The sequence below is a fragment of the Dendropsophus ebraccatus genome, chromosome 3, assembly GCF_027789765.1.
Source record: "Dendropsophus ebraccatus isolate aDenEbr1 chromosome 3, aDenEbr1.pat, whole genome shotgun sequence".
Taxonomy (NCBI): domain Eukaryota; kingdom Metazoa; phylum Chordata; class Amphibia; order Anura; family Hylidae; genus Dendropsophus; species Dendropsophus ebraccatus.
This window is the reverse complement of record NC_091456.1, coordinates 110,953,270-111,097,448: the sequence shown is the minus strand read 5'-3', so window position 1 is coordinate 111,097,448 and position 144,179 is coordinate 110,953,270. Positions and strand designations below refer to the sequence as shown.

General features: G+C 44.8%; 1 protein-coding gene across 3 annotated transcripts; it reads right to left on the bottom strand.

The window, feature by feature from the left end:
- Nucleotides 1–30,084: 30,084 nt before the first annotated feature.
- On the bottom strand, nucleotides 30,085–98,994 carry LOC138787286 (leucine-rich repeat-containing protein 25-like). Of its 3 annotated transcripts, none has more exons than XM_069964512.1 (3): nucleotides 98,910–98,994; nucleotides 42,269–43,139; nucleotides 30,085–30,875 (listed from the first exon to the last, which is right to left on the bottom strand). In XM_069964512.1, exons 2-3 carry the CDS (start codon nucleotides 43,129–43,131, stop codon nucleotides 30,707–30,709), a joined length of 1,032 nt encoding a protein of 343 aa, XP_069820613.1. In that variant the 5' UTR covers nucleotides 43,132–43,139; nucleotides 98,910–98,994; the 3' UTR covers nucleotides 30,085–30,706. The 3 variants fall into 3 exon arrangements, with proteins under 3 accessions (XP_069820613.1, XP_069820612.1, XP_069820614.1); XM_069964511.1 differs by lacking the exon at nucleotides 98,910–98,994 and adding an exon at nucleotides 56,856–56,926; XM_069964513.1 differs by lacking the exon at nucleotides 98,910–98,994 and adding an exon at nucleotides 53,862–53,943.
- Nucleotides 98,995–144,179: the final 45,185 nt, after the last annotated feature.

The following is a 144,179-nucleotide window of genomic DNA, read 5'->3' as shown; positions in this document are numbered from 1 at the left end:
CCCCAATAGTATATAGCCCCCTGTGCTCTCCCCAATAGTATATAGCCCCCCTGTGCTCTCCATAATATATAGCCCCCCTGTGCTCTCCCCCATAGTATATAGACCCCTGTGCTCCCCAATAGTATATAGCTCCCTGTGCTCCCCAATAGTATATAGCTCCCCTGTGCTCCCCAATAATATATAGCCCCCTGTTCTCCCCAATAGTATATAGCTCCCCTGTGCTCCCCCATAGTATATAGCCCCCTGTGCTCCCCCATAGTATATAGCCCCCTGTGCTCCCCCATAGTATATAGCCCCCTGTGCTGCCCAGTAGTATATAGCCCCCTGTGCTCCCCCATAGTATATAGCTCCCCTGTGCTCCCCAGTAGTATATAGCTCCCCTGTGCTCCCCCATAGTATATAGCCCCCTGTGCTCCCCATAATATATAGCTCCCCTGTGCTTCCCCATAGTATATAGCTCCCCCATAGTATATAGACCCCTGTGCGCCCCAGTAGTATATAGTCCCCTGTGCTTCCCCATAGTATATAGCTCCCCTGTGCTCCCCCATAGTATATAGCCCCCTGTGCTCCCCCATAGTATATAGCCCCCTGTGCTCCCCCATAGTATATAGCCCCCTGTGCTCCCCAGTAGTATATAGCCCCCTGTGCTCCCCCATAGTATATAGCTCCCCTGTGCTCCCCCATAGTATATAGCTCCCCTGTGCTCCCCCATAGTATATAGCTCCCCTGTGTTCCCCAGTAGTATATAGCCCCCTGTGTTCCCCTATAGTATATAGCTCCCCTGTGCTCCCCAGTAGTATATAGCCCCCTGTGCTCCCCCATAGTATATAGCTCCCCTGTACTCCCCCATAGTATATAGCCCCCTGTGCTGCCCAGTAGTATATAGCCCCCTGTGCTCCCCCGTAGTATATAGCTCCCCTGTGCTCCCCCATAGTATATAGCCCCCTGTGCTCCCCCATAGTATATAGCTCCCCTGTGCTCCCCCATAGTATATAGCCCCCTGTGCTCCCTCATTGTATATAGCTCCCTGTGCTCCCCAGTAGTATATAGCCCCCTGTGCTCCCCAGTAGTATATAGCCCCCTGTGCTCCCCCATAGTATATAGCTTCCCTGTGCTCCCCCATAGTATATAGCCCCCTGTGCTCCCCCATAGTATATAACTTCCCTGTGCTCCCCCATAGTATATAGCTCCCTGTGCTCCCCCATAGTATATAGCTCCTCTGTGCTCCCCCATAGTATATAGCCCCCTGTGCTCCCCAATAGTATATAGCCCCCTGTGCTCCCCCATAGTATATAGCCCCCTGTGCTCCCCATAATATATAGCTCCCCTGTGCTCCCCCATAGTATATAGCTCCCCATAGTATATAGCTCCCCTGTGCTCCCCGATAGTATATAGCTCCCCTGTGCTCCCCCATAGTATATCGCTCCCCTGTGCTCCCCCATAGTATATAGCTCCCCTGTGCTCCCCCATAGTATATAGCTCCCCTGTGCTCCCCCATAGTATATAGCTCCCCTGTGCTCCCCCATAGTATATAGCTCCCCTGTGCTCCCCCATAGTATATAGCTCCCCTGTGTTCCCCAGTAGTATATAGCCCCCTGTGTTCCCCTATAGTATATAGCTCCCCTGTGCTCCCCAGTAGTATATAGCCCCCTTTGCTCCCCCATAGTATATAGCTCCCCTGTGCTCCCCCATAGTATATAGCTCCCCTGTGCTCCCCCATAGTATATAGCTCCCCTGTGCTCCCCAGTAGTATATAGCTCCCCTGTGCTCCCCCATAGTATATAGCCCCCTGTGCTCCCCCATAGTATATAGCTCCCCTGTGCTCCCCCATAGTATATAGCTCCCCTGTGCTCCCCCATAGTATATAGCTCCCCTGTGTTCCCCAGTAGTATATAGCCCCCTGTGTTCCCCTATAGTATATAGCTCCCCTGTGCTCCCCAGTAGTATATAGCCCCCTGTGCTCCCCCATAGTATATAGCTCCCCTGTGCTCCCCCATAGTATATAGCCCCCTGTGCTGCCCAGTAGTATATAGCCCCCTGTGCTCCCCCGTAGTATATAGCTCCCCTGTGCTCCCCCATAGTATATAGCCCCCTGTGCTCCCCCATAGTATATAGCTCCCCTGTGCTCCCCCATAGTATATAGCCCCCTGTGCTCCCTCATTGTATATAGCTCCCTGTGCTCCCCAGTAGTATATAGCCCCCTGTGCTCCCCAGTAGTATATAGCCCCCTGTGCTCCCCCATAGTATATAGCTCCCCTGTGCTCCCCCATAGTATATAGCCCCCTGTGCTCCCCCATAGTATATAACTTCCCTGTGCTCCCCCATAGTATATAGCTCCCTGTGCTCCCCCATAGTATATAGCTCCTCTGTGCTCCCCAATAGTATATAGCCCCCTGTGCTCCCCCATAGTATATAGCCCCCCTGTGCTCCCCATAATATATAGCTCCCCTGTGCTCCCCCATAGTATATAGCTCCCCATAGTATATAGCTCCCCTGTGCTCCCCGATAGTATATAGCTCCCCTGTGCTCCCCCATAGTATATCGCTCCCCTGTGCTCCCCCATAGTATATAGCTCCCCTGTGCTCCCCCATAGTATATAGCTCCCCTGTGCTCCCCCATAGTATATAGCTCCCCTGTGCTCCCCCATAGTATATAGCTCCCCTGTGCTCCCCCATAGTATATAGCTCCCCTGTGTTCCCCAGTAGTATATAGCCCCCTGTGTTCCCCTATAGTATATAGCTCCCCTGTGCTCCCCAGTAGTATATAGCCCCTTTGCTCCCCCATAGTATATAGCTCCCCTGTGCTCCCCCATAGTATATAGCTCCCCTGTGCTCCCCCATAGTATATAGCTCCCCTGTGCTCCCCAGTAGTATATAGCTCCCCTGTGCTCCCCCATAGTATATAGCCCCCTGTGCTCCCCCATAGTATATAGCTCCCCTGTGCTCCCCCATAGTATATAGCCCCCTGTGCTCCCTCATTGTATATAGCTCCCTGTGCTCCCCAGTAGTATATAGCCCCCTGTGCTCCCCAGTAGTATATAGCCCCCTGTGCTCCCCCATAGTATATAGCCCCCTGTGCTCCCCCATAGTATATAGCCCCCTGTGCTCCCCCATAGTATATAGCCCCCTGTGCTCCCCAGTAGTATATAGCCCCCTGTGCTCCCCCATAGTATATAGCTCCCCTGTGCTCCCCAGTAGTATATAGCCCCCTGTGCTCCCCCATAGTATATAGCCCCTGTGCTCCCCCATAGTGTATATAGCCCCCTGTGCTCCCCCATAGTATATAGCCCCCTGTGCCCCCCATAGTATATAGCCCCCTGTGCCCCCCCATAGTATATAGCCCCCTGTGCTCCCCAATAGTATATAGCTCCCCCTCCCATACAACATTGAAAAAAACAAACACTGTTACTCGCCTCGGTCCACGCGTTCCTCTTCTCTTCCCTTTTGTGGCCGCACTTCCTCCGGTCACAAGAGGCTGCACTCCCCTTACCCTCGCGCCGACGCTCCAGTGACGTCGGGCGCTAGAGGGAGAGTGCGGCCTCTTGTGACCGCAGGAAGTGCGGCCACAAGAGAGACTGACAGGGAGGGAGCCAATAGCTCTCTCTCTGTCAGTGTCGCTGCTGCTGCAGCGCTGAAGTGCCGCAGCAGCAGCGGGCGGGGGCAGCGGCGGACGGGGGGGGCCCTGCAGGGGGCGCCATGGAGGGGTAAGTAGATTACCCATCCATGGCGCTCCCCCGACAGGCTGGTGGCCGGAGCCCTGTGCGACCGCATTGGTCGCACATAGCAACGGCAGGCCTGCTCGGGGGGGCCCCTTTAACCAGTGGGCCCGGTGCACGTGCACCATGTGCCCTCTGGTTAAAGCGGCCCTGGACTACGTCGATGACCAGCGGTTGTTTGGTGTTTTTTTTTTTTATAAAATGGTCAATGAGGGGTGTGGGGGTGTTTTTATTTGAATAAAAAAAAATTCACTTGTGTGTTGTCTTTATTTCTTTACTTTATAGACTTAGTAGTGGAAGCCGTCTAATAGACGGAATCCATTACTAAGTTGGGGCCTAGTGTTAGCCGGTATAAAATGGCTAACACTAACCACCCATTATTACCCCAGTACCCAATGCCACCAGGGGTACTGGGAAGAGCCGGGTGCCAGTGGTCCCAGAGCGTCAAAATTGGCGCTCCTGGACTGGGGCGGCAGCAGGCTGGTAAGATTTAGGCTGGGAAGGGCCTAAACCAATGGCTCTTCCCACCCTGCTGTTACCAGGCTGCTGTCGCTTGGTTTTTAACCCGGCTGGTTATAAAAATAGGGGGGACCCTATGCGTTTTTTTTAAAAAATAAATAAATAATAAAAAAAAAAACGCATAGGGTCCCCCCTATTTTTATAACCAGCCGGGTTAAAAACCAAGCGACAGCAGCCTGGTAACACCAGGGTGGGAAGAGCCATTGGTTTAGGCCTTCCCCAGCCTAAATCTTACCAGCCTGCTGCCGCCCAGTCCAGGAGCGCCAATTTTGATGCTCCGGGACCACTGGCACCCGGCTCTTCCCAGTACCCCTGGTGGCATTGGGTACTGGGGTAATAATGGGGGGTTAGTGTTAGCCATTTTTTACCGGCTAACACTAGGCCCCGACTTAGTAATGGATTGTTTATAATGGAAGTCTATAAAGAAAAGAAATAAAGACAACACACAAGTGAAAATTTTTTTTTATTCAAATAAAAACACCCCCACACCCCTCATTGACCAATTTATAAAAAAAAACACACCAAACAACCGCTGGTCATCGACGTAGTCCACCGAATCTGACGTAATCCACAGGATACCGATATCTGAAAAACAAAAAGGGAGAAACACACAAAAAACACACAAACAGGAGCACAACACCCATCATTGTGAGCGGTGTGGTGCACCTTACAGTATACAGCATCTTTACAGATCGCTGCTTACATTCTGGCCCCCAAGGGGTTAAGGGAGGATGTATTGCATCCCCCTTAACCCCTTGGGGGCCAGACTGATGTCAGACTGCACCTATCCCCGCAAGGAAGGGGTTAAGTGACCCCCCTTCCTTACTGCGATGGGTGCAGTGCTGGGGAGGGGGTGGGGAGAGCTGTATACTCACCCCGATGTTGCCTCTTCGCTGGTCCGCAGCACAATGAAGTCACTGTACTGCGGACCGGCTCTTTATATGTGCGCTCAGCCGATCAGCCAATCAGCTGAGCGCACATATAATTCAAAATGTTTCTTCTAATAATGCTATTGTGATAACATAATTAGAAGAAACATTTGATGTTTTCATTAAAGTAAAGTGATGATTAGTACAGAATGCTCTATTGCCGGCAATATGAATTAACAGCTTAATGGAGCTTCCTGTACTAATTAATATTTAATTAATAAAACACATTTTCGTTGTAATAAAATCAGTTTTATTGTTCAATAATTTAATTCTAACGAATCCATCATTGTGCAATTAAATATACTGTCAAAAAATAAATATATATATAAACTAGAAAATGTACCCGGCGCTGCCCGGGTATAAAGTGTCAGTGTGTTAATTAGATTTGTTCTAAGGTGCCCAGGAGGCCAAGCTAAAGGTATTGTTTCATCTGAGTTAATCAGTGGAATTAGTGTATACCTGTAGTGCATAGTTGGAGGGGTTCTGTATACCCACAATGTATAGTTTTTAGGGGTCTCGCATATCTGTAGTGCATAGTTGGGGGGGCTGTATACCTATAGTGTATAGTTGGGGGGGGGGTTCCTGTATACCTGTAGTGTGTATTTGGGGGGCTGTATACCTGTAGTGTATAGTTGAGAGAGGTCCTGTATACCTGCAGTGTACAGTTGGTGAAGGTCCTGTATACCTGTACTGTAAAGTTCGGGGGTCCTGTATATCTGTAGTATATAGTTGGTGCTGTATACCTGTAATGTATAGTTGGTGGAGGTCTTGTATACCTGTAGTTTATAGTTTGAGGGTCCTGGATACCTGTAGTGTATAATTGGTGGAGGTCTTGTATACCTGTAGTATATAGTTCGGGGGTCCTGTATACCTGTAGTAAATAGTTTGAGGGTCCTGTATAACTATAGTATAGAGTTGGTGGAGGTCCTGTATACCTGTAGTGTATAGTTTGGGGTCCTATATACCTGTAGTATATAGCTGGTGGAGTTCCTGTATACCTGTAGTATATTTGGGGTCCTGTATACTTGTAGTATAGAGTTGGTGAAGGTGCTGTATACCTGTATTATAGAGTTGGTGTAGGTCCTGTATACCTTTAGTGTATAGTTTTGAGGTCCTGTATACCTGTAGTGTATAGTTTGGGGTCCTATATACCTGTAGTATATAGTTGGTGGAGTTCCTGTATACCTGTAGTGTATAGTTTTGGGGTCCTGTATACCTGTAGTGTATAGTTTGGGGTCCTGTATACCTGTAGTGTATAGTTTGGGGTCCTGTATACCTGTAGTATATAGTTGGTGGAGGTCCTGTATACCTGAAGTATATAGTTGGTGGAGGTCCTGTATACCTGTAGTATATAGTTTTGGGGTCCTGTATACCTGTAGTGTAAAGTTTGGGGTCCTGTATACCTGTAGTGTCCTGTATACCTGCAGGGTTGTATTTACCCGTAGGGCAGTGTTATTCAGTCACAGTGTGTCGGTATTGGTCATGTCTGGTATGGCGGTGTTATCCAGTCACAGTATGGTGGTATTGGTCAGGTCTGGTGTGGCGGTGTTATCCAGTCACGGTATGGTGGTATTGGTCAGGTCTGGTATAGCGGTGTTATCCAGTCACAGTATGGCAGTATTGGTCAGGTCTGATATGATAGTGTTATCCAGTCACATTATGGCGGTATTGGTCAGGTCTGGTGTGGCGGTGTTACCCAGTCAGTTTGCCGGTATTGGTCAGGTCTGGTATGGCAGTATTATCCAGTCACAGTATGGCGGTATTGGTCAGGTCTGGTATGACAGTGTTATCCAGCACAGTATGGCGGTATTGGTCAGGTCTGGTATGGCAGTGTTATCCAGTCACAGTATGGCGGTATTGGTCAGGTCTGCTATGACAGTGTTATCCAGCACAGTATAGCGGTATTGGTCAGGTCTGGTGTGGCGGTGTTATCCATTCACAGTATGGCGGTATTGGTCAGGTCTTATATGACAGTGTTATCCAGTCACAGTATGGCGGTATTGGTCAGGTCTGGTGTGGCAGTGTTACCCAGTCACAGTTTGGTATACCTATTGTGCCCTGTGTATACATGTACTGTATGGATGGAGTAGGGGGCCCTGTATATACATGTACTGTATAGATGGAGTAGGGGGTCCTGTATATACATGTGCTGTATAGATGGAGTAGGGGGTCCTGTATATACATGTACTGTATAGATGGAGTAGGGGGCCCTGTATATACATGTACTGTATAGATGGAGTAGGGGGTCCTGTATATACATGTACTGTATGGATGGAGTAGGGGGCCCTGTATATACATGTACTGTATAGATGGAGTAGGGGGCCCTGTATATACATGTACTGTATAGATGGAGTAGGGGGTCCTGTATATACATGTACTGTATAGATGGAGTAGGGGGTTCTGTATATACATGTACTGTATAGATAGAGTAGGGGGTCCTGTATATACATGTACTGTATACATGGAGTAGGGGGCCCTGTATATACATGTACTGTATAGATGGAGTAGGGGGTCCTGTATATACATGTACTGTATAGATGGAGTAGGGGGTCCTGGGTACTGGGGTAATAATAGGGGGTTAGTGTTAGCCATTTTATACCGGCTAACACTAGGCCCCAACTTAGTAATGGATTCCGTCTATTAGACGGCTTCCACTACTAAGTCTATAAAGTAAAGAAATAAAGACAAGACACAAGTTTAAAATATTTTTTATTCAAATAAAAACACCCCCACACCCCTCATTGACCATTTTATTAAAAAAATTCAAAGAACAACCGCTGGTCATCGACGTAGTCCATGGAATCCGACGTAATCCCCAGGATACCGATATCTGAAAAACAAAAAGGGAGAAACACACAAAAAACACACAAACAGGAGCACAACACCCATCATTGTGAGCGGTGTTGTGCTCCTTACAGTATGCAGCATCTTTACAGATCGCTGCTTACAGTCTGACCCCCAAGGGGTTAAGGGAGGATGTATTGCATCCCCCTTAACCCCCTGGGGGCCAGACTGATGTCAGACTGCACCCATCCCAGCAAGGAAGGGGTTAAGTGACCCCCCTTCCTTGCTGGGAGGGGTGCAGTGTCGGGGAGGGGGTGGGGAGAGCTCTATACTCACCATCCAATGTCCCGATGTGTCCTCTTCGCTGGTCCGCAGCACAATGAAGTGACTGTACTGCGGACCGGCTTATTATATGTGCGCTCAGCCGAACAGCCAATCAGCTGAGCGCACATATAATTCTAAATGTTTCTTCTAATAATGCTATTGTCACAACATAATTAGAAGAAACATTTGATGTTTTCATTAAAGTAAAGTGATGCTTAGTACAGAAAGCTCTATTGCCGGGAATATGAATTAACGGCTTATAGAGCTTCCTGTACTAATTAATATTTAATTAATAAAACACATTTTCGTTGAAATAAATACAGTTTCTTTGTTCAATAATTTAATTCTAACGAATCCATCATTGTGCAATTAAATATACTGTCAAAAAATAAATATATATATATAAATATACATTTATTTATATATATATTTATTTTAACAGTATATTTAATTGCAAAATGATGGAATCGTTTACATTTAATTATTGAACAATAAAAGGGACTTTATTAGACAGAAAATGTGTTTTATTAATTCAATATATTAACCATGAGAGACATCGGCTATAGTGCAGAGGATCGCAAACCCCGGTAATAGCGATTAATGTAAACTGTGTTCCCTGCTTTCCCAGATGCATCCAGAGGTGTTTGCATCACTTTCTTAACATTTTATTTGTTATTTTTAGTTGAAGCAGATTTCCAAGTAAATGACCGTATGTTTTGAGCCGCATGTCTATTTTTTCCACGGCCGGAGTTTCACCCGCACATTTACAGCCGCATAAAAAATACAGCTGCACAGTTACAGCGTGTGAACCCAGCCATATAGTGTATATTATGTAATGTAGTTCTATAGATGGTTTATATGTGTAATCTGCATGCTTTTGTATCTGTGTATCCATGTTGGTGAGTCTGTGTGTGTTAGTATGATTAGATGTATATATGTAAGGTGTGTTGTGTCTGCATGTTTGTGTATGTCTGCAGTATGTCTATTTGTGTATATATGTATACAGTATGTATGTCTGCAGTATGTCTATTTGTGTATATATGTATACAGTGTGTATGTCTGCAGTATGTCTATTTGTGTATATATGTATACAGTATGTATGTCTGCAGTATGTCTATTTGTGTATATATGTACACAGTATGTATGTCTGCAGTATGTCTATTTGTGTATATATGTATACTGTATGTATGTCTGCAGTATGTCTATTTGTGTGTATATGTATACTGTATGTATGTCTGCAGTATGTCTATTTGTGTATATATGTACACTGTATGTATGTCTGCAGTATGTCTATTTGTGTATATATGTATACAGTGTGTATGTCTGCAGTATGTCTATTTGTGTATATATGTATACTGTATGTATGTGATGAGAAGTTCACACTTTGGAGGTCCAGTTATGCAGGAGATCCGTGAGGCTTGGGCTCTGATCAGCTGAGGATTCTCACATCAAAGATGATAGGTGTTGTAGTAGATATAACAGTAAGACTTTAATCAATGGATGACGTGTTTCATCAAATGAGATCATCAGATCTATTGAGGATTCCCTTAGAAACACATTATCCATTGATTTGTCTTACTCCTACGTCTACTACAACTCCTATCATCTGTGATGTGAGAATCCTGACTCAGCTGATCAGCGCCCAAGCCTCACGGATCTCCTGCACAACTGGGACCTCCAGAGTGCAAACTTCTTCTCAACTATTGTACCGATTGTATCAAAAATAAAGATATAAGCAGCAGACACAAGTGGGATAATGCCCCCCTCACCAGACTGCACCCCCTCTGGAGCAGCAGCAGTATTAGTGATAGGTAGGATAATGCCCCCCTCACCAGACTGCACCCCCTCTGGAGCAGCAGTATCAGTGATAGGTAGGATTATGCACCCCTCATCTGACTGCACCCCCTCTGGAGCAGCAGCAGTATCAGTGATAGGTAGGATTATGCACCCCTCATCTGACTGCACCCCCTCTGGAGCAGCAGCAGTATCAGTGATAGGTAGGATTATGCCCCCCCTCATCTGACTGCACCCCCACCGGAGCAGCAGTATCAGTGATAGGTAGGATAATACCCCCTCACCAGACTGCACCCCCTCCGGAGCAGCAGTATCAGTGATAGGGAGGATTATGACCCCCCCCCCCCCCTCATCTGCCTGCACCCCCTCCGGAGCAGCAGTATCAGTGATAGGTAGGATTATGCCCCCTCATCATCTGCCTGCACCCCCTCCGGAGCAGCAGCAGTATCAGTGATAGGTAGGATTATGCCCCCCCTAATCTGACTGCACCTCCTCCGGAGCAGCAGTATCAGTGATAGGTAGGATTATGCCCCCCCTCATCTGACTGCACCCCCTCCGGAGCAGCAGTATCAGTGACAGGTAGGATAATACCCCCTCACCAGACTGCACCTCCTCCAGAGCAGCAGTAGTATCAGTGATAGGTAGGCTTATGCCCCCCTCATCTGACTGCACCCCCTCCGGAGCAGCAGTATCAGTGATAGGTAGGATTATGCCCCCCCTCATCTGACTGCACCCCCTCCAGAGCAGCAGTATCAGTGACAGGTAGGATAATACCCCCTCACCAGACTGCACCTCCTCCGGAGCAGCAGTAGTATCAGTGATAGGTAGGCTTATGCCCCCCTCATCTGACTGCACCCCCTCCGGAGCAGCAGCAGTAGTATCAGTGATAGGTAGGATAATACCCCCTCACCAGACTGCACCCCCTCTGGAGCAGCAGTAATAGTGATAGGTAGGATAATACCCCCTCACCAGACTGCACCCCTCCGGAGCAGCAGCATAAGTGACAGGTAGGATAATACCCCCTCACCAGACTGCACCCCCTCCGGAGCAGTAGTATCAGTGATAGGTAGGATAATACCCCCTCACCAGACTGCACCTCCTCCGGAGCAGCAGTAGTATCAGTGATAGGTAGGCTTATGCCCCCCTCATCTGACTGCACCCCCTCCGGAGCAGCAGCAGTAGTATCAGTGATAGGTAGGATAATACCCCCTCACCAGACTGCACCCCCTCTGGAGCAGCAGTATTAGTGATAGGTAGGATAATACCCCCTCACCAGACTGCACCCCTCCGGAGCAGCAGTATCAGTGACAGGTAGGAGAATACCCCCTCACCAGACTGCACCCCCTCCGGAGCAGTAGTATCAGTGATAGGTAGGATAATACCCCCTCACCAGACTGCACCCCCTCCGGAGCAGCAGCAGAGGCAGCACTAAAGTAGTAAAAATTCTTGTGATTTTATTCACACCCTCTAGCGCGATGTTTCGTTTTAGCTCTGAGTAAGGCAAAACATTGCACAAGAGGGAGTTAATAAAGTCACAAGATTTTTGACTACTTTAGTGCTGTCTTCGCTGCTGAATTATTGTACCAAGTCTCCTGGTTCTGTTGAAAGGGCTGCAAGCGGTATCAATGTGTTTAAACCACCGCTAAAGTGACTGGCGGTCTTGGGCTTGTAACATGACCGCCCAAGGTGAGCAGCAAGTTTAGCCACTTACACACATTTGTTCTGCAGTAATACGCTATGTGCGCCGCATGGTGTTCTCTCTCTACTACTAGTAGATGTATAAAATGGCAGATTACATTTTAAAGCCAGGTTTACACGCTGACCACTGATATGCCTTTCACGATGGTCCTTTAAAGTCTTATTCTAGCCCAACACCTTATGGTGAGGCTAGAATAAACAGTCATAAGTCTCCTCTGCTAGAGATTGTAATAGAGGAGCAGACTAGATGGTCATTTTTTCCTTCATCTTCTGAGGCTGTGTTCACACATGACATTTTTTATGTGTTTTTACAGCAATATTGTTGGAATTTCATTAAAGTTTCTACATAAATGGTGCAGTTTTACCACAACTGCATAAATCAGTAACAACTGTATAAGTGACTGGCAGTGCACTAGCGTTGCTGGTCACATACACAGCTCTATGCAAAGTCGCTGTACTAACGTGAAAGGTTTGGCGCTGATTATGTCTTTATATATTGGGTGGGCCCCAAGAATCAATTTCCCTGGTGGGCCAAGGTACCCCAGTCCGACACTGCAGATACATGTCCCCTTGGATCCAGATACATGCCCCCCTGTAGTCAGTTTGTAGCTAGATACATGTCCCCTTGGATCCAGATACATGCCCCCGGCAGCAGCCAGATACATGCCCCCCTGTAGGCTGAAAAGCAGCCCATGCACACAAACCGACTGCATTGAATCGATTGCATTAACTGTGTTGAGCAGAAGATTTTTTAGCTCTTTTTATTCTCTAACATAGGTAAAGCCCAGAATTGTCACAGAAGATAAATAAGTGTACACTACCAATATATGCCCCATATAGTTTTTATATGCCCCCTCCAGGGGCGGAAATAGACTACAGAGGGCCCTTGTGAAAAAAATGTGCTTGGGCCCCCAAAACCCAATTGTACCACCGCCCTTCTGCTTTAAAGGTGTACACACAAAGATGAATCATGTGTTTTCCAGGGTATCTGGGACATGTGCCCTGGATTCCCGTGACAGCCCTACAGCACAGTCATCAGGGTACATTGGAAGAGTCCCTGATCGACCCCGATGTATGTGCTGTACTGCAGTCTGAACAGGTCCCAGTGTGGAACTGATGCTGGGGACACTCAAACAACTAGTGAGAAGCAAATTTTTTACACTTAAACATTGGCCTAGCCGTAAATTTTCCATTTTCACAAAGCAGTTTGTCCCGAGTACGGAAATATTCCACATGTGCCTCCAAAAGGAAGGAGCGCCATTTGGCTTTCGGAGGCTGGATTTGGCTGGGATGGATTTTGAGGGCCATGTCGCATTTACAAAGCCCCTGTGTTGCCAAGATAGGGAAAACCCCCCACAAGTGACCCCAATGTGGAAACTACACCCCTAAAGGAATCTAGCAAGGGGTGCAGTAAGTATATGGACCCCATTGATGACGGGCACAAATGTGGAACAATGTGTGAAAGTGAAAATTTTAATTTTTTCTCTTTCACGGCACAAATGTGCCCGTCATCAAGGGGTCTATATGCTCGCTGAACCCCTTGTTAGATTCCTTGAGGGGTGTGTCTTGGCAACCCAGGGGCTTTGCAAATGCTACATGGTATTCACCATCCATTCTATTCAAATCCAGCCTCCAAAATCCAAATGGCGCTCCTTCCCTTCAGAGGCTTGCCTTGCACCCACATGGCACTTTATGGCCACATGTGGGGTATTTACGGACTCAGTTCAAGGCTAGACCAACATTATAGTGTAAAAAATGTAATATTTCATTTTCACACCACATTGTTCCACATATGTGTCAGTCACCAGTGAGGTCCATATGCTCAATACACCCTTGTTACATTCCTTGAGAGATGTAGTTTCCATAATGGGGCCACTTGTGGGGGGTTTCCACTGTCTTGGCAAAACAGGGGCCTTTTAAATGCAACATGGCTGCTCGAAATCCATTCCAACCAAATTTGGCCTCCAAAAGCCAAATGGCACTCCTTCCCTTTGGAGGCCTGTCTTGCAGCCGCATGGTGCCTTAGGTCAACATGTGGGATATTTCCGTACAAACGTGCCCATCATCAAGGGGTCCATATCCTCGCTGAACCCCTTGTTATATTCCTTGAGGGGTGTTGTTCCCAAAATGGCTCTCCTTCCCTTTGGAGGCTTACCCTGCACCCGCATGGTGCTTTATGTCCACATGTGGGCTATTTCCGTACTTGGGGGAAATTGCTCTACACATTTTGTGTTTTTTGTGAAAATGAAAAAAAATCAAGACTAGATCAATGATTTAGTGTAAAAGTTTAATTTTTTTTTTACACTAAATGTTGGTGTAGCCTTGATTTTTTTTCATTTCCACAAGGGGTTAAAAGAGAAAAAAAAACACAAAACGTGTAGACTAGTACGAAAATACCCCATATTTGGACATAATGTGCCATATGGGCACAGGGCAAGCCAACAAAGAGACAGAGCGCCATTTAGAGGCTGGAATGGAGGATATCATGTTTGTCCTTATATTTGGCCAACAACATATTTTCACAGGCAAAGGCCCTGCTCTTACCCCTTGGCATCAGTTTACTTACTGGATGACTTGGGAGGCCTCTTTGATTTTTTCAGATTGTGCTGCAAGCAAATATTTATATTTATATTTATATTGTTATTTTAAAACAACGGCTGTTATATTGAAATAATGGCAGTTATTTACTGTTATATGGCGGCCATCCACTCAATTTCAACATTGTGTGAACAGATGCTTTCTGTGTTTTTAATCCACTCCTGGTTTTGGTTGCAATATGAGGACCACAATACTGACTGAAATATACGTAGTGTGAACCCAGCCTCAATCTGTAAGTGTACCCTGAGGTACTCTAACAGAGCTTGTAGAATTTCACGCCATACTGCGATCTCTTATTGGGAAGATACTGGCGGAAATGGAGCCTTCCTTTTAAGCCTAGGAGGGACTCATCTACTGAGATGTACGTATTTCTCTGGGATATACATCTTAGCAAATTTGGATGAGAAATGATCTATCACTGGCCGTACTTTGTACAGGCAGTCACATGAGGGATTTTAGGATGGCTTCGAATCAAAACTGTGCCATGGCCATACTGTAAAGTGGGGTATTATATATAATATTCCTACTCCAGTAATGCCGAATTGTGTTGTTTTTTTTAAGAGGCCCATGTGCAGCAGGAGCCCCCAAATTTTTTTCATTTCGGCTGCATCAACAGGGCTCCATGCCATGGGCCTAGCAAAAGAAGAGGAGGGGTTGTGGACTACAAATTGGTGCGCGTACAAGTTTGTTTGTGCCACCATCAAATTTATAAGGTCATCATAGATATAGAGCTTGAAAAAGTCTATTTCTGTGAAGCCTGAGGGGTCAATTTGGATTCCTGCTCGTGTTACAAAGCCAGGAGTCCAGATAGGGTCACCTGTCTGGGGGCCGGGGGGCGAGATGGGGGTCACCTGTCTGGAGGGCAGGGGCCGAGATGGGTTGACATGTCTGGGGGGGGGGCGGGGATCGAGATGGGATGACGTTTCTGGGGGGCAGCCTGAGGCGTCCTCCTGGGACACCTACGTGGGTTTTCACCATCACTGGATGATAATGATTATGATGATGAAGATGAATGGAGAAAAGGAGGATCTCCCCATTTATCCCCACTGGCTGTTTTGATGTCGGAGGCAATAAGAGAGTATGCCTCCTCCGCTGAGAACACCCTGTGGGCCATTTTTATATGGGGATTGGTATATGGGGGTATGTAAATGTGTATTGTAGTGTAGTGGGGTAGTGTAAAACTTTATTTCAAATAGTGTAGTGTAATGTAGGCTAGTGTAGTGTAATGTGGTGTTTTTTATGCCAAAAAAGGAGTTGCTGATAAATACCACACTTATGTCCGGTTCTTATCAGCAGACAGGAGCGGTAGGATATGGGGGGAAAAAAAAGGTTTTTTTTCCAACCAGGAGTGGAAAAAAACCCTATGCCAAAAGGAGGAGTAGCACTCAGCCGCGGTAGGGTGCAAAAAAACAAAAACAAAAACCTGCAAACCCTAAAGCTACTGATCAGTGTACAATATACACTGATCAGCCGCTAGGGGGCAGCAGCAGCACGAACCTGGGCGGAAACTGCCGAAGATAGACGACGGGGAGCCGAAGAGCCGAAGATAGACGACGAGATGAAGAGGACCACTTGGGACCGCTGCAGCTCCAGGATCTTCACTCGGGACGCCGGGATCAGGTGAGTATGGTGCATCTACACCACACACACCCGGTCTGTACACCTCATCTAGCAAACTGAGGGGGGCAGACCAAAGAAAAATATTTATCTTTGACATAGATCGCCGTCATTGGCCGGCCAGTCTGGGCCGGCCAATCACGGCGATCTGGCCGCTTTTTCTATACACACTAATGGCGATTGGTGCTGTCACCGATGACCCAGAAAGCTGTTTCTAGCTGTCATTGGCCAATCTGAATTGAACAGCAAATAGCAGCGATCTTCTGCACGGGGGATTTAAATCACCCCCCGTGCCGACGAGCAGAGATAGCCTGCTTTGTATTATAGCAACCATCCTTACTCGTTCGCTGTGTGTGTACACTCAGTGATTTGGTAAACCGCAGGCATAAATGTACCGTTTGCGTTAAGGCAGGGGCGTACATTTACACCTGTGGTCATTAAGGGGTTAAAGATGAAATATATGCTAATTACAAAATTACCTTACAAATTACTATTTAGGCAGGTAACTCCCAGTATTACAAAATGCTGTTAGTTTTCTGTCGGTGTGAACAAAAGATTTCTAACATCAGAGAAGACAAAGGTTACCCATTCCAAATCTGGACCTTATTTATAACGACATATCCTCCTAATAGCATGCACATTGTACTTCATCAGGCGAATTATAGATGTAGGTGAGATCATAAGATCTAGTTGACAATAATTTCCTTTAAGCCCCTTCTTAGACCAGTTGTCAGCCAGAAGTCAGAACTTTGACTCTTCTTACCATAAACTGTTGAAATTGAATGATTCACAATAAATCACATGCTTTGATAATGATATGATCCTATAACTATCCTTGCTAAGGAGATAATAATATCAAAGTTGTGTAAGTCCACAAAGATGTTCCTTTAAGGGAACTTGTTATGCCCCATCTTCCAATACTTCATTATATCTTTTTTTTTTTTATTTATAATAACATTCCACAGTGATATATGTGGTAACGACTGTATAAATGTAATGGGTGCTGTCTCTTTTCAAAGAGGTTGTCAGGCAATATTTATCTTAGTTTTAAAAGTTGACGGGCTGAATACATGGAAAAAGGTATCCTAATCTGCCTCAAATCCTGATGGTGCCTGGTTGTAGCTGCTGACCACTTCCTGCTCTTCTCTGAATATAAGAAAGCGCTGCTCAGCCAATCACTGGCAAAAGTTAGGTCCTGCTCAGCCAGGGAGTTGCTGAGGCAGTACTTCTTTGGTGATTTTGGGGCAAATTGTCACGATGGCCAGCAGTGGTCATAATCATCCCTGGACACACGAGCTTTAGTAGAACTAGCGTGAGGTGCAAGCTGTGCAGCAGTCGTGAAAAGGAGAGCAGCAGCAACACGGGGGAAGTGCCCATGGGTACGAGTGAGCGAGGAGTGGGACCAGCTGGCCACCCTGAGTCAGAGCCGTTTTAATACATTGGTGGGCCCAGTGCACAGCCCTCAAGAGTGGGCCCCCCCTTCCCTTTCGCACATTGTATAATGTACTGAATTTGCCCCCACACTGTATCAAGAGCCCCAATACATACAGTAGTTACCTTATAACACTATTTCCACAATACAGTGATTACATATTACATAAAAACTGCACTAAACAAAACAGAAAGATATCACCAATGATACCATTACATAATACCGCCACATCATGACCCCTAACACTACAATCCTATAACAGAGTGCAGTTACATCCAGTGACTCACCGGGGGCGTTTTCTCCAATCAGAGTCTGTCACCTTTTCTTTTTCTCTCCATCCAGCCTGGGCCACCTTGAAGTCTTCTCCTGGCTGTGAATCTTCTCTCCAGAATCTGCCAGACAAATATTTTAGGCTCCAACACATACAGTAGTTAGGTCCCTTGTACCCCTATACAGTAGTTACACCCCTCTGTACTCCTACATAGTTACACCCCTCTGTGCCTCCATAGTTTTAAGGTGTCCCTGTAGTATATAGACCCTCATGTGCTCCTCCAGTTATATACAGCCCTCCTGTGCGCTCCCCCATTAGTATATAGCCCCCCTGTGCACTCTCCCCAGTAGTATATAGCCCCCCTGTGCTCTCCCACAATAGTATATAGCCCCCCTGTGCTCTCCCACAATAGTATATAGCCCCCCTGTGCTCTCCCCCAATAGTATATAGTCCCCCTGTGCTCTCCAATAGTATATAGACCCCTATGCTCTCCCACAATAGTATATAGCCCCCCTGTGCTCTCCCCCAATAGTATATAGCCCCCCTGTGCTCCCCCCAATAGTATATAGCCCCTGTGCTCTCCCCAATAGTATATAGCCCCCCTGTGCTCTCCATAATATATAGCCCCCCTGTGCTCTCCCCCATAGTATATAGACCCCTGTGCTCCTCAATATGATATAGCTCCCTGTGCTCACCAATAGTATATACCTCCCCTGTGCTCCCCAATAGTATATAGTCCCCTGTGCTCCCCAATAGTATATAGCACCCCAGTGCTCCCCCATAGTATATATTCCCCTGTGCTCCCCCATAGTATATAGCCCCTCTGTGCTCCCCAGTAGTATATAGCCCCCTGTGCTCCCCAGTAGTATATAGCCCCCTGTGCTCCCCAGTAGTATATAGCTCCCCTGTGCTCCCCAGTAGTATATAGCTCCCCTGTGCTCCCCAGTAGTATATAGCTCCCCTGTGCTCCCCCATAGTATATAGCTCCCCTGTGCTCCCCCATAGTATATAGCCCCCTGTGCTCCCCCATAGTATATAGCCCCCCTGTGCTCCCCCATAGTATATAGCCCCCTGTGCTCCCCCATAGTATATAGATTCCCTGTGCTCCCCATAGTATATAGACCCCTGTGCTCCCCAGTAGTATATAGTCCCCTGTGCTCTCCCATAGTATATAGGTCCCCTGTGCTCCCCCATAGTATATAGCTCCCCTGTGCTCCCCCATAGTATATAGCCCCCTGTGCTCCCCCATAGTATATAGCTCCCCAGTGCTCCCCCATAGTATATAGCTCCCCTGTGCTCCCCCATAGTATATAGCCCCCTGTGCTCCCCCATAGTATATAGCTCCCCAGTGCTCCCCCAATAGTATATAGCCCCCTGTGCTCCCCCATAGTATATAGCTCCCCTGTGCTCCCCAATAGTATATAGCCCCCTGTGCTTCCCAATAGTATATAGCTCCCCTGTGCTCCCCAATAGTATATAGCTCCCCTGTGCTCCCCCATAGTATATAGCTCCCCTGTGCTCCCCCATAGTGTATAGCCCCCTGTGCTTCCCAATAGTATATAGCTCCCCTGTGCTCCCCCATAGTATATAGCCCCCTGTGCTCCCCCATAGTATATAGCTCCCCAGTGCTCCCCCATAGTATATAGCTCCCTGTGCTCCCCCACAGTATATAGCTCCCCTGTGCTCCCCCATAGTATATAGCCCCCTGTGCTCCCCCATAGTATATAGCCCCCTGTCCTCCCCTATAGTATATAGCTCCGTCCTCCCCCATAGTATATAGCCCCCTGTGCCCCCCCATAGTATATAGCCCCCTGTGCCCCCCCCCCATAGTATATAGCCCCCTGTGCCCCCCCCCATAGTATATAGCCCCCTGTGCCCCCCCCCCGTAGTATATAGCTCCCCCTCCCATATAACATTGAAAAAAACAAACACTGTTACTCACCTAGGTCCTCGCGTTCCTCTTCTCTTCCCTCTTGTGGCCGCACTTCCTGCGGTCACAAGAGGCTGCACTCCCCTTACCCTCGCACCAACGCTCCAGTGACGTCGGCCGCTAGAGGGAGAGTGCGGCCTCTTGTGACCGCAGGAAGTGCGGCCACAAGAGTGACTGACAGGGAGGGAGCCAATGGCTCTCTCTCTGTCAGTGTCGCTGCTGCTGCAGCGCTGAAGAGCCGCAGCAGCAGCGGGCGGGGGCAGCGGTGATCGCCGGGGGGGGCCCTGCAGGGGGCGCCATGGAGGGGTAAGTAGATTACCCATCCATGGCGCTCCCCCCTGACAGGCTGGTGGCCGGAGCCCTGTGCGACCGCATTGGTCGCACATAGCAACGGCCGGCCTGCTCGGGGGGGCCCCTTTAACCAGTGGGCCTGGTGCACGTGCACCATGTGCCCTCTGGTTAAAGCGGCCCTGCCCTGAGTGCTAGATTGGCAGCACTGTGCATACTGTAGTTTAGAGTTGTAGTTGCTGTACTGCAGTGTAGAGATGAATAGGTGCTGGCATGTGTGGGAGGAAAGGGACGACTGAGATTTAGAAGAAGTAAACCAAGAATAGCTTTTACCTCTAACACTTTGAAGGTCAGATATGGAATCTTGCAACTTAGAATACAACAACCTTTTGTTTAAGGCAATAAACAATACAGCTGCTAAGAATATACTTGAGATAATACTGCAGAAGAGTTAAATATACGTTGCAATACAATTGTAATTAGGTGAAATAGAAACTAATTGAAATGGACTTTTAGTTGTAATATACTTTAGTTGTAGAGCTTGGGTCAGTTAGGATACTGAGGCTACAGATTAGGGGCCTATTTAGGCGCAGTGGCTCAGCTGTTAAATGGCTGTTAAAGACAATTCCTGAATCCACGAGAAAGGACATCCACTAATACTATTATGCGACTCCTTCAGAGGTAACAGAAGTAGAGAAGACAGTTCCGCTGCGTAAATAGGTTAGTCCCATCCTTACCACAGGTGCTCTAGCCTGACATGGCTAGGATCTAGTAATCAGAAGAAAATACAGAAGTCCCGCTCAAGGCTTCTGGCAGCACATGGTCAGCAGGCTCTGCAAAGCAGCCTTTTCGCATACACTTGGCAATACTAGGCCACAACTGAAAACTAAACCCATAAGTCACACCACACTATATATAGGGTTAATAGGATGGGATCTGATTGGGCAATACACTTAGAATAACCCTCTGTGATAGGGTAGCGCCCCTGAGGTAGCTAGCTCAGGGATGTGTTATTTGAGAATCAGAAGACAGTGGCAGGAAATACACAATCAATAATAGAGACATCAGTTTACCCTTATAGCCTTTTAGCTGTCAGCTGTGTCTGTCTGTGCAGTAGAACAGTGACATCAAGTGGCGGGAGTTGCCCACTACAGTCTCAGAGGTTATACAGACACATATGGTATTGACCTATACTTGTTTAGAAAAGGTAGTGGACCCCTCTTTGGGACACTGTGGGTGTGGCAACAGTCTCTGTCTCTGGGTGGTGCTAACTTGTGAAAGTTTTCCTGTTTAGTCGAGCGTTGTCATTAGAGAGCGGTTAACTTGCAATCTGAGCTCTACAGCGGATCAGTCTATCTTCCTCTCTTCTTAGGGATGACTGTCTTAAAGTTAAGATCCTCGGCGTAGGCAAGAGTGCTCCCTAATTGTCCGGTTACCATGGGTCTAAGTAGAAGTGCATAACTGCTGTTAGTCTCTCTTTTAAGAACAGGTGCTGTCTCTTCCTTGGCTAACCACAACCACCTCTACACTACAAGAGCACAGCAGAATGTGGTTAGCAGTGGGGCACCTTCAGGACAGCAGCAGTGTGAATTGTGACAGGTAAGTACAGCCCTTTTTTGTTGCATACAGTGTCGCTCTGGGTTACCTGGGGCCCACCAGAAGAAAAGATCCTTGGGGCCCACCAAAGCAGAACCAGTGAGATATGGGATGCTGACCTGATTCCATGGATTCAATCATTATCTGTGTCTCTTGTGAACAACAGGTTTTCAGCCAAACTCTAACTCTCAGAATGCCCTACATTTATGAAGTGCTCAGGGAATGCTGGGAGTTTCTGAAAGGACAAACTTTTAAAGCGAATCTGTATTGCTGGGGCAAACTACATGGGACACAGAGGGGCCAAATAACTATAGAGGAGCATAGAAGAGTAGCCTAACACTATATGGGGACACAGCACTGAGGGGGGCTAATACTGTATGGGGGCACAGAGTGGCCTGACTACTATTTGGAGGCACATTTTGGGCCTAACTGCTTTTATATCAATCACAGAGGGAACACTGTTACTGTGTGAAGCAGATGGAGAGTTTGTATAGACAATAGGATGATGCTGGAGCGAATTCTTTATAGACGAGTCATGGCCGGAGAAGTCTTCAAGATGGCTGGGTAAGATGGCAAAATAAAACAAAAGTGAACAACAAGAGAATATGTCACCTGTGAGTCACTGTATGTAACTGGAATATTATCACAGCAAAACCTGTGTTTAAGGGGTTGTCCAGCGAAAATCTTTTTCTTTCAAATCAACTGTCAGAAAGTTATATAGATTTATAATTTACTTCTATTAAAAAATTTCAAGTCTTCCCATACTTACTACCTCTATATGATCTCTGCTTAGAAAGAATATTGGTCTTTACATAGTTTTTACGGTCTTTATGTGTGGCAGTAATGGCAGTGGTCATGTTGTGGAGGTATTATCTGTTACTTGTATACTGGTATTATTGGGTCTCTGTATACTGGGTTTGGTCGGTAATAGTTTGCCAGTGACATGTATGGTGATATTTCCTTCTTGTATACCGGTATTATTTAGTTACTATTACTGTTATTTAGTAATATACAATATTATGTAGAGAAAATTGATAGGACGAATGGATAGATAGATACCAGCTCATCACTTTTGTTGAAATGCACATATATGAAGGGCCCAACATGAGAACACAACCAGTTTCCACCTTTTAATGCTTAAAATCTTATTACCTATACCACCATCATATGGTAGGAAGTGATAGTCAGGTTATATTGGTTGTCCATGATGAAAAACAAACAAAAAACTGTTATTTTTTTCCTCATAAAAACAGTACCACACCTGTCCTGGTTGTGTGTGGTGTTACAACTTGGCTCCATTCACGTCAATGGAACTGAACCGTAAGGGTGGGTTCACACTGCGTTTTTGCAATCCGTTTTTTTTCATCCGTTTTTTTCTTCTTTTTTTTTTAAACGGATAAAAAACGGATTGCAAAAATGGATGCAGTTGTGTGCATCTGTTTTTCCATTGACTTCCATTATAAAAAAAAAACGGATCACAACGGATCCGTTTTTTTTTGACAGACACAAAAACGTTGCTGACAGGTTTGGAGATGTTTTTGAAAGAAAGTAGCAATATTTTTTTAAAATGAATCCTAGATAACCCTTTTAAATGTATTATGTCAACAACATACAGAGGTACAGAGCTGCTGATCCTGGCAGACAGGTGTTAGGGAGATATTAAGGACCGCTGGTCACTGCATGTAAACTTTTAAAATCGTTTTTTTCTTCACCAGCTTAAGTGTGACAATAATAGCAGCAGCACAGTCTTGTAAGTCAATCAGTCAGAACAGGAAATTACAGGGGAGGACTGTGCTGCTGTGGCTTGGCTCCGCCTCTCTGACACCAGCTAGTAGTAAAAAGGATGACTATAAAAGTCTGCAAGAGGTAATGATCAGCACTGAAGGTCCTGTCACTTATATCTCTCTAACATCTGTGTCAGGATATGGGATCAGGAAGACAAAAGACAGATGCAGCCCTGAAGCTTGCGCCCACCCCGCTGTCCCTGCCTAGTTGCCTCAACAACCCCAATGGCAGCGGACAACTGGTTGACAGTCCCTGATCTTTTCTAAGTGTTAACACGGAACAAAGACAAGATAAACGTAACACAATACAGCAGGGTCAGAGGTCCAAGTCAGCAACAAGAGGGTGACGCAGTACAAAATGGGATCCAGGAGAATAGTCAATGTCCAAAAGCCAGACATCATAATACAATACAGTACACAATGCAGGAAGGAATGCTAGGTCAAGATACACTAGTAAACTAGGCTCTATCGCAGGCAAAGAACAGGGGGAAGAGGAGGATACTTCTGACTCCTCCCTACCCTCTTCATCATTAGTAATGCCACTGGAACATTTTCAACATGCTAAACATTGCACTGGTGCTTAACGATGCAGGCCATGTGTCGGGCTGACACAGGTGGGGAATTGGAGGCAATCTGCCTGGAGCATTCCTAATGATGAGGAGGGTGGGGAGGAGGGACGGAGGGGTGGTGCAAAGTTAGGGAACAGATACTCATGTTTGGCATGGTTTTTTAGGACAATAACTGCATCACCTGCCGAACGGACCGCAGGACAGATCTTGGATTAAAAGCAGCTATCCGAAGGTACAAGTGGTTTGGGGGGTCAGATTGTGGGTACAGATTGTGGGTACAGCCGGACTTAAAAATGTCCCCGCAGCTCTGACAGTAAGGAGATTTATGTAACGGCGGACTGCCTCTACATAAATCACGTGCGTACTAATGTGTGCGTCAGGAAACCTACGCCAGGTCACAGCTGGCGTAGGTTTCCTGATCACTTTTCTGCGAGAAAAATTATGAATTAAGCAGACCCAGAGTCCACGCCCCTCTTTTCGCCCCCCTACCCGTCTCCCTGGCGTACCGGGCGGAAAATGGCCAGATGCGAATATTTATTTGCAAAACGGCCATTTGCGGATAAATTTATTCGCATCTGGCCATTTTCCGCTGAAAAATACGCCTTTTTAACTTAAATGTCCCCCAAAGTGTCTGGAGAAGATGGATGCAGCCCTAGTGCTATCTGGAAAACACAGATACAGGCTGCCTCAATGCTGTCCAAACAGCCCTAGGGCTGCATCCATCTGCTAGCCATCAGAAGTCAAATGCTGTGCGCTCAGGGATTCACAAACCCAAACTTACTGTAAATTCGCTCTAGAGGCTATCTAACAGTTAAAGCTTGGCCAAAACTAGGTGATGCAACAGGACAATTAGCATATCAGCAAATCTACAACAGAATGGCTGAACAGAAAGGAAACAATTGCAATTGAAATGCTTTGCAGATACCGTTAAAGACCTGTGCATATATACAAATGCCAAACCTCAATGAACGGCAGCAATTCTGTAAGGAAAAGTGGGCTAAAATTCTGAGGAAGACTGATAAAGTAAAGTTATTAAGTCATGTAGTGTACTTTTTTTTTATTTTACCTTTTTTGTTTAATAATGATAGCATGCATTTTGTCATCTGTTGTTAATCTACGATTACATTTATCTAATTTTAAGACCTTCTTAGGTAAGTAAAACCATAAAATTCACACTTTTTTTCTCATGACTGCTTATATCTGCTCAGATATCAACACATAGTAGATGCTAAATTTACTTTAGAAGTAAAGTAGTCATGTATTTTTTACATTTATCATGTATTTTTCTGTTATAGTTTCCAAGATGTAACTACATTTTATTGAATCAGGAGCCTTGCTGGAATTTACCATCATCCCTTATTGGAATTTACCATCTTCCTTTGTTGTCATGACTCAAGAGATTTATTTGTCTAAGGAATTTTATTAACATTTCATTTCTCTTTAATGGGCTAACATAGTCATAAATCTTTGGTACTACCCAAGTTCAGGCAAGTATGTGTAAATATTGCCTGCATTAACATGATGTCAGACTATATTATATCTATTCACTATTAAAAGAAGTATTTAACAAACAGTGACTGTGGAATGAGCATAAAACAGAACCTTCTCAAATGCTGGCACCAAACAAGGCCAGTATTTTTTATAGTTCATTTGTGTATGTTCTGTTTGCACTTTTACATCCAACAGGTAAAAAAAAAAAAAAAAAAAAAAAAGATTGGGGGGGGGGGATCTTTTTTGGGGTGGTTGAAAGCTTCATTTTATTTCTTTACTTTGTGCTTCTGCAGCCTCTGCAGTGTCCTGCTATCAGTGAAGTCATTAGAAAAGCTAGCCTCTCATGGCTTTGTTATCAGCCTTTCTCTCCACTCCTTAAAGGAGAAGTCCGCCAAATTATTATTTTTTAGGTATATATTGCCCCCCAAAGTTATACAAATCACCAGTATACACATATTTCCGTTATTAAAAATGTACATTAAGTTTTTTTCCCTGCACTTACTACTGCATCAAGGCTTCACTTCCTGGATAAAATGGTGATGTCACGACCTGACTCCCAGAGCTGTGCGGCTGAGGCTGCTGGAGAGGATGATGGCATAGGGATGTTCAGTGTCCCTTCAGTGCCCTGTGTCCCTAAGTGTCCCTCTGCCATCATCGCGCTAAACGTATGCTTCTACTTTACGTTCATCACTAGTGTTAGATGCATCCAGTCATGCTTCCCCAGGAAACAGCACCCACCGCCAACTGTCATTGTGAAGGCATCCTAACAGTGTACAGTGTATATACAAGGTATACAGTAAGGGGCTTACCTGCCGTGTGGGGGTGTTGGTGAATGTATACAGTAAAGGGGTGTTAGGGAATGTATATAGCATGGGGGCTACCTGGGGGGGTGTATACAGCATGGGGGCTACTTGAAGGGGGATTGTATACAGCATGGGGGGCTACCTGAAGGGGGGAGTGTATACAGCATGAGGCTACCTGCAGGGGGGAGTGTATACAGCATGGAGGATACATGCAGATGGGAGTTTGTACAGCATGGGGGCTACCTGCAGAGAGGAGTGTATACAGCATGGGGGGGGCTACCTGAAGGGGGGAGTGTATACAGCATGGGAGGCTACCTGAAGGGGGGAGTGTATACAGCATGGAGGGCTACCTGAAGGGGGGAGTGTATACAGCATGGGGGCTACCTGCAGGGGGGGGCAGTGTATACAGTATGGGGGATACCTGCAGGGGGAGTGTATACAATATGGGAACTACCTGCAGGGTGGAGTGTATACACTATAGTAATTACCAGCAAGGGGGGGAGTGTATAGAGTATGGGGGCTACCTGCAAGTGGGGGGGAGTGTATAGAGTATGGGGGCTACCCACAGGGTTGGGGGGTGTATTCAATATGGGGGCTACCTGCAGGGAGGGAGTGTATACAGTATAGGAGTACCTGCAGGGGGGGGGAGTGTATACAGTACGGGGCTACGTGCAAGGGGGGAGTGTTGTCCTCACCAAGGATGAAAGGTAGTGCCTAAGAGGGCCAGATTATGATGATGCAGGATTGTGTATGCACTTTTTTTTAAAAAGCTGCAGGTTTTCTGCACACACACCTTACTTATGGTCTGCGGGGGGGGGACCCCCAAACTACACCCAAACTACACACTACAGGTATACAGGACCTCCACTAACACTAAAACTACACCCAAACTACACACTACAGGTATACTGGACCTCCACTAACACTGTCAATGTTGTATATAACCAGGCTGTATGTAACACTGTCAATGTTGTATATAACCAGGCTGTATATAACTCTGCCAATGTTGTATATAACCAGGCTCAGTATAACACTGTTAATGTTGTATACCAGGCTGTATACTGTATAACACTGCCAATGTTGCATATAACCAGGCTGTATATAACACTGACAATGTTGTATATAACCAGGCTCTGTACATAAAACTGCCAATGTTGTATATAACCAGGCTCTGTATACAGTCTGATCACATGACATCTCAGTTTGGCTGTTAGGTATTTAGGATGTTAAAAGTTTTTAGTTTATTTCTTACCTACAATTTACATAAACAGTGCAGAACAGTCGGGGTATATATCGTATAAAGTGATATATAGGGCTCCTGGTGATTTCGCCTTAAACAAAAAAAAAACAAGGGTATAGATCGGCCTCCTGGGCAACCTTGGAACAAATCTAATTAACACACTGACACTTTATACCCGGGCAGCGCCGGGTACATTTTCTAGTTATTATATAAAGTGCCCTTGATTCTAGAGTGCTGTACAAGCGATAAGGGTTAACAAATGGGAAACTTACCCGATCAAAAATACATTACATAAATAAGATAAAAGGCAGACTGGTACATGGGGAGAGAGGACCCTGGTTGCGAGGACTTACAATCTATAAGGTAAGGAAAGAGAGACAGAAGGTAAAGTGCAGCCAGTCAAAATGTGGTGCATAATTTTTATATGTTACAGCCTACTTTAAAGAGGATGAACCACCAGGTATATCCTCTTTAACCTGAACCCAGAGATCGAACGGCACCGTTATGGGGAAGCCGGTGCCGCAGTCCGTTTTTCAGACCGTGGCCCGGTTCCCGTGCACAGCGCCGTTCTATGCACCGGAACCGGCTGGTGCTCAAGCACTGGAGGCAGGCCGGCCCGCCCCAGTGGGAGGGAATTCCCTCCCCAGTATGACGCGGCTCCCTTAGAATGAAAGGAGCCGCGTCATACAGGGGAGGGAATTCCCTCCCACTGGGGACGGGCCGGCCTACCTCCAGTGCTTGAGCACCGTCCGGTTCCGGTGCATAGAACAGCGCAGTGCATGGGAACCGGGCCACGGTCCGAAAAACGGACCGCGGCACTGGCTTCCCCGTGACGGCGCCGTTCGATCCCTGGGTTCAGGTTGAAGAGGATGTACCTGGTGGTACATCCTCTTTAAAGAGATGGATTTTCAGGTTACTTTTAAAGGTCTTGATGGTGGATAAGAGATGGATGTGTCAGAGTAGTGAGTTCCAGGGTATGGGGGAGGCTCGGGCAAAATCTTGAAGGTGGTTGTGTGAGATACAAACAAGGGGGGAGCATAAAAGGAGCTTGTTGGAGGATCGAAGGTCGCGTGAGGGATGGTAGCGGGATATCAGGTTAGGGATATATGGAGGGAGGAGAAGAAGGAAGATATAGCCAAGTGTCATCGGCATAGAGATGGTACTTGAAGCCATGGGATTCTATAATGTGTCCCAGGCCAAAAGTATAAATGGAGAGGAGAAGAGGCCTGAGGACAAAGCCTTGGGGGACACCAACAGTAAGGTGAAGAGGAGAGGAGGTGGTGTGGGAGACATAAAAAGTGGGTTTAGAGAAGTAGGAGGAGGTCCAGAAGAGGGCTGAGCTAGTGAGTCTGTGGAGTGGTGGGGGCGGAAGCCAGATTGCAGGGGGTCGAAGAGTGAGTTGGATGAAAAGTGGGTGGATAGTTCATGGTAGACATGTTGTTCTAAGAGTTTCAGGGCAAAGGGTAGAACTGTGATGTGGTAGCTGGCAGGGGCGGATTTACTTTACCATAGGCCCCCAGCTGTTGACCAAGCTTGGCCCCCACCCCACTGTAACTATGGCAGCACTAGCATGGTTTTCATAGAACAGGAAAGATAATGTCATGATGCCATGATTTGTGCAAAATTACGGTAAAAAAGCAGCGATTTTTTTTGCAAATCATGGCAGAACTGTAGCCAGGAGACAATACACCACTGAAACTATAAGTCTTTTTGGTTGACCATGGGCCCCCCAGGAGCTCAGGTAGCTGGACCTATATTTGTTATCATCTATTCAGAAACATTGGCTGCAGTTCACACTGGTGAGTGCTGCAAGTCATTTTACAAGGATCATTGCCCCACGAGAACTTTCACCAATTGGATACAGTAGCTTGATAGAAGGGAACCAATTTTTGGTAATGTGCCTTATATCAATGCTAGATGTCAGAAGTGCTCTTCAACAAAGAAGTAAATGAATACTTGAAAACTTTTTATTTGTGGTATTTAAACCATTAATGGTATATATGGATGGATGGTACTGTATATTACAAAGTTGCAACCAGAGAATCAAGACCTAAAAAATATGTCACACACAACCTAGAGAAGTAAAATACAATTAAATATTCTTTTTTCGGTTTTATATACCTCAAGCTTAACCACTATATAATAAAAACTTTTATTCCCATTTATTGCAGCTACACCCTATTATTCAGAGAGAACAGAAAGGCAATGTGTGTCTTCTAAATACACCCCTGCCCCCTCTGGGGAGCTTTTTTTAACAGATAGATTACAAAAACACACACCCCAAACACATTTCTTTCTTTCCATTGAAGTAATCTAAGTAATAAAAATAAAGTATTATACATAAGATTTTCTACATTTTAATTTCCACCGACCATTTTTAAGATTTTTATTTGCTTGCTGCTTTAGGCTCGGTTCACACTACGTATATTTCAGTCATTATTGTGGTCCTCATATTGAAACCAAAACGAGGAGTGGATTAAAAACACAGAAAGGCTCTGTCCACACAATGTTGAAATTGAGTGGATGGCCGCCATATAACAGTAAATAACTGCCATTATTTCAATATAACAGCCGTTGTTTTTAAATAACAGCAAATATTTGCCATTAAACGGCGACCATCCACTCAATTTCAACATTGTGTGAACAGATCCTTTCTGTGTTTTTAATCCACTCCTGGTTTTGGTTGCAATATGAGGACCACAATACTGACTGAAATATACGTAGTGTGAACATAGCCTTAAATCATATTTGTGCATGTGCTGTTAAAGCAATTTCATCATACATTTAGGTGTGCAGTTGTATATACAAATTACTTCTTATATACATATTTGGTTTAAAAGAAATTAACTGTTTACTGTGGTGTATAAAACCACAGTGACTGTGATGATACCAATTTAAGGCACTACAGGATGTTAAAATAATAGTAGTAACTCGCAATTAAACTAGACAGTATTTTACTGTATATGGCGAAATAATTTGTAGTTTATACCATTCTGTGCTCGCCTTGTAGTTTATTTGTACATTACCTATTCTGCACCTGTTTTATACATGAAACCTGGGCAATCTGTGCGGTAACTCACAGATATTTGCAGTTAACTAGTTCATCAGAAATTGCTGAGAATTCAAAGCAACTCTAGACATGGTACATATACAAAGTACAAAGAATCTACATGACTGGTACATGTTTCTACTAGATACGGTAAATGTCATACAGGATTAACCTAATTAGCTAAATAGGTCCCAGAGGTCAAATCAATAAGAAGCATTTATCAGTGACCCAACTCAAAATGTTATTAAATATACATCTATCTTGTCAACAAATGCTTAGTGATCTGGTAAAATGTACACATCATCATCTTCTTTGTTACAGTTTTTCATGTGATTAGGTTCTGAGTAGTTATAATAAACCCCTTGGGTGTTGGTGTAAATTGGTTGCTCCCCATCATTGATATCACTTTCCAGATAAATGTCCTCTTCTGCCACATGTTTACTTCTGGTAAAACAAAGCAGACAATATTAAAACCAATGACTCATACATAACATATATATTATACATTTTATAGATATAGATAATTTAGGTGACTATACAGTCTTAATGGGGGGGAGGGGCTATATAATTTCCGGTAACACAGTATACTGAAGTTCTCATAGGCTTCCATTATAACAGCTCATATCAGCCATTTAGATTATAGATGAAGGGCCAGAGCGTGAGCACATCAGCCCCTTTAACTTCGTATCAGCACTCAAACCGCCACCAATACAAACTTTAAGGCTATGTTTACACAATGTTCTTTTTATGAAAAGAAAGGCCATTCTTTTATAATGAACTGATTTGCATTGTAGTCAATGCAAACAATGGCCATTGTTAACACAATGTATGCCACGGCAGTTGAAATAATGATCATTTTAATTATTTCAGGCTGTTGTCCATAGACTTTAATGCAATTTGCATTTAAAACAACAGCCATTGTTTGTTACTCAAAACAACGGACATTATTTTCAGTGCCAAATAATGGCTGTTGTTTATACATTGTGTGAACATAGCCTAACGCCTTAAAAGAAATGTCTCATCAGAAAATAAGAATTTTTGGTGATTTTTTTCTAATTTTCCATTTTACCTATTATATAATAAAATAATCCTGAAATCTTGCAGTTTTCATTCTCACCTTTAGGTCTAAAATTAGGAGGAGATTTATCAGACTGGTGTAGTAGAATTGTCTTAGTTGCCCCTAGCAACCAATCAGATTCCACTTTTCATTCCTTACAGATTCTTTGAAAAATGAAAGGTGGAATCTGATTGGTGCTAGGGGCAACTAAGACAATTAGATAAATCTCCCCCTTTGTGTTCTCTCTGTGGTGATAAGTGTGAGCTGTATTTTGTTTAATACATTCAATGACTGTTTGTGAAAAACAACATTTTGTGAAAATATAAAAAAAAATGTATTTTTTTTAGAAATGTGAAATCCTCTGCTTAGACAAAGGCTAGTCATACCACATAAATAAGTAAAAAATTACAAAATATATCTTTATGTTAGCATTATTTGATAAGTGTCCTTTTATGACAACTGATTTTAGTGACAAATTTATTTCTGAGATTGATTTGAGAGGCCTGTATGCTAGTAACCTCCATAAATAAGCCCATATTAAAAACTGCACCTCCCTGTGGTACCAGTACAGAGGAAAGCCCTTTAAAGTGACTCAGTTTTTAAAACTACACTACTAAATATTCATCTAGGGGTGTAGTGAGCATTAAGACACAAGAGTTTGAGGAAAGCTTTCAACATTAGACCATGAAAATAAAATAAAAATAAAAATTATTAAAGTTAAATTAATTCTTGGTTTGAAATCTCTAATTTTTACAACGTATGATATAATGCTAAAACATTTCCTCAAACACCTGTGTGGTCCATATACTCACTACACCCCCTAAGATGAATTCTTTTAGGGGTGTAGTTTCCAGAATGGGATCGCTAGTTTATTGTACTAGTACCACAGGGGGTGTTACAAATGTATATGGTGTCTAAACATGGTTCTAGCAGAATCTGTACTAAATATGCAAAATGGCGCTCCTTCCCTTATGAGCCCTGCAGTGAGACCAAACAGAAGCTTATGGCCATATATGGGATTCTTTTTTATTCGTCTTTGTAGAAAACTTCTAAGCCCTCTAATGCTATTTTATGTTATGTGCCATTACTATCTTTCTTAAAAACAGAAAATTTTAATCAAACTTCGACTAATGCAAAGTTACAAAATTGTGGAAAATTTCACAAATGATCACTAAAACTATTGACTATTATTTATCATTAACATAAAAAACAATGTGTCATTAAAAAACAATCTCAGAATCACTTGGTTAAGTTAAAGGGAATGTATTACCTAGATCAGACTTAAATACACAGTGGCCAAAAATTGGACAAAGTTGCAGGCCAACCTTAAAGGGGTTGGCCACTTTATAGTAAAATAGGTCAGTACAAAGTATTAGTAAGTGTACTCACTGTATATACTGACAGCAGTTCCCTGTTTACATCATAGAGCTAAAATCAGACTCCCCTCCTCCAGGGTGTGGTGCCCTGCTCTGTTTTGTTTCAGTCCATAAAATGGCCGACATGGAGGAGCATGTGACCATGCCCTGTCCCCTGTGTCCTCCATAGGCATATACAGGCTCAGTGGTGGACACAGGGGAGCGGCGCATGGTCAAATGCTTCTCCATGTAAGCAATCTTATGGACCAAAACACCACAGAGCAGGGCAACCCAGCCTTGAGGAGAGGAGTCTGATTTTAGCTCTATGAGGTACACAGGGAGCTGCTGTCAGTATATACAGTGAGTACACTTACTAATATTGTACACTGAGCAATTTTACTATAAAGTGTCCAACCCCTTTAATATTTATTGAAGAGTGCATGCAGAATATTTGACAGGGAAATGTTGTTGTTGCATGTACAACCCATAATGCACAGACCTGGCTGTTTAGAGAACTTGCCCCCATGTCATATGTATAGTTCACTTTAGGAGCTGCACTTTTATAACACCTTCTACCCAATTACTGTATATAAAAGCTCACTATCAGTAGTGCCCAAAATCTTAAAAACGACCCCTTCTTTAGGCCACTAACTACCCTAATAGTACTCCATAATACTGCCCCATAAAATAGTTTCCCTCACACGATAGTAACCCCCATTAATTCCCCCACGCAGTAGATAATCCCATAATAGTACCCTATATAATCGTCAGCCCCCTTCAATAGTGCCCCATATAGTAATCATTACCCCCTAATAGTGCCCTATGTAGTACTTAGCCCCCCTTAATAGTGACAAATATGGTACTTAGCCCCCAATAGAGTAATCAGTCCTCCCAATAGTGCTCCATACAGTTGATTATTACCCTAGCAGCAGCATCCGATTTCCTCTGCGGGCCAATGATAATGACACTGTGGGCAATAGTTTGACATGCCTGACCTAGATGTTCTTTTGCTAATTAGAGCAAGATATTGCAACATGTTATTTTTGTCTAATCTGCTTTATGGCTGGAGACACAAACAACAATAGACAGGACCTATCCCCTAAGATGAATGTGAAATATTACTGAGCATACTCTGTGACCTTTAAAGAGTTCATTCCATGTGTATCTTCTATTGTGTTAAAATCTGGGCTATCTATTGGTGTCACCATTCTGTACAGATCACTTTGCAGTGTCCCAGAACCCATGTGCCATTGCTATTCTGTTTGTATGTAGGTCGGCACTAAAGGAAGCCATATGCTGGGTATTCTGTGGATGGTAAAGTGTTTATTGCATTTTCACCACTAGGTGTCTCATTATATTTTTGGCTATGGTAAAAGCTGAATGTATCAGTGTTATAGGTTAATGATGTACGTGCCTAAAATATTTTTCACTTGTCTGGCACCAGCTGAGAGTTGGCTCTCTTTATTGCATACCTATCAGTAGTCAGTCTCCCTATATCCACCATCCAGTTGCCTCCATAGAGGTCCATATATAGAGGTGAGGCAGCCCATGTGAGGAGTTCTTTTAACTGCCTCTAATGAAACTTTGGTCTAACTTCAGATTCTTCTACAACTCTGTATACCTGCTTACAGCAGTGATTTCAAGTATTATAAAGGGACATTGCCAGCCAATGTTCAAGTTATATTTCTGTACTTTGTTTACAAAAGAGCTGTATACCGTTTGCTGCACCTTTAAGAAAAAATTCAGTAAAACTTTCAACGTGTCTAAGTTATCCTTGATTCCTCTGCACTGCACCACCACACTACAGGGATCCATACCTTAAAGCGTAACTATAATTTAAGTAGCCAAAAAATGAAATTTCACGAAAAAAAAAAGCCCACGTGTTACCCTTTAAAAAGAGCCCTAAACTGTGTTGACAGCTTAAAGTGTCACTGTCATTAAAATTTTTATTGCTGAAATCAATAGTATAGGTGATTTTAAGAAACTTTGTAATTGGTTTTATTAGCCGAAAAATGAATTTTTATCATGAAAAAACAGTTTAAAGGTCTTCCCCCGTCTTCATGGTTTTCCTATGGAGAGAGAAAGTAAAAGCAGCAAAACAGGAGAACAAAGAGTTAACTTACATTCACATCCCGGGCTCTCTCCTGTGACAGTCAGCCCCCACCTCTCTGACCTCTAATTAGGGCTCTGAATAGCTCCCCCACTGAGCAATCCTTTGTTCTCAGCTCTCAGCTGCCTGCTAATCTCCTTCCCCCTTGCCCCTCCCCTCTTCAGAGACCAGACAGATCCACTGATGAAAAAACAGTCCAGATTTCCTGATTCTGAGGAGTGGATGACAGAAAGGAGAGGAGGAGGGGACCTGGGGAAAGGCTTTTTACATGCAGATAATGGAATATGGCTGTATCCCAGTTTTCCAGGCGGTCCTCCGGCTGTATCCACCCTCTCCACGGAGCGGGCAGACAGCGGCAGTCAGAAGCCAAGAGTTCAGGTTCATACGAACCCGAACCTCGGCAGGTTCGCTCATCTCTAATGGTATCACACACAGTGGGATCAGATAGAGTCCTAACAAACAGTATGACACAGTTAGATTAGATACAGAACCTTAGCAGATGGTATCACACACAGTAGGATCAAATAGTGCCCCAACATACAGTATCTCACAGTAAGATTAGATACAGAGCCCCAGCAGATGGTATCACACACAGCGGGATTAGATACAGCCCCAACATACAGTATCTCACAGTAAGATTATATACAGAGCCTCAGCAGATGATATCACACATAGCGGCTGTTTTCTGATGCTGCTGCCAGAGTCCTTACAATACTGCTACTCTGTACGGATTTCCAGGGAGGGGCGTGTCAAGCAGGATTGCAGAAATAATACAGGAGCAGACACAGAGCTGATAGGACATTCAGCTTCATGTATTTAAAAAACTGTTCATTTTAGCTTATTAATGAATATTGCGAAAATTCTTATCATGGACTAAGCTAACTAAAACTAAATGGTCAAAATATTTTATAGTTACGCTTTAAAGGACAACTCCAGCCAAAACATATTTTTCAATATGTTATTACTTATAGAAAGTTAGACAAATTCCTAATGTACATTAATTATTGTAAATGCACATATATTGCTATTTCCCTTAATTTAGTAGATCAGGCAGGGTTTGGATTCTGTAAAAAAAAACTGACATCACAAATTAGTTGTAATTCCTATGGAGTGTCCAGCAGGGGGCGCACTATATGTAGAAGCCTATGGCACTGTATTGTTTTTATGGATGTCTATATAAAGTAATGGAATGGAATGTACACTATGCTTTATTGATTCAATACATTTATGGAATACTTAAGGGAGCAAAGTGTTCTTGCTCCCCAAAGTATTCCATAAATGTATTCAATCAATGCATTTGGAGGGCACGAGCAGGGAGGGAGAGAGGTGCCTGTGCCTCTAACTAGCTCTCCCCTGCCTCCCTGCTTGGTGCTTGACACATATACACTGTACTACTACTCCCATCTTCTGCTCATAGGGGAGTAGTACCAGGGCCATGCCCATCACCAAACAGCCCCCCCACCCCCACATATACACTGTACTACTACTCCCATCATCGGCTCATAGTATGAGCAGATGATGGGGAGTAGTACCAGGGCTATCACCATCACCAGCACATCCCTGCCGCCGCCGATGCTGCTGGGCGCAGGGGGGAGCCACTCCTCACACAGGGGCTTCTGAGCAGTGCAGGCGCCATCATGCCCCCTCCGCTCCCCCCTCCTCCTTATTCCAGGATCCAGAGAAACTTAACCACTATCCCTGGGTTGACTCACCGCCCGGCTGCAGCTCTCTGCTCACACATACCGGCTCCAGGCGGGGAGGTGTCAGCACTGACTATCCTCACCCACACACAAAGGCTACGTGCTCCTGCGGGTTGGGGGAGGGCGGACGCGGCTCACAAACACCTGTGGAGTAACTTTCAGGCACTGGCGGCCCCCGCACCCGTGAACTGCAGTGCATCAGCGGCGGTGGCAGGGATGTGCTGGTGATAGGGATAGCCCTGGTACTGCTCTCCTATCATCTGCTCATACTATGAGCAGATGATGGGAGTAGTAGTACAGTGCACATGTGGCGGGGGGTTGCTGTTTGGTGATAGGGATGGCCCTGGTACTACTCCCCCATCATCTGCTCATACTATGAGCAGATGATGGGAGAAGTAGTACAGTGTATATGTGTCCCACAGCACCAAGCAGGGAGGGAGGGGAGAGGTAGTTAGATGCACAGGCCCCTCTCTTACTCCCTGTTCGGTGCCCTCCAAATGTATTGATTGAATACATTTATGGAATACTTTGGGGAGCAAGGACACTTGCTCCCCAAAGTATTCCATAAATGTATTCAATCAATAAAGCATACTGTACATTACATTACTTCACATAGATATCCATAGAAACAATACAGTGCCATAGGCTACTACATATAGCGCGAGCTGGACACTCCATAGAAATTACAACTGATTTGTGACGTCACGTTTTTTTACAGAATCCAAAACCTGCCTGATCTACTTAATTAGGGGAAATAGCAGTATATGTGCATTTTCCATAGTTAATGTACATTATTTGTACAATTTGTCTAACTTTCCATAAGTAATAAGATATAAAAAAATACTTTTGGTCAAACTTCTCCTTTAAACAGGAGTGTGTTGGGATCCAGGGAGGGTACATACCACTCTGAGCCTGTGACAAGTGCTGCAGCAGTACTACAACACCTGCCCTTGCAAGTTGAGTCTAGCACCTCCAGCATCTTTACAGCAGCTTCCCCTTATCAACAGGACACAACAGGAAGTCTTAGTTTTAGACCTAGTGTGGAGAATGAAATCTGCAAGACTAACAAAATCAGATAAACACAGGGAGCTTTTCACTAATTATTAATCACCTCTGGATGCTACCTATGCTTAAATTATCATCACAATCTCTAAAAAGGAAAAACACATATAGGTGCACCCACATATATTAAAAATATATATACATTTTATTTAATATAGTTCACTTGATACACAAAAGAAAAAGACTAGACAGAAAAAACATAAAAACACTACATAAAAACACTTAGAAACACCAACAAGGGGTAAATCCATCACAGAAGTAATCATAATAAGATGTACTTCTACACCGGGTAGATATGCCACTAAGAAACAAACATATCCATTTATTATTGTGTTGTTTTTTCTTACTTATTTATTTATTTTAATCATGTGACACTATTCTATGCTATTAAGTGTTTTCTTTATATCTTATCATGGTGCATGGGTTGTGAGCAGATTTTTTTTGAAGCACTAGCACTTTATTGGGATATTTTGTACAGTACCTGCACTTTATGTATTTATATTGAAAAATCATGTGAGAATTTAAATGGAGGTAACTTAACATTATTGTGGACCTTGTTTGTTGTAGAAATACATCTTATTATGATTACTTCTGTGATGGATTTACCCCTTTGTGGGTGTTTTTAAGTTTTTTTCTGTCTAGTCTTTTTCTTTTGTGTATCAAGTGAACTATGTTAAATAAAATTTACATATATTTTTAATATTTGTGGGTGCACCTATATGTGTATTTCCTTTTTTTGAGATTGTGAAAACTGCAAGAAGTCAGCATTATTTTATAAAATATAGAATGGAAAATTCAAAAAAGATATCAGCAAAAATTCTCAAAATTCTTTAAACTTTTTTAAAGGTGTTAGCACTATGCACATAAAGTGAGACAGATCAAATTAGAAAAATAGGCCTTGAGTCTGGGGGCCAAAATTAGCTTGGTCCTTAAGGGGTTAAAGTGTAGCACATTATAAAAAAATCTCAAGTCTTCCATTAGTTATCAGCTTCTATATGTCCTATGTATTCTTTCAAGTACGACACAGAGCTTTCTGCTGACACTTCTGCCTGAGACAGGAACTGTCCAGATCAGGAGAGGTTTTCTATAGGGATTTGCTGCTGCTCTGGACAGTTCCTGTTTTGGACAGAGAGCACTGTGTCAGATTGAAAAGAAAACATTTCTTGCAAGACATACAGCAGCTGATAAGTATGGGAAGATTTAAAATTTTTAAATAGAAGTAAGTTGTAAGTCTATTTAACTTTATATATATATATATATATATATATATATATATATATATATATATATATAAAGTTAAATATATATATATATATATATATATATATATATATATATATATATATATATATAAAGTTAAATATATATATATATATATATATATATATATATATATATATATATATATATATATATACACACGCTGGATAACCCCTTTAAATTTAAAATACAGCCACATTGTATACCTAATGTCTAGCAGCTTTTTGCTTTTATTTCTGCTGTTTGAACATAGACCATGTGGCCCCCTGTCAACCTCTGTTAGGCCCTATAATCCTAAGCAGAACATGCAGTCCCCTCGGAGTATGGAGCAGGGAGCACAAATATATGTCAGGGTGTCTTGTGTATGAGGGCAATGAATACGTGTTTAATCTGGTCACCAACAGCAGATAAAAGCTAAACAGCACTGGGAAGTAGGTTGATTCACTTTTACTCAAGCTCCATTTTATTCACCTACTTCCCACAGGTAAAGGCCACAGATTCCAGGGTTTTATGAGGTTGCTGTGGACTCTTCAGCTGTCCTCAGCCACTCGGGTTTGTCCTACATGCCAGAGTTATAAAGTGACCTTTTCCATCTGTTATATGTTAAAATGATACTGTATCCACCCACCCACCGCTTTAGACTGCTACGGCGCATGCGCACTGTTTAGACAAGCAATGAATAGGAGAAATCTTATTCCTAATGATGAGGAGGTTGGGGAGGAAGAAGGGAGAGGCGTCGCAGGCCTAGGACATGGAAGCTGTAGGCCTAACCTTATTGACCTGGCTGCTGCAGATTAAAATATAATTTCTTACCCTAACCAAGGCAGTGGGCATATTTTAACTCCTTCCCAACCAAGGACGTAATTATGTCCTTGGTCAGGTATGGGTGTTCAGAGCTAGGCCGCACGGCAACCCGGCTCTGAATCTTCGCGATCCCGGGTGTTATTAATAGCGCGGGACCACTGCTATTAACGGAAACGGTCCGATCGCCACGCCCACTTCTGTGCCATTTAGATGCAGCTGTCATGGCTGACAGCTGCATCTAAACAGCTCTTTATGCCCCATCCCTGTTGTGGAGTGGGCAGATCGCCCCCCCCCCTCGCAATGCGATCGCGGAGGGGTGATCCGTTTAACTCACCCGGCTGGGCATCATTCTGATGCTGATCCCGGCTCGGTATTCTGCTGATCTAATCTGCAGCAGACCAGACCAACAGAGCACCGATCGAATGGATCGGTGCTCTGTAATATATGCAGCATTGATCTCAATGGGATCTCAATACCCCCAGGGGACTTCTAATTACTGTGTAAAAAATAAATAAAATTTTTTCTTTAATAAAAAATCCCCTCCCCTAATAAAAATTTAAATCACCCCCCTTTTCCCATTGTATAAGTATAAATAAATAAACAAACAAACATATTTGGTATCGCCACATGCATAATCGCCCGAACTTTTAAATTTTCACATCCTGATCTTGCACAGTAAATGGCGTAAGCGCAAAAATTCACCAAAGTACAAAATTGCACATTTTTGGTCGCATCAAATCCAGAAAAATTGAAAAAAAGACGCATATATGCAATCAAGGTACCAATAAAAAGTACAGATTATGGTGCAAAAAAATTACACCTCAACCAGCCCCATAGACCAAAGGATAAAAGCGTTATAAGCATAGTCATAGAGCAATCTTAACCCCTTAAGGTCAAAGCCAATTAGCTTTTTTCACTTTATGTGTAAAAGGCCATAGCACTTGCAATTTTTCACCTAGAAACCCATATGAGCCCTTTTTTTTTGCAAAACCAATTGTACTTTGATAGGCATTATTTTTCCATAAAATATGCTGCAAAACCGCAAAAAAACATTTTCGCTATCAAATAAAAAAAAAAAGGAATTTGTTTTGGTTTCGGGGAGTTTTGCATTTACGCTGTTCACCCTATGGTAAAACTGACTTGCACTTTGGAATTTTTTTGCGCTGACGCCGTTTACTGTGCGAGATCAGGAATGTGATTAATTAATAGTTCGAGCGATTACGCGCGCGGCGATACTAAATATGTTTATTTATTTGTTTATTTATTTATATTTATAAAATCGGAAAAGGGGGGGTGCTTTGGACTTTTGTTAGGGGAGGGGATTTTTTTTATTAATAAAAACACTTTTTTACTTTTATTTTTACATCACTAGAAGTCCCCCTGGGGGACTTGTGTATACACAGCACTGATCTCTCATAGAGATCAATGCTGTGTATATACACAGCAAAGATCCATTAAATCAGGGCACAGCAATCTATTGCCGAGCCGGGATCAGCGTCATTGCGACGCTGAGGCCCGGCACGGGCAGAAGACCAGATCTCCCCACCGCGATCGCATTGCGAGGGGGAGATCCGACCCACTAGACACCAGGGACGTGCAGTACAAAGCACTTCAATGCAGCTGTCAGGCACGGGACCCGCGCCGGCTAATAGAGGCACAGCCAGGAGCCAGGAGCGGTGCCGTTCGGAGCGGGGTCCCGGCGAGACCCCGCTCTGAACACCCCCTGCGGCACCATGACGTACCAGGTACGTCATGGGTCGCTAAGGGGTTAAGGAGCATTTCGAATTTTAAAAAGGTTTTTTAATTTTTTAAAAGCCATCAAATAAAATAAAAGTTACACAAGTTATACATCGTAATCGTACTGACTTGAGGAACATAGATAACATGTCAGTTTTACCATAGGACAAACTGTGTTTTTTTCTGGTTTCACAGCATATTTTATGGAAAAATTAAGTCATTGCCATTGCAAAGTACAATTAGTGAGGCAAAAAATTAGGGTTCATGTGGGCCTGTAGTTGAAAAAAAGGAAGTGCTAAGGCCTTTTAAACGCGAGGAGGAAAAAATGAAAGCGCAAAAACGAAAAATTTGCTCGGTCCAGAAGGGGTTAAAAGACCAGAACCTGCAAAGGACTTACACTCATCAAACAGACGGTACCAGTGGTTTGGGGAGGGGGGCGGTTGATGGATACAGTATTGCTTTAATCTGTCAGAGCAGGGCTATATTATTGTCTGTAATTTTTTTTAGATTTAGTAGTACTTGAATAGATGTGCCATACACTAGGCATGTCTGCCAAACCCTCTGCAGCTCACATTCACTAATCCACTATTTTAATCTTTTTTACTCAGGTGGCAGCTCAGCAACCCTGCTGTTTTAGGCATATGCCCCTGGCCAGGCTAGCCTGCTGGTACAATCCCATATGCAATAATTTATGTTATGCTCATACAGATTGTTGAATGTAGCACACAATAATTCAGAACATCATAGCCTACCTGTAAGGGCCTCGTTCATGATCGTTTTCCAAATAGCCATGTGGTTTTGCCTCACTAGTCCCCACATGACCAACAAAAACATTTTCATAATCTTGTCTGTGTCCTGGGCTAAAAGTTGACTCTGTACTTTCCATATTCCTTGACATATAGCGTGGTTGCCCATGAGCAGGTGACTTGTCTGCAGCACCCTTGTTTTCTAAACTTGAAGTTCTCTTCCTCTTCCACATATACAGTGCCACACTGCCAACAGTCAAACCTACCATCAAAATTGGTAAAGCAATATACAGTGCCAGATATTGGTTGTCACAATTTTCTTCATAAAAGTCCTTAAGGCTTTTCCACACTGTAGACTTGATGCACAAACTGTTTGCAGCAACCCTTGCGTATTTTGTAGCATTCACATTTATATGCATCATTATGTTGCCAACCAGGTCACACCGACATTCTACAGTCAGGTTAATAAGCGTCTCATGGAAAACACTTCTAGGGATTTCTGAGATTGAATTACCTTCAAGAGTTAAATTTTCCAAACGTGTTGAATTTAAAAGAAACATTTTTGGTAAATGTTCTATTCTATTGTATTCTAGGTGAACTTCTTTCAAAGCAACGGCAGTAGATAAAAAGTCTTCAGGAATATCTGTAAGATTATTGTTAGATATATCCAGCACAGTAAGTTTGCCATAATTACTTTTCTTACTTGTTTCAATTTTAATGATGTTTTTATTTTTCAACTGTACAGTTGTACAATTGCTAAAATGTGACCAATTGAGTGTCATATCAGTTATTTGGGAACATCGATTGTTTGCATTTTGGGTGTTAGCAGGAGCATGAAGAAAGATCATCAGCATCATTACTGCCCACATCTTTTTTTCTGGAAGACAAAAGCATATTTTCATTTTTTATGAAGCGATTAACCCCTTAAGGACAGAGCCTGAAATGGCCTTAAGGACAGAGACAAATTTTATGAATATGACCAGTGTCACTTTATTCATTAATAACTTCGGGATGCTTTTACCTATCCAGCCGATTCTGAGAATGTTTTCTCGTGACATATGGTACTTTACATTTCTGGTAAAATGGAGTAGATACTCATAACGAATCTTTATGAAAAACACCAAAATAACGTGAAAAATTGTGAAAAAATGCATTTTTCAAACTTTGAAACCTTTCTGCTTATACAGAAAATGGTTATGCCACATAAATTATATATTAAATAGCATTAGCAACATGTCTACTTTATGTTGGTAGCTTTTATTAAACAATATTTCATTTTTTTTAGACAATAGAAAGTTTAAAACATTAGCAGCAATTTTCCAAATTTTCAGTAAAATTTCAAAATCAGATATTTTTAGTGCCCTGTTCAGGTTTAGGCTATGTTCACACTACATATATTTCAGTCAGTATATTTCAGTCAGTATTGCAACCAAAACCAGGAGTGGATTAAAAACACAGAAAGGATCTGTTCACACAATGTTGAAATTGAGTGGATGGCCGCCATATAACAGTAAATAACTGCCATTATTTCAATATAACAGCCGTTGTCTAAAATAACAGCAAATATTTGCCATTAAATGGCAGCCATCCACTCAATTTTAACATTGTGTGAACAGATCCTTTCTGTGTTTTTAATCCACTCCTGGTTTTGGTTGCAATACTGACTGAAATATACTGACTAAAATATACAAATGCTGACTGAAATATACGTAGTGTGAACGCAGTCTACAAGTGTATTTGAGGGGACTGTATGTTAGAAAGCCCCACAAAGCACCCCATTTCAGAAACTGCACCACCAAACTCTGCAAAAGCACATCCAGAAAGTTTTTTAACCCTTTAGGGGAGTCACAGAAATAAAAGCTAAGTGTGTAAGAAATTAGAACATTTTTATTCTCTGTGCAGAGATTTTATTGTAATCCAATATCTTTCATAATGATAAACCTATTAGCTGAGAAATGCACCCCAATATTGATTGCCCCGTTTCTGCAGTTTATAGATATACCCCATATGTGGCCCTATTGCGCTATTTGACGAAACCACAAGCCTCAGATATAAGAGAGCGCCCAGTGAATTTCAACGCCTCCGTTACATTTGGTCATTTTTGACTGTACCACTTCAGGTTGGCAGAGGCTCTGGGGTGCCAAAACATTAAAAACTCCCCTAAAGGGACACCATTTAGAAAACTACACTCCTCAAGGAATGTAACAAGGGGTGCGGTGAGCATTTGGACCCCACAGGTGCTTCACAGATTTTCAGAACAATGTGGTGTAAAAAAGGAAAAATTAAATTTTTTACACTAAAACGTTGTTCTAGCCTCCATTTTTCCTTTTTACAAGGGAATAAATGAAAAAAAAAACCAAAACATGTAGCGCAGTTTCTCCCGAGTACGGAAATACCCCACATGTGCATATAAAAAGCCAAGCGGGCGCAGGACGAGCCTCCAAAAAGAAGGAGCGCCAATTGGCCTTTGCAAGCTGGATTTTACTGGAATGGATTTCAAGGGTCATGTCGCATTTACAGAGCCCTCGTGCTGCCAAAACACTGGAAACCCCCCACAAGTGACCCCATTCTTGAAACTACACCCCTCAAGGAATCTAACAAGGGGTGCAATAAGGATATGGACCCCACTGGTGACGGGCACAAATGTGGAACAATGTGACGTGAAAGTGAAAATTTTATTTTTTTCACTTTCACGGCACAAATGTGCCCGTCATCAAGGGGTCCATATCCTTACTGCACCCCTTGTTAGATTCCTTGAGGGGTGTAGTTTCCATAATGGGGTCACTTGTGGGGGGTTTCCAGTGTTTTGGCAGCACAAGGGATCTGTAAATGCGACATGGCGTTCATCATCCATTCTGGCCAAATCCAACCTCCAAAATCCAAATGGCACTCCTTCCCTTCAGAGGCTTGCCCTGCACCCACATGGCGCTTTATGTCCACATGTGGGGTATTTACGGACTCAGGGGAAATTGCTCTACACATTTTGTGTGTTTTTTTCTCTTTTAACCTCTTGTGAAAACGAAAAATTTAAGGCTAAACCAACATTATAGTGTAAAAAATGTAATATTTCATTTTCACGCCATATTGTTCCACATTTGTGCCTGTCACCAATGGGGTCCATATGCTCACTGCACCCCTTGTTACATTCCCTGAGGGGTGTAGTTTCCATAATGGGGTCACTTGTGGGGGGGTTCAACTGTCTTGGCAACACAGGGGCCTTTTAAATGCAACATGGCCCCTCGAAATCCATTCCAGCCAAATCCAGCCTCCAAAAGCCAAATGGCGCTTCTTCCCTTTGGAGGCTTACCCTGCACCCGCATGGCGCTTTATGTCCACATGTGGGGTATTTACGTACTCAGGGGAAATTGCTCTACACATTTAGTGTTTTTTTTATCTTTTAACCCCTTGTGAAAATGAAAAAATCAAGACAAGATCAATGATTTAGTGTAAAAATTTAACATTTTTTACACTATATGTTAGTCTAGCCTTGATTTTTTCCTTTTCCACAAGGGGTTAAAAAAGAAAGTGAACACAAAATGTGTAGGGTAATTTCCCCTGAGTACGAAAATACCCCACATGTGGGCATAATGTGCCATATGGGCACAGGGCAAGCCACCAAAGGGACAGAGCGCCATTTAGAGGCTGGAATGGAGAATGGAAGCCATGTCGCAATTAAAAAGCTCCTGTGCTGCCAGGACAGTAGAAACCCCCCCACAAGTGACCCCATTCTGGAAACTACACCCCATAAGGAATCCAACAAGGGGGTAGAGTAAGCATATGGACCCCACTGGTGACGGGCACATATGTTGAACATGTGCCGTGAAAATAAAAAATACAATTTTTTCATTTTCACGTCCCAAATGTGGCCGTCACCAGGGGGCCATATCCCTGCTGCCCCCCTTGTTAGATTCCTTATGGGGTGTAGTTTCCAGAATGGGGTCACTTGTGGGGGGTTTCTACTGCCCTGGCCGCACAGAGGCTTTATAAAAGCATCCTGGCATCCTGAAGACAGCAGGAACCGCCGAAGCAAGCCGGAGCCAGGATCAGGTAAAGTATATGCTCCAGCGGCCAGGGGGTTAACGGAGCGGGCTGGGGACAAACTCGCAGCAGGGATGTACATCCCTGCTGCGATTTTGTCTGCCATTGAAAGAATAGGGCTGGGATCCGCAGCGAGTCTCGCTGCAAATACGAGGACAATACGCAAATACGCTGCGGATCCGGCAAGTGAGTTTGTACCCTTATTATTAATGACACTTTATTTTTAACTTTTACACTTATACTAGAAGCCCCTATGGGGGACTTCTAGTAAAAGTGCACTGATCTCTCATTCAGATCTATGCTGCATAGATATGCAGCATAGATCGATGAGATCGGCACTCGTTTGCTTCCGTCAGCCAAATGCAAATGAATGCCGAGCCGGGATCACCGCCATTACGGCGCAGACCCTGGCCGGCATCAGTCACGGAGATCGCTCCTCCGTGACAACGTCACGGGGGAGCGATCTCCCCACTAGACACCAGGGAAGAGCTGCTCTGAAGTCTTCAGATGCAGCTGTCAACTTTGACAGCTGCATCTGAAGACTTAATTAGCGGGCAACGGACCCCCAGCTACATGCAGCACCTGGGACCGCGGCGGTTCAGTGCGGGGTCGCCGCGTAGCCCAGCTTCAAACGCCCCCACCCGCGCGAGGACGTACAGTTACGTCCTTGTGCGGGAAAGGGTTAATGTCCTCTGCCAATCCTTGTTTAAAGAAAGCCTACAAAGCCGGTTCACACCAAGCAGTCAACAGAACAATAATTCTCTGCTGGTCGCTTACCCTGACAGAGAGAGAGAGTAGACTATTCTCTGCCAATGCCTTATGATCCGGTCGAGCATATATAGTATCTAGGGACAAAAAGAATTTCACCAAGCTACTCCCTTCCTCCGCCTCAGGAAGAATTTTAAGAGCCCAAGCCTGAGGCTCTCCCTGAAGTAGTGAGACCACAATACCAACCTTCTCCTGCTCAGAAGGGAAGTGATTGATCTGAAAAAACAACTTGCAAGCACCCCTAAAGGAATCAAACTTCCCCATATCACAGAGAACACACAGAGAACACACAGAGAACACACAGAGAACACACAGAGAACACACAGAGAACACACAGAGAACACACAGAGAACACACAGAGAACACACAGAGAACACACAGAGAACACACAGAGAACACACAGAGAACACACAGAGAACACACAGAGAACACACAGAGAACAGCACAAGCAGGCAGAGATAAGCTTAATATCTGGCAGTGAGAGGCAGGCTGGCACACACTATATAGGACACCAGAGGTCCAGTGCAGGAGCTGATTGGACCAGACCCCTAATCCTCTCAGAACACCTGGGGCAAGAGCAAGCTTACTGGCAGGGAGAACAGTCTATCAGACTAGCTAAACAGTATCAGAGTTAACTCTGGAGTAGCCAGAAGTATCTCAGGCAAAGCGGGTGTGGCTGAACAAACCCAGAAGGAAATAGAGCTGTGTTCCGACAGGGTTCAGGACACTGCACCAACATACAAAAATACTGAATATCAGCGCCATCTCGGCCGCACAGCATGAACCAAGGGGCGCACGGAACTCAGCACAGGCACATTCATGACAGTCTCTGCTCCTTTAGTGAGTGGCCATGCATTTAATATAATGCATGGACACTTATTGTGCAGGGGCAGCATCGGGGGGCGCCGGGCAGAGTAGCCTGAATTTTTTTTTTTAAATACATGAAAATTGCGCCTCCTTTCTTTCACCACAAGATGGCACCTATGGCCATTGCCTACCCCTGCCTACCCTTTGCCCCGACCCTCCCTGCACCTGTTCTGCCCTTTCTTTGTTGGAGCCTCTGCATGCTTCCGATAGTGTGAGGTCCCAGCTCTCCGTTATTCATGCCCGTTGTTCCTGCCCATAATTCCAGCTTGCCTGTGGTTCCAGCTGTCTGTTCTGCTGTGTCGCCGCTGCCTGTGGTTCCAGCCGTGAGTCCTGCTGTCTTTCTGCCTGCCTACGTGTCTCCAGCTGCACCTCACCCATCGCCCCTAGCAAGCCAAGCCAGGGGTAGCAACCTGGGGGTCACCTGCCACAGCAAGTCCATCCCACCCTTAGGCGGGCACTGGTGAAGACTAGCATCTCCTTAGACTCTGCTCCCTGGTGTGCCATTACTAGCTGTGGTACAGCGGATCCACGTCTCCAGCTGTTTCATAGAGGATAGTATGAAGGTAGTAGAGTAAGCTGTGTAGCTGTGAAATTGTTCCTGTTCTGTCACTGTGTTTGTCACTACATGCTGTCCACAGGTCTCCTGGATGAAGTTATTCCTGTTAAAGGGGTACTCCAGCGGGTGGGCCTCCATCACTGACTGGCTGAGCTGACCAGAGACGTCACGTCTCAGGCCCGCGTCAGACACCAGGAAGAGGCCGGGAACCGGGACCGGAGCGCTGCGATGCAAGACCCGCCGCTGGAACCGGGGAGGTGAGTGGACGTCGTTTCCCTCAGCCACCTCCTCCCCGGTCCCGGGGAAAAAATGTCCCCCCCCGCTGGAGTACCCCTTTAAGCATCTGTCAGGTTACATTAGGTGTCCTGTCCTTATCCAGTGTCTGGCAGCAGAATAAGTGTCATTGTACACTAGTGATCCACCGCTGTCCACAGGTTCTAATCTCTTCACTTTACTGGGAAATCAGAGCTTGTCATCGGCCTTTGTCTTGCCCTAAACACACAACCCCTTTCCGTAGAATGATCTCTGCACAAGTCACAGAATATACCTAGACAACACTTCTAGTGTAAAGAGTTTGCTTCCGACCATTGTGCCTCTGTCCAAGAGGATTGCTATTAAGCATTTTTCTAAATTCTCAGGTCAGTCAATATGCCTGCTCCCATAACAACAGACTTAAATGAAATTAGAAAAAATTACAATCTGAAAATAGAACCCGAACAAAGAGAATGTTCCATGGCACTAATTCTAGATGACATATTCTTTTGCCATTTTTCTACTACTGGGCCCATTCCTACTGTTGATTTAAAGCAGTACAAAAGAGCTGATCTTTTACAAGTGTGTGAAACAAGCCTTATTTGGTCATTGTCTGCCTGGTAGTATTTTTGGTTTTGTACTATGTGAGGTAAATTCTTTAGAAATTGTTTTACTGGAAAGTTTCTTAGTGGTGCTGTTAATATCCTGTAGTTGTCAGTGGTGAGTTCAACAACCTGTAACTGGTGATCAATAGTCATTTCAGTGTTAGTGGCATAATGCCTGATGGACAGTGATTGGTTTAGTGTCCTTTAAGTAGTGCTACGTATTACTTGCAGTGACTAATATGGTTTCCTCTCTTCACTGTTACATGTGAGCATATAGTATAATATCGTATAAGTATTTTGCTGCTGACATGTAATTTTCTCTACGCAGCGATCTGCCGGAAAGTTATTGCCTAGTTAGCATCACTCATTTCCTCAATCAACATTGTTTAACCACTTCATGACTGAGCCCATTGAGGCACTGATGTTGGGGTCAAATTAATGCAATGTTCCTCCCCACCTTCTAAGAGCCATTGCGCTTTTATTGTTGCACCTACAGGGCAGGTTGGGGTGTAATTTGTTGCCCCATGATCTCTATGCACAGAACACCGATCCGACAGAACAGGAGTAAGTGGCTTACCCTTGCCTGTCGGTACAAAGTTTTAACATGGTAAAGCATAATGCAAAGATTTTTAACTTCATTTTTTAATTTGTAAAAAATAGTTAAACAAAAAGTAGTGCAGCTCATTCAGAGTTATAAGAATGGGTGCAAGCAGATTAAAGCAACTCTGTACGCACAATCTGTCCCTCCCAAGCCACTTGTACCATCAGATTTTAATACAAGATCTGTCCCAGGGTCCGTTCAGCAGGTGATGCAGTTATTGTCCTAAAAAACAACTTTTAAACTTGCAGTCAAATGACCGTGGCCTAGAATATCTGTGCCCTAACTTTGCACCACCCCTCCATCCCCCCTTCCTACCCTCTTCATCATTAGGAATGCCCCTAGAACATTTTCTCCTGTCTGAACCTTGCACAGGTGCCTTAACAATCCAGCCCATGTGCCGTGGTTGCACAGGTGATAAATAGGAGACATTCTGCCTGGAGCATTCCTAATGAGGAAGAGGGCGGAAAGGAGGGACAGAGAGGGTGTGCCAGCCTAATGCATACACAATCTAGGCCACGACCGTTTGGCGCAGGGCTGCCAGTTCAAAAGTAGTTTTTTAGGACACTAACTGCATCACCTTCTGAACAAACCCCAGGACAGATCTTGGATAAAAAGCAGCTATCTGAAGGTACAAGCGGTTTGGGGGGGTCAGATTGTGGGTACAAAGTCGCTTAACCTCTTAAGGACGCATGACATACCCGTACGTCATGCGCCCGTAAGAGGTGTTCAGAGCGGGGCCGCGCGGCGACCCCGCTATGAACTGCCGCAGTTCTGGGTGCCCCTTGTAGCCCGGGACTGCGGGTATTAGCGGGCATGGCCCGATCGCCGGGACTGCTAATACAGTAATCAGATGCAGCTGTCAAACATGACAGCTGCATCCGATTACCGGACGCAGCTTATCCCTGGTGTCTAGTGGGTGAGATCGCTCCTCCGGGACGTTGTCCCAGAGGAGCGATCTCCGTAACTGCTGCCGGCCGGGGACTGCTCCAAGATGGCGCCGTCCCCGACTCGGCACTAGCCTGTCTTCGGCTGCGGCAGCTGAAAGCAAACGAGTGCCAATCTCATTGATCTTTGCTGTATAAGTATACAGCAAAGATCTCAATGAGAAATCAAAGTGTATATACTAGAAGGCCCCCAGGGGGGCTTCTAGTATATGTGTAAAAAAAAAAAAGTATTGTTATTAGTAAAAAGCCCCCTCCCCTAATAAAAGTCTGAATCACCCCCCTTTTCCCAGGTTTTAAATAAAAGTAAATAAATAAAAGTAAATAAATAAACATGTTTGCTATTGCCGCGTGCGTAAACGCCCGAACTATTAATTAATCATATTCCTGATCTCGCACGGTAAACGGCATAAGCGCAAAAAAATCCCAAAGTGCAAAATTGTACATTTTTGGTCGCATCAAATCCAGAAAAAATGTAATAAAAAGCATTAAAAAAGTCGTATACCGATAGAAAGAACACATCATGGCGCAAAAAATGACACCTCACACAGCCCCATAGACCAAAGGATAAAAGCGTTATAAGCATGGGAATAGAGCAATTTTAAGGAACATATATTTGTTAACAATAGTTAGAATTTTTTACCGGCCATCAGATAAAAGAAAAGTTATACATGTTATATATGGTTTTAATCGTAACAACTTGAGAAACATGCATAACAAGTCAGTTTTACCCCAGGGCAAATGGCGTAAAAACACAGTCCCCCCAAATAAAAGAAATGCGTTTTTGTTCAATTTCACCACACTTTGAATTTTTTTCTGGTTTCGTAGCGTACCAAATGCAAAAATTCAGCCTGTCATTGCAAAGCACAATTAGTGACGCAAAAAATAAGGGCTCATATGGGTTTCTAGGTGGAAAAATGGTAATATTATGGCCTTTTAAACACAAGGAGGAAAAAATGAAAATGCAAAAACGAAAATGGGCCCCGTCCTTAAAGGGTTAAAAGACCTTGGGTGAATGTCTAAAACGCATATAGAGAGCAAAGATACCGCAACACACCAACAATAAGGTGAAGAAAAAACGTGTAATTATTTCCTCCAAATTGCAGTTATATCGCAACATTTCAACTCTCTCATAAAGTAATTTTTGAACAAAAAGGATACAAATCTGGTATTGTAATTGTACAGACACATAGAATAAAAATACCATTTCAATTTCACTATACAGTGTAAAATTATTCCCCTACAAAATTGTGTAATAGCAGTTTTTTTTTTATTTCTCCCCAAAATAATTTTTCAATAAAATAACAATAAATGATATGCACAGCTTGTGTCCCCAGCACTCGTTTTCTGTGGGGCAGGCAAACTCTGCGGAATGTAGAGAATGGTTAAATGTTGGCCACACATGCCGGTGCTCACTATTTATTCCAGGGAGAATGTGCTACATTAAAGTAAATGTCAGTCTGTGCACACATTGGAAAAACAAAATACTTCTTTTGGTCCATCTTTTTCCAACCAAAACTAGGAGTAAGTTGAAAACACAGAACGGCTAGATTCACACTATGTAAAAATGGTGGTGGTCTCCCATAACAACGTCCGTCATTATGCAAATAATATCTATTGTTGGAAAAATAACGGATATTATTTGTGCAATGATGGCTGTTATGAAAGATGGCCAAACTGTGCAAATCTTTCCAAATCTTGCCCTGCCAGTTTCACTGCTGATTTTGGTTAAAAAAATAATGACCAAAAAAAACTGTCAGAAACGCTATGTGTGAACTTAGCCTTAGGGTACAAACACACACACCGTATACGCAGCGTATTTTCTGCTGCGATACGCAGCAGATACGCAGCAGATTAGATCTAAATAACTGAACACAGCATCAAATCTGCACCATCAAATCTGCTGCAGATCTGCTGCGTATACGGTGTGTGTGTTTGTACTCTTAAACTGCTTGTGAATGTCTTGGGTAACAGCATACCAATAACAATTTGTAGGTAAATAGTTTACATAACACATTTTACAATGTACAGGAATCAGAATATGTGGAACATGTCTCTAACAGCATTCTTCCTCTTACTCAAAATATGTTAACATACTGTGTGCAATACTTGTGTAATAAAAGGAAGATACTTGACAGTTTTTTCCCCCTCTTTTTGCAATAAGCTGATGCAAAAACCACACACCCTTATCCTAAAAAAAGTCTATGTGTCATTTCTACCAATTTGTTGGCTATGTTCCCACCAAAAACAGCTACAAAAAAGATGTTTAACATATCCGTGACAGAAATAAAGTTCTAAAATCCCAAATATAGGACAGAAAGGGCAGGGCCGGTTTTAAATTAAATGTGGCCCTGGGCAAAATTGAAGGTGGGGCCCCATATGCTGAAATATTGTAGCAACAATTTAAGGTCCCCATACATTTTACACTTTTGTTGGTGGTACCTGCTGCTCGTGGTGGGTTCGGCCATCAGTGTAAGGTGTATGGTGCTCTCTGAACAGTCTGACAGATGACATCAGTGAACATAGGGGGTCGGACTTGATGGAAAATCAACACCCAACCTCTTTGTAGTCAGAGAGATAAGCCGCCATCAGATCTGTCTGGCTATAGCTTATCCCTCTTATAGAGGACACAGGAACACTCATCTGTGCCGAACATTCCTGTGTATGGGAAGGACGGGCCGGATGGGAGAGAGAATTGTCAGCTGAAGGATTGTTCAGCCAGCAGCTACTGAAACTGTACGGACAGTATAAGGGCCGTACTACACGGCCGGATATTCTGGAGAAGTGAGCGCCAATCTAGTAGAATGGAGCTCGCTTACAGAGCCAACCACATGGCTCAATTATTGTGCAGCAAAGGCTGTGTATATATATATATATATATATATATATATATATAATCTATCATTAGTGATGTCTGTGCAGCCCTTGCTGTATATAGTAAATAATAAAGATATATATATATATATACTACCTGATCACGTTCCCCGGTGTCCTCAGGCCTTGTCTGTGGGATCCCCCAGTCACTGCAGCTGCAGCTCTCACTTCTAGTCCCCTCTCTGAGGTGACAGGCCGCTCAGGCAATCACTGGCCATAACAAACAGACAAAGCCTGAGGACACCAGGAACATGATCGGGTAAGTAACAGCTTTATTATTTTATATGCACATTAGCCAATGATTTTTAAACTTGCCAAAAGAAAACGATCAGTTGATGATTGTTGTCTTTATTACACAGAGCGATATCGCCCGGATTCGAACAATTTTCACTCTGTGTATTAGGGCCCTTATTCACATTGAGTCACTTCAGAAGGTTACATGCCAGGACTGCCGCTACTGTACATGCTGGGACTGCCGCTACTGTACATGCCGGGACTGCCGCTAGTGTTGTAAACACAAAAACTAGTTATATGCATTGTTTAAAAAAAATAAAATAAAAATAAAAAATCACTATATCAGGACCAAATATTACCTCCATACCGTTATTGAAGAAAACACACTATATACAGGCCAATATTACTACCATAGAGTGACCGTCCCATAATGACTCTATATACAGACCAATATTAGAAACATACCATGACCGCCACATAAAGACTCTATATACAGACCAATATTACCGCCATAGACTGAACACCACATAATGACTCTATATACACTATATACAGACCAATATTACTGCCATAGACTGACCACCACATAATATAGTTCTGTATATAATGCATACATAGAGTCATTATGTGGTGGTCACTCTATGGCAGTAATATTGGTCTGTATATAGAATGTATAGTGTCATTATGTGGCGGTTATGATGTGGTGCTAATATTGGTCTGTATATAGAGTCATTATGTGGTGGTCACTGTATGGTGGTAATATTGGTCTGTAAATAGTGTATATACAGTCATTATGTGGCAGTCACTCTATGGCAGTAATGACTCTATATATATACACGCTATATACAGACTAATATTACCCCCATACAGTGACCACCACCTAAGGACTGAATACCACCTTATTTTTTTCTCAATAAAACACACCGTATTGCCTTAGTGACATCATCATACACTATACATAGGAGCTGCAGCCAATCACCGATCACCTGCAGCAATTACATAGGACGGATGAGACCAGAGAATGGCTGCAGCTCCTATATACAGTCTATTCACTTCTACACCTCTGCTGGACAGTGGAGCCAGCAGTGCTAATACACACTATACAATATATATATATATATATATATATATATATATATATATATACACTAACACATCCATGAAAACACATACAAATCCAAACCATACAGTCCATACAGTACACAGACATGTAACACACACTAAATTCATCCCTCATACACCTACATTTATACACACTCAGGGCCGGATTAAGGTTGGTGGAGGCCCCGGGCGACAATTTTGTTGAAGGCCTCCCACTCCCCCCCACCCACCCCCATCTGTGACAAATCCTTCCTAAGGGTCAGTTCACACGTACAGACTTGCAGCGTAAATCTGTCAGGTCCTGGCAGTTCACTGTCACTACATACTCGCAGCTGTCTGAACGACCGTATGTAATTCTGCCGGCCCCTTAACCCCTTCTGCTCCCGCCCGGCACCTGCTCCGCTCCCGCTCTGTACACATTACCTCTCCTCGCTGCACGGGGTCCCGGCGTACTGCTCTCCCGTCCGGCCAATCAGTGGCTGGGCAACACCCTGATTGGCCGGGTGGGAGAGCAGTACTGTAATGTATACAGAGCGGGAGTCGGGCCGCAGCAGAAGGCAGAAGGACCTGACAGACTCGCAGCCAGATTTACGCTGCGAGTCTGTACGTGTGAACTGACCCTAAAAATCATTTTCAGTCGAACTAATACTCTCAGAACCCCCTACATTTATACAGCTGGGGGCAGCTGGGGGTGACTGGGGAAGGGAGGCAGCTGGGGTTACAGGGACAGGGGGAGTAGCTGGGGTGACTGGGGAGCAGCTGGGGTGACAGGAGGAGCAGCTGGGGTGACACTGACAGGGGGAGGGGGAGAAGCTGAGGGGGAGGGGGAGCAGCTGGGGTGACAGGGAAAGGGGGAGAAGCTGGGGGACAGGGGGAGCAGCTGGGGTGACAGGGAGCAGCTGAGGTTACAGAGGGAGGGGGAGCAGCTGTGGGGACAAGGGAGAAGCTGGGGGGCAGGGGGAGAAGATGGGGGGCAGATGGGGTGATAGGGGCAGGGGGCAGGGGAGCAGCTGGGGTGACAGGGGAAAAGCTGGGGGGCAGGGGGAGAAGATGGGGGCAGCTGGGGTGATAGGGGCAGGGGGTCAGGGTGAACAGCTGGGGGGGCAGGGAGAAAAGCTGGGGGGGACAGGGAGAGGATCTGGGAGGGGGCAGGGAGAGAGGCTGGGGGGCAGGGAGAGAAGCTGGGGGGGACAGGGAGAGAATCTGGGGGGGGGGGCAGGGAGAGAATCTGGGGGGGGGCAGGGAGAGAAGCTGGGGGGGGGGCAGGGAGAGAAGCTGGGGGGCAGGGGGATCGGCCGAGGGGCAGGGGGAGAAGCAGGGGGGGGGCAGGGAGAGAAGCTGGGGGGCAGGGGGATCGGTCGAGGGGATGGAGGGCAGGCTGGGTAGGCTGGCCAGGTGAGCTTCCGGCAGACAGCCTGTTACACCCAGGCACGGAAGCTCACAGCATGAGCCCGCGTGAGCTGTGAGCTTCCGTGCCTTTGTGTTACAGGCTGTCTGCTGGAAGCTCACCTCACCCGGCTGACACCGCGCAACCCCCCCCCCCCCCCCCTCGGGCGCTAACATTACCGGTGGGGGGCAGCAGAGGGGGGTTGAAAAGAAAATAATAAAAATGCACCAGCCTGAACCCGGAACCCTGCTTCTGGGTTCGGGTTGGTGGGGGCCCCTTTGTGGTGGGGGCCCCGAGGCACGTGCCCCTGGTGCTCATTCCTTAATCCGGCCCTGTACACACTACACACTACATATACAGTATACTTACTACCACTAGCAGCATGCTGGGAGTAATGGTGCATCCTCTAATGTCCATGCAGCAGCAGCAGGCTGGGATCCTCACACTGCAGCCTGCAGCCCTCTCCTCTAGGTCCTGACTGCTGTAATATTACACCATGTGACACAGAGGAAGTCACAAGGTGCAGTGAAGCTGGAGGGAGGGGGAAGGGAGGAAGCACACTCCGGTGCAGAGCGGGTCCTGCAGCCTCTGTGTGACCCCTGATATCAGCCATCAGCTGTAGCCAGGGATCACTGCCAGAGGCTGCAGGACGCTGTCTGTGCACTCCTGCCCCTGACACATACTGTAACTGCTGTAGGGGGCCCCCAGGGGATGGGGGCCCTGGGCATTTGCCCTGTCTGCCCCCCCCCCTAACGCCGGCCCTGAGAAAGGGAGAGAGGTTTGCACTTCCTGTAGTACAGCCTTCATACTCATTCACAACATACAGTAGGCATGGTCACAAACAGATGTGTCCTTCCTTAGCTTGTCTCTTATGGTACTTTTACACGGAGCGATAATTCGCCCGATCGAACGATTAACGATTTTGAATGAACAATGTTTTTTTTTATAACGATCAGCGTTTAGACGGAACGATACATTGTATGGAAAATTCGCTATGCAATCGTTTTGCGATCGTTTAATCCTATCTCACACATAGGTGAAATCGTTGAAAGACTGTTTACACTGAACGATCTGCGAATTTTTTGCGAACGATCAACGATGATTTGAGAACATCAAAAGAATCAAAATGAACGATTTCTCGCTCGTCGTTTGATCGTTCGCTGCGTTTACATGTACGATTATCGTTCGAATTCGATCATTATCGTGCAAATTCGAACGATAAATCGTTCCGTGTAAAAGGACCATAAGCCTCACATATTTAAGAATTTGTCAGATGCTATTTATGTTCTAACCTGCTGACACTGTTAGATAGCTGTTAGGTCAAAGAGACACACAGTACCTTTCATTTATCCATTTGTGCTTATAGAACATAGAAAAAAGTTTTTATTATAGTGCTGGTAAAAGCACTATATTACATTCCCTTTTCTTTATTCTTCTTCCAGCTAATTTTCTGCAATTAATAGATGCATGAACCGCTTTGCACACAGACTGTGTTCAAACTGTGTTTTGAAGCCCTCAGCAATGACAGGTGTGCTGAGTATTTATTTTTGGTTTCGGTCAGATTAAACTTTTTAAAGAAATTTACGTTTAACCCCTTAACCCTTAGGGGACACAGCCAGTTTTGGCATTTATGACACAGCCAAATTTTTCAAATATGACATGTGTCACTTTATGCCTCTGTAACTTTGGAATGCTTTTATCAATCCTTGTGATTCCAAGATTGTTTTTTCGTGACATATTCTACTTTATGTTAGTGGTAAATTTGGATCGATACCTTTAGCGTTTTTTTGTGAAAAACTCCAAAATGTTGTGAAAAATGTAAAAATTATTGCATTTCTCTAAATTTGAAAGTTTCTGCCAATAAGGAAGATAGTTATACCACATAAATTATTGATTAATTCATATCTATAACAAGTCTACTTTATATTGGCAGCATTTGGTGAACATGCTTTAACTTTTTGGGGGGATTTTAGAGACGTAATTGTTTAGTAGCCACTTTCAAAATTTTTGTGAAAATTTAAACTCAGATTTTTTTAGGGACCAGATCAGTTTTGAAGCATATTCTAGAGGCCTGTTTACTAGAAAACGCCCATAATTCACCCCATTTTGAAATCTTCACCCTTTCAAGTATTCAAATTGACATTCATACAGTTTTTTAACCCTTTACGCATTTCACAGGAATAACTTCAAAGAAAGTGTGGAAAGTAAAAATTTCCACTTTCTTTGCAGAGATCCCAATTCAATCCTATTTTTTTCATGCCAAACCAGCTATAAAAAGTAAAATGTAATAAAACATTTATTCCTCTGAATCTGCAGTGTTTATAAATACCCCATTTGTGGACATAAAGTGTTGCACAAGCGCACAACATGGCTCAGAAGAGAGGGAGCACCCTTTGGATTTTGGAGCGTGGATTTGGCTGGAATAAATGTAGGAGACCATGTTACAGTTACAAAGCGCCCCTAGTGCCGAGAGAGTGGAAACCCCCCAAAAGTGACTCCATTTTGAAAACTACACCCCTTAAGGAATGTAATAAGGGGTACAGTGAGCATATGGACCTCACAGGTTTTTCACAGTTTTTTGGAAAAGTGGGCTGTGAAAATAAAAAAATCACATTTTTCACACTAAGATGTTGGTGAAACTAGGGCTGGGCGATATGGCCTAAAATTTATATCACGATATAATTTGATGCATGCACGATATAACGATATATCACGATATAATTTGATGCATGCACGATATAACGATATATCACGATATATAATTATAAATATATAGGGGAGGGCTGATGACTGGCAAGGGGGGGTGATAACTGGCACAAGGGAGGGGAGGGCTGATGACTGGCAAGGGGGGCTGATAACTGGCACAAAGGCTTCAGCCCCCTTTGTGCCAGTTATCAGCCCCCCTTGCCAGTCATCAGCCCTCCCCTATGCTGGCCCCTTTGTGCCAGTTATCACCCCCCTTGCCAGTCATCAGCCTTCCCCTGTGCCATCAGCCCATCCTGTGCCAGTCATCAGCCCTCCCCTGTGCCAGTCATCAGCCCCCCCTCCCTTGTGCCAGTTATCACCCCCCCTTGCCAGTCATCAGCCCTCCCCTATGCCTTCAGCCCCCTTTGTGCCAGTTATCACCCCCCCTTGCCAGTCATCAGCCCACCCTGTGCCATCAGCCCCCCCTTGTGCCAGTCATCAGCCCCCCTTGTGCCAGTCATCAGCCCCCCTTGTGCCAGTCATCAGCCCCCCTTGTGCCAGTCATCAGCCCCCCTTGTGCCAGTCATCAGCCCCCCGTCGCCAGTCATCAGCCCCCCGTCGCCAGTCATCAGCACCCCCAACCCCCGCCCCCCCGGTGCCAGCCATCTCACCCCTCACTGTTTTCCAGGCATTTCATGTGCCAGCCATCATGTCCCCCCCAGCCAGGGCCATCATCAGCCCCATGCCAAGCCATCTGCCGCCCGCCCCCGACCCCTCTGCTACTTACCTTTCCTGCAGGGCTGGCTGATGGAGACCGTGAGGCGAGACGGGCCGCGTCTTCTTCCCAGCATGCACTGGGAGACCTGACGTCACACGCATCAGCGCGCTAGCGCGCTGACAATGCTTGAACGGAAGGCCCTGCAGCGCGGTACCACGGAGCGGTAAGTGAGAAGCTTATTCACTACCGCTCCGTGGTATATCGCGATATGACGATATGCCAAAAATCCATATCGTCAACCGAATTGATGACGATATTTTGGCATATCGTTTATATCGCCCAGCCCTAGGTGAAACCCCAAATTTTTCAAATTTTAAGGAGTTTGAAGGAGCCAAGGCCCCCCATTATTTGTAAAGCAATCTCTCCTGAGTATGGAAATACCCCATTTGTGAGCACAAAATAAAGTGCGGGCGCACTACAGGGCTCACAAGAGAAGGAGCACTTCTATCTGTGTGTCCACTCCTGTTGTAGCAGTAAACGTTGACTGACACGAAGGGATGCTGACACTTAATAACAGACACTGACTGATACCAACACACGCTGACAATTACTAACAGATGCTGACTGACGCTTACTAACACATACTGACTGATGCTTACTGACTAATGCTGACTGAGCTAACAGTGCTGACTGGTGCTTACTAATGTACACTGGCGCTTACTGACACCTAATAATGAACGCTGACTGACATTTACTGATGCTTACTAATGGATGCTGACTGACGGATGCTGACTGACGATTAATGACACTAACGGAGGCTGACTGACGATTACTGACGCTTACAAATGGACACTGACTGACGATTACTGACACTTACAAATGGACGCTGACTGACGCTTACTGACAAATGCTGACTGACTTACTAATGAACTCTGACGCTTACTGACGAATGCTGACTGAGACTTACTGACGAATGCTGACTGACGGTTACTAATGGACGCTGACTGACGCTTACTGACGAATACTGACTGAGGCTTACTAATGGACACTGACTGACGCTTACTGAAGAATGCTGACTGACGCTTACTAATGGACGCTGACTGACGCTTACTGACGAATGCTGACTGACGCTTACTCTTACTAACGGACAATGACGTATACTAACGAACGCTGACTAAAATGCAGAAAGTTAACTTTGATCATGGGGGAGGGGGTATTTAGGACTATGTATGTGTGTGATTTGTGTTTTTTTTACTTTTTTTACCAGACAGATGCAGGCTTTGAGTGATCAGAGCCTACATCTGTGCTCCCTCTGACAGTCAGACACTGATTGGCAGCTCTGATTACAGAGCTGCCAATCTCAGTGCAGACAAGTCGGGACCGGGACCATGAACGGGGGAACGGGGGGGGCAGCAGAAGTGAGGAGGAGGGAGAGGAAGCTCTGCCCTGACTCCCGCCTGGGACAGGGGGGCACGGTGCGGCAGCACTTAGAGGTGAGGAGGAGGGAGAGGAAGCTCTGCCCTGACTCCCCCTCGGACCGGAACGGGGGACGAGGGGACGGCGGCACGGTGGCACGGTGGCACGGTATGCCAGGAGGCAGGAGGAGGGACTGAACCAGGAGGAGGAAACGTCTTCCCCCGGATCGTTGCAGGATCATCGAGGCAGGCCACTGGAGGGGTGAGGAGGGATGGGGAGGGGAAAGAGGCTTGCATGGAAGGAGCAGGATCTGGAGGAGGAGGAACCTCTGCTCTGACTTTCCCCCGGATACCGGAACTCAGCAGAGACCGGGTCCGAGGGTTTAGTACTGTCAGTCACCGTTATCAGCAGATCGTTACCGATTCACTGATAGCGGTGATCGCCGGTGCTGGACCCCTACTGGGGTTCCAGCACCAGTTACCCTAAACTGACAGCTATCAGCTGACAGTTTGGCTGCGGCTCCCGGTCACTGTTTGTGTAAACAGTGAGCACCGGGAGCCGGGAAGTTATAGTACGTCCTGGTGCGGAAAGTAACCTCTCACCAGGACGTACTATAACTTCCTGGTGCGGCTAAGGGTTAATGACCAGGCCTGAAATGGCCTTTAAGAACCAGGCCAATTGTCACTTGCATTTTCCTTTTTTCCTCCTCCCCTGTTTACTAGGTTTTCTAACGTTTTACTATTTTTATTAGCAGTAAAACTTTTTTTTGCAAATAGGCATATTTAAAATGGCCCTATTGTGACTATTATAGCGCTTTTATTCTTTCACCTACGGGGCTGTATGGGGCGTCATTATTTGCATCATGATCTCTAGTTTTTATTAATAACATTTTTTTCTAGATTTAATGTATTGATTGCTTTTTATTAATTTTTTCATACATAAAATGTCATTTAAAAAAAAGCAAACTGCGTTTTTTTACCGCTTTTTGTTTACGCTGTTCATCATGCGGGAATAATATTGTTTTATTTTATTAGATCGAATTATTATGCACGCTACGGTAAATAATATGTTAATTAACTTTATTATTTTTATGTGTTTTATGTATAAAATGGGAGGGGGGGTGATTTTCACTTTTATTTGGGGAGGGGTTTGGGGGCATTTTGTAAAGCATTTATTTATTTATGTACACTTTGAGGCTGGGTTCACACTACGTATACACTCACCGGCCACTTTATTAGGTACACCTGTCCAACTGCACTTTACCACTTAATTTCTAATCAGCCAATCACATGGCGGCAACTCAGTGCATTTAGGCATGTAGACATGGTCAAGACAATCTCCTGCAGTTCAAACCGAGTATGGGGAAGAAAGGTTATTTGAGTGCCTTTGAACGTGGCATGGTTGTTGGTGCCAGAAGGGCTGGTCTGAGTATTTCAGAAACTGCTGATCTCCTGGGATTTTCACGCACAACCATCTCTAGGGTTTACAGAGAATGGTCCGAAAAAGAAAAAACATCCAGTGAGCGGCAGTTCTGTGGGCGGAAATGCCTTGTTGATGCCAGAGGTCAGAGGAGAATGGGCAGACTGGTTCGAGCTGATAGAAAGGCAACAGTGACTCAAATAGCCAACCGTTACAACCAAGGTAGGCAGAAGAGCATCTCTGAACGCACAGTACGTCAAACTTTGAGGCAGATGAGCTACAGCAGCAGAAGACCACCCATTACTAGCATGGTGTACCTAATAAAGTCGCCGGTGAGTGTATTTCAGTCAGTATTGTGGTCCTCATATTGCAACCAAAACCAGGAGTGGATTGAAAACACAGAAAGGCTCTGTTCACACAATGGTGAAATTGAGTGGATGGCCGCTATATAACGTTAAATAACTGCCATTATTTCGATACAGCAGCCGTTGTTTTAAAATAACAGCAAATATTTGCCAAATAATAAATGACGGCCATCCACTCAATTACAACATTATGTGAACAGAGCCTTTCTGTGTTTTCAATCCACTCCTGGTTTAGGTTGCTATGAGGACCTGACACGAGGACCAAATACTGCCTGAAATATACTGTGTGTGAACCCAGCCTCATAGTTCCCTTAGGGAACTATCACTTAAAGCACAACTATAATTTAAGTGATCAAAAAATGAAATTTCTCAAATAAAAAGCCCACGTGTTACCCTTTAAAAAGAGCCCTAACTTGTGTGGATATCTTGTGCGGTTGCTGAGATATCCCCAGTTGTTCGGCACCACAGCTAGCTCTACTATGAATCACTGGGCTGCTGGTGAAGGATCAGGTGATGGAAGATGGATGATCTGTGATGACAAACTCTTTATATACTCCAGGGTTTATATACAGCTCCCAGCATGCACTGCTAGCCTTCTTATGGCAGGACGTGATGGGAATTGTAGGAACACTGGTATAGTAAGTTAATATGACAAATTCTACAAGACAAGCAGGGATGTGTATACATCACTACAAAGATGGCTGCATAGGGATAGCGGAGAATAATGGCTGCACACATGTAGGGGTATGATGTGAGATCAGGACAACCTTACACCAGACCCAGGGGCGCAGCTAGAGGTTCAGCCTGGGGAGGGGGGGGGGGGGGCAGCGAGTGGCCCCCAAACAATGATGTTACCCATAGAGAACCTCAGCAAACAACAATGTTTTTCAAAAAATAAAGGGAATATTCTGCTCCATTACACATAGTGAATAGGGATTGAGACCAGTGTAAAAGGCTTTCTACACTTCACATACAGAACCACATAAAAATGAAAGGGGTTATCAAAGATTAGAAACCAATAGCTGCTTATTTCCAGAAACAGCTCCACCCCTGTCCTCAGTTTGCGTGTGGTATTGCAGCTCAGTTCCACTAAAGAGAATGGAACCAAATTGTAATACCACATAATATTGGTTTTGGAACAAAGCAACTATGTAGTTTAAACCCTGGAGAGCCCCTTTAATCAGACTATCTCTGCCTACATATAATGACTATATATACTGTAGGTAATAAAATTTTAGTAATTAAAAGGTGTTAGGCTGGGTTCACACTGCTTTTTTGCAATCCGTTTAACGGATCCGTTTTTTAAAAAAATAGTGTCAGCAACGTTTTTGTGTCCGTAAAAAAAAAAGGATCTGTTTTGATCCGTTTTTTTTATAATGGAAGTCAATGGAAAAATGGATCAAAACGGATGCACACAACTGCATCCGTTTTTGCAATCCGTTTAAAAAAAAAAAAAAAACTAATGAAAAAAACGGAATGCAAAAACGCAGTGTGAACCCACTCTTAGCTGGTTGTTTTCTCATGGATGGAACATATGTATGCAATACAAGATTTGTCATGAACTGGTAAATGTACGTATATTTCTTACTGGATCTATCTACCTAACACACACACACACCTATCTGTTTAATATCTATCGGGCAGCACAAGGATGATAAGATGACCTCCATTACACTGACTACAAGAAGCTGGGTGACCTCAATTATACTGACTACAGGGTGCTGGGAAAGCTGGATGACATCTCACATACTGATTACAGGGTGCTGGGAAAGCTGGATGACATCTCACATACTGATTACAGGGTGCTGGGAAAGCTGGATGACATCTCACATACTGATTGCAGGGTGCTCAGAAAGCTGGATGACCTCTAACTGGCAGACATAGAGATGATGTAAAGCCCCTTTGCCCTATGCACTCTAGCAGTGATAGAGTACCCCACCCACGGCAGGTGCCAGGGGCGGAGCTTATCATCCAGGGGCGGGGTTATAGGAACAGGACATTAATTTGCTGGGATAGGGCCTCTGTCATTGGGCCCCCAGTCTTAATAGACCCAGGAGCTTCTCTCCACACATGACATGCTTGAATGTGAACAATCAGTGTATCAGTAATATTGGGGCATTACACACCCACCTCTGCTGACAGCCTGCCCTGGGAGCCTCAGCCTGTCCTGCACCCACAGCAAACTCTTTAGCTTTGTGTACTACTTCTTCTGCTCAGTGATGATGCAGAGCTGGTTGTGTTGTCGGCTCCATGCTGGGGGGTGGGGCCCCTGCTCCGGTCACAGCTGTGCCACGATCTACACAGGCATGACAGGCTCAGGCTGCATACACAGAAGCACACAGTCTGACTGAGACCTGAAGGAGTGTGGAGCTGGGGGTCTGTGAGTACAGTGCTCCTTACACCTGCTGCCCCCCTGACATGGCAGAGCCCACCAGAGTCCTTTAGGAATAAATTTTATAAACTAATATATAAACTGTGTCATGCATTAGGTTGTAGTTATCCGCACCCCTTAGCTAAAACAGCCCTGCCCTAAAGTACATATAACAGTGGATCTGAGAGGAGGGAATCACAGTGTGTGGGAGCTGCCTGTCATGTCCTTGCTGACTGATGGTGCGTTTACACGTAATGATTATCGGGCGAATTTGCGCGATAATGATCGAATTCGAACGATAATCATACGTGTACACGCAGCGAATGATCAAATGACGAACGAGCAATCGTCCATTTTGATCTTTCAACATGTCATCAAATCGTCGTTCGTCGTTTGCAAAAAATTCGACGATCGTTCCGTGTAAACAGTTGTCGCGCGATAGTCCGCCCGCAGCCCCGCCCGCCACCCGGCCCCCCGTTCGCAGCCCGGTCCCCCGCTCATCCGCAGCCCCCTGCGCCGGCTCGATCGCCGCCCCCGCCGCTCTCATCGCCGCCGCTCTGATCACCACCCGCCGCTCTGGTCGCCCGCTGCCGCTCCAGTCGCTACCCCCGCGCTCTGATCGCCACCCACCGCCGCCACTCCGGTCGCACCCACCGCCGTCACCGCCGCCGCCCTGATCGCCCCCGCCGGCCCACGGTCATACGTTACCTGCTCCGCGCAGCAGGTCTTCAGCCGGGAATTTCAAACAGCTCCTCTTCAGCCAATCAGTGCTCCTCTTCAGCACTGATTGGCTGAAGAGGAGCCATTTAAAATTCCCGACTCCCCTCTCCAGCCAATCAGTGCTGCCTTGCATTGATTGGCTGAAGAGGAGCCGTTTCGGAGCGGGTGGGGGGGGGTGGGGCGATCGGAGCGGCGGGAGGGGGGGTCGGGCGATCGGAGCGGCAGCGGTGGGGGTGGCGATTGGAGCGGCAGCGGCGGGGGGGCGACCGGAGCGGCGGCGGGTGGTGATGAGAGCAGCAGGCGTGGCGATGAGAGCAGCTGGGGAGGCGATCGAGCTGGTGCAGGGGGCTGAGGATGAGCGGGGGGCCGGGCTGCGGGCGCGCGATCGCAAAACGATTTCTCCGTACGATATATCGTACCGTCTAAACGATGATCGTTATGAAAAAAAAATCGTTACTCCGACATCGTTAATCGTACGATCGGCCCAATTATCGCTTCGTGTAAACGCACCATGAGAATCCGTACATAGAGTACGGATCTCCAGGGGGGCGTGGCCAGCAGGGAGGGACAAGTAATGCACAGGCAGACAGAGGATTGAGAGCACATTCAGCTAGATGTATTAGAAAAACTGTTCATTTTAGATTATTATTGTCTGTTGCAAAAATTCTTAACATGGCCTAAGCTAGCTAAAACTAAAAAGTCTAAATATTTTATAGTTACGCTTTAAATATATTGGATCAGTAACACTGATCAATGCTATGCCATAGCATAGCAGGGATCAGTGCTATTGGCGATCTTCTGATAGAGCCTGCCTGTGGCAGACTCTACCAGAAGGACAAAGGTAAGCATCAGACCTCCGGCAGTCAGACCCCTGTGGAGACACGCTGCGGGGGTCCCAATCGCTAAGTGACCGGAGATGCTCTGGTGACTTATACTTACACGCAGTGGCGTTTAAGGGGTTAGTGGCGGGCAGCCGCGCAATTGTGACAGCCCGCCATTGAGAGTGAGGGCCTGGCTGCAGATAGCAGCCGGTCCTCACCTGCTATGAGCACACTCGTGAGCCCACTCCATAGCCCGGGACCGCGCTAAGGCGTACATTTACGCCCTCCTGCGTTAAGGCACAGGCAGTGGGGGTTTAAGGGGTAAAAGATCAAAAATTCCCCATAGAAATAAATGGCGAAATGTTCAGAAATTCAAACAGCACACAGCACACCCCTTAACCAGCCACTCGCAGCACATATGCAAATAGCTGAAATGTAGCAGCCAATAAAAACTCACAGGTCTTTCATTCAATGCCTGACATCGATGCAGTCACATGTTCCCTATTGTTCAATAGAATATGGCAGGTCCTTACCATTTTGCCTCACTGACATAAATACAGATTTCCACAAGTCGAGTACAAAAGTACCAAATTCGATTTTAAAGGACCATACCTAATTTGCTCTTAAAGGGCCAGTATCAAAGTCGTTCTTAAACGGAAGATACCAAATTAGCTTTTAAATGGCTGGTACCAAAGTCACTCTTAAAGGGACAGTACTGAACCGGGCTCATTTTAACTCATAGACGATGTAAAACCTCATGGTGGCTGACTTTGGAGGTGGCAAGCCTTAAGGATGTAATAATGGTAACATCACTCAGGGATGGGCACGGTGGTTAGGATCTTCAGTAGGGTCATTGGTGCCCTTAAAGTGTGCTGGTCCTACTAGAATGGCAAGCCAGGATATGCTAGGATTCACGTAGTCCCAAATACTTGAAAGTATTATCAGGTACTCTGTCAAGCCAATTTTTAAGCTATTACTTTCCTCCTTGTGTAAAAAGAAACTTTGTATTCTGCATACTGCACCTTTAGGAGTACTACAAGTAAAGCGTTAACCTGTTAAAGTTATCCTGGACTCTGTGGTTCCCCTGCACTACACCGAAAGCACTACTCTAACGGGCATGTTTTGGTGCCGTGGCCTGGGGTGCTTGTACTGATGTTGGGCTTGATGGTGGGTTTGGTGTTTTGGAGGCTACTTGTCACGGTAGCCAGGAGTGGTAACACCCACCCCCGGAGACACGGCAACCACACCTTGGTTAGGACAAGTGTGAGGTGCGGAGTGTAAGTGCAAAAATAGTCAATAAGTGTATGTGCAAAAATAGCCAAAAGCAATACTTCAACAGGTTGATAGGTGAGTTGATAGAAGAAGAATGTTAACAGGAGATAGGGACCAGATAGGAGGGCCCCTGCTCAGGGGCGTAGCTAGGATTCATGGGGCCCCATAGCAAAAAACTGTATGGGGCCCCATAAATCCTGTACGCCCCCCCACCCGCCAAACACAGACATTGACGCAAATATACACACACAGAGGCACCATTAACATATATACAGATACACCACTGACATACACACATATATACGCTGTGATTACACTAGTACAGATGTATACACCATGAGTAGACTGTACACAGGGAAATCATCTCAGTGTAATAAGAAATACTCAACCAGAAATAAAAGAAAATGCTGCAGATATTAATGGTGGGTTCTTTTATTAGAGCCCAACATTAATAGAAGCTGCTGCAGAACATCTTTGGGAGCAAACACACACATATACACCAGTGCTACAGACATTGCTGACATACACACACATATACACCAGTGCTACAGACATTGCTGACATACACAAACACACATATATATATATAGCCACAGATACATACACATACTGACATATAAATATATACACAGATACATATATACACACACTGACATATACATATACCCACAAATACATATATACACACACTGACATATACATATACCCACAGATACATACACATACTGACATATAAATATATACACAGATACATATATACACACACTGACATATACATATACCCACAAATACATATATACACTCACTGACACAAATACACAGCACTTACAGCTCCCAGGTTTCCCCTTCCTCCTCCTGTAGTCCGGGCTGATCTTCACATAGGTATTGAGGACCTTTGGGTCATGTGACCCAAAGGTCCTTCATCCCTCTCCTGTGCCGTCTGGCAGGTCCTGCTCCTCTGTTCAGCCCGCTCGCCCGGCACTACAGTGAGGGGGCTGAACAGTGCAGTGGGGGTCCCTCTTCCTCTCTGGACCCCTGGGGGAGCGGGGTACCTACCATGAAGGCAGGGCAGGCTTCCTCAGGCCCCCTTCCTGCAGGGGCCCAATAGCAGTCGCCTTCCCTGCCTTCACTGTAGCTACGCCACTGCCCCTGCTTAATGTACTTCCTACTCAGCCAGGATGTGGTGAAGTGTTGAGAAGTGTTTGAAAAAATCCTCGTGCTCACACGTAGATGAGTCTAGCTATCTCACCTAACCGCCTTCTGCCCCACAGTGTCGGGTTACCTGTCCCCTGGGGTAGTACAAATTCCAGGTCTCTGCTCTGGGTAGAGCTGGCTTTTAGTGTCCTTCCTACAAAGCTGAGCGCTTGTCAGTGGACAGTGGCTGAACTTGCACTGTGCTTGACTGTAGGATCAGTCTTTAGCTTGTCCGTTTCTTTTCTAAGGTGGTCGACTGTCCTATTAAGTTAGTCTGTCCTCGGCGTAGGCAAGGGTGAGATCTCCCTTGACTCTTGTGTCCCTAGAGATCTAGTCTTGCAATCCATAGTGGTTGGATAGCTAGTTGTAGTGAAAACAGATCTTCTCTCTTCTCTGTCTAGAACTAGAATGAATAACTTTAGGAAGTGCAGACCAAGGAGACTATAAAGTGTGTGCAGCTAACACCTAGTGTTATCTGCAGCTGTGCTGTAAAAGTGTGACATCTAGTGATTGGAGTAAGGAACAGTGTCCTAACCTTTGATACTAGAGAGATACAATTTTACAAAGGTGTAAGAACACTGAGCCCTTGCAAGTGACAACTAGCACCCCTGGGATACCAAATAAAGCTGCCCAGCCAGTCACTGCTGCTCCAGCTGAGAGTCCAAACCAGGCACCAGGTCCCCATCAGAGAGTGCCTGGATCACAGTAAAAAAGGAAACAGTTGCCCATTTTTGTGCAAAACGAGGCTGATTTTCATACTCTTTTGACAGGCCATGCAAACACAGCAACATTAGGACTGGGTCAGCATGGTGACTGTGCCGAAAGATGATTGCAGCAAGAAAGGCAGTAGAGAGAATGAGGCTCAGAGAGCATGAGCAAAGGTCAGGGGAAGCTGAAAGTAAGTTATTGTCTGTCTGAAGTTCCCAGACCGAAGTGGTAAATCACACTTTAAAGAGAAACTTTCTCCAAAACACGCATACATTTTACCTATATTTCAATAATTTGAACAAAATAATCTCAATAAACCCCAAAATGCTACTCCCATGATATAATTAGAATTTTATGACCAGCGCTGATAAAACTAGAGAAAATATTACAGAGACTAGATCTAAAAACATCTGAAGTTAATGGAACACAAAAAACAGTAAAGGGGATATTTATCAAGACTGGTGTCCTTGTATGCCAGTCTTAAAGCTCCTACCCCATTTACCTGGCCAGATTAACTGCCTGCGCCTGTTGAAGGTCTTGTGCAGAAACCTACACCTGCTTCGGAGCAGGTGTAGATTTCTGTATGGTTTATGCCTGTTTCCTGGCGTAAACCATGATAACTTAGATGTTGGAGAAGGCTCCATCAGGCGAGCAGGGCTTACCCCTGGCATACGCCTCTAAGTGCTTCAAATTACACCACAGGTTGCCACCTTTTTTTTCTAATTGAACGCAACTGGAAATATTGACTTATTTATTTATATTTGAGTTTTCGGATCTATTCACATCAAGCATTCTCTAGGTCAGTGCTTCTCAATTCCAGTCCTCAGGCCTCACCAACAGGTCATGTTTTGAGGATTTCCCATACAAAGATCACCTGTGCCAATACCTGATGCACCGAGTATAATTATATCACCTGTGAAATACTAAGGAAATCCTCAAAACACGACCTGTTGGTGAGGCCTGAGGACTGGAATTGAGAAGCACTGCTCTAGGTGGCTCTTTCATTGGCACTCAGATGGGATCAAATGGGTGTTTCGTGTTACACCTGTCACAAAAGCTTTCTCTCCAGGTTAAGTGGCGATGAAGGTATTTTATAGTTTCACCACAAGATGTCAGTATTTTATGTGTAAGCTCTTATATAAGGCACAGCTGAAGCTACCAAATGGTTACTCTTTCCTGAGTATTATGTACTTTTATTGACGTATGGGAGATGCTCTTTCTAGTCTATGTCTATGTCTAGGGGGGGGGGAAGGGGACCATCTATAAGGGAGGGGGGAGAGGGGGCCATCTATAAGGGAGGGTGGGGGGAGAGGGGGCCATTTATCAAGGAGGGGGGAGAGGAGGCCATCCATAAGGGAGGGTGAGGAGAGAGGGGGCCATCTATAAGGGAGAGGGGAGAGGGGGCCATCTATAAGGGAGGGTGGGGGGAGAGGGGGCCATCTATAAGGGAGGGTGAGGAGAGAGGGGGCCATCCATAAGGGAGGGTGAGGAGAGAGGGGGCCATCTATAAGGGAGGGGGTAGAGGGGGCCATCTATATGGAGGGGGAGAGGAGGCCATCTATAAGGGAGGGTGGGGGGAGAGGGGGCCATCTATAAGGAGGGCAACATGGGGGGAGAGGGGCCATCTATTTTGGGGGGGCAACATAGGGGGAGAGGGAATACACAGAGGGGGGCATATATTATTAGGGGGTCACACTAAATGAGGGTGTAAAGGGGCCAATACAAATGTGCAGTATGTATATAGATGAGGATGGTGCCAGAGTGAGGAGACTAATATGTCTGTCTGGCAGATTCTGTGGATTCGTGGCTCGGAGAAGTTCTCATAACGGCCCAGGGCAGATGGAGAAGAAGATGAAAAGGGAAGAACTCCGATCAGAAAAGACGTCTCCTGTGAGTCACCTGATATAACTGCACTGTAATGTATATGGTGTATAGAACCTGTGTAGAGCTGGGGCCACCTCTATATGACTGGATGAGGTGATTTAGTATACTGGATTTGGTCAGTAACAATATGGTGGTGATGGTAGTGGTTGTGGTGTGGCAGTAATGTTTCCTTCCTATATACTGGTATTACTGGTAATATTGGTCTCAGTATACAGGATTTGGTCAGTAACAGTATGGCGGTAATATGTACGGTGATAATACTCTTCTTCCAATATGCTGGTGTTATTGTTAATATCTGTCTTGGTGTGTGTGTGTATATATATATATATATATATATATATATATATACACACCAATAGCATCACTTGGTCGTGAAAGGAGGGGGGGGGCCCAAGTTGGCCTCTCGCACCAGGGCCCAGGAGACATTAGCTATGCCCCTGCCTGAGGGTATATACTGTATACTCTCGAACTTCATCTCTCTTTGCTCAGTAGTTGGTGTTGATTGTGAGCAACCACGTCTGTGCTTCCAGGCACTTTCAAGCGATCTTCAGTTATCTGGATCTCCATTCCTTTCCAGCTCCAACCCAGTTCTGTCTGAACTACCTCTTAATGTGCATCCCACACTTATATCAGAAGAAGAGCATCTATTACCAGACTCCAGCATTCCTGCGGTTCTCCAGTCAGTGGTCACTGAGGTCCATCTCTAAGGGTAATGACCTGGGGGTCTCCCACAGCGAAGTCCAGCTGGCCTTGCAGTGAGCACTGGTGAAAACCAGGAACTCCTTAGACTCTGCTCCTCGTAGAAGGGATGTCAGCACTGGGGGATTCACCTCTTTGTACTTGTCCTCTTATAACACTTTGTGTGTCACTTAATGCCCACAGGATAACTTAGGTGGATATTCATTCCTGTGAATACTGAACTTTTTTGTAATGGCTAAGTACCTTGTCTGGATAAGGTTCTACTGGTCTGTAACCCGAAGACACACAAAACCACTACTAGTACACACTCAAAGGTTATTCTAAGTCACTTCCACTAAGGATCAGCATATTCCAAGTATCTGCTGTATTGAGAGACTATGGCAACTGTTATCTCTATATTTCTATGAGCATCCAAGCTGTGCCTGAAAACTATCGTCTTTTATCTTCTGTTAACTGCCAGCAAGCCAGCTGTGTCTTAAACAAGTAAAAGTACAAACGTTCGTACACAACTTATATAAAAAAATAATAATAATAAAAAAAATATATATATATATATATATATATATATATATATATATATATATATATATCTTTTTTTAACTGCATTACAGTAAAAACCTACTCTTCAGTAAAGACTTAAACCGGTTAAGTTACTTGGACTCAGTGCTTGTTGGCATGCGACACTGTGCATAACACTACCCCCAACCAAACAAGAGGGGCTGTGTCAGTGTTTCAAGGGGTGGGACACCTAACACTCTTGGCCACTACCCCCAACCAAACAAGAGGGGCTGTGTCAGTGTTTCAAGGGGTGGGACACCTAACTCTTGTGAGCAACCACGTCTGTGCTTCCAGGCACTTTCAAGCGATCTTCAGTTATCTGGATCTCCATTCCTTTCCAGCTCCAACCCAGTTCTGTCTGAACTACCTCTTAATGTGCATCCCACACTTATACCAGAAGAAGAGCATCTATTACCAGACTCCAGCATTCCTGCGGTTCTCCAGTCAGTAGTCACTGAGGTCCATCTCTAAGGGTAATGACCTGGGGGTCTCCCACAGCGAAGTCCAGCTGGCCTTGCAGTGAGCACTGGTGAAAACCAGGAACTCCTTAGACTCTGCTCCTCGTAGAAGGGATGTCAGCACTGGGGGATTCACCTCTTTGTACTTGTCCTCTTATAACACTTTGTGTGTCACTTAATGCCCACAGGATAACTTAGGTGGATATTCATTCCTGTGAATACTGAACTTTTTTGTAATGGCTAAGTACCTTGTCTGGATAAGGTTCTACTGGTCTGTAACCCGAAGACACACAAAACCACTACTAGTACACACTCAAAGGTTATTCTAAGTCACTTCCACTAAGGATCAGCATATTCCAAGTATCTGCTGTATTGAGAGACTATGGCAACTGTTATCTCTATATTTCTATGAGCATCCAAGCTGTGCCTGAAAACTATCGTCTTTTATCTTCTGTTAACTGCCAGCAAGCCAGCTGTGTCTTAAACAAGTAAAAGTACAAACGTTCGTACACAACTTATATAAAAAAATAATAATAATAAAAAAAAAATATATATATATATATATATATATCTTTTTTTAACTGCATTACAGTAAAAACCTACTCTTCAGTAAAGACTTAAACCGGTTAAGTTACTTGGACTCAGTGCTTGTTGGCATGCGACACTGTGCATAACACTACCCCCAACCAAACAAGAGGGGCTGTGTCAGTGTTTCAAGGGGTGGGACACCTAACACTCTTGGCCACCATGATAAGTGCCTTAGTGGGGGTGGGGGGGTTAGGAAACACACTTTTCTGGACTGTTAGGGCAGTGCTGCTGCTGTCTGTAATATGCAGAGGAGAGAGGATACTTCATCTCATATCAGTCACCATTCTATCTATTTCTTGCTGAGATAACAGAATTCTGGCTCATAAACCCCATCCACATGTAAGATGGCTACTGTAGTCTACATGTAATCCAGGACTACAACTCCTATCATGGGGTTTGTAGTCCTACAACACATAAAAGATTAAAACAACTAGTTTATTTGAATATATAAGTTATTGGCAGACACTGAGCCACCATGTTGCTCAAAAGACACTTGTAGTAAGACAGACATTTCCTGCCTAACCGGATCGGCAGCGATTTCATTTAAATAACTGAACACAGCATCAAATCTGCACCATCAAATCTGCTGCAGATCTGCTGCGGATCCTGTAGGTGTGAACGCACCCTGAGGGTTGCTTCACACGTACCGCATTTTCTGCTGCGGATCCACGGCAGATCAGCAGCAGATATGATTAAATGAATGAACACAACATTAAATCCGCACTGTATAATCTGCTGCGGATCCGCAGCGGATTTTACAGTGCGGATTTAATGCTGTGTTCATTCATTTAGTCAAATCTGCTGCGGATCTGCTGCGGATCCGCAGCAGAAAATACGGTACGTGTGAAGCTACCCTATGAGTAGAGTGGGTGGAGCCTGGTTTAGAGAGGAGGAGGTGGAGCTATAGGCTTGCAGAGCTGTGATGTCACTGCTGCCCCCTGTGACCTGGAAGTTGTATGTAAACAAACAAACACAAATCCAAAAGAAGCAACAGAGGCTGGCCAGGGGCACAAAGGTAAAAACAGGTTAGAAGAAGCAACTAAGGGAAAGGGACCGATTACAAATTATTCCCTTCTCCAATAACAAAAAGGTGTTGGACAACCTCTTTAACCCCTTAACCCCTTCCCGCATAAGGATGTACCGGCACGTCCAAATCTGCAGGCCGTTCCTGCAGATGGAAATAATCAAAGCCCCATGCTCTCCGCCAACGGAGGTAGTGGAGAGCATGGGGCAGTGATCGGGGACCCCCCTGTGGGGTCCCGGTACAAGCGATCAGCGGTATATACTATATAAAGCTGATCGCTTGTACCATGTGCTGCCGGCCCTTTTTATCCCCTGTCATCATAAATGATTGGTGACAGGGGATAAAAAGTGATGTGTCCTGTCCCCCCAAGTCGCCCCCTACCCCCCCAGTCACCCCCCGTCCCCCAGTCACCCCCCCTTCCCCATATACATTACCTGATCCAGGGAGGTCCTTCCTCCTCGGCATCTTGACTGCTTCTGAAGTGCGCATGCACGTCAGAAGCAGCCCACTCAGAAAATTTAAAGTACAGTACGTCACCTCTGACAACCGCATGTCGCCTCTGACAACCGCACGTCGCCTCTGACCATCCCAGGTTACCACTGACCACCACAGGTTGCCTCTTACCACCACACATTGCCTCTGACCACCGCACGTTGCCTCTAACCACCGCATGTTGCCACTTACCACCGCACGTTGCCTCTGACCACAGCTAGTCGCCTCTGACCATCGCAGGTTACCACTGACCACCGCACGTTGCCTCTGAACACCGCACGTTGCCTCTTACCACCGCACGCTGCCTCGAACCACCACAAGTTACCTCTGAGCACCGCACGTAGCCACTGACCACCGCAGGTTGCCTCTGAGCACCGCACGTTGCCTCTAACCACCGCACATTGCCTTTAACCAACACAAATGCCAATGACCGCCTCCAGATTGCCCGTAACCACGCCAGATTACAGGTACCCACCTCAGATTACCTATAAGCACTTCAGTTTATCCGTAACCACCCCAGATTGTCCGTAACCATCCCAGTTTGTCCGTAACCACCCCAGATTGTCCGTAACCACCCCACGTTGCCCGTAACCACCCCATGTTTCCCGTAACCACAGCAGGTTGCCTGTAACCACCCTAGATTGTCTGTAACCACAGCAAGTTGTCCGTATCCACCCCACGTTGCCTGTAACCACCCCACGTTGCACGTAACCACCCCACGTTGCCTGTAACCACCCAAGGTTACCTGTAACCACCCCATGTTGCCCGTAACCACCGCAGGTTGCCCGTAACCACCCCAGGTTGCCCATGACCATCCCATGTTGACCGTATCCACCCCAGGTTGTCCGTGTACACCCCAGATTACCTGTAACCACCCCAGGTTGCCCGTAACCACCTCCAGATTACCCGTAACCACCCCAGACTGTCCGTAACTACTCCGCATTACCTGTAATCTCATTTTTTTAAATGTATTTTAGTAACTGCGCTATTCTAATAACTATTACTATCTGTGGTTTTGCTCCAGCAAATTGGCACTCCTTACCTTCTGAGCCCCGCTGTGTGCCCATACAGTGGTTAATGCCCACACATGGGGTACCGTTGTACTCAGGAAAACCTGCGTTACAGATTTTGGGGTATATTTTTTTTCCTGTTCCTTGTGAAAATTAGAAGTTTCAAACTAAACCAACATATTATTGGAAAAATGCAAGTTTTTCATTTTTACTGGCCAATTTTGAATACTTTCCTCTAATACCTGTGGGGTCAAAATGCTCACCACACCCCAAGATTAATTCTTTGAGGGGGTGCACTTTCCAAAATAGGGTGACTTTCGGGGGGATTCTATTCTGCTGACACTACAGGGGCGCTGCAAACGCACCTGGTGCTCAGAAAATTCTTCCGATAAATCATGCACTGAAAATGCTAATTGGCGCTCCCTTCCTTCTGAGCCCTGCTGTGTGCCCATACAGTGGAATATGCCCACATATGGGGTACCGTTCTACTCAGGAGAACCTGCGTTACAGATTTTGGGGAGAATTTTCTCTCCTGTTCCTCTTGAAATTGAGAAATATCAAACTAAAGGAACATATTATTGGAAAAATTCGAGTTTTTCATTTTTACTGTCTACTTTTGAATACTTTCCTCTAATACATGTGGGGTCAAAATGCTCACCGCACCCCAATATGAATTCTCTGAGGGGTGTACTTACCAAAATGGGGTGACTTATGGTGATATTTTACTCCGCTGGCACTACAGGGGCACTGCAAACGCACCTGACGCTCAGAAACTTCTTCAGCAAAATCTGCATTAAAAAAGCTAATTGGCCCTCCTTTCCTTCTGAGCCCTCCTGTGTGCCCATACAGTGGTTTATGCCCACATATGGGGTACGGTTCCACTCAGGAGAACCTGCGTTACAGATTTTGGGGGGAATTTTCTCTCCTGTTCCTCGTGAAATTGAGAAATTTAAAACTAAAGGAACATATTATTGGAAACATTCGAGTTTTTCATTTTTACTGTCTACTTTTGAATACTTTCCTCTAATATCTGTGGGGTCAAAATGCTCACCACACCCCAAAATGAATTCTTTGAGGGGTGTACTTTCCAAAATGGGGTGAATTATGGGGGTTTCTCTTTTTGCTGACATTACAGGGGCACTGCAAACGCACCTGGAGCTCAGAAACTTCTTCTGCAAAATCTGCATTGAAAAAGCTAATTCTGACCCCCGCTGTGTGCCCAAACAGTAGTTTACGCCCACATATGGGGTACTGTTGTACTCAAGAGAACCTGCGTTAAAAATTATGGGGTGCTTTTTCTCTCATGTTCCTTTTGAAAATGAGAAACTTTAATCTAAACGTATTTATTATTGGAAAATTTTAATTTTCCATTTTTTTATGGGCTAATGGTGAATACTTTCCTCCAGCCCCTGTAGGGTTAAAATGCTCATTATACCCCTACATTAATTCTTTAAGGTGTGTAGTTTCCAAAATGGGGTCACTTATGGGGGTTTCCAGTATACAAGCCTTAAAAAAAAGAACTGGTCCCTAAAACAATCAGTTTTGGAAACTTTCACGAAAATGTGGTAATTTGCTGATAAATTTCTAATCCCCGTAACACCCTAAAAAAGTGAAATATGTTTATGAAATGAAGCCAGAATAAAGAGGACATATCGGTAATGTGACTTAGAAACTAGTTTATGTGATACAACTTTCTTTTTTTAGAAGCAGAGAGTTCATAAAATGCTAATTTTTTTAATTTTTCATGTTACTTTGATGTTTTTCACAAAAAACACACAAAGAAGTGACCAAATTTTGCCACAAATATAAAGTGCCATATGTGATGAAAATAAATTCGCAGAATTGCTAGCATACATTAAAGCATCACTGAGCTATAAGCGTATAAAGTGAGACTGGTCAGATTTTGAAAAATGAGCCTGGTCATTAAGGCCCAAATAGACTTAGTCTTGAAGGGGTTAAGGACAGAGCCCAAAATGGCCTTAAGAACTGCACCAATTTTCAGTTTTGCATTTTTGTTTTTTCCTCCTCATCTTCTAAGAGCTATAACTCTGTATTTTTCCAGCAATAAAGTAGGAGACAGCACGTCCAAGGATAAAGTTGAAAAACGTGTTTTAATGACACACCAGTGCGCGACATTTCGGCTGAATAAGCCTTTCTCAAGCTTAAAGAGCCGAAACGTCACGCACTGGTGTGTCATTAAAACACATTTTTCAACTTTATCCTTGGACGCCCTGTCTCTTACTTCATTGCTGGATCTTCTACCACCCTGGGCCAGGGTGGAGAGACGGGCACCCACCTCATCTATATTGGGTTTGTGCTGCTGTAAGAACTTTTTTCCTTACGTAATTTTTTTCCTTAAAATTTTTCTCTTTATTTTTCCAGCTACAGGGCCATGTGAGGGCTTCAGGAACAACTGTAGTTTGTAATGGCGCCTTTCAATCTTGCTTAAAACTAATGACAGAACCGTGATTTTTTTTGTTTTTTTTTTGGGGGGGGGGGGGGTCCTTGTTTACGTAATGCACTTCATCTGGAGTATATTGTCCAGTTTTAGAATCAGATTCATAAAAAGGACATCCTAGAGCTGGAGAGGGTACAAAGACGGGCAACTAAACTCATGAGGGGAATGGAGCATCTTAGTTATGATAAGACATTACAAGAATTAACCCCTAGACGACCTAGGCCGTACAGGTATGCCCTGGAAGTCTGTCCCCAGACGACCGTGGGCGTACCTGTACGCCCTGACCTATAAAGTGCGCTCCGGAGCGGAGTGCGCTTTATAGGAGGTGGGGGCCGGCTGCTGTGAGCAGCCCGGCCCTCACCGTTAATGACAGGCGCGCCCGCGGCGTTTGGGTGTGAGTGACAGGGGGAGTCCCCTGTCACTTACCGATCGGGACCCCCGCAGTCACAGTCGCTGTATCGGACTGCAGGAGGCCTCTCACCTGCCTCCGCGCGGTCTGATCGGCGATCTGCTCACTGAGCCTGCACAGGCAGGCTCCATGAGCAGATAGCCTATCACTCTGATCAATGCTATGCCTATGACATAGCATTGATCAGTAAATAAAATCAACAAATGAATGTACAAGTCCCCCAAAGGGACTTAAAATGTGTAAAAAAAACCCGCTGTAAACGAAAAGAGCAAAAAAAGTGCAAGGATTACCGATTTTTTGTTACATTATATATATATAAAAAAAAGTTAATAAAAAGTGATCAAAACATCCGATCTTCACAAATATGGTATTAATAAAAATTATAGAACATGGCGGAAAAAATTACATCCCATATAGCCCCGTAGGTGAAAAAATAAAACTGTTATAAGGATTTCATTAAAAAAATATATATAACATTAGAAAATCTGTGTATCTGTGGCTATGTTCACACTACGTAAAATTACGGCCATAGTCCGAACCGCAAAACTACGGCCGTAGTTTTGAGGTTTATGTCTTGGCTGCAATATATATGAACTACGGTCGTACAATGCATACTACGTATCAGACAACGGCCGTTGTTTTTGCGGCTCCATGAAAAATAAACATGTCATTTATTTCCGGATGGTAATGTTCCAACTACGGCCATGGATTTCAATGCGGCCGCGCACGGAGTATTTATTTCTTCAAAATTAAACTTGATTTTGAAATAAAAATTTTTTGTGTGGTTTATTGGGCTGGGCGCAGTATTCCAAATAAATGACCTGTTTCATCCCGCTCAGAAACAAGCTAGGAAGCAAAATTATTCAATGGCCGTAGTTTCACGCCTAGCCCGTATGATTGTATTTCTATGGCAGTAGTTCCAGGCGCACATGTCCGACCGGGTGAAAACAACGGCCGCTATTTTACGTAGTGTGAACTGCATGTGGTTGTGTTCGGACTGAGCAATATAATAATGGTATTATGTCGTAGTGCATTACGTAGACACAGGAACCCCCCAAACGTTACCATATTGCATTCTTTTTACGATTTCACAAATTTATATCTTCATAAATAATAATTTTTGGGTTCCATCATACATGTTATGGTAGAATCAAAGACACCATTACAAAGTACAACTACTGTAAAAAACAAGCCCTTACATGACCCTGTAGATAGAAAACTGAAAGTGCTAGAGCTCTTAGAAGGGGAGGAGGAAAAAACGAAAATCAAAAATGAAAATTTGCTTGGTCCACTAGGTCATTTTGGGTCTGGTACTTAAAGGGTTAAAGGAGACGTTTAAGGGGAGATATGATTAACTTATTTGAATATATAAATAGCCCCTACAAAAAATATGGGGAAAAGATTTTCCAGGTAAAACCCTCTCAAAGGACAAAGAGGCACTGCCTCCGCCTGGAGAAAAAAAGTTCAATCTCTGGAGGCGGCACGCCTTCTTTACAATAAGAACTGTAAATCTGTGGTCACAGCAAAAACAGTAGAGGGCTTCAAAACAGGCATAGACAAGTTCTTAGACCAAAATAATATAAATGCATATGTATAGAACCTATCATCATCTGTCCCCTTCCCTGTATCCATCCCCTCCTTGTATCCATCCTCTTCCCTGTATCCATCCCCTCCTTGTTTTAACTTGATGGACATGTGTCTTTCTTCAACCATATTAACTATGTAACTATGTAAAACTGACATTTTATCTTGTCTGAATACAGCGATATGCAGGTTATATAGTTTTTCTATTGTTTTACTATTGTTATTAACAGTAAAACTTTTTATTTTGCAAATAGGTGTGATTACAATGGCCCTATTGTAACTCCTATAGCGCTTTTATTTTATCACCCACAGGGCTGTATTGGGTGTCATTTTTTGCGTCATGATCTCTAGTTTTCATTAGTATCCTTGTGTTTTTTTTTTACTGCTTTTTGTTCACGCCATTCACCTTGCGGGAATAATATTGGTTTATTTTAATAGATCGGAAAATTACACATGCTACGGGATATCATATGTTAATCAATTGTATTATTTATGTGTGTTTTAATTATAAAATGGGAAGGGGGGTGGGGGTGATTTAGACTTTTATTGGGGGAGGGGCTTTGGGTGATTTTTAAAAACCTTTATTTATTTTTTAACATATTTTTATGGGACTTTTATATACATGCAATAGATTGCATTCACTGATCACTGCTATGCCATAGCCTAGCAGGGATCAGTGTTATCGTCAATCTTCTGATAGAGCCTGCCTGTGGCAAACTCTATCAGAAGACTGAAGACTAGAGATGAGCGACTAATAAAATGCCCGGATGCTCGTTATTTGAGTTAAATTTTTCCCGATGCTCAGGTGCTTGTTTCGAATAACTAACCCCATTGAAGTCAATAGGGGATTTGAACATTTTGGCAGGGGGCCAAAGCTCTGCACAGGAAGGTTGCCTGAAAACCTGGAAACCTCAGAAAATGATGGAAATACCACGGAAATAGACAGGAAACAGCAGGGGCAGCATGTATGGATGGCTCTGAGACTGCCTAGTCACACCATTACGCCAAATTCTGGGCAACAGCCTGGTGGTGACCCTCAAGACAATTTTGGGTGACAGTGTAGTGGCGAGCCTCCAAAAAAATCACGTGTGAGAGCCTGGAGGTGACCCTTAGAAACAATTTGTTTGAAAAAGCACAGTGGTGCACTCCTGAATGACTGTGACTGAGATTGCATGTGAACCCCCTAAAATTGTAGTCTGGCACACCTTGGTGGTGAACCCCTAAATACATAGTTTGACTGAGATTGCAGTTTACAGCATGGGGATAAATCCCAAGATGACTTTTTAAGACTGAGATTGCAGTTTACAGCATAGCGGTGAACCCCAGAGTGGCTAGGTTAGACTGAGATAGCAGCATGGCGTTGGCAACAGAGTGTCACGGCCGCGGCGGCGTCCTGTGCTCCGGGCCGCCGCCGCAACCTCTCTCTTCCCCATGCAGCCGCCGGGGTCCATGTGCAGGGACCCGACGCTGCTGCCTGTTCGGCCCCGGGGGGCGCCTTACCTCGCCCCGCTCCTGTCTCCGTCTGTGCCGGCCGGCGCGCGCGTCCCCACCTCCTAGGGCGCGCGTGCGCCGGCTGTCTCAGATTTAAAGGGCCAGTCCGCCCCTAATTGGAAGTTGCACTAATCACTCCCTATAAATCCCAGCTTGCCCTGTCCCTCGTGTTGGAGCCTCGTCATGTTTCCCATAGCGTTTGGCCCAGCTCCCTGTTGTTCCTACCTTAGTCCTTGTTCCTAGTCCCTGTCCGCTGTCCCGGTCCCTAGTCCCTGTCCACTGCTTATCCATTGTTCCTGAGCATTGCCTGCCACCTGCGTTTACGCTTACTGCTCCTGCTACGCCTCGCCTGCTGTCACTAGCAACCAAGCCAGGGGTAGCGACCTGGGGGTCGCCTGCCGCATCAAGCCCATCCCGCCGGGCTCTGGTGAAAACCAGCGGCCCCTTAGACTCCGTTCCCTGGTGCGGTTACTACCATCGCTAGTGACGGTTCAGTGGATCCACGACTCCAGGCGTTACACAGAGTGACCAAGTTAGATGAGGTAGCAGCTGAACCACCCATAAATTATGCCTGACACAGCATGGCGTTGACGACAGAGTGACCAAGTTTGACTGAGGTAGCAGCTGAACCACCCAAAAATTTAACCTGACACAGCATGGCGGTGACAACAGAGTGACCAAGTTAGATGAGGTAGCAGATGAATCACCCAAAAATTCAGCCTGACACAGCATGGCAGTGAAAACAGAGTTACCAAGTTAGATGAGGTAGCAGGTGAACCACCCAAAAATTTAGCCTGACACAGCATGGTGGTGACAACAGAGTGACCAAGTTAGATAAGGTAGCAGGTGAACCACCCAAAAATTTAGCCTAACACAGCATGGCGGTGAAAACAGAATGACCAAGTTTGATTGAGGTAGCAGGTGAACCACCCAAAAATTTTACCTGACACAGCTTGGTGGTGACAACAGATTGACCCAGTTCGACTGAGGTAGCAGGTGTACCACCCAAAAATTTAGTCAGACACAGCATGGTGGTGACAACAGAGTCACTAAATTCAACTGAGGTAGCAGGTGAACCACCTGAAAATTTTGCCTGACACAACATGGCGGTGACCACAGAGTCACCAATTAGATTGCAGTCAAAAGGCTGTAGTTGACCCTCCTAAAAAATTGATTGGAGAGAGGGCCTGTAGGTGGCCCTCCGCAAACATTGTTTGAAGAGAGCCAGTTGGCCCTTTGAAAAATTGCCTGTTGGCTCAGCACTTGTGTAAGAAGAAATGGAGGAGGAGGAGAAGGAGAGGATACATAAAGAATCTTCATTTTGAGCTGCTTTCCCTAGGTGGAGAGTTGAATTCCGGTGAAATCCAGGCTTTTTTCATTTTTATAAGCATTAGCCTGTCAGTGCTGTCAGGTGAAAGAGAAACAGATCGCTGATCTCAGGGAGACCAGCCAAACGATAACAAACCATAATAATCCCTCCTGTGCCCCATACAGTAATAATGTCCCTAATGCCACCATGCAGTAATAATGTCCCTAATGCCCCCATACAGTAATAATTTCACCTTTGCTCCCATGCAAATATGATACCTCCTAAGCCATCATACAGTAAAAATGCCCCCTTGTGTCGTATACGATTATAGTAACTCCTGTGCCTACATACTGTAACAATGCCCCCATACTGTTAGGCTGGGTTTACACACAGTATATTTCAGGCAGTATTTGGTCCTCATGTCAGGTCCTCATAGCAACCAAAACCAGCAGTGGATTGAAAGCACAGAAAGGCTCTGTTCACATAATGTTGTAATTGAGTGGATGGCCGTCATTTAATGGCAAGTATTTGCTATTATCTTAAAACAACGGCTGTTGTATTGAAATAATGGCAGTTATTTACCGTTATATGGCGGCCATCCACTCAATTTAAACATTATGTGAACAGAGCCTTTCTTTTTGCTTTTAATGCACTCCTGGTTTTGGTTGTTATGAGGACCTGACATGAGGACCAAATACTGCCTGAAATATATGTAGTGTGAACCCAGCCTTAACCCCTTAACGACATCGGGCGTAAACTTACGCCCTGGCGCCCTGGTACTTAGCGCATCAGGGCGTAAATTTACGCCCGATGTTTCCCCGATCGCTGCGTGTTCACACACAGCGGTCGGGGAAGATGGCCTGCTATAAATCATAGCAGGCCATCGTAGCTTCACGGCACGGGGGGTGGTTAACACCCCCCGTGCTTACGATCGCCGCTATAGGCTGATCAATTCAGATCAGCCAATAGCGGCGATCGGAACCTTTCCGGGTCATCGGTGACCTGATGACCCGGAAAAAAATGGCGGTCGGTGCTGTCCGAGGACGGCACCGACCGCCATTACTGTAAAAAGTAATGTTGATCGCCGTGCCACCGGCCCGATCGCCGTGAACGGCCGGCCGGCCGTTCACGGCGATCGGGCCGGTGGCACGGCGATCAGAGTCCCACAAAATAGTAAATACCTGCCCTGGACCCCTCCGCTAGGTAGCCGAGGGGTCCAGAGCAGGTATTTGTACATTACTCACCTGTCCCGGGCTCCTGATCGGCGGCTTCCGGGTTCGCGGCGTCCTCCGTCATTCCGTTCGGTCTTCGGGTCTTTCCGGCGGTCCTCGTCGTCTTCTTTCGGCTATTTTCGGCTCCAGCCTCGTCATTTTCCGGATTTTGCGCTCTGCTGCCCCCTAGCGGCTGATATGTGTAATACACTTATCAGCAGCTACAGGGATATTCAGAATATAGAAAAAGTGTTTTTTTTTTTCCCCAATTTTTTTTTTCTATTTTCCGCACCCTATCGCCGCTGAGTGTTGATTAGCATCGCACGAAAGTGCGCTGCTAATCAGCAACTCCTCCTTTTTGGCGTAGGGTGTTTTTTTTCTATATTCTACTGCCACGGTCTGCTTATAAGTGCCGCACATAAGTGCGGCATTTATCAGCAACTCCTTTGTTGGTGTAGATTTTTTTATACTTACTGTAAAAAAAACACGTAAAAAACACTACATTACACCACACTACATTGAATAAAGTTTGACACTACACCACTACATACCCCATATACTAGTCCCCATATAAAGATGGCCCCCAGGGTGTTTTCGGTGTCAGAGGGATACGTTATTATTGCCTCCGACACCGAAACAGCCAGTGAGGATGAATGGGGGGGATCGTTCTTTCCTCCATTCATCCTCATCATCCAGTGATGTGTCTGGGGGTAGCGTAGCGTACGCTGCCCCCCAGACACGTCTTTTCCGCCAGTACCGTCCCAATAAGAGATGACGGTATGGTGTGAAATTCTACAAACTCTGTGAGAGTACCTCAGGGTACACTTACAGATTTAGGGTACATGCACACTGCGGAATGGCGAAGGATAACCCTTTGTGCATTTCGCAGCTGGCACCCGCCGGCGGACTGATGGAGGCGCGCGTCTCCATCCGTGTCATAGACTCCATGTTATGCACGGGCGGATTCCGTCGTCCATCCAAAGAATGAACACGTTGGACGGAGAGCGGAATCCGCCCGTGCATAGAATGGAGTCTATGACACGGACGGAGAGGTGCGCCTGCATCAGTCCGCCGGCGGGTGCCAACTGCGGAATGCACGAAGGGTTATCTGTCGCGATTCCGCAGTGTGCATGTACCCTTAGAGTGTATGTAGGAAGGAACACCCGAATCCAGCCCCCAGATGCCCACTCCCCCCCCATCCTCGGAACAAGTGGGAAGGTCGTCCGGGAACTGATCTTCCCACTGCTGGATAAAGGTTACCACCACCTGTACGGGGATAACATTTATACCAGCACCCCCTCTTCCGGTCCCTCGCTGCCCGAGCTACTGTAGCTTGCGGCACGATACGAAAATATCAGAAGTAGTAATAGCGCCCTAATATTTAGCAGCCATGGAGCGGACCCAGCGCTTCTGGATATGAGGGACCCCGTATCGCACCAGGACAACATTTTCCAGGTGACGTCCCCCACACTGGAGAACAGGAGACCCCAGAAGAAGTGCAGAGTGTGGCGTAACAGGGGGATCAGGAAGGACACCATTTCCAGTGTGACGCCTGTCCTGATCACCCCGGCCTCTGCATATTGGATCGCTTCAAGGCGCACCACACGTCACTGGGGTTCTACATTATCTAAATTCTGTCCCTTATTCCTATTTCAGGGGTCACGTTGATCCAGGGATTATTCTGATCGCCATTATGGAGTCAGGAAGGAATTTTTTCCCTGTGATGAGGCTACTGTCGTCTGCCTTACGAGGGTTTTTTGCCTTCCTCTGGATCAACACAGATTGAATTTGATGGACACCTGTCATTTCCAACCTTATAAACTAATAATTGGCCTAATACCCCCAAATAAATTAGAATGGTCCCTTTTTCCCAGCTAAATAGGTATGGCCGCCATTCCCATTAGAGGATGCCATGATGCAATTACAAAGCCTCTGTGCGGCCAGGACAGTAGAAACCCCCCACAAGTGACCCCATTCTGGAAACTACACCCGATAAGGAATCTAACAAGGGGGGCAGCGGGGATATGGCCCCCAAGTGACGGCCACATTTGGGACGTGAAAATGAAAAAAATTGTATTTTTTATTTTCTCGGCACATGTTCTACGTAAGTGCCTGTCACCAGTGGGGTCCATATGCTCACTGCACCCCTTGTTAGATTCCTTATGGGGTGTAGTTTCCAGAATGGGGTCACTTGTCGGGGGTATCTACTGACCTGGCAGCACAGGAGCTTTGTAATTGCGACATGGCCTCCATCCTCCATTCCAGCCTCTAAATGGCGCTCTGTCCCTTTGGTGGCTTGCCCTGTGCCCATATGGCACATTATGCCCACATATGGGGTATTTTCGTAATCAGGGGAGACTACCCTACACGTTTTGTGTTAATTTTCTTTTTTAACCCCTTGTGCAAATGGAAAAAATCAAGGCTAGTGTAAATTACATTTAGTGTAATTTTTGTAAAATTTTTACTCTAAATCATTAATCTTGTCATGATTTTTTCATTTTCACAAGGGGCTAAAAGATAAAAAAAAACCACTAAATGTGTAGAGCAATTTCCCCTGAGTACGGAAATACCCCACTTGTGTACATAAAGCGCCATTCGGGTGCAGGGTAAGCCTCCGAAGGGAAGGAGCGCCATTTCGTTTTTGAAGGCTGGATTTGGATGGAATGGATTTTAAGGGGCCATGTTGCATTCAAAAGGCCTCTGTGTTGCCAAGACAGTTGAACCCCCCCACAAGTGACCCCATTATGGAAACTACACCCCTCAAGGAATGTAACAAGGGGTGTAGTGAGCATATGGACCCCACTGGTGACGGGCACAAATGTGGAACAATGTGGCGTGAAAATGAAATATTACATTTTTTACACTATAATGTTGGTTTAGCCTTGAATTTATCATTTTCACAAGGGGTTAAAAGAGAAAAAAACACACAAAATGTGTAGAGCAATTTCCCCCGAGTCCGTAAATACCCCACATGTGGACATAAAGCGCCATGTGGGCGCAGGGCAAGCCTCCAAAGGGAAGGAGCGCCATTTGGATTTTGGAGGTTGGATTTGGCTAGAATGGATGATGAACGCCATGTCGCATTTACAGAGCCCTCGTGCTGCCAAAACACTGGAAACCCCCCACAAGTGACCCCATTCTGGAAACTGCACCCCTCAAGGAATCTAACAAGGGGTGCAGTGAGGATATGGACCCCTTGATGACGGGCACATTTGTGCCATGAAAGTGAAAAAATTAAATTTTTACTTTTACGTCACATTGTTCCACATTTGTGCCCGTCACCAGTGGGGTCCATATGCTCACTGTGCCCCTTGTTAGATTCCTTGAGGGGTGTAGTTTCCAGAATGGGGTCACTTGTGGGGGGTTTCCAGTGTCTTGGCAGCACGAGGGCTCTGTAAATGCGACATGGCCCTTGAAATCCTTTCCAGTGAAATTCAGCTTCCAAAAGCCAATTGGCGCTCCTTCCCTTTGGAGGCTCGTCCTGCGCCCCCTTGGCACTTTATCGCCACATGTGGGGTATTTCCGTACTCGGGAGAAACTGCGCTACACATTTTGTGTCTTTTTTTTCCTCTTATCCCTTTAAGAAAATGAAAAATTGAAGGCTAGAACAACGTTTTAGTGTAAAAAATAAATTTTTCTTTTTTCACGCCATATTGTTCGGAAAATCTGTGAAGCACCTGTGGGGTCCAAATGCTCACCGCACCCCTTGTTACATTCCTTGAGGGGTGTAGTTTTCTAAATGGTGTCCCTTTAGGGGTGTTTTTTAGGTTTTGGCACCCCAGAGCCTCTGCCAACCTGAAGTGGTACAGTCAGAAATGACCAAATATAACGGAGGCGTTGAAATTCACTAGGCGCTCCTTTGTATCTGAGGCTTGTGGTTGCGTCAAATAGCGCAATAGGGCCACATATGGGGTATTTCTATAAACTGCAGAAACGGGGCAATAATTATTTGGGTGCATTTCTCTGGTAATAGGTTTATAATTATGAAAAATATTGGATTACAATAAAATCTCTGCACAGAAAATTAAAATTTTAAAATTTCTTACACACTTAGCTTTTATTTCTGTGACTCCCCTAAAGGGTTAAAACACTTTATGGATATGCTTTTGCAGAGTGTGGGGGGTGCAGTTTCTGAAATGGGGTGCTTTGTGGGGCTTTCTAACATACAGGCCCCTCAAATACACTTTAAACCTGAACAGGTCCCTAAAAATATCTGATTTTGAAATTTTACTGAAAATTTGGAAATTTGCTGCTAATGTTTTAAGCTTCCTATTGTCTAAAAAAAATTAAAGATCGTTTAATAAATGCCGCCAACATAAAGTAGACATGTTGCTAATGCTATTTAATATATAATTTATGTGGTATAACCACTTTGTGTATACGCAAAAAAGTTTCAAAGTTGGAAAAATGCAGTTTTTCACATTTTTTCACATTATTTGGGTTTTTTTCATAAAGATTTGTTATGATTATCGACTCCAATTTACCAGAAATGTAAAGTACAATATGTCACGAGAAAACAATCTCAGAATCAGCCGGATAGGTAAAAGCATCCCGAAGTTATTAATGACTAAAGTGACACTGGTCATATTCATAAAATTTGTCTCTGTCATTAAGGCCATTTCAGGCTCTGTCCTTAAGGGGTTAAAGTGCTCACATGCTATAATACTGCCTCCTATGTGCCCCCTGTGTCCCCATACTATAATGGTGCCTGCGACAAACAGAAAAAACAAAAAAACACCCATCTACTTCCAGTTCGTTGTTAAATGCAGCTGCTGTTCCTCTCTTTAGGCCTTCTTCCCCTCCATTGTGATTAACTCCTCTGTCCCCAAAGTAGTGCCCCTAGGGGAGGCGTGGTTTGCCGCTGAGGAGAGCAGACGTGCACCGCCGGAGCTCCTGCACAAGGGGCGATTACCAAGCGTTACAAAGCGGACTTGGACTTATTTATGACCTGGGGAGACATCTAATCTCCCCAACTCATCCCCGATACCGATGGCTACATCGAGGAGAGCCTCAGCACCCGCCAAACGGAAATTCCTCTCCTCCATGCCGTCGGCCAGAATAAATCAAGATGGCGCCGCCTCGTACATGAGCGACCAGCAGGACCGGTTCTTCCTAGGTGCGGAGGCTTCAAGGCAGGTTCCTCTGACTCCCGACTTGTCAGATCATCGAAAGAAGACCTTGCCAGTGAGCAACCAACCCCTTCTCAGTTAAAAAAGAAGAAGCGGAGGAGGAGGGGAGCAGGCTGTGGCGCTGGACAGACTAACTTAAACTCTGCTACACAACATTATCGGCAGCAGCCACACTCTCTGTCACCATATGCCGCCCCCTTCCCGATGCCTCCTTTCTCACCACCCGGTGAAGTCAGCCCTCACAGCTCACTGTCAGACCTGTATTTGCCTACACTATTTACAGAGACTTTGAACGTACATCCTTGCACTCCAGTAGCCTCTATGCCTGCTGTTAACTCATAAGACATTAAACAACCGGTCTCTGTGCTTACACCGCTCCCGGCACAAGGGTTATATGCAACAGCAACGCATGATCCTTTAGATGACATACTTTCTACTTCGGACCTTTCTGCAATGCCCTCATTAAAGCAGATGATGTTAGCTCTCCGGGACTCTATCCGTGCAGACATAGACCGAGCCACCTCCGCATTATCTGAATCAGTACGTTCGGCTATAAAAAGGATTCAATGCCTGGAAGACACGCTATATTCAGTCATTCATAAGCACAACTCTCTATTAGCTTCTCATTATCAACTGGAGTTGGATTTAGCTATGGTTAAACAAACATTAGCTGCTGTGGACAACCGCATGAGAGACCACAACATCAAATTAAGAGGTGTCCCTGAATCAATCCCTGTCTCTGAGCTTCCTAATTTTTAACAGGGGTTTTATTGAGCATATGGAACCATCTCTCAAAAAAGGCGAATTACTTATTGACTGGGCATATCGGGTTCCCAAACCTGACAATGTTCCCTCGGAAGCACCATGTGACGTCATTGTGAGACTGCGATCTTTATGTTAGAAATCAATTCCTGGCAACTACCAGGAAGCAAACTGCTACGTCTCCCAGGTATGCTCATGTCTCAGTTTATCCAGACCTTTCAGCTCACACCTTGGCCATGCGACGGCAGTTTTCTTCAGTTACTGCCTCCCTAAGGTCACATGGGATACCATACAGATGGGGGAAATCGGGCGGATTGGTACTCCGCCAGGACTCTGGTTCTATTTTACTACCGGATGTTGAAGCTGGCCTCCAATTCCTAAAAGATAGCAAACTTGCGTGTCAACATGGAGGAAATACAGCAACACCATCGCTGAGCGGCGCTGCGGCTCACTAAAAAAGCTTCTGCAATGGACGAAACTGTGATCTACCGCATTCCCTGTGCAGGACCCCATAAGGCGGACCATGATCTACAACTCTCAGCATTTCTCTCTTCAGTCAAAACCGGACTGTTTGCCCTTCCAATTTTGTCGCTGCATTACTCCCCTTATACTGGGAGACCCGCAGCGTCCTGTTTCCCGCACCTTGTATATTGCTTGATTGATGCCTAATGCTTTTATGAGAAATTACCTTGTTTATTATGATTGTTTGCTATTGCAATTTTTATAGCTATTGGTAACTAATTAGCAATATGTTAGATTGGCTTGACCTTATTGTTTATACCGCGGTTTTGGCAACATATTCAATGGAACCTCAACTTAAGCATATCTTAAACCCATAATAGCTATGCAACATTTTATTTTCTCTCCTTTTCTCTCCTCTCATATCTTAAACCCATAATAGCTATGCAACATTTTATTTTCTCTCCTTTCCTTATTCGCTACTCAAGCATTAGGTTATAGATTTTGTTTAAACCAAACTAACTACGTGGAACAGCGTTGATACTAGTTATTTTACTCTGTATACTCTGTAGACAATTTTGCTATTATATCTGCGTTATTTCTGTATCTTGCAACTTTTACATGCACTATGTTAAAATTTTATGTAAAACCCTCAATAAAAATTATTGAAACAGTAGTGCCCCTAGTCTGTACCAAAATCCAAGTAAAAAAAAATCCCACTCACCTGTCCTCCGTTCCAATGATGGACGGGACTCTTCTTTCTCCTGTAATGACTGCTGCTTCTCCTGGGTGGCGCGTGACAAGATTACGTCATCACGCCTTGCCCGCAGGTGAGATGGGCGGCGCTCTTCTGTACACGAGCCGCACATCTCCCTGCTTCCATACGTACATTACGTAGACTGAAGTGAATGTAACTGAGAGGACACACTGATTCACTAGACTGAAGTGAATGTAACAGATAGCAAAAACGTATTTACTAGACTACGGTTGATGTACCTCAGAGCACACACTTGTTCACTGGACTGGAGTAAATGTATCTGAGAGCAAACACGTATACACTAGTCTGGAGTAAATATAACTGGAGCAAAAATGTATTAACTAGACTGTTGTAAATAGAAAGGAGGAGCACACACCAGTATTATGCGAGTCTAAAAAAAAACGTGTTTAAAAAAAAAAAGCACAAGTTGCCGTATGCGGCCAGAATAGGTGTAGCTGCACTACAGGTCCCAGCAAGCCAAGATGCTGCAGCAAAACTGAGTACTGGGTGGACCTTTGGTGTAGTCTATGGAATCTGTGTGTACCAGGTACTGTTTGTTTTAGAGCACCCATTACACTGCACACTGCAAAGCCAGGATAGGTGTGGCTGCACTACTGGTCCCAGCAAGCCAAGATGCTGCAGCAAAAATTAGTACTGGGTGGGCTTTTGGTATAGTCTATGGAGTCTGTGTGTACCAGGTGCTGTTTGTTTTATAGCACCCGTTACACTGGACATTGCACAGCCATGATAGGTGTAGCTGCACTACAGATCCCAGCAAGCCAAGGTACAGCAGCAGCAAAAATGAGTACTGAGAGGACTTTGGACAATTTTTTTTGGGGTCTATGTGGACCACCTGCTGTCCCCTTTCTGGCACCTGTTGCTCTGCACAGTGTGCAGCCAAGATGGCGGTAGCTGCACTACAAGTCACAGCCAGCAGCCAAGAGGAGGCCAAAAAAATTTAGTTGTAGCCCTTAGAAGGACTGTTGGGTTCTTTGTGGATGAATCCTGACTAACAGATACTATTTTCCCCACCCTAACATTCTCCCTGATACATAGCAGCTCTCTCCCTAAGCTCATCCACCCTGCGTCTGAAGCAAGCATCACAGGACCTGATTCTTATATGCCCAGGTCATCTGATCTGGCCAGACAGTCACTGCTAACGACGTGCAGGGGTTCCCACGTGATGCTAGGAGGTCCCGAAGCCTCCCCTGCATGTTGATTGTCTAAGAAAAAGCCGCCAAACATGCAGGAAGAGCAAGATGCCATTTCCTCGAGATTCTCGCCCTTAGTACCAAGCACCTTTGAGTACCCTAATACTCGAAGGAGTACCAAGTTCGGATGAGCATGTTCGCTTATCTCTAGTGAAGACCTGACTGCACGGAGCAAGGTAAGAGACCTTCGTCAGTCAGGCCATGCGTCAGACACCCTGTGGGGGTCCCGATCGGTACATGACAGGAGATGCTCCTGTCACTTACACTTAAAGGAGACCTGTCACCCCCCATGGCGGGACAGAGCCCGTCCGACCCCGCGGGGCAGACCCATATACTCACTGCTTCCGAGAAATCCCGTTCCTGGACCCGCTCCCGCCGACGAGATATCTCCGTCCAAAGCCGCGCACGCGCTCCCAGAGATGAGTCCGATTTCTCGGAAGCGGTGAGTATATGGATCTGCACTGGGGGGCTGGATGGGCTCTGTCCCAGTACGGGGGGTGGGGGGTGGGTCACAGGTTCCCTTTAAACACTGCAATGAGTCGTGATGGCAGCATTTTAGGGGTTAATTTTTATCTCCACGCACATATTATGGTCAAGCATCTTTTATCTTTAAGGTTGAGCCCCACAATAAGGACTTTATCCAATACTATCTTACATAGGATATACTGTTTATGCCTCGTTTTTTTGTCCAGGTGGGATTGGCAGTGCCGGCTCTGATACTCTGTGCCGTTTAGTATCATTTAATTGTGTTACTGCATCATTTTTGTGAAGACGCTGCAGTACTGCAATGAGGCTCCAACATGTGTGAACATAGCCCTAATGTCACTTTTGCACAATTGTGAAGTTGCAGCACCCTCTTCTGGACAGTCAGAGATGGTGAATCACTCAGGGGATTGGGGGATCCAGCCAAGCCTTCTGTGACATCACACCCTGACCCCTGTCTGCATCATCATTCTGTGCTCAGCAAAAGCACACAATGTGAGACAGAAGCATCTTTGTCTCCTAAGGGGGGAGAGCAGTGGGAGCAGGAGACAATGTGGATTGGCACATAGGCCAGTTTTCTTCACTTCCTGGATGTTAATCAGCTACCAGTGTGGCAGAACTGCACAGATATGGTAATACATTATATAGACACATCTATATAACTTTTAATATAAAAACAGTATTCCTTGTGGAGTTCCCCTTTAAGAAGAGCCTCATGCACATGCTATGAAAATTTTGTGCTAGAGACTGGTGGCAACCTTCCTTTTAATTGGGGAAAAGAGCCTGATGGTGACCCCCATAAAAACTGTGGGCTAGAGCCTTTTGTGTCCAACCTTATAATTGTGGGTAAGAGCCTGTTGTGTGAACCACCTTTTATTTGTGGATAAAAGTCTGTTTTAACCCACCTTATAATTATGGGTAACAGCCTCTTGTAACCCACCTTATAAATGTTGGTAAGAGTCTGTTTGGACCCTCATTTTAATTGTGGGTAAAAGCCTGTTGTGAACCACCATATAATTGTGTGTAAAAGCCTGTTGTGACCTTCATTATAATTGTGGGTAAAAGCCTGTTGTGACCCCCATTATAATTGTGGGTAAAAGCCTGTTGTGACCCTCTCAAAAATTGTGGGCGAGGAAGCATCTTGCCGTTCTAGTGGCCGGAACGCTCTCTAAAATATTTGAGAATTAATATTCCCTCCTCTCTGTGTTCCCTTTATGATCTGAATTTTAAGGCCCTTCTATCCAAGATCTCTCAGCTTCTATCCTCTTTCCAAATGCCTTTCTTATCCTGGATAATCATATATAGTGCCAATAATTCTATATAACATGTCTATGGTACCCATGGACCTACCTTGTTCCTCCTCTAAGGAGATGAGACGCTAATTTTGTGGAATCAAAGGAGATCTAGGGTTTTGCATGCCACGCTTAAGGTATGTTCACACTGAGTAAATGAGGCAAATTGACATGTCAATTCTTTTAGCTGCTGAGGCGTGCAAGCTCTCCTATAGATAGGCAGGCAGCATTCTGCGGCGGAGAGTTTCGCTGCCGAATTCCACCTGATTTACTCAGTGTGAACATACCCTCATACAGAAAAAAATAGGAGGAGGCTTGGGCTTACCAGACGTAGAGATGTACTACAAAACGATCCATATACAGAGGTGGGTGGACATAGTGACGGTGGGGGCCTTCTGCGAGGTTCGGAACTGGAGGAAAAAAATTGCTCTGGAAGCCTACAAATCTTAACATTAACTCCATTGTTAATCCTCTTCTAAAAGGTACTCTACGAACGAGGCACAAATATATATTGTCACCTTTGGCTACTATTTCCCCCCTTACCCCCGCTTCCCTACTACTGAATATAATTGCTACATCCCACCTTCCCAGAGACACTCTGTGGGATCTTCTGGATACTGTTACTATGTCCACATTGATGAAGGACAACATGGCCCCCACTGATCAGCACATCCAGTCCCTGTTGTCACCGCAGAGCTTGAACTTCCTGCAACTCCTTCAAATTAGACAGACATGCATAGCATACCTGATGTCCCAGAAAGCTAAAAGGGAATTACAGTGGACAGAGAAAGTCTGTCTCTCTAGAGCTACGAGTAAGCTACGTCTCGCGTACTTCAATTCTCAACTTTTATAGGAAACTGCCCCCCAGCTGCCGTTTTTTCTTACCTCCTGGGAAACAGAGTTGGGGATTCAACTATCAGACACTGATAAGAAAGATGTCAAACTCCTAACTCGCTGGTATAAAACTCTGGAGCTTCTCTCAATAGGCTTAACACCTTCAAAAGAGTGCTAAATTCACAAACCAGAAAAAGGGGTATGTCATATAAAGGCAGCACACCAACCAAATTATCACATATATAGAAAATCTTTATTATACAATACAAAAAAAGATAAAAAGAAATATCAAAGGATGTAATGGAAAAAAATCAAACCCAATCATAAGAGACCCCTGTATAATATGATGTCTCTCAGGACCTACATGGTAATGAGATGGAAAATTAAAGCTCAGACCCTCAAATATAACAAATCCAAAAAAAAAACAACAACAACAAATGATTATAATGTCTAAGTGACATAAAGTGCTCTATAAATTTATTTGCACAGAAAAAACTATATACAGGAAAATAAATAAGTGCTACCAGAGACTCAAAATTAAGAGGGAGAAGAGCGACATTGTGGTGGCCCAAGATGCCCTACGCGTTACTTCCCACCCAGGAACTTTTTTTTTTGTATGTATTTATGTATAATAAAAGGGAAATGCTCCCTCTATCATCCCACCAGTATCTCCACAACATGATGGTAGGGTGCCAATGAATTTACATGCCTATTAGGCCTTGCATGATGATGACAGGCATAAAATTCTAACACAGACATATTTTAGTGTATTATCAAAGCAATCACTGGGCTAAGTCCCTTACTAGAACATCCACTTGATACTAGCTCAACTGTAATTAAATACAGTGTTTTGGATTACGAGCAAAATTCGTTCTGGGACCATGCATGTAATCCTAATTCTCTCATAAACCAAAGCAAATTTTCCTATTAGAAATCACTGAAATGCAGAAAATTGGATCCCCACCCCAAAATAATGATTCTTTATTCTGTTTAACATGTAGAATAGATGAAACCAACATGTATAAACAGCTGAATATGTCATATTATAAGTTACTGTACAGTATAGCAATCAGCATGTGGAGTATAATGTATAGTAAGTGTAACCTGAAAAAACAGCAGCAGTTTGTAGATACAGGATGGAACTGCAGATCCCCATAATGCAGTAGCGTAGTACAACAGACTAGAATAGAGAAGCAGGGCTTCTGTCAGGGGTCTGTGTGGTCACATGCCAGCAATGGGGAAGGGTGTGTTGAGTGTGGATCAATCAGGAAGTGAGAATCACAGAGCTGTGCAGGAGGACAGTGACAGAAACTTCTGTATACAGCAGTGTGTATAGCTGAGTGTAAGTGCAGGCACATTATAGCAGGAATGGAGAGGATGGGAAACACAAGGGCTGACAGAGGCTGCAGGGAGTATGAAGGAATGAGCAGGGCATATACTGTATTGGCACGTTATAGCAGCATTCTCTGTCCGGAGAGAGAGGGATTACAGCTCCAAGTTACTCTTAAACCAAGGTACCATTGTATACTATGAAAATCATAATTTATACTTCACAGAGAATACTTTATGAATCATTTTATTGGTAATATCAAACATCCCCAAAATAAGAATTAATGAATATGTTCAGTGTGCCCCAGGATGGTACCAATGAAAAGTGCAGCTAATCTCTCAGGAATATGTTGAAAATGGAGAATATAGGAAGGACGGATTTATACAGTATTTTTCCATCATACTGAATCCATTTCTGGCTTTAACTTTAAAAAAAACCCAAAAACCTATGTACTAGAAACAACCAGTAGGCCGTTGTCACAGATAACATTTTCTAGAAAAATGCCAGATTTTAGTAGCTTTAATTCAAAAAGGAAATTTAAAACAAAGCTTTTTTGTGCTGTTTTCTTTCACTTGAAACAGCACATTTACACATGCTTTTTAGATGCTTCTGGCTAAAAAAAAAACTCAACACAGGTATCTGTCAACATCTTGTCAAAAACAGGATGTCAATATAGGCAATGTTCTCACAGCATCTTTTTTTGGCTGTTTGAGGGGAAATAATGTCTGTTATTTCAAAATGACATCCGACATTTGTACAATAAGGGCCATTATTATGGAATAACGGCTATTATTTGGCATTGCACATTCAAAAAAAGATGTTGTGGAAACATTTACTGTGGCAGAGAGAATACCATTCATTTCAATGACTGAACTAAGTCATCTAGTAAATGAGCTCAGGCTATATTCACTAATTTGACATGACAGGACAGAACCTAGTGTCCAATCCTATTAAAATGAGTGTAAATGGCCTGAACTTAGTTACCTAGTGAAATAAACAGCATCCACTGCTTTTTGCCACAGTATAGGTTGGCATCCCAATCCTTGCAGGGCACTGCCCCATCCCTCTCAGCTTATACACCTTGATACATTGTACAGAAAAGGTGTCATAGAGTTCATTATCTAACAATCACAAAGGAATAAAACATTCCTTTGTGATGGGCACCCCAAATAAGCTAAACTATTAAAGTATAATATATATTCAACAAACTGAAAATAATAGAAAAATAACCTTGCAGTACAATTATTCTTTTTAATTATTTTGCACTACTGATAACTAGCTACAGTGTTTTCAGGGTCTTACCGTAATTCTTAGTTCTGCCTTTTACCGATGCAGCGTATCAAGTTCACCCTGGTCTGTGACAATAGAGAGTCAGTTATCACTAGTTCAGTACTAGCCTCCAAAAAAAGGAAGCAGTGGTATTTCAACATTTACTTCTCCTTTTGATTCAGGATATGACAGATTCCAGCAATGCTAATAAATATTCACCTTTAAGGAGATATCACACTTTGTTGTATGGTTCAGCAGCTCTGACCATTATCTAGAAGTGTAAACCACACACATATATCATTAATCATTTTGGTATTTTAAACAAAAAAAAAAGAAGTGCTCTGAAGTGCCATATTGTAGCTCTTTCACTGACAGTCTGTGTAAGGCTACGTCTACACAACACATTTTTATGCAAAATAACGCCTGTTGTTAAATAAAGTCCATTATTTTAAAATGATGGCTGCCAATAATGACAATGCAGTCGTCATTGTTAAACAACGGCCGTTATTTTGCCTAAAAGAGAAACACAGCCTAAGGGGAACATAGCCTAAGGGTATGTTTACATGTAAAGATTTTGCAGAGGATTTCAAGCTGCACATATTGCAGCAGATCCGCTGCGATACTCGTTACCATTAGAGTCTAAAGCCCTGCAGAATGTCAGTGAGCCGGGACCAAAAGAGGCAGACAGGAGCACGCCAGAGGAACGGGAGCGGGTAAGCATGGTTTCTTTATTATTTTTATCGGCCCGGCATAGAGGTAGTTAAAGAAAGTTGCCACAGCATTCTCACAGGATTAAAATCCGCTGTGAGAATTCAGGGCTATAGAATCTCATGGTAACAATATGCAGAGCATGAAATCCATTGCAAACTCGTTATGTGTAGTGTTGATCGAACTCTCGAACTCGAACTGAACATTTTACTGTTAGCGTTAGCGTTCGAGCGCCTTTTTTGCCAGCCAATCAGTGCAGAGCAGAAATGTTATTGCTGAGGAGTAAGGGACTCATTGGCTGCTAAAATCACATGACCATGTCACATAAAAGTCACAGCGTGCTGTGTGGATGGCAATTGCAGTGTAGCATCGTCTGCCTGCACTCTGCCATTTCCATTAATTACTGTGCTGCGTTCTGGGCGCCATTGTCTCCTCACTCACTCACTCACTGTGCTGTACAGATGGCTATCGCAGTGTGTCACCTGACTGCATGTACCTATTTTGAGTAGGCCCCATGCAGCTTTCTGGACGCCATTGTCTCCTCACTCACTTTTCTGTACAGACAGCTATCTCACAGATAAGCAGTGAGATTAGTGATATTACAGAGATAGGCATTGAGATTAGTGATATTACAGAGATAGGCATTGAGATTAGAGAGATTAATGGTTTGTTCATCATAGTTAGGCCTTATGCACACGTTCAGTATTTTTTTCTGGTCCTAAAACAACCTGTGAGAAATTGCGGATTGGACATCCGTATTCCATCCGTATTCCATCCGTTGCTGGACCAGACTTCAACTGAGCAGTGAATGAATGGCAGACCCCCTCTGCGGCATCAGACCCCCTCTGCGGCTGCATCAGACCCCCTCCTGCGGCTGCATCAGACCCCCTCCTGCGGCTGCATCAGACCCCCTCCTGCGGCTGCATCAGACCCCCTCCTGCGGCTGCATCAGACCCCCTCCTGCAGCTGCATCAGACCCCCTCCTGCGGCGGCATCAGACCCCCTCCTGCGGCTGCATCAGACCCCCTCCTGCGGCTGCATCAGACCCCCTCCTGCGGCTGCATCAGACCCCCTCCTGCGGCGGCATCAGACCCCCTCCTGCGGCGGCATCAGACCCCCTCTGCGGCATCATCAGACCCCTCCTGCGGTAAGGATGCGATCTCCTATGCGATCCTCCTGTGCCGTTCTGCCTTCAGTGCTCTTAATTGATTCATTGATACTTTCCTAACCACATAGTAAACACCAATTTATTGAGCTAATTGGTAATGATGATTGGCAGCTAGGCTACAAAGGTACAAGTACCAATTACCTCAATAAATTGGGGTGTTTACAATCAACACCCCAATTTATTGAGGTAATTGGTACTTGTACCTTTGTAGCCCAGCTGCCAATCATCATTACCAATTAGCTCAATAAATTGGTGTTTAATATGTGGTTAGGAAAGTATCAATGAATCAATTAAGAGCACTGAAGGCAGAACGGCACAGGAGGATCGCATAGGAGATCGCATCCTTACCGCAGGAGGGGTCTGATGATGCCGCAGGAGGGGGTCTGATGCCGCCGGAGGGGGTCTGATGCCGCCGGAGGGGGTCTGATGCCGCAGAGGGGGTCTGATGATGCAGGAGGGGGTCTGATGCCGCCGCAGAGGAGGTCTGATGATGCCGCAGGAGGGGGTCTGATGCCGCAGAGGGGGTCTGATGCCGCCGCAGGAGGGGGTCTGATGCAGCCGCAGGTTCAGACTGAGGAATTCTCGCGGAAAATGTCCGCGGAATTCCGTCAGCTGTCCGCCCGGAGATCCGGAGAACTATAGATCTCAGCACTTCTATATACTGCTGTGCACAATAGGAGCATGAGTTATCCATATTTTTCTACGGAAATACGGATGCCAAACATGTTGCAATCCGCAAACAATCCGTAGACAATTGATGTCAATGAGAGCATCCGTGAAAAAATCTGGGTCCGCACCCGGTCCGCACTAGGACATGTCCTTTTTTTTTTACGGATTGATTTTCATCCATTTCTGCTACTGATCGTGTGAATAGCCCAATAGACTTCAATGTGCACTAACTCGGATACGGAAATACGGATCCGTAAATTACGGAACGTGTGAATAAGGCCTTACACTAGCATATTTGCAACAAGCATTTTCCTATCCATAGACACCATTGCAGCCACAGCAAAAATTATCTTTGGGATTGCAGGCTGCATATTGGTTTGGCAATTTATACATAGTGCCTAAAAGTGTATTTTGATAAACAGAAGAAGTTCCCGGCACTCACTCGTCTTCTACAAAAGTGATTTATTTCCCAAAAATTATAAATCCATGTACAGACAAACAGATAGGACACGTTTCGTCACGTGTCCTTTCTCAACTAGTCTAATACACACTATGGTACTGGCTTAGTTTACACACGTATACACGCACTCAGTTGCTGAGACACGGCGCTCCCTCCTCCGTCATCCTGATGGGCGTAGATTAGCGATCAGCTGAACATCATGTGAGTCAACCCCTCTTGTAGTTATAGAAACAGTATACAATAACAAACACTAAGCTGTTAAGGCTATGTGCACACTACGTATGAGACTGGCCGTTCCGTGACCCCAGCTGGATGATCTTTCCGGCCGCAGAGCTCTGATGCGGGCGCATCAGCGCGCGCCCGCATCAGAGCTTCCCATAGCCCACAGTGAAGCGAGCGACTGGAGCCGCTCGCTTCACTGTGTGAACTGACAGGTCTTTCTGCGCCGGAATTCACTGAATTCCGGCCGCAGAAAACTGACCTGTCAGTTTTTTCCGGCGTTGCACAGATCCCGGCCGGAGCGTATACGATGTGTGTACGCTCCGGCCGGGATTCCATTGCACATAGGCTATGTCCTATGTTCTGCGGCGAGAACTACGGCCGTAGTTTTACGCAGTGTGAACATAGCCTAAAAGTGAAACTAGCATGTAGACTATATAATAACACAGTAAGCCTCTTACAGGCACCCCCAATAAGCGCATAATATTAGTATTAGACAAACACAACACATAGATTCTAGTAGTGGGATTAGTATCACATGTATCAACCTACCACCGTTTCATTATTTTCAACAAGACAAATCTAGAAGAAAAGCAAAACATAAATTAGATAAAAACCTCATATTTACATGAACATTTATTAATGCAATAGAGCCTTAAGTGAGTGTGGATAGATCATAGTCACTATTGAGACCCATTGGTTCTAACGTTTGGAGGGTGTGGATCCAAAATCCTTCCCTGCAGCGTAATAATTTCTTAATATTAACCCCTCTCCTTGGTATTGTTACCTTCTCAATCACTTGAAAACGCAGCTGCGCAATGTTATGAGGAGCTTCTCTAAAATGGTGGCGTATAGGTACTAACCAGTTACCACATCTAATTGTCGATTTATGTTTAGAGATCCTGTCCAACTGATCCCGACAGGGGAGAACCAGCCGACCTTTTTTCGGAAGGGAAAGAGGGGGCGCCCTCCCCAAAAACAAGGAGAGCGGGCCGCCACCACCGATACCGTACCGTTGAATCAGGCCAGAATGGCAATGGGTCCTGCACAGTTGACCGAATCCCAGGTAGGGAGACATCCATTGTCATAAATATTTCTTCCAGAACTTTGAGCCCAGACCAGCTGAGACTGTTACAAAAAGGTCTGTCTTACTGTCCAGCGGACCCATTTAATAGTTTCCAGATGGACATAGATCTACAATGTTTTTTCCGCAATGTTAGACTTAAAGGGGTTATCCAGCGCTACAAAAACATGGCCACTTTTCCCCCTACTGTTGTCTCCAGTTCAGGTGTGCTTTGCAATTAAGCTCCATTTACTTCAATGAAACGGAGTTTCAAAACCCCACCCAAACTGGAGACAACAGTAGGGGGAAAGTGGCCATGTTTTTGTAGCGCTGGATAACCTCTTTAAATCTCATTTTCATAATCTATCTGAATTGGGACATAGAACTACTGGGGATCCCAGTGGGACTGATGATGGACTAGAGCCAGATGCATTTGGCTTAAGGGTTAAAATTACATATAGCCCACCGAGAAATGACCACCCGAATGAGACCTTTGAGCAATTTGTTTATGATGATGTTAAACTATTGTTTGATACCATCTCCCAGGGTTCTCTTCGGATTAATCCTAATCTGACAAAAACTGAGTAGATAGCACTCCGTGAGCTGGCTGACTGTCAGGAGATTATAGTGAAGCCCGCCGATAAGGGCGGCTCCATAGTCGTGATGGATACTATAGCCTATGATAAGGAGATTGTCCGCCAGCTCTCGGATTTAACTACATATGAGAAACTGTCATGCAATCCGTTACAAAAATTTCAGTCGTGGATTAGTGAAATCTTGAAACAATATGGTGAAAGAGGGATCATCAGTCAGAAAATTAGAATTTTTGGCAAATAGATAGTCCAGTTACACCTATCTTTTACATTTCTCCCAAGGTGCACAAGACTCTGATTGGTCGACCGGGGAGGCCGATTGTGGCATCTATAGATTCTGTCTTTTCTCCTTTATCTATACTATTGGATCGAGTCTTGTCACCTTGGGTAAAGGAGACAAAATCATGTCTTCAGGATACAGCTGATTTCCTGCATGTCATTGGTGGTATCCAAAATGTTACCGATGTGGACATTCTTGTGACAATTGATGTCGCAAGTCGATTGCGACATTGATTGAAAATCAAAAGGGAACTGAGTTAGCAAAATGGCTCCTGAATGAGAGCCCCTACACAGCTGATGAAAAACAGTTCTTTCTGGATTTACTTACAGTGGTGTGTTATGAAAATTATTTTATGTTTAAAGATCCGTCGGCAATGGGGTCGAATGTGGCCTCCCCTATGCAAATGCCTATATGGCTTTTTTTGAGGAAAATTGTATTTACAACAATGAATTATTTGCCAAACACGCCAAATTATGGCGTAGATTCATATATGATGTGTTTTGCATTGGGGGGGGGGGGGGCACATGAGACCCTTATCAAATTTGTTACACATCTGAATTCGGTTTGGCAGGAATTGCAATTTACATACACCAGCAGCAGGGAGTCCATTAGTTTCTTAGACGTTACGGTCATAATTTCCGGTTTCACCGGGAATACACAGGATGGCTTTTAATTACAAGCCTGCAGCGGCACACGTGTGGGGATATGTACCTGATCAGTTTAATGGGATAGACACATGTATGTAAATTACCTATTGATTTTTATTAATTTTCATGTGTATCATGTCATGTAATTCACTCCTATCCACCCTGTTGTTGGGGATTTGTATAGGCTCCAGTTCCCATTATATGTATTTTATAATTGTTGATTTTTTAAAAAATATATTTAATAAAGAACAATAATTTTCTTATATTTGGTCTTGCATCTATTTGTTGGATGGGGGGTTCTATTTAGCATCTTTCCCTTTATACCAATTTTGGTTTAGATTTTTTATATATTTTTTTTATCTTCTATCTAAGATTTCATATCTTTCTTGTGAACATGGTGAGAACCAGAGGTGGTAGGCAACAATATCAAGTGTAGGAAGGGGAAATAGAGGTAGTGTACAAGGTAGTGCTTCCGCCACGTTCTGGCCCTGGCATGTCCCCAGTATCAGATGCCTAGCAGGTATTTCTTTGAAAGAAAAGCTGTCCCTGCCCTGGCCCAGCACGTTGCAGAAAATATCTCAAGCCCGTTGGCTGCATCTGTGTCCACCAAAGTCCATCTGACTACAGACACATGGACCAGTGCTCCAGCCAACATACAAGCGAGAACATCGTCAGTAGCAGGACCGTCAGGCCTGTCCTCTCTTGCTATGTTTCCTGTGCTTCTTATTAATGAACAGCGTCATCAATCTGTTCTTCAGTGGTTATCGGACCCTGAGTCAAGCACTTTAACGTCCTCTTCCTCTCAGTCACGATCACAAATGTCGTCATCATCATCATCATCATCGTCAGTCCAACTGTAAGCAAACATGGGTAGAATGTCCCTACCCAATATACAGGCCACTGAAAATAAGCTCTTTGACCACGGTCAGCAATGCCTGAATGTGCGTGTGGCTTCTAGCCTACAGTTTGAGGATGTAGCCTGTCAGATAGAGGAAGTCACCTGTCATGACGACGATGGTGATGATAATGACATTGGGGATCCAGTATGGTCTTTGGAATGACAGCTGCCCAGGGCATCATCAGTGGAGGATGAGGAGGATGAGGTAGTTACAGTGCGGGACCCACCTAAGAAAGGGAGAGGCCGGTCGCACAAGTTCGCTGATATTACTACGCCAGCCGTGGTCAGTGGTGGCAGCGGGGAGACTGGTAGTAGGTTTTCGCCATCTAAGAGGTCCCGAACCTGTGAAGCCTGGGCCTTTTTTGATCAAGCCTTTGATACTCCGACTGAGGTGATATCTCATATTTGCCAGCAACGCATCAGTAGAGGAAAAAATAAAAAGTGTTTAAGTACTACGAGCATGAACAGACACATGCAGGGAAAGCATGAATTGCTGTGGAATAGTCGCTCGGAGAAAAAAGGCCACACAGGTCCTGGGCCTTTGCAGCATGATCAAGCACCATCTCCAAACAAAGATCCTGTCAGCCGCTCCGCACCGCCACCAGCACGGATGACATCTTCGCCTACCACCAGTGCAACCTGCACGCCGTACAGCTGCCAGTCCAGCAGCCAGCCTTCTGTGTACTAGGTGTAAGAGCATAAGAAATGCTTTCACCCCAATCATCCCACACCCAAAAAACTTAATGTCGGCATTGCCAGGCTGTTGGCTTTGGAAATGTTGCCTTTCCGCCTGGTGGACACAGATGGCTTCTGCCAAGTTCAGGCCCTGGCATGTGCTCAGTAGGGCAGTTTCTAGGTCATTTTGACAACAGGGCGAATCTTGATAAAAACGCCACCCCTCCCCCCCACCACCTCACTCAGTTTAGCCCTGGGGAAGGTAGGGGGGCTTTTATCAAGATTCGGGTTATTAGAAAGAAGCAGTTTGTGTATTGCGGCATAGAACAGTGTTGCACCCCTGCCAAATAATGTTCTACTGAATACAAAATCATTATACAGGGATTCACAGGTGACATCTTCTTTGATCTGACAGGTCCCTTTCTCTCTCCATCCGTCCCCGGCCTCCATGACGGTTTCTTGCAGCTACAATTCATCTCTTTAGGACCTGCCAGACAAACATCTCGGGCTCCGCACTTCCAGCAACTTCCTTCCCCTTTTCCCACTTATAAGGTCCCAAATTGTATGCTGGGAAAGCTGGTGACCTCCATTATACACTGACATACAGGATACTGGGAAAGCTGTGTGACCTCAATTATACACTGACATACAGGATACTTGGAGAGCTGGGTGACCTCCATTATACACTGACATACAGGATACTGGGAAAGCTGTGTGACCTCAATTATACACTGACATACAGGATGCTGGGAAAGCTGGTGACCTCCATTATACACTGACATACAGGATACTGGGAAAGCTGTGTGACCTCCATTACACTGACATACAGGATACTGGGAAAGCTGTGTGACCTCCATTACACTGACATACAGGATACTGGGAAAGCTGTGTGACCTCCATTACACTGACATACAGGATACTGGGAAAGCTGGGTAACCTCCATTACACACTGACATACAGGATACTGGGAAAGCTGTGTGACCTCCATTACACTGACATACAGGATACTGGGAAAGCTGTGTGACCTCCATTACACTGACATACAGAATGCTGGGAAAGCTGGGTAACCTCCATTATACACTGACATACAGGATGCTGGGAGAGCTGGATGACATGTAAACTTTGGCGCGAGGGGCGGGGCTTATCGCGGGGGGGGGGGGGCTTATCAGGACATATCAGGGCTCCCTCTGTGCTGGATCCCCCACCAGATACTCACCTGTCACCCTGCTGCCTCCAGCTCCTCTTCTCGTCCCTCTGTCCTCTCCTGGCTCCGGTGCAGGCAGCCACCTGTCATACAGAGGCCGCCTGCACAGGAAGCCTCTGTGTCTCTGCCCTGACTGCTGTTTCCCTTAGCTGTGCCTGCGTACGCACAGCTAAAGGTCTCTCTGGCCAGGGGATCTGGAACTTAGATTCCAGATCCCCCGGCCAGCACTGAGGATGCGGGGGCTGCGGGCTGGGTTCTGTCGGGTGCCGCAGGGCGCCCCCTAGCTGTGGGCGCCCCGTGCGGTGGCCCGGCGCGCCCGCCCTTAGAAACGGCCCTGGTGCTCAGTATCAGATGCCTGCAGACTGTCACTTTTTTTTCCATAATCTCTTCATCTGTTGGATGTATTGGTGTTTCTTACAGAGGAGTTTGAGGTTTGATTTCATCTTGAGTGGGTACAGAGACCATTTTTGTTGTCTGCATTGCAGACTGTCACATTCTGTTTTTGATAATCTCTTCATCTATTGGATGTATCGTTGTTTCTTACAGAGGAGTTTGTGATTTGATTTTATCCTGAGTGGGTACAGAGACCATTTTTGACAATCTGCATTGTAGATCCACTCTTTTTTCAATAATCTCCTCATCTGTTAGATGTATGTTCTTTAAGTCAAATTTTAGGACTTGAGTTCTTCCATGTTTACAGTTTACTGTTCTGGACGATATTTACACTTTCTCCTACATATAGGTGTTAAAATTAACCCGGACATCTCCCATTGAGGGGTGTCCTCTGCCTTCATTTCATTTTGTAGCTCTTTCAAAGGCAGAAGCCAGCAGCTCGGTAACGGCCACTTTATCAGCTGTTTTTTAATCTTTGATTTCAAATCACATCAAAAGAACACACAGTGAAAATGCAGCAAATTAAATACTCCCAAGGGCCACAAAATCAATTTTTGTTTTTAGGTTGAAAAAGTCACTGTTTAGCTGGCAGGAACAATCAGGTCGGTAGAGGCGGTAGTAGTGGGTGGTTTTTCCATCTAATTCAATTTAAATTTGCCTTTTCTTAGAAACTCTCTTACATGGTTTCTATGACAACCACACCACTGTAGAATGTGTCTGACCAGCGCCGAATTAGCACGAGCAGCAGCCGTGACCTCTGACGTCTGGCCTGACCCGCACCTCGGATTGGCCGCGCTGGTACCGCTGAGACGTAGCTTTAGTGACGTCATTCGTCACTTGTGCATCATTGGATGCGTGTGCCACAGCCGTCCACAGCGGCGCCACGCTCCTGTCCAGCCTCTCTTCTGCCCCCGACAGTCACCCGGCAAGCTCCTGCCCAGCCTCTCCCCTGCCACTGACAGTTACTGCAAGTTGGTGAGTATTGTAACCGGGGTGTGCGGGCGGGCCAGGTGGTGTAGTACAGCGCAGGTTGAGGGGGCATGCAGAAGCTGTGCTGGGAGAAGTGCGGGAGCGGCAGTGAAGGGTCTGAAGGCGCACATGTCTGTGCACTGTGCCTCAGCTCCCCTGTATGCTGCAGCAGCGTGAGGCTGGTGGTGGTCGGGAAGGAGGAGGAAGCTGTGTGCTGCGGTGCAGAGACTGTAGCAGCTTCCTGTGGGCTCCAGTCACCTTGCAGTACATGCACTGCGGGCTCTGTGTGTGGGGGAGCTGAGGAGGCACAGCGGCTGCTGAAGCATCTGGCCGACAGGTGGCCGAATCTGGACTTGAGCGAGCAGGCCAGGGAGCACCACCACAGATGCAGGTAGTGGGGTTGGGGTTTAAGAGGGGGGGGGGGGGGGGTTGCTGAAATGCTGGGGGGCCACTGACCGACGATTTACTTCCCCCTGGCTGGTCCCCGGGATATCCCAACAAGCCCCGCCCCCTGATGACAAGCCCCGCCCCCAGAACCGGCTTGTCACACAGTATACTGTATAAGTGAGGTCTCCCAGCTATCCAGTATATACTGTATAACTGAGGTCACCCAGCTATGCAGTATATACTGTATAAGTGAGGTCCCCCAGCTATCCAGTATATACTGTATAAGTGAGGTCCCCCAGCTATCCAGTATATACTGTATAAGTGAGGTCTCCCAGCTATCCAGTATATACTGTATAAGTGAGGTCACCCAGCTATCCAGTATATACTGTATAAGTGAGGTCACCCAGCTATGCAGTATATACTGTATAAGTGAGGTCTCCCAGCTATCCAGTATATACTGTATAAGTGAGGTCCCCCAGCTATGCAGTATATACTGTATAAGTGAGGTCACCCAGCTATCCAGTATATACTGTATAAGTGAGGTCACCCAGCTATCCAGTATATACTGTATAACTGAGGTCACTCAGCTATCCAGTATATACTGTATAAGTGAGGTCTCCCAGCTATCCAGTATATACTGTATAAGTGAGGTCACCCAGCTATGCAGTATATACTGTATAAGTGAGGTCACCCAGCTATGCAGTATATACTGTATAAGTGAGGTCCCCCAGCTATGCAGTATATACTGTATAAGTGAGGTCACCCAGCTATCCAGTATATACTGTATAACTGAGGTCACCCAGCTATCCAGTATATACTGTATAAGTGAGGTCACCCAGCTATCCAGTATATACTGTATAAGTGAGGTCACTCAGCTATCCAGTATATACTGTATAAGTGAGGTCACCCAGCTATGCAGTATATACTGTATAAGTGAGTTCTCCCAGCTATCCAGTATATACTGTATAACTGAGGTCACCCAGCTATCCAGTATATACTGTATAAGTGAGGTCACCCAGCTATGCAGTATATACTGTATAAGTGAGTTCTCCCAGCTATCCAGTATATACTGTATAACTGAGGTCACCCAGCTATCCAGTATATACTGTATAAGTGAGGTCCCCCAGCTATCCAGTATATACTGTATAAGTGAGGTCTCCCAGCTATCCAGTATATACTGTATAACTGAGGTCACTCAGCTATCCAGTATATACTGTATAAGTGAGGTCTCCCAGCTATCCAGTATATATTGTATAACTGAGGTCACTCAGCTATCCAGTATATACTGTATAAGTGAGGTCACCCAGCTATGCAGTATATACTGTATAAGTGAGGTCACCCAGCTATGCAGTATATACTGTATAAGTGAGGTCCCCCAGCTATCCAGTATATACTGTATAAGTGAGGTCACCCAGCTATGCAGTATATACTGTATAAGTGAGGTCACCCAGCTATCCAGTATATAGTATAACTGAGGTCACTCAGCTATCCAGTATATACTGTATAAGTGAGGTCCCCCAGCTATCCAGTATATACTGTATAAGTGAGGTCCCCCAGCTATCCAGTATATACTGTATAAGTGAGGTCACCCAGCTATCCAGTATATACTGTATAAGTGAGGTCACCCAGCTATCCAGTATATATAGTATAACTGAGGTCACCCAGCTATCCAGTATATACTGTATAAGTGAGGTCCCCCAGCTATCCAGTATATACTGTATAAGTGAGGTCCCCCAGCTATCCAGTATATACTGTATAACTGAGGTCACTCAGCTATCCAGTATATACTGTATAAGTGAGGTCTTCCAGCTATCCAGTATATATTGTATAACTGAGGTCACTCAGCTATCCAGTATATACTGTATAAGTGAGGTCACCCAGCTATGCAGTATATACTGTATAAGTGAGGTCACCCAGCTATGCAGTATATACTGTATAAGTGAGGTCCCCCAGCTATCCAGTATATACTGTATAAGTGAGGTCACCCAGCTATGCAGTATATACTGTATAAGTGAGGTCACCCAGCTATCCAGTATATAGTATAACTGAGGTCACTCAGCTATCCAGTATATACTGTATAAGTGAGGTCCCCCAGCTATCCAGTATATACTGTATAAGTGAGGTCCCCCAGCTATCCAGTATATACTGTATAAGTGAGGTCACCCAGCTATCCAGTATATACTGTATAAGTGAGGTCACCCAGCTATCCAGTATATATAGTATAACTGAGGTCACCCAGCTATCCAGTATATACTGTATAAGTGAGGTCCCCCAGCTATCCAGTATATACTGTATAAGTGAGGTCCCCCAGCTATCCAGTATATACTGTATAACTGAAATCACCCAGCTATCCAGTATATAGTATAACTGAGGTCACCCAGCTTTCCCAGTATCCTGTTATCAGTATGATGGAGGTCAACCAGCTTTCCTAGTATCCTGCTATCAGTATGGTGGAAGTCACCCAGCTTTCCCAGTATCCTGTTATCAGTATGATGGAGGTTACCCAGCTTTCCCAGTATCCTGTTATCAGTATGATGGAGGTCAACCAGCTTTCCTAGTATCCTGCTATCAGTATGGTGGAGGTCACACAGCTTTCCCAGTATCCTGTTATCAGTATGATGGAGGTTACCCAGCTTTACAAGCATCTTATACTGAGCATGATATGGTCACCCAGCTTTCCCACCATCTTGTAGTCAGTATAAAGGTTTTTGCATTTTGTAGAATCTTATCTGGTATAAGTTCCCTGAAGTAGAGAAGGTTGGGAAACACTGGTCTAGAGGATAGAAGTTAGGGCAGACCTTCCAGAGGCTGTGTGCACAGGGGGAGCTGTGAAGGAACTGCCTGTGTCTGCTTAGCTGCAGTTATTATGAGTGGCGGCAATAGCGGTCATTGGGGTTACTAGCTTGTGCACTGGGCTCCTTCGCTAACCTCTTATGACGGCACTCAGAGGGCTCGGGCCCCGAATGTTTTAGAACCCTAGCAACGCCCCTGTGTCTGACCATATAACACACACACAATGACAGTAAGCAGTGGGTGCTGTTTGCAGGGGAAGCATGCCTGGATGCATCTAACACTAGTGATGAACTTAAATTGAAGCATATGTTTTGGTCTTGCGCGAATAGCATACTATTCACTAATCACTGAATTAATTATTTTACCCTCTTAATTTTTTTATGTCATTTTTAGAGCCAAATTTTCTTCACTAAGTTGTTTCATGTATCCAGTTTCCTCTTCTGGATGGTAATTCCAGCTTCCCCTCTCCTGTATAGGTGTCAAAATTAGAGTGATCTCCCCATTGACTTTAATGAGGTTCAAATTCAAGTCGAACTTCAAACTAAACACCACTACTGTTCAAGGTTCGACTCGAACTCGCACATTTTACTGTTCGATCATCACTAGTTATGTGTGAATCTATCCTCAGTCAACAAGTCAGCACCTATATATAGATTCACATCTGTGTTGTGTCATACATTTTTATTGGATTCTAAACAAACTAAAGAAAGCAGAACACCTAAATATTTGTCCCTATATGCAGCACAGAATAGAAAATGAAAAGTGCAACTCACCGTTTCTTGTGTGTTTTCTTTATTGCAGTGCAATATGGATCACATAGCTGTAGGAAAAGAGTGGTGCAAAGGGCATCTCAGCGAGAGGAAATGAGGACACAAAACGGCCATTGCTGGGATGTACTCTACTCCAATCACACTGCAATAAAAATACCACCCAAGAAGCGGTGAGTTGCCGCTTTTCTTTTTCTACTCTGTGCTGTATATTTATATTTATAAACTACTTGTGTAGGCAAGCACCCCATTAGTGCGGCAAGTGTCAAAGCTAAATAGGACACACTAACTAGTTTAGCTGAAGTAGCGCCAGTCCGGAACCCTCTTTGCTGGTTATATTTTTGTCCATCAACATACTTAAAAGAAAAGTTTAAACCAATGTTTAATTTTAGTTAAAGGGGTTGGCCACTTTATAGTAAAATAGTTCAGTGTACAGTATAAGTAAATGTACTCACAGCACTTACTGACAGCAGCTTCCTGTGTACCTCATAGAGATAAAATCAGACTCCCCTCATCCAGGCTGTGCTGCCCTGCTCTGTTGAGAGTCTGTCCATAAGATGGCTGACATGGAGGAGCATGTGACCATGCCCCGCCCCCCAGTGTGCTCCATAGGCATATATAGGCTTATTAGTAGACACTGAGGGGCGGGGAATGGTCACATGCTCCTTCATGTCAGCCAACTTATGGACAGACTCACCACAGAGCAGGGCAGCCCAGCCTGGAGGAGAGGAGTCTGATTTTAGCTCTATGAGGTACACAGGGAGCTGCTGTCAGTAAGTGCAGTGACTACACTTACTAATACTGTACTTTACTTCTACTGTATTTTACTATAAAGTTGCCAACCCCGTTAATTGTCTGTTTTGTTTAACAGAATATAAAATGCAGTGCATGCTGCTTTTCTGTGTCTGTTCAAAAAACAGACAACAGACCAAATAGGCACAAACTGACATGAACTGATACAATAACTGGCCCACTGTAATCAATGGGATCAGTTTATTATTTCTGTTTTTCTAAAGCCAGAATGGATGACACAAGCGTAAAACAGATAAAGAAAAACATAGGTGTGAATCCAGCCCTACAGCTTCCCCTAGATACAACTTTTGCACAGCATGTTTTAAGATTAAAAGAACAATAAAAAACTAGTTTTCTCTGCTTTTTTGTGAGGTTTTCTCATTTTGTATAAATGACTTTAAACATTGTTGTCTCTCACAATTCATCCCCTATGTTTTTGTATTTCAGTACAAGTCATGTTTTCTGGCCTTGTTACTCCTTTATATAAGTCAATGGTAGAAAAAAAATTTTAAATATGCAAATGCACTGAAAAATGCTAAACTGCCTTGAACAAATGTCAATAAAATGTCTTTAACTTTGCAGTAATAAACATACCTGGGATAAACATAAATCTACCCAAAGATAATAAGAAGGGAAATACTAAAAGGGCAGACTAGATGGATCAGGTGGTCTTTTTCTGCCAACAATATTCTATGTTTCTACACCTTTAGATAATAAATATGGCTGTGTTTTATACCTATTTTACTGTCATATTTGGCTTTGTGTGAACACAGCCTTAGACAGACAAGGGCCCCCTAATCACTAGATACTGGATTTGTAATGTATAGTTAACAAAATAATGTCTTTCTATGAGCTGTGCCACTATTTTTTTCATCTTTCACAATTAAATAGTTACCGTATTTTTCGCTCTATTCAACGCACCTGATGATAAGACGCACTGTGGTTTTCGGAGGGAGGAAATAGCAAAATCCTCTTCGCAGCCACACTACACAGCAGTAGTGAAATTTGATGGGGGCAGGGGGGCGGCCGCCCCCGGGCCCACTCTGGCAGGGGCCCACTGTGGTCTCCAGAGATTTTTGACGCCGCTGCCTGCCGCCGCCCGCCATCGTCAACGCCCCCCCTCCCGCCGCCATCTTTACCTGATCGGGTGCACTGAGGTTGTGTACAGCCACAGCGCACCGCTGCTGGTACGTGCACCGCCCTGGCTCGCCCACCTGTCAATTACCTTGCTGTTCCGTCTCCCGCGCTCGCACCAGGTCAGTGCTGGACGGCCGCCTAAGACTGCTGCTGCTGCCGCCCCCATTATAATGTGACCGCTGCCCACCGCCGCCCGACATCACCTGCCATCGGATGGGTAAGTGCAGTGAGTGCACTGAGGTTGTGTACAACCTCAGCACACCGCTGTTGGTACGTGCGCCGCCCTGGCCCGCCCACCTGTCAATCACCTCCGGCGCTGTGCTGTTCCGTCTCCTGCGCTTGCACCAGGTCAGTGCCGGACGGCCGCCTATGACTGCTGCTGTACACAGGGACAGACAACCCAGCTGGTAAACAGGGAAAGGCATACCTGGACATGTGGAAAACACGGGGGGGGGGGGAGGTGCTGGACATGTGGAAAACAGGGGGAGCTGAACATGTGGAAACAGGGGGAGCTGGACATGTGGAAACAGGGGGAGCTGGACATGTGGAAAACAGTGTGGAAATCAACATGTGGAAAGCAACTGAGCTTCAATACCACACACACACACACACACACACATTAAGATAAAGGTTTTAACTGACCATAAGAACCTATTATACCTGGACAAGGCTAAACGCCTTACCCCCCGGCAAGCCAGGTGGGCATTATTCTTTACCCGGTTTAATTTTGAGATTACCTTTCGTCCTGGTTCTAAAAATGTCCGAGCAGATGCCCTGTCTCGCAGCTTTGATGTCAGCAGTGCCCCCAGGGAAGAACTTGAGACTATTTTAACACCAGGAGTGGTCATTGCCACTCTCCAACCTGAACTTGCAGCTCAGGTGGTAAACTCACAGTCCCTAGCACCCAGGAATACTCCAGATGGGAAACTCTTTGTACCTCCTAATCTTAGACTCAGGGTTCTGTATGAGCAGGTCACCCGGGTATTGCTGGCACAAAGTATTTGCTCTCACGTTGTTATTGGTGGCCTAACTGGGCCAGAGATGTTAAACTGTTTGTTGAGGCCTGCGAGGTCTGTGCCAGGTCCAAGGTCCCTCGCAGATTACCCGAAGGTCTTCTACATCCTCTAACTTTACCTGAGAGACCTTGGACCCACCTTTCAATGGACTTCATCACTGACTTGCCGCCATAAAAAGGAAAGACTGTCATCTGGGTTGTTGTTGATAGATTCTCCAAAATTTGTCATCTCATTGCCCTTAAGAAACTCCCTAATGCACGTACTTTAGCATCTTTGTTTATCAATCATATTCTACGGCTACATGGGGTGCCAGAGAACATTGTGTCTGATAGAGGGGTGCAGTTTGTGTCTAAGTTCTGGAGGGAGTTCTGTGGTCGATTGGGCACTTTATTATCATTTTCATCTGCCTTTCACCCTCAGAGCAATGGGCAGACTGAAAGAGTGAACCAGTGATTGGAACAATTTCTCAGATGCTTTGTTTCTGGTGCCCAGGACAAATGGAAGGAGTATTTGTCCTTGGCGGAATTTGCCCTCAATAATAGGAAAAATTAATCTATCAAAATGTCGCTGTTTTTCTGTAATTATGGTTTTCATCCAAGGTATTCATCTGCGCATGCTTCTGAATCTGTTAACCCGTCAGCTGAAAAGACCTATAGTAGACTGTGCACAGTCTGGGCTCGAGCTCTTGAGAGCTTGGTTAAAGCCCAAGAATCTTCTAAAAGACAAGCCAACAAAAGACGCATATCTGGCCCAGAGTATTGTGTGGGTGACAAAGTGTGGCTTTCCACCAAAAACTTGAAGCTTAGGGTTCCGTCCGGAAAGCTAGCACCTAAATATATTGGTCCATATGCCATTACTGAAATCATTAACCCTGTTTCTTTCAGGTTACAACTGCCAAGAACCATGCGCATTCATAATGTGTTTCACAAATCTTTATTAAAGATGTAGGTTACTCCGGTGTTGCCATCTACTCCCCCTGCCCCTCTGGTCATTCAGGGGGATCTTGAGTTTGAAGTGGAAAAGATTCTGGTCGGGTGCAGAACTCTGTCGAATACCTCATCCATTGGAAGGAGTTCGGCCCAGAAGAGCGAACTTGGGTGGCGAGCAAAGATATTCATGCTCCTCGTCTCATACGCCAGTTCCATGCTCGCAATCCCTCTTAGCCGAGTCCTTTGAAAGAGGGTCCGGAGGCCCCTCATAAGAGGTAGGGTACTGTTAGGAATGTGACTTTGCGCTCCTCGGTCTGTGCCGGGCGGCCGAGGAAGCGCTGAATTTCTGTCTGTGTTTGCATATGAATTGTGTCTGAACTGTGTTTTACTTTTCAGCCACACCTGCCTTGCCTGTTAGACTTCTGGCAGTGCAGGGGTTACTGCACTGCTAGGTCTGTTCAGCTGAGCTTGGTGCTGGGATCAGGGCTGCTCCAATCAGCTGCTGGACCTAAGCTCTGATCCTGGATAAAAAGCAGTCAGCTCCTCATTTCCCTGCTGACTATTAGTTGTTACTAGTCCCAGCTCCCCTGCTCCTTTCCCAGCGTTCCCTGTCCTAATCCCCTTGCTATTGCTCTGCCCGTGTTCTGACCTCTTGCTTGACATTTGACTATCCGCTCTCCTTCTGATTTTGTACTGCGTTGTCTGTTTGGTTTTGACCCTGCTCGTTGACTATCCTCCATTGTGTTTTGTTTGTCTGTCTATGTTTTGTGTATTCACCTACGCAGTGTAGGGACCGACTCCGTGGTTGTCCGCGACCGTTTAGGGTCGACCGAGGCAAGTAGGCAGGTGACAGTGGGTGGGTTCAGATCTAGGGTCACTGTCTCTTGTCTTGTCTACGCCTGCTAGTCCTGACACCACCTCTTCAAGGGATATCAGAGATTATTTCTGCTCTCCTTTTCACTGAAGACACAGGAAATTTACCTCTTCCGTCTAATAATTTGGTAATTAATAAATAAATATTGCAGTTTGTTACATTTACTGTAATAGGTTGAAATAAAATATTGTGAATGTGTTAACTGAATAAAACAAAAATGGTTAGACTGAAAATTTCCCTTACATCGTTTATGGGAATAAGGACACTTCCTATAAATTCGCATGGCTTTTTCTAAGAGGTCATGCAGTTACTTCTGCTAGGTCAGGTCTATTTTTGCATATTTGTTGCTGAGCAGCTTCCTGAAAAGAGGATGTTGAAAACATTCACTTACTTACAGTTCTCATGTACTTTTTCTTAGATTTGCACATGTGAAATATTACGTGACAATATTTAGCCCCCATACTTGAATAAGAAGTCTTTGGTGATATGTATACCACTGGCCACCATTTTAGAAGAAATCTAAAGGACAAACTTTTACATTTCCTCCCAACAGACCCACTCTGGTTTCTTTCTACAGCTACATCCTGTCCTGCAGTGGTATGGTTTGAAGAAATATGGGCAGGTCTAGTAATAGTGTTGAATATTGAGACAATGTAAACTTAGATAAGACAGTCTAAAAATGTGCCAGTTTTATCACAACAGCTCTTACTGTTTGATAAGTTTGGCCTTACAATACTGAGTTTCAGTAGCAAATAAATCTTTATTATTTAGCATTAAAATTACAATTTATTAAAAAGAGGGAAAACCATGCATTAAAAAGATAGTGGCAATCCCGGAGGGTATATACAAGTACAAAATACTATATTATTGCTATCTGCCCACCTCACAAAAGCTGCATAAATTAGGGCATCATATCACATATATCATTACAGGGTCCATATCAAAATAGAATAAAGTGCAAGTGCAAAAAATATATAAGCCACCTGGGAGTCTCAATCAGGGCCGGACTGAGACTGAAAAATCGGCCCTGGCATTTTAAAGCACACAGGCCCAATTACCGTAGGGGGAAAATTATATGATAAAATGTCACTGCAGAACAGACACTATATACCATATAATCTTGTTGGACATACCGGGAGCTGCAATTCTCAGTTCCTGAAAGTCTATAGCTGTAAGGGCATGCTGGGAGTTTTAGTTCACAATTGATGGTGTTTGGTATTTCTTAATTCTTGGGAATCCATTTTACCTTAATAAAAAAATATATATTTTGTTGGGAGAACTACAACTCCCAGCAGTTCCTGAAGGTCTATAGCTGTTTGGGCATGTTGGGAGTTGTAGTTCACAATCTATGGGGTTGGGTGTTACATAGTTCTGTGGGCAGTACAGCGGACTGAATGGCTGAGCGGGACGCCAGGGAGCCCCAGAAGCAGGCTGAAGGGCGGACGAGTAAAGTATTCATCAGGCAGGGCTGGGTAAGGGGGACGGGACTTTACATACTCACAGTGCAAGCAAGAACGTAAACCTATACAAACTGGCAGGACCGGGAATAGCAGCGCAACTCACAGCGTGAAATCCACTGCAATTCTGCTACATGTAAAACTGGCCTTATACACAAATATTAATACTCTTCCACTGCCACACACTGACTACACACACCCGTATACTGACTACAGACACCCGTATACTGACTACACACATCCTTCCACTGCCACACACTGACTACAGACCCCCATAAACTGACTACAGACCCTGTATACTGACTACACACACCCTTTATCCAATGTAAACACACACACAAATGCCAATGCGATTTTTCTTTCTTTATGTGCAAATTTTCATATCTTACATATAGTAAACATTTCACCCTTGCTGCAACGTTTCGAGAGTAACCTCTCTTTTTCAAGCAAGAATTGTGCAGTCCCACCACCACATGAAATACAGGGGAAATCTCGCGAGATCACTTCCCCCACTACAATTGAACACAGACAAAAGGAAATTGTTACATTAGTACAATCGTCTCATAATGATACATCTCTTCATCCCAGTATTACTATGTCAATGTTCTGATTTTAATACTTACAGAATTACCTTAAAATATTATAAGAATAAATTAAAATTACATTGTACATTTAGTCCAAAGGGGTTTAGTGTTTCTAGTGTTTGAATCCAGAACACCTCCCTTCTTAGTAATCTCAGTTTAAACTCTTCGTCACTAGCACCCTGTATCTCTTCTAGAATCGTCCATTTAAGTTCACTAACACTATGTCTGAACTCAGTTCGTATAATGGAACTGCAATTCTTTTTTTTTAAACTCTGTTTATTAAAAGAATTCACTATGATCATATGTACATGTCACAGAAACAGTAAATGAAATGGTACAAAAACTGTGCATTATCAAGTTATGTGGTCGACAGAAGGGACAGTCGAACTTTACGGTCCAACATGGACCTACATCCAGTTACAAAAAGAAAGCAAACATATAAAAGCCTGTTTAAGTCCTCACTTCGTGATCCGCGGTCACAGTAAGTGGAGAATTACTCCACAATCCCCAAACCTTTTCAAATTTCTTAGGACATTTTCTGTGAGTGAACACCACTCTTTCATACTCCACCACCTTATTCACCAGAGATATCCATGTCCTAAGCCTAGGAGGTCGTCTATCTATCCACTTTAGAGCTATACTCTTACGGGCCATGAAAAGTGATTCTCTGACACAAATACGAGTATGATGAGGCCAGGTCTCCTCATCCAGAAGCCCAAGGAGACAGATTGCAGGGTCTAACGGGACGGGCACCTGGACCACTTCCGAGAGCAGCTCCACCACCCCCCTCCAGAAATCATGTAGGCAGGGACAAGCCCAGACCATGTGCCAGAAATCTGCAGGTAGGTAAGAACATTTAGGGCAGGAAGGTTCAGGTATTCTACCCATTCTGCATAGCCTGACCGGTGTGAGGTAGCTTTGATGTATGAAGTAGAGTTGTGTCATTTTATTATTTTTGCAGGGGAAACATGCAAGTGAGATTCTAGTAATTCCTCACAATCTTCCTCAGTGAGGGAGGGGATATATGTCTTCCAAAGCTCCACAGAGGGAAGAGGGTGGCTATGGGCTTTGGAACGGATAAGATGGTCATATAGAGAGGAGACCAGGCCTCCTGGGCCCTGAGATCTTATAATACCTGTAAGTGGATAGGATGATATGCGGGCTCTAGGTGGAGCAATCTGGGCATTTAATGCATGTCTGAGTTGTAGAAAGCGATAAAACTGAGAGTGTGGGATGTCATACTTATCTCGCAGGTAGTCGAAAGAGACTATGGCGTCATCCACAAAAACATCAGCTAAGACATTAACTCCTAGCCTCGACCAAAACTGGCAATCAGGCAGGTCATGTAAGTGTGTATATAATGGATTTTGCCAGAGTCGGGACTCGGCCGGAATGTCCACATAGTTTAGGGTCGTCCTAGCAAGGGACCATACCTTCTGAGCTGTCTTGTGTGCAGGAAGATAATGTGCTCTTGGGAGGACGTCAGCCGTGAGGAGCTACCATAGTGAGGGGAGTGGGTAAGAATCAAGGAACATCACTTCGGGGGAAGTGGGGGATCTACCTGGGTCCATTGGGCCAAATACTTAAGCTGGCCTGCAAGGTAATACAATGAAACATCTGGCAGGGCCATACCAGCTAAGTCCTTCGGCCTTTGGAGCTTGGCCAACTGGAGTTTAGAGCGAGAGGAGCCCCAAATAAAGGAAATTATTGCAGAGTTGAGAGATTTAAAGAAAAGTTGGGGTAAAGGAACAAATACATGCTGAAGAACGTATAGACATTTAGGAAGGGTAACCATTTTTACTACAGTAGGTTAATCCGTCCCGCAACAGAGAGAGGCAGCGAGCCTCAGGTCCGGAATTTATCTCTGAAGTGTGTCAACAATGGATCCACATTCAGGGTTATGGTTTCCAGGGTCGTCTTACAGACGTGTATGCCCAGGTATTTAAATGTGCGCACCACCTTCAGACCAGCCACCATTGATCCTGTCAGATCCGCCAAATCAGGGCTAAAATACATTATAGCGGATTTGGACCAATTAATGGTCAGACCGGAATAGCGACCGTAGTTATTTATAATAGACATTGCTCTTGGTAAAGATCTGTCCGGATCCGATAATGTGAGCAAGAGGTCGTCAGCATAAAGGCTGACTCGCTCCTCACCAAGGGAGTGTGGGACTCCGGAGAGATCACCATCTCTGCGGAGCAGGGCTGCCAGGGGTTCCATGGTAAGTATAAATAGCAGGGGAGACACGGGACACCCCTGTCTCGTCCCTCGCCCCAGCCAAAAGGACGGGGAAAGCAGGCCATTCAATGCAATGGATGCCTTGGGGTGGTGATATAATATGGAGATCCAGGAAATAAAGGTGTTACCAAATCGGAACCTCCGTAGCACTTCTAATAAGAATGGCCACTCGACCGAGTCAAAGGCCTTGGCCGCGTCCAGCGAGGCCAAGGCCCAGTCCCGCCCAAGGGAGCACCCAAGCTGTGCAATTATCTGTGCCCGACACAAATTGTCAGATGTGCTTCTTCCCGGCACAAAACCTGATTGGTCGCTGTGGATAAGGTATGGAACAATTTTATTAAGACGGAGCGCCAGTACTTTAGTGAGCAGCTTGTGAGCAGCTAGGGCGATATGAGCCACAATCAAGTGGATCTTTGTCCGGCTTCAAGATGAGCACTATATTAGCATCATAACAAGAATCTGGGAGCTTGCCCTGCTCCAGGGATACTTCTAGGACTTTCAGGAAGGTGGGCAGAAGGTGGTCAGCATATTGGGCATACACTTCTACGGGTATTGCGCCCGGACCTGAGGCCTTACCCCTCGCCGTTGCCTCCAATGCCTCTCGAAATTCCTCCAACGTGATGGGAGCATTCAGTTGCGTCCTAGTCTCCTCAGTGAGTTCAGGTAGTGGAATACTAGCAAGGAACTGGACAATGTCCTCTATAGGGGGAACAAGATGAGAAGTATAAAGATCAGAATAAAAGGAGACAAATCTTTGCAGTATTTCAGTGCTGGAGGACAAAACCTCACCCTGGGCAGACCTAATTTTAAGTACAGTTGGAGAGGCGTTATTACTGTGGATCAGTTGGGCAAGGAGGCTACTCGACTGGTTACCCAGCTCAAAGTATTTTTGAGAAAGGAAGAACATTCTCCGTTTAGTTTTATCATGGAGATGTGACATAGAAGCACGGCCTGCCTGCAGCCACTCCAGTCTATTATTATCAGTGGGTTGGGCCACAAACCTCTCTTCTCTGCATTTGCAGAGTGAGCCCAGATCATCTTCCTGTCTGGCTGTCTCTCGCTTGATGTATGAAATGGAAGATTGCAGGCACCCCCGAAGGTATGCCTTCAAGGCTGTTATCAGTCAGGAACATCTGCAGCTGATCAGGTATCCTATCATTTTCCTGCATGAGAGACAGCCAGAAAGGATGTATTTTACATGGACCCCGGTTCGCTAGGCGCGGCAGGATGTTAAAATCCGCTAGCAATGGCGAGTGATCTGAGATGCCTCTCGGTAAGTGGGAGACAGAGAAAAGTACAGACTTGGTGGCCGAGTTTCCAAACATATAGTCTATTCTTGATAAGGAATTCCTACCAGGTGTGTGGCAGGTAAATTCAGCTACGTGGGGGTGTAAGGGAGGGGGGGGAAGGGAGGGGGGGTGTAACTTGTCACGGCTGACGTCCCATAGCATATTAAAATCCCCCATGCACAGAAGCATAGATTGAGGATACATTGCAGCGAATTGGGCGGCATCATGTAAAAGTTGCATGTTAGCAGGGGGGGGGGGGAAGGTAAAGTGCAATTATTACCACTGGCTGTGTCTCCAACCAGCCCTGAACAAATAAGGCCCTACCTTCAGGATCCATAATCATCCTACCTGGTTCCCATTTATGGATCAGCAGAGAAACACCTCTAGAGTAAGAGGTATGAGTAGAGTGAGCTGTCCACTGGATCCACGGCTTAGAGAGACAGCCAGTAGTAGAGGGGGTCAGGTGAGTCTCCTGAAGACATATGACTTGGGGGTTGTGGTTACGTATATAGGCAAAAGTGAGGGATCATTTATGAGGGGAACCTAGTCCCCGTACGTTAAGTGAGAAGACACTAAAAGACATAAACACAAGAAATTAAACTGGATAACAGAACAAACTAACAAACGAACACACAAACTAACAGCAAGTGCAAAACAAGTGCACGTGGCACAGGAATTTACGGGGGAGTCTGTGATAGAGGTGGGGATCACAGACTGAAGCAAAGATGATCCGAGGGCCCTCGGCACCTCCGCTTCCCACCATATGCAATCTAAGAACATTATCTAATATAACGGTTGTAAATAAGATACCCAGCCTGTACTGTACAAGCAATCAAATAACACTGGGATGGCACATCAGAAAGAATAAACACTCGCATCCGTCCGTCCGCAATCAAGTATAGCCATACAGACCGGAATATACAGTTACACATAGGCAGAGTGACTGAAGCGAATCACCCCTCACCCCCTGGGGAGGGGGGAAGCTGGTAACTGGGCATAGTCACTGTGGTGTTAGCGCTTCTGCTGAGGTGGCCTATCGCGGAACTGCAGCCAGTCCTCTGCCTCTGCCGGTGTATTGTTCTCTCCTGGTAAACAACTCTGAGCCTTGCCGGGTATGCCACGGAGTAGGGCAGGTTCAAGTCACGCAATTTAGTCTTCACCGAGGAAAATGAAGCTCTGGTTTTCTGAAGTGAGGCCAAAAAATCTGGAAACAGTAATACCACTGAGTTTTGGTATTCTATCTTGCCACGTAGGCGCGCAGAGCGTAAGATGGCGTCTCGATCAGGGCTGCTCAGAAGGCGCGCCAAGAATGGGCGAGGTGGGGCCTCGGGGGCTGGAGGCTTAGCTGGAACACGGTGGGCCCGTTCTATGGCATATGCAGGTGATAGATTAGCGGTAGGCAAATGTTCTCTAAGCCAGTGTTCTATAAAGGTGCATGGGTCATTTCCCTCCGCTCTCTCAGGCAGCCCCAATATGCGCAAGTTGTTGCGGCACAGTCTATTCTCTAGGTCATCTGCTCGTTGTGCCCACCCCGAAGCTGCCCTCTCTAGCGCCGTGAGCTTAGCAGGTATAGGTGCAGCGTCATCTTCTAGCTGGGAGATGCGTACCTCAGTATCCTTGACTCGGTCACGCAGCGTGTGGAGATCTTGCCGCAACAGGCCCACATCAATCTTCACCTCCTCGATTTTACCGGTAAGTGAGGTGGTTGCAGTCTGTATGGCCTCCAGCAGCTGGGCAGAGACTTGTGCAAGTGTTGGTTCGGTGGCCTCTCGGCCTGAGGCCTGCATGAGCTCGTCGTCTCTGGAGTCTCGCGGCGTGTCGGCGCCATGTTGGCCGGCCTGGCGGCTGAACTCCTTCAGCGTAGACTGACGGGACCGGGTACTTGCAGTCATACTTGCGATCTGATGTGCCGTTGAAGTACCGGGAATGGAATATCAGGTAGGAGGATAAGAAAATGCAGGATTTCAGCAGGATGGAGGTGGATAGCGGAGGCCTCAGACGGAGCTCAGCTCAGATGCGTCCGCTCATGCCGGAAGTTGGCCACGCCCCCGGAACTGCAATTCTGACATGTTCTCCATGTTCCCTCTATGCTGTGCAGGCTGCCATACTGTCATCTTCCTCCCTCCTCCCCCAAGTCCCGACAGCAGGAGGAAGCTTATTGGAGCATACACAGCACACAGTGACAGGATTGCTGTGCATCTTCCATTCCCTTCTCTGTTTCCAGAGCCCTCACACCAGTGCCACGACCTTGTGGGCTGCTTTAGGTGTGTGCATCCAAACGGGAAACAGGAAGGTAAGCTGGGCCAGACAGGAGGAAGGGCCCTGGAACGTACCATTACGGACCCCCCCCCCCCTGTTGGTACTTGCCTGTGCCCCAACTCTGCCTGCTCCTCCGCGTCCTCTGCTGGTATATAGTGTAATGAGCAGAGTAGAGCACGGCACAGGCCGTGCGCAGCAGCAGCAGCTGTGCAGAGTTGGGGGTAGGAAGTAGCCGGGCGGGTATGGAGGGGGTCGGGACCGGACCAGAGGGGGTCGGCCCCTCTGGCATTTGCCAGAACATCCCTATGCCCAGTCCGGGCCTGGTCTCAATGTATAAAGTGCTATATGCAAATAATTACATGCTTCACATCACTTCCCACTGATATAGCTGGACCACATTTCGCCCTTCAATCTCTATTACCCTGCAAAGGTTTGGGATAGAATAGACATATTACCTATGAGTCAATGACAATCGCACTCCTCCGGGACGCCACCACCCCGATGCGCGTTTCGCAATCTTCATCTGGGGGGGATGACATCCTTCAGGGTCTGGGGTTAAATACCTGGAGCCACCGATCACTCTTGATCATTTAATTAAACACCTGCGATCTGTTGGCGCATGTTCAGCTGTTTCTCCCTGACTCACATCCTGCCATGTGGCCTCCCCGGAAGTGATGTCACAATGCTGGTCACATGACCGAACACATGACCAACCACCTAAATGACACCGGCTCCCGGTGTGTGGCCCGCTATGGCAACAAGGGTGAAGGTAAACAGCATGTGCACTGTCGCAGTACTATTACAGAGTGTAAGTTATTGGTGTTCCAAAGAAGGAACTTTGGAACACTAAAGTGAGAAAGACCTGATAGTCGGAACATGTGAATAAAACAGAGAATTTATTTGCTTCAAAAAGACCTGAGTGCCGGGATTTATTTTCTTACGTTTATGTGATTATTCCCTTGGCACCCCAGTGGGCTGGTGTGTAGATCATTGGCTTTGAATTGTATTTGATCTAAGGTAAACTGAGGTAGAAGTTACTATAGTGCACATAATTTTGTGAATAATTTAGAATTTTTTTACTATAGAGTGCACATTGACAAATTATATATTAACTGTAAGTTTGGCCTTACACAGTGTGCCTATTATCCTACCACCAATTCACCACTTGTCCATTGCCCTTGTACCACTTTTTAAAGGTATTAGCTACCTCATACAGAGAATATATCACTAGAATTACAATTACACTTTGTCCCTTCTCAAAGTCACTCAGTTCTTTATACCCATTTTTAAACTGCTTACTTGCTGCCTAGCATGGTGTCATTGTTACAAGGTAAACAATGTTGTTTACTTCACCTGGCAGTGGTATTAATGTTCAGGCAGATTGCTATACATCTTTTTTTTGATCAAGCAAATGTAATATGCCACAGGGTCCACTATAAAACTGTTAGGTGTTTCATGTGCTTTTTTTTATATTTTGTAATGTTTACATTGTTTTATGCTATTGCTATTGTTTTGTGCTATTGCTGAGAAAGGGTTAAACTACACGTAGACTCAACATTGTAGGAACATTCTGGAATGAACTAAGTGCGTAAGGATGGGTGGAAGGCAGTGCGGAAGGCTTGTGTGGTGTTGTGGCAGCTCTGGGAGTCACTTGGGCACTTGTCACAGTAGCCTGGAGTGGCGTTGGAACCCACCCCTGGACACATGGGAACTGCTCCCGTGGTTTTGGATAACCCAAGTGTAAACATGGTGTGTAAGTGCGGGTGCAGGAAGAATAGTCCAATTACTTAAACAGAATAACTCCAGTTTTCTTCAGTACAATAAATACAACAATACTTTGGCAACTGTAGGTGCAGGCAAGAGGAAGTAGTAGTAGTTTGTATACAAGAGGAAAATGGAGTATAAGATTGTCTTGAGGGCCCTGTTTAATGTAGCTGTGTACTCTGGGATAGTGTAGTGAAGAACAATAGAAGAAGAAGATACTCGCCTACTTCCATAGAAATAGAATAAGTATTTTGGTCTCTGACAAGGATCCTGGCCTGAGCCAAGCCCTGGCTTTAATGCAGCAGGACCTGTCTTTCTGCATTGCTCTCTCTCACTAAATCAACTAGGGAAATCCTCCCACTAGGAACTTACCTTTTTTTAGGGGAGAACTAAACTTACAGGTGATTGGTGGGGCTGCATTTGTGAAAGAAAGAAGACCTAGGATAGGAGAAAGAAAGGAGGGAAAATACCTGTACCTATGAGAGGAGAAGAACAAACATGTGACAAATACAGTTGAACCAATGCTTCCTTCAGCTGTGCATAACATAAGACATACAAGAAATTCAGTAGAGACACCTAGTGGGGAAAAACATATAATACACTTTTACTATGTTACTTTTACTATTTTACTTTTTTTTATTTATTCTTATTTAAAGAGAACCAATCACGGGCAAATGTTGTTTTTTTTTTATTGCTCCATTTAATAAGATTTAATTTTTAATAAATTTTTGTAAATATAATTAATCAATTTTTTTGCCGGGTTTTTAATATATTTGCATTTCCGTTCACTGTCGCGCGCCGGCTCTTTTGAAAAGAGCCGGCGCGCGACAGGAAACTCCCGGCATGCCGAGCGGCGGGAAGGGCTCCCATGAGCCTTTGCCCGCCGCTCTGTAAATACACAGTGATCCCGCGCTATACAGTGCGAGATCACTGTGTATGAATGTCCTAACTGACAGTTTAGTTTATCTCTGAAGATACAGACTGCCTTTGCAGTCTGTATCTTATATTTTACCTAATCCATCCTAGCGGCGCAGTAAGGCCGAGCGCGGCCATCTTGATTATGTCCCTTGCGTTCCAATGGTGCGTTCCACCGTCGGACCGCAAGTGACGTCATCAAGATGGCGCCCGGCTTTACTGCACCGCTACAGAGGACTGGGTAAAGTATAAGATACAGACTGCAAAAGCAGTCTGTATCTTCAGGAATAGACTTTATGAAGATACAGACTGCCTTTGCAGTCTGTATCTTATACTTTACCCAGTCCTCTGTAGCGGTGCTGTAAAGCCGGGCGCCATGTTGATGACGTCACTTGCGGTCCGACGGTGGAACGCACCATTGGAACGCAAGGGACATAATCAAGATGGCCGCGCCCGGCCTTACTGCGCCGCTAGGATGGATTAGGTAAATTAGAAAGATACAGACTGTAAAGACAGTCTGTATCTTCAGAGATAGACTTAGGGAGAGAGGAACTTTTACAACAGGGACAGTTAAATTTAGGTGATTGGTCCTCTTTAACAGTGTATTATGTACCTCTGTACTGTATGCATAGAAAAAAAAAGCGGAATCTGTTGGCACTATACAAATAAATTTATTATTATTATTATTATTATTATTATTATTGTTATTAATGTTATTATTATTATTACTTCAGCCAACTGTGAGAACCTTAGGGAGTTACTTTGCCCAGGTGCATAGAAAACTTAGATGCACACCTGTGCTAGAACACTACATAAGCAAGGACAGCCTCTTCAGTGAGGGTTGTCTGATGTAAACTACTAATTTCTGATGCTGCCGGGGGTTGCGGGGGACATAGCAATGGTATATACTTACCTGACCTGCTCCGCTGCAAATGCCTGTTCCCGGGCCTCTCGCTGGCCGCTGTTGTCTACTTCACAACTTCCACTGACGTGTTGTTCTAAAAGGAAATGGCCACTCAGCATAGACAGCTTTATACTGTCTATGCTGAGAGGTCAGCTTTTGTCAGAAAGCCAGTGGAAGTTCTGAAGGAGACAGTGGAGCAGGACAGGTAAGTATACAGCACTGCTATGTCCCCAGCAAACTCGGTGTAACAGGCCAAACTACTCCCCACCTAGATTATACCCAGGTATAGTTTGACCCGGGGTATACACCGGGGTATAAAAAAGCTTAGGCCAAACTGTACCTCTCCAGGCCAGAATATACCCTGGGATATAAGATAGCCTATGCCAGGGAATAATATGAGAAACTAGATTTGCATTTCCAGGGAAATACATAGTGCTTGAAAAGAGCGCCCCTTTAACAGTGACTTCCTTTTAATAAAAACTTTAACCCTGGGAAGCGAAATGGATTCTGTCCCTTTAAGAGCGACATGGGTCCCATCAATTTAAGAGTGACTTGGGTCCCATTAAGAGCGACTTCGGTCCCGTTCCTTTAAGAGCGACATGGGTCCCGTCCATTTAAGAGCGACATTGGTCCCGTCCCTTTAAGAGCGACTTAGGTCATGTTCCTTTAAGAACGACTTTGGTCCCGTCCCTTTAAGAGCGACATGGGTCCCGTCCCTTTAAGAGCGACATGGGTCCCGTCCATTTAAGAGCGACTTTGGTCCCGTCCCTTTAAGAGCGACATGAGTCCCGTCCCTTCAGAGCGACATGGGTCCCATCCCTTTAAGAGCGACTTGGGTCCCTTTAAGAAGGACCTGGGTCCCTTTAAGAGTGACTAAGGCCCCTTTAAGAGCGACTTGGGTCCCTTTAAGAACGACTTGGGTCCCTTTAAGAGCGACTTTGGTCCCGTCCCTTTAAGAGCGACATGGGTCCCTTTAAGAGCGACTTGGGTCCTTTTAAGAGTGACTTGGGTCCCTTTAAGAGTGACTTGGGTGCCTTTAAGAGCAACTTGGGTCTCATGCCTTTAGAAGTGACTTGTGTGTGGCCATTATTTCCAATGGGACATTATTTTCTAAGGGAAATTGGCGTTCTTTAAATGTAAATTTCTTAAAAACGGCAAATCCGATGGAACCAAAAATAGATAGCAAACCTCTCACCGCCGAGGGCTTCGAAACACAGTTTGAATGGAGTCTGTTCGCAAAGCAGTTCGGGCTTTATTAATCGCAGAAAAATGGCTGGAAGAAACTGAAGAAGAATACAGATTACAATATAGTGCTTTTTCGAGCACTATAGTAAAATAGCCCAGACCAAACTATATGCCGGGGTGTAAAATAGCCTAGGCCAAACTATGCCCTGGGATGTAAAATATCCTAGGCCAAATTATACCCATTCAGGCCAGAATATATCCATCTAATGTCCAACCTGGGTATTGTCTGGCCCAGGCTACAGTATACCCTGGGGATAAACTCTATACCTGGGGGTGTAAAATAGCCCAGGCCAGACTATATTCATAATATCATGATGTTATCACTTCACTGGTTTTCTCACCTCTGTGGCCCAACTGCACAATTTATGACTACAACAGCTTTGCTAAAAAGCTAAGCTAGGGTATAATTTTGTGCAAAAGCTGAAAATTAGCACATGATTTATGTAATATTAAAATTAGAAAACCACGCCCCCTCCCAGTGCAAAAATTTTAATACAGATGACAATTGACTTACCATAGCTCCCTGACACAATTGTTGCATCAGGTATCAAGTTAACCCTGGATACATCTGTAGGCCAGGTTCAGACTATGTAACTGTATTTGCGGCTGTAATTGTGCGGCGGTATTTTTGGTGGTTCATGCGTACGCTGGAAAGTATAGGATATACGGCTGCACAGTGCACACTATGTATGAATCTACGGCCCGATCGTACACAGACCCGTAAAAAATGAACAAGACCATTGTTTGCGGCTGGACATGCGGCCGAGGATTGACAGGCGGTCCGTACGGAGTACTTCAAAAATAGCCGGCAATGATGCCGAATTCCGATGCCTCTAATAGTTAATATATTAAATTAATAAAACACATTTTCTTTGTAATAAAGTCCCTTTCGTTGGTCAATAATTTAATTCTAACGAATCCATCATTTTGCAATTAAATATACTGTTAAAATAAATAGATATATAAATAAATGTATATTTATATATATATTTATTTTTTGACAGTATATTTAATTGCACAATGATGGATTCGTTAGAATTAAATTATTGACCAACGAAACTGAATTTATTTAATCGAAAATGTGTTTTATTAATTAAATATTAATTAGTACAGGAAGCTCCATAAGCCGTTAATTCATATTGCCGGCAAAAGAGCATTCTGTACTAATCATCACTTTACTTTAATGAAAACATCAAATGTTTCTTCTAATTATATTATCACAATAGCATTATTAGAAGAAACATTTAGAATTATATGTGCGCTCAGCTGATTGGCTGATCAGCTCAGCGCACATATAATTAGCGGGTCCGCAGCACAGTGACTTCATTGTGCTGCGGACCAGCGAAGAGGCAACATCGGGGTGAGTATAGAGCTCTCCCCACCCCCTCCCCAGCACTGCACCCCTCCCAGCAAGGAAGGGGGGTCAGTTAACCCCTTCCTTGCTGGGATGGGTGCAGTCTGACATCAGTCTGGCCCCCAAGGGGTTAAGGGGGATGCAATACATCCTCCCTTAACCCCTTGGGGGCCAGACTGTAAGCAGCGATCTGTAAAGATGCTGCATACTGTAAGGTGCACAACACCGCTCACAATGATGGGTGTTGTGCTCCTGTTTGTGTGTTTTTTGTGTGTTTCTCCCTTTTTGTTTTTCAGATATCGGTATCCTGGGGATTACGTCGGATTCCGTGGACTACGTCGATGACCAGCGTTTTGTTAATGTTTTTTTTTAATAAAATGGTCAATGAGGGGTGTGGGGGTGTTTTTATTTGAATACATTTTTTTTTAACTTGTGTCTTGTCTTTATTTCTTTACTTTATAGACTTAGTAGTGGAAGCCGTCTAATAGACGGAATCCATTACTAAGTTGGGGCCTAGTGTTAGCCGGTATAAAATGGCTAACACTAACCCCCCATTATTACCCCAGTACCCAATGCCACCAGGGGTACTGGGAAGAGCCGGGTGCCAGTGGTCCCGGAGCGTCAAAATTGGCGCTCCTGGACCGGGCGGCAGCAGGCTGGTAAGATTTAGGCTGGGGAGGGCCTAAACCAATGGCTCTTCCCACCCTGGTGTTACCAGGCTGCTGTTGTTTGGTTTTTAACCCGGCTGGTTATAAAAATAGGGGGGACCCTATGCGGGTTTTTTTAAAATAAATAAATAATAAAAAAAAAACGCATAAGTCACTGTACTGCGGACCGGCTCTTTATATGTGCGCTCAGCCGATCAGCCAATCAGCTGAGCGCACATATAATTCTAAATGTTTCTTCTAATAATGCCATTTTGATAACATAATTAGAAGAAACATTTGATGTTTTCATTAAAGTAAAGTGATGCTTAGTACAGAAAGCTCTTTTGCCGGCAATATGAATTAACGGCTTATGGAGCTTCCTGTACTAATTAATATTTAATTAATAAAACACATTTTCGATTAAATAAATTCAGTTTCGTTGGTCAATAATTTAATTCTAACGAATCCATCATTGTGCAATTAAATATACTGTCAAAAAATAAATATATATATAAATATACATTTATTTATATATCTATTTATTTTAACAGTATATTTAATTGCAAAATGATGGATTAGTTTAAATTTAATTATTGAACAACGAAAGGCACTTTATTACAACGAAAATGTATAATGCACTGACAGGAAAACAATAATCGGGTCTGTCAACCCAGTAATGGGTATGACCCGGTGGTAATTTATAAGTTACAACTATCACCGAAGAGAGAAGACCACCGTAGGTCAAATATATCCTAAAACATAACGTTTATTAAATACTTATGTAAAAAGGTACAAGCTAAGACATATGCCTGCACCTAAGCAAAACAAAGCAAAAATACTGCAAAACATATATAGTGTTGAATGGCTGACGGAGCGGGGAAAGAAAAATATATATAAATGTACTTGTTATCCCCAAAATGTTTGATGGATAACATAGGAAGGGTAGGGTACAGGGGATGTGCACTCTATTCTCCTGGATCCGTAGACTTTCCCTACCTTTTGGGGAACCCACCTCCTTAATAGGGTGGCCCCAACCACGATGTCAATCCCCACTCTGACTAAAGTGCTCAGGTGAAAATAATAAACAGACAAACAAATGTGTCACAAACACCAAAATGCTATATACATATCTACATGAAAATTAATCAATGTGCAATACGTTCATAAAATGATAGGTTACTCCAAAATGAGAAAGCTATTCTGTTCCAACGCCTTTCCCCTGGGATAATGGATATAATTATAAATGTTTAACAGGTTCATCAGGGAACAAATATCATATCCAGCTAAAATGTAGCCTAGGGAACGTATTAAATACATATATTTTATTATATTTTATTAAAAGCTTGACCCATGATATTCAAGTTTCTTACGATACTGCCTGATAGCACGATAAATATAGTCAGCCAAATATAAGTTCATCACATCTCACATAGGTCCCCAGAATTGACAGAGATAGAAAGAATAGAGAGGAATAGAGAGGTACACCCCCATCGGTACGAGCGGCAAGGCATATGAGCCAAGGCTATATGTATAGGAAAAAGGTCGCCATAAGTTAGATACGCTATATATATATAGATAGATAACATATATATAAGCTGATATCAGTAATGGTATGTATATATATATCTCCGGTCACTTATCTGCGGTGCGAGGTTGAACCAAGCCTGATAATGCTATGGTCAATGGAGTCCGTCAGAGGTGACAAGATGGCTGTATGATCTGTTGGCAGGATGTATCAGGCGGAGTGAACGTTATGTTTTAGGATATATTTGACCTACGGTGGTCTTCTCTCTTCGGTGATAGTTACAACGAAAATGTGTTTTATTATTTTAATAGATTAACCATGAGAGACATCGGCATTAGTGCAGAGGATCGCAAACCCCGGTAATAGCAATTCATGTAAACTGTTTCCCTGCTTTCCCAGATGCATCCAGAGGTGTTTGCATCACTTTCTTAAGATTTTATTTGTTATTTTTAGTTGAACCAGATTTCCAAGTAAATGACCGTATGTTTTGAGCCGCATGTCTATTTTTTCCCACGGCCGGAGTTTCATCCGCACATTTACAGCCGCATAAAAAATACAGCCGCACAGTTACATAGTGTGAACCTAGCCTAAGTTGCAGGCAGTGGAAAACTGATGGAAAATAGCATAAAACCCTTAATAAATCTTGTGTAGATTTTTATGAAGTGCACAAAATCTCCTTATTAGCAAAAAAATAAAGAGTACAAATGCAATGATAAATGTCCCCTATGTGTTTAGACTTTTAAGATCAGTTACATCAGCTTCTCACTTAACTCAGCAATAATTCTTGCTTATATTACTCAAGGCTACTAATTTTACGGGGGTATAATATGGCTGGAGGGGTTATGAATTGGCCTTGGCCAAAAAATAACCATAGTATAATCTAGCATAGGCCACTTTAGTCTGGACTGGGGATATACTCTGGCCTGCTACACCAGCAACATCGAAGATGAACCCCTTTAAGTGTTCCTTGTCATCCAGAAGGAGAGGAATAAGAAGAAGTTTAGCCTATGAGAAGCTACACATAAGCCTCACAGCTCCAAACTAGTTCCTTTAGGCTTCCTGCCAGGCCTAGTGCAGTTGTGGCTGGCATGTTACAAATATCTTAGATCTGCATCCTGCTGTTGGGAATTGCCGTACTGTACTGATATATAGCACACCATTTCAAATGATTACCATATCACTACATGTCCTTATTCCTTACTGAATACTCTTTAGTATGCAACAAATGAGCAAAAAAATTTAATTACCTTTTAAAATCACTGCAACACTTGGTAGCTTTGCTGATAACACCTTGCAGTTCCTAAGGCCTCGTTCACATGTCTGCAAAATTTGTCCATAATTGCAGATTTGTAAATTAGCATTTGCACATGTGTAATTGTAGCCTGAAAGACTGAAAGACATGAAGCGATCTGCGAATTTTCAGCGAACGACGATTTAAGAACATGTTGAAAGATCAAAATGAACGATTTCTCGCTCGTCGTTTGATCGTTTGCTGTGTTTACACGGAACGATTATCGCTCAAATGCGATCGTTAATAAGAAAATTCAAACGATAATTGTTCCATGTAAACGCAGCATAAGTCACCACTATACAGCTATTCTGTTATTGTAGCAAAAAGCCAGGAGGGGTCTCTAAAGGGATGAAAAGTTTAAAGTGTCACTGTCATTATAACTTTCAAAATCTAAATCAGCAGTATAAGTGAGATAAATCAATTTACATTTATTATTTTTTTGTTAAAGGGGTTGTCTAGCGAAAATCTTTTTCTTTCAAATCAACTGATATCAAAAAGTTTTATAGATTTGTAATTTACTTCTATTAAAAATCTCAAGTCTTCCCATACTCCCATATAGTTACTATATGTCATGCAGGAAATGTTTTATTTTCAATCTGACACAGTGCTCTCTGCTGCTCTCTGTCTTGGTCTTGTATGAATCCCTATAGAAAACCTCTACTGCTCTGGACAGTTTCTGTCTTGGCCAGAGATGTCAGCAGAGAGCACTGTGTCAGTCTGAAAATAAAACATTTCCTGCATGACATATAGGAGCTAATAAGTATGGGAAGACTTGAGATTTTTTATTAGAAGTAAATTACAAATCTATATAACTCTCTGACACCAGTTAATTTGAAAGAAAAAGATTTTCGCTGGACAACCCCTTTAAGTTATCGTGGAAGACATGGCACTTCCTGTTTTTAGACTTTTTATTTCAAAGAGACTAAACACAGAAAGTTCCTTGTTTCCTAGGTCATCTGAACACTGAGGATTGGTAAGGGTAATAGATCTTGCTTTGGTCATGTCTGAATCACAATGTTCTTTGTGGGAAAATGGCTTCATCGAGAACTTTTCATGGTACTTGAACTGGCACAGTCTTGGGCAGTTGTACTCAAGATGGCAGTATCTGTAGTTTCCATGAAGAATCTTACAGTGCAGGTGTCTTAGCTGGTGGTGTTTGGAGGTCTTGCCTTGGTAGTTGTATGCAATGTATTTTCAGGCACAGGAATAACTTGAAAAATAAAAACTCAGTTTACTTTACTGGTAATCAGAATAAATCATCTACCATGAAGGCACATATCTTGTACAAGACCTAATTTTCCCTAGCCCTATTGTTTTCTACCATAAAATGCTTAGCTCACAATCTCAGTAGTAGGTACTTGAACATGTCAGAGGTAGGAAAACACATTTACTTGTCTGATTGTTATTGTCATTCCTGGAGGGCACCCGACTGCCTCCATGCAGGTTTATTGTCCTCCCTCCCCCTTTGCTGTTGTGTGCCGAGAGGAAAGGATTAATATGGGATCTGATAGTTTCCTCCATCCCCCTTTCTTCTGCACCCCAATCCTAGTCATTACCGACTTTTCTGGCCTATCGGGAATCCTTTAACAACCCTTACCACTCCTGATGTGGGTAGTAAGGCGAAAAATATATTTTTTACACCACAGTGTTAAGCTGTAAGCATCAAGCAGCAATATCCACTAAGAGTTTAGCAGTGGTGGGTTCTTTTTATTCATTTAACCTAGCCTGTTGATTTTCTAAAGAGTAATTGTGCGGCAACCCCTTTAACTGCTGTTACAAAGATTTAAACAGAAATAAGATGATACATTTCACTTATATAAAGTGAATAATCTTGACATAATTTTTTCCAACAAAAACCTAAGGAGAATATCACTGAAATGTGCCTGGAGGAGAAATAAGAAACTAAGGTACTTTACTGCCCTCTAATGTTTATTTTTGAAATATACAACTGAAATTTCCTTCATGAAGACATAAAGTACAGTAGTATATTGGTTATTAATATTTTAAAGGGAAAGTCCGGTCAGGAAAGAGTTAACCCTGTTCAATCTCCACCCACAATCTAAGCTTGTCTGTAATAGGCTTCTATTTCATGAATTATAAGGTTTGTCTTTATCACATGATGATTTACCACCTAAAGCTGCTGAAAATCCTAACTGCCTGGTCCACCCTGTCTCCACAGTGATCACATGACCTCCCCCCCCTTCCATCTGAGACAGAGGACATGTGATCACTTTCTCTTCTGTGGACCAGGCAAGCTGTAACAGGTCTTCTGTAACTGACTAAGTACTCACCCGGCCAAAGCAGAAGCAGAATGAGCCAGTGGTGGTTAATATTAGTAATGCTTTTATTTGTATAACGCCATCTGATTCCACAGCACTAGGTGAATTCTGCTGTTACACAGACACCAGTGGTAAAGCCATAGGCAAAAAGCGCAAGATGAGGAGGGGCGGGCAAAGGTGGAGAAACAGTAAGCAGAGAAACGTAACCCAACCCAAAAAACACAGGACTTATGGATAATGTCATAGTGCTAACAGTGACCTGAAAAGAAAGGTGTGGCAGTGAAATCAATAAGCAGAGCAGGAGAGCAAAGCCCTACTACACAGGGTCATCAGCTGGAGCAAGCGAGCGTCGACCTATCAGGTCATTACTCGCTTGCTCCTCTTTCTTCGCTCGCTGATTTCGCTATTTCACGCGCCAAAAGTGAGCGTGTAAGTGCAGGGGGGCTGCCGTGGGCTCTCCAGACAATCTTTACATCATCCGGGAAACTCGGCGGTCTGCTGCCACTGCTCCTGTTAAACAGAGCGACAGCAGCAGCTCGTTGCTAGGCAAATCGTTGCAGTTTCAGCCTGTTCTATTACACAAAGCGATTAGTGGCCATAATGGCCAATATCGGCCAAATGCGTCCGATAATTACTTTGTGTAATAGGGCCTTAAGACAGTGTTCAGACTAGAGTAAAAGAAACACAGAAAGAGCGCAATATTATGTCTCAAAGCGTAATATTGTATGTAGTATTGTATGTATGTCTATTGAATGGATCGTAATGATGTTCATCCGACTTTATGTTGAATACAATGGGTGGCACTACCTGTTTTCATCTGGACTACCTGGACAATAGAATTGGATTTCACTTACTAACATGTGCAATTAGTCCAGATCAAAGCCTAGAAGTAGAGCAGGAAAGCACCTTTCAACTACTTTGTATGTTTACTTTTAGTATGTATTTTTGTATATGATTTTAAAGTATACAGCAAATTGTCATAGAGACATGTAAAAAGTTTTAATCAGGAGAACAAACCGGGAGAAGACCGTGCTGCAGCACGGTCCGCTTCTTGCTATGTGTCAGTGAAAGAGTGCAGGGAAGTTACCTTAGCAGTAATAGGAACTGACCCCAGTAGAACAAAGGTATGGAAAGTCAACAAAATGGAAATTCCACTGTGCAATGCGAAACAACTGGGAAGTCTTGAAAGTCAGCTTAGCCCAGATAACTTGGGCTGGGGTTTGTACTGCCCACCTAGGACAGGTAGCCCGCAACTAGGGAGCAGAAGGCAGTCAGACTAATGTATATACATGAGTATGAGTGTTCTCTATATATATGTCTTCTACACACCTACAACTGTTCCAGGCAGAGTACACTTCTACATTAGAGAAGGCCCCTCAGGCACCCCCTCTCCTCTACTCTCTCTACTTCTTTCTTTAAAGTGACTCTGTACCCACACTCTGCGCCCCCCCCCCCCCCCCACGCAAACCGCTTCTACCTTCAGATAGCTGCTTTGGAAGACCTGTCCTGGGGTCCACTTGGCAGGTGATGCAGTTATTGTCCTGAAAAACAACTGTTAAACTTGCAGCCCTGTGCCCAATGGCCGTGGCCTAGATTGTGTATGCATTAGGCTGGCACACCCTCTCTGTCCCTTCTCCCCGCCCTCTTCATCATTAGGAATGCTCCAGGCAGATTGTCTCCTATTCCCCACCTGTTTCAGCCCGGCACATGAGCTGGATCGTTAAGGCACCTGTGCAATGTTCAGCATAGAAAAAATGTTCCAGTGGCATTCCTAATGATGAAGAGGGTGGGGAGGAGGGACGGAGGGGTGGTGCAAAGTTAGGGCACAGATATTCTAAGCCACGCCCATTGGGCACGGGGCTGCCAGTTTAAAAGTTGTTTTTTTTTAGGACAATAACTGCATCACCTACTGAACGGCCCCCGGGACAGGTCTTGGATTAATAGCAGCTATCTGAAGGTATAAGTGGTTTGGGGGGTCAGATTGTGGGTACAGAGTCGCTTTAAAGCACCTTATCTCTACCTTAACTCCAAGCACGTAAGAAACTCGCAAGATTGTACTTTTGTATTCCACTGAACTGTGTTCCTACCAATGTGTTTTCTGTATTGTTCTGCCAAGTAAGCAATTCTATTTTTATTCTAGCCATTGGACTCCTGTACACTTGGGCTAACCTCTCTTTCTGTGCTGCAGGCAGTGGCAAATGTCCGCGGTGGGATTCTAGGCTACCGTGACAAGTGCCCAAGTGACCCTAGACCCACTCAGCTACCACACCACCGTACCGACTGACCCATCAGGGAGACCACCAAAACTCTATAATATATTTCAATGGGAAAAATTGTAAAGGTTTCTACACTTTTTTTTTTTTTTTTTTTGGGGGGGGGGTACAAAAAAGCATTGTGAAGACTTTTTCAATACTATCAAAAAATTGTATGCAAGCATATAGGAGACAAAACATATCCAAAAGTGCCGTACAGTACTTGGGGGGGGGGGGGGGGGGGGGGGGCAAAAACCCATATAACCACTTTGACTCAGCTGTAGCATGAAAAGAATAATAACATGTTACTGTCATATAGTTATTTACCTACACACATTCCCCAGAAGTAGAATGTTAAACATGTTTTCTGACTAGTTCCACCATTATGGTTTGCAAGTACATTCATTCTAAGGTTACAAACCCACTTGGCGGGTCTGCAGCGAGTCTCCATGCTGCGTTTTTTGCAGCGAGACTCGCTGCAGATCCCGGCCCTATGTTTTTAATGGCAGACAAACACGCAGCAGGGATGTACATCCCTGCTGCGAGTTTGTCTGCAGCCCACCCCATTAACCCCCCGGCTGCCGGAGCTGATACTTCACCTGATCCCGGCTCCGGCGCTTCCCGATGTCTTCAGCAAGCCGGAGCGGGGACCAGGTGAAGTATATGCTCCTGACAGCCCTCCTGTCCGGCCAATTAGTGTGTTGCCCAGTCGCAGCCACTGATTGGCCGGACGGGAGAGCAGGACGCCGGACCCGTGCAGCAAGGACAGGTAAAGTATGTTGCTTACAGCGGGGGAGCCGGGCGGGAGCAGAAGGGGTTAAGGGCGGTATAATTACATACTCGCTGCGGTCGTTTAGACCGCAGCAAGTATGTAGTGTATGGGAACTGCCAGGACCTGCCGGGCTCGCAGCGAGAATCTCGCTGCGAGCCCGTTCGTGTGAATATACCCTGATACAGCTAGGCTACATAGGTAAGGTCACTTAACTAAAAGACTATTGTGTTCAAAGACTGCATACTTGTCTCAGCAGTATATATTTCCAGCTCCTGCACTGTACAAAGTGTCAAAGTTATTGCTCTTTCACTGTATAAACTGTGTCTGCTATATCAGAGAAAAGCACAGAAGTCTATTGTTTGACCAAAGATTCTTATTCTGTGAAAAAGAATATTTATCACTGTACCAAAACACCTGTAAAGCTATATTTATATATCACCATATATACTGTAGCTGTACCACACAGTTCTTTAGTAAAAGCTTCAACTGTTTAAGTGCTTGGAGTCAGGCCCGCTTCTGCCATGAGGCGGAATGAGTATTCCGCCTCAGGCGGCAGATTCTGCGTCCCTGCAGGGGGCGGCAAGATCCTCACCGCTGTCATTTTAGTTAAGTTTAACTTAGCTAAAATGAAAGCAGCAGTCACAGCCTCACCGCATATCCTGCCGCCCACGTTCCCCGGCGTCCCCACGTACTGCCGAGTTCTCCGTCCTACGTTGCCCAGCAGCCTTCTCCCTTATTGGTCGCGTGCGTGCGCCGCAGCCGTCCGCTGCGGCGCTACGCATCCGCGGTCACCAGGTACCAGCAGTGTTGCCCTGTGCTCCGGTAAGTTCCGGGGAGGGGGTGCGCAGTGGTGCAGTGTGTAGCGGCGCGAGGGGTGTGTGTGCGGGGGGGGGGGGGGGGGGGCTGGGGTTGTTTGCAATCAACGCGCGGCGGGCTGGGGGCGGCGGCAGCCCGGGTTTGCCTCAGGCGGCAGAAAGCCTGGGAACGGCCCTGCTTGGAGTCTGTGTTCAGAAGCGTGCAACTCACACAACTCACTACAACTACAATACGTAGTCAGGCAGCGCCCACTAATGTGTGTCCAGGGGTCGTTATATCTGGTCCCACTCCTGGCCACCGTGACAAGTGCCAGTGAGGTGCCTCCAACATTTGCCACCCTAGGTCGCTGCCTCTTGGTCACTGCATTATGAATACAGCTGGGGGTACAGCACATGACCTGCAGCTCCATCCATTCCCATGGAGCCGCCAGTATGTATTTCCGAGTATGTATTGTACCCACGTCTGTATTCATAACAGAGAGGTCGGGAGCAGTCGGACCCCCCCCGTGATCTCTTACTTGTCCCCTATCCTGTGGACAAGTTAGTTTTTCCTGGACAATCTCTTTAAGGCCTCTTCAGACCTGGTCATTAAGGGGTTAACCCTCTCCTGCCTCTGGGCAGTAAATTAACGTCGTTGCAGCCTATGTCTGATGCTGCAGCGACGTTAATTTATGATCCAGGATGACACAGGCGCAGTGATAGCCGGGGATCCGCTGCAACTCTCAGTACCAGAGCCGTGCTCCGCTGCTGAGACTTAACCCTATAGATACTGTGGTCAGCACAACCTCTGCAGAGGGAGAATTCTCTGTTTGGTGTCCATCAGGGCAGGGTAGTTTCTAGGCCATTTTGGCAACAGGGCGACTCCGTAAAAAGCGCCCCCCCCCCCACCTATTAATGGGGGGCAGCTATCAATCACTGCTGAGTGAGGTGTGAGGTCTGGGTAGGACACAGCCTGCAGAGGACGCCTATATGGAACATGTGTCCTAAACTACTGGGAGGGCGGATGCAGGGGGACACCTACAGAAGGAACCACACCAGAAGACACCACAGCTTCCTTGAATAACAACTACACTTATGAAGCTCTCAGGGTATGCTGGAAGTCAGAGGTGTAGCCAGGCTCAACTAAGATTCAATTTGGTGCCCCCCCCCCCTTGTGTGCATAATAAGCACATAAGCACAGGGGGGCCCATGTTGTCCCTTCACTGCTGGTATATAACATATATATATTTTTTTGAATTATTGAAGTTTAGATGAGCGATTGTTTAGATGAGCGATTCGCTCATATCTACTGGCAGCACTAGTGTGGTGTTCACAATATGGGATACATAACGTCATATTTACTGTGTACCTGGAATGTTTCTATGAAGAATGATTTACAGGCAGCTCTGGGCTCAATCAGCATTTTTTAACCCCTAGCCGACCCAGGACGTAGAGTTACGTCATGGAAGTCTGTCACCAGACGACCCTGGACGTAACTCTAGCGCGCTTCACAGCAGGAGGGGCCGGCTGCAACCAGCAGCCGGGAACTCACCGGTAATGACACGCTGCAGCAATCGCGTGTCATTAACCCCTTAAATGCCGCGACCGCGGCGTTTAAGTGTAAGTGACAGGGGGAGTTTTCTATAGTACCGATAGAACACATTCCCCCTGGACAAAATAACCGCTTCGCCACCTTGAGACGTAGAGAGATGTATTGGATATACAAGATCTCTACACTCATTCCCTGGGGTTTAAATGAAGCCATCGAAAGCAATCTGTAAAATTAGGGCAATGCACCAACATTGTCAGTGTGGGTATGTACCAATTACATCTCTTTTTGTTTATTTATTTTTTATTTATTTAGGTATTTATATATTTATTCATGCATTTATATTTATACATGGAAGTGACCCTTCATTAAGTCAGGTTAGAATCATTATTGCTGTCTTCAGTAGACCTGTATGTCGGTGTATTTGTATAAGTGTTCAGGATCATACGTGCGGTCCTCTATATCTACATGTGTATATATATATATATATATATACTCATTTATTTTTTGTATATTTTATATTTGGAGTTCGCCGATACGAATGCACCTCCATCGGCCTCGAGAGGCAGGAGGGGTTAATTGCACTCTTCCCCTCCTCTCTCGGGACTGATACATGTAGAACCTGTGGCGTCTCCGGTTGCCAGGGAGCACGATCGGAGTGCGCATGCGCAAAGGTCCTGTTTTCCAAGCGGCAACTCGGGAGGACGCCGCGGGACAATACAAGACAACTGAGTAAGGTAATGATGATTATATGAAGTCTTGCATCGTATTTTTACATTTATATCTGCAGACTTATGGATTTTGACCTGCTGATTATGTTAAAGGTACGACTTGGTTACCGACTATAGCCGGACTTCCGTTTTTGAAGTATGTGGGCGGGCCTATGTATATACATGTGGGGGTATTTATATACCATGTTCTGTGTCTTATCTGAATCATCCTGGAGGTTTGATAAAGAGAGCAGAGGGCTCTCGAAACGCGTTACCTGGGGATTTTTATGTATCAATAAACCAGAAATTTACTTATGGTCTGCGCGAGGACAATATCTCCTTTTTTGCCATTTGGATTCCGTCTATGCTAAACGCACACCTTGAGTCTGCGGGTGAGAGTCCTCAGCAGCGACCACCTTCTTCCAGTCTCCTTGATACGCTATACAGTAGTTGTGGCTTATCACAACTACATCAGGTGAGCCTAAACCTGTATGTGTGCCAATAGGCCTATGGCCATTTCTATTTATGGTGTTACGCTATGAGGTGCTCTGCCTTGTGCCTTTTTTTGTCTATATCTTCACAGGGGGAGTCCCCTGTCACTTACCGATTGGGACCCCCGCAGTCTGACTGTCCCGATCGTTAAAACGGACCGCCGGAGGTCTCTCACCTTCCTCCGTGCGGTCCGATCGGCTATCTGCTGCACTAAGCCGGCACAGGCAGGCTCAATGAGCAGAGCGCCGATAACACTGATCAATGCTATGCCCATGGCATAGCAATGGTCAGTGTAGAAATCAAAGTATTGAATGTAAAAGTCCCTCAAAGGGACTTCAA

What these genes read in the sequence shown, in the direction of transcription:
- LOC138787286 (XM_069964511.1), bottom strand. Translation starts at nt 56,889, where the DNA reads ATGCACCATTACTCCCAGCATGCTGCTAGTGGTA. An exon ending in CCAGCATGCTGCTAGTGGTA is followed by an intron (nt 43,140 to 56,855) that starts GTAAGTATACTG and finishes TTTGTCTTCCAG; the next exon opens with AAAAAAAGATGTGGGCAGTA. An exon ending in CATGAACGAGGCCCTTACAG is followed by an intron (nt 30,876 to 42,268) that starts GTAGGCTATGAT and finishes TTGTTTTACCAG; the next exon opens with AAGTAAACATGTGGCAGAAG.